Genomic DNA, 107,199 nt, shown 5'->3' on the forward strand with positions numbered 1-107,199 from the left:
GAAGCAACGTGAGACAGAGTACCAAAGAGCGCATGATCGTAGATACAACGTAGCTTCAGCAAGTGATTTCCGCTGCACGATATGCCAGCGCTTCTGCAGATCCTTAGCGGGTCTGCAGGCCCACATGAGAGCCTGCCAGAGGAGGCACTCAACTTGAACATTAACAGTTAACGTCGGCCACGACAAACTGCCATATATATATATATATATATATATATATATAAATATATAATCAGTGTGCGAAATACCCATCCATATTCGGGGGGGTCCCTAAATCGCGTTTTTTTTAATTTTTTTTTAAACAGTGTGGCCCTATGCAATAAACCAATACAATCAGCCTACTATAGCCTATGACAAATACATGCACACTTTTAACCATTTTAGATGCACGTTGTTTTACTAACAGGAGGCAAAATTGTGCATTACGATGCAGAATGTTATTTACAAATTAAATCTGATAATTAAAATAAATAAAAGACATGTGAACAAATGAATAAATGCCAGGTATGCACTGGCGCACGACCAGTGCATTGCAGAAACGAATAAACAAATAAAATAGGCTAATGTATTTTTTTAGATAAATAAAAAAAAATACAATGAAAAGGAATTGTGCATTCAAATAACAGTAATAACAACAAATGCCACTATCGGAGACGTGCAATCAGTGCACTTAAGCAGATCCTCAGCCTGCACAATGATGACTGATTATTTGATGTTATGTAACCATCCAGGAAATGTTTTAACACAGCTGTGTGAACACATTCACAAATTCCACTCATAACAGGTCATCACGCAAAATTAAAAAAACAAACATGATGGCTCTCAACAGGTGGGTTCACGCAGCTTACACATTCACAAATCACACTCATAACAGGCCATAACGCAAAATAATAATAACAATAATTAAAAAAAAAACATTAGCTCTCAGGTGGGTTCAGGCCATATTAAGCAGGCTGGCCTCTTACCTTAAGTTAAAGCAAGTCACTGATAGCAGCGGGGGCGCAGTAGCATTCTGCTTCTGGCATTCGGAGCGAAAACATCTCTCTCCCCAGCAACCTGTTCACAGTTTTACTGTTTCAAGCCTGAGTTTTCATTTGGCACACTTTCCTTAGTTGTTTTCGATTTTAAAACACCTTTTTGTTTATTTTATTTAATTAAAAAATCTTTTTATTTATTTTTCTTTAAAATTCCTTTCATTTTTTTTTAATAAAAATGATTCGATTTTTTTCAAAACCTCAAATAGAGTATTTATTTCCTTCTTTTTGGAAAGCACTTTTTGTTATAATATATTTTATTCATTGGTGATTTCATTTGAACATTTATTATTTAACCCTTTTGTGGTGTTCATATTGTTGTTATCCAGTGTTTGTGGGTCTGGTGGACCCGTTGCATGTTGTGGTTTTTAATGCCTCACAATCAACCTCACCTACTGTCTTTCAACCACTTTGAAATGCTTTGTTTAATCCCCATAAAATCTTTCTCCTTCTCCCTCTTCCATTTTTGGGGTTTGTGCGCCGACAGCTTTTTTTTCTGCCTCTCCAGAACGCAGGGATTAAAGTTCTCACAAACAAACAACAAAACAAAAAAAAAATCTCAGTTAATAAAAATTTCATAGACATTACAAAATCAGCTTTTAGAAAACCTTAAAATATTATTTGTTATTTTACTTGACTTTATTATTTAAAACCAATTTTCAGTAACCCAAGATCCGGTGACGGAGCAGCAGGAGGGTATAAATAGAGGAGGAGGTTCTTACATTAATATATTATTATATTAATATATACTATATTAATTTTGCTCTCGCTCCTCAGACAGTGAAGACGTGCTTCACAGCTCTGAGCCAGTGTTTCTTTGTGCCTTTGCCTGAAGAAGACTTAAAAGAGTTGAAACGTTGCATTGAGACACAAATTTATTTGAGTTGGCACACATTTGTTCTATTGATTATTAACCACTTTTTTCATTTTCCCAATTATTTTTTCATTATATAAAAAAATCCTTCGGAGCTGCCCGGACAGACCGGACACCTCCTGTCTATGGGGGACAGGTTCCTTTTCCTAACCCCAACCTTAATCCCATTCGTCTAAAATTCAAGTCTTAGATTTATTTAATTTAAAAACAGGGTTAAAAAGATTTTAATCTTAAAAAAGGTATGGCGTTAATTTTTTTTTTTTAGTCTTTATAAGGTTAAAAGTTCTTTATTTTGAAATATTTAAAATAAACATATACATTTAATTACAAACAAGGTTAGAAGGCTTAAAATAATAAAATAACTATTATATTTCATTCAGTATTCAAGGGGTTAATACACTATAGGGCCCGATTTACTAAGATCCTAAATAAAGAGTACTAAATTGCGTGTGCACTGAAAAAGTTTGCACGTGCTGTTGTTGTGTGTTTTGCGGGTGATCAACTAAGATTGCGTGCGCAATTGATAACAGGTGCAAACCGTATTTAAATGAGGTGTTGCGTGTCTTACGGTTTGCGAGCGCAAAATGAAATTTGACGAGTTGGAGTTAGAGATATTAGTGGAAGAGGCAAATTGTTGTGCCGTATTCAGCACCCCTGCCGTGAAAAGCACCCCCTCGTATATTCAATGATAAGTAGACCAAGAAAAAAAACAACACACTGACACTTCAATATATTTATATATACACACTCACACAAACACATACTTAGGAGTTTATATTATATATATTTACAAATATTATGGAAGACAACACAGTAAGCAGGCTATTAATTAATGACATCAATAACCATTTACCCGATTTTTGTTATCTGTGACTGTGATTGTGGGAAAGTATGACTATTGTGGAATCCATGAGCGCATTTAAACGTGAATCATTAACACAAAACTGGACGCTAAACAGAACATGACACAGAATGAGAATATAATTTTTGTCAGACGAGGGGGTGCTTTTCACGGCAGGGGTGCTGAATACTGCACAACACCGGGGTATGACAACTGCAGAACAAGTATAGGCGCACAATAAGAAACACTTTTTTCTCCATGAAAACACGTGATTTATTTATTATCACAAATAAAAAAAATGAAGGTGCCTCCTGTGGCAACCTTTTGCTGAATAATACTCGATTTAACATTCAAATAAAATATTTCTCCTTTTGCATGTGGAGAATCCTCACCACAAGTTGAGCCATCCCCACCCCAGTCCTCAAATCAGGCACCAACAAGCATCGGTGCGTAATGCTGGGCAGATTAGCACCTTCCTTTCGAACGTATTAAATACAGACGCAATCACAATCCCCGCAAAAACTTTCAGGCTTGGTAAATCTCATTGCGTGTGGTAAATGGAGATATTTGCATTTTCCCCTCCCAGTATTTAGCGATTTCTGGCGGGTACGCCCCATATTGATTATTCATCAGGGCAAAAGTACTAAATGAATAGCGTGTGCTATTTTGCTCATTTGAGAGGCGCAGTCCTCTTTGCACGCTGTTAGTAGATCAGCTTGCACATTGGTTTGTGGGTGATGTCAAGTTTGCACACGTTTTTACGCACGTAAACCTTTAGTAAATCAGGCCCTAAATCATTTATCTGTAAAGTTCCTGGTAAAAAAAGCCGGTAAAGACGGTTAAAAACTGAGGGTATAAAAGGCGGAGCCACGAGGAGGCTCATTCTGCTTCTGGCATTCGGAGCGACAACATCTCTCTCCCCAGCAATCTGTTCACAGTTTTACTGTTTTTAGCCTGAGGAAGACCCAGAGACGGTCCAGCTACCTCAGCTACTGTCTTTCAACCACGTTGAAATGCTTTGTTTCATCCCCATAACATCTTTTTCATTTTTGGGGTTTGTGCCCCCGACAGCTTTTTCTGAAGACTGATTCAGAAGTTTTGTAAGTTTGTGATTAGGTCAATGAATGCTGATGCTCTTGGACTATAACACCCAGTAATGGGGTTGATTCCAGCCAACATGGATAATGTACATGTATAACAACAGGCTGTCTTTTTTTAATTACTTTTTTTCTTACATCAAAGAATTCCAAAATGAAAACATTGCTCTTATGCAACCATGGATGCTAGAAGTGCTTATTATTATCGCTTCAGAATTAGCAACAGCACCCTGGTCTGACAAAATAAATGAATCCTGGCCCTCTGTGGCTGAACTATAAAATAGTTTAAGAAACTGAGCTAAATCTCAGAGATCTTTTGCTTGTGTCCCTCGCCAGACTGGATTGAGCAGTAATACTCTAATGTCATGAATTGAAAACACATTTGTCATCAGGGATTTTTCGCATTTATGGTGTCCAGTACTGTGAAATATCATTGCAACATGGACAAGCTCTGCTGAGCTGAAATCCAGTGGACTGGAAAATAATATTTCAGTCACAGAGCGTCTCTGCCATTTGGCACAGTCTTCTCATTACCATCAAATATCACACTAAAGATGAAAAGATGCCGAGCAGATCTCCAATGTGAAGGCTAGGTGATTGCCTGGTAGCATCAATCAGAAAACCACTTATTGTTACCAATAAGTCAAACTTAGACAGTGGTAAATTAAAATCATCATCATGTGAAAATGTATGGTGCTTCAAATGATTAAATGTTTTCATTTTTGCTGCACACATACATTATGATAATATACAATTTCCAACTACACCCAATGCAGAGTAACATGCTTTATGTATCTCAGTGTCAAGTTATGGCCTTTATTTAATTTTGCTTTAAATGTCAATGAAAACAGAAGCTTTTTCAGATGAATTTCAGATCTGACTTTTTGACTTGTTGGAAAAAAAGTGTGGAAAGCATAATCAAACTGATTCTTTTATGAAATAGAATAAAATAGGGTGTTAAATATTATTTTGAGACAGCACGCTAGACACAATGAGCATGAAATATATATCTCTCGACCAGTTTTCTTTGTGCATGCAGTAAATTCATTATTGATCAGTCATTTCAAACACAGAAATATACTGATATGGGTGTTATAATGTAAAAATCCCTGTATGAAATATCTTCAGAGTGTCTACTGATATATCCCGCTGACGCCAAATGTGCATTCCACATCTGCAAGCTGCTCTGAAGACAAATAATGGAAATCATATGACCGACAGCGCCATGCAGGAATGAACAATGAAAAAAACAGCACGACTGGAAATTTAAGATAACTCCCAATCAAATTCTATAGTAATATGCCACAGAGCATATCACTTTTTGAAATAATAAGATGTAATTTACTTCGAGAAACCATACTGGTGTGTTTCTTTTTTTTTTTTACTATTGTGGGCCACGTATCATGTTGAATTATCAGTTGTCAATTGAAAGTATCAAACAACTGCAGCCCCATAAAACACCCATATACTCGTCTGATCTTGTCAGCAGCTTCAGCTTCTCACAAAAGCTGTACAGGGTGTGGATTTTGTCCAAGGTTGAAAATAGTGGTACTAAACCAAAGTACAAATATAAACACATGGGCTTATCGTGAATATTTATCTTCGTACCAATGCAGATGTTATGTGTGACATCATCAACTCAGTTGTTGCTACGCTACAAAGATAACAGCTCTTTGTGTCCAATTTGGTCTTTGGAGATTTTCGCCACTGCCTCTTTAAGCTACATTTCCAGCTTCTTTCAGCTACATTTCCAGCTTCTTTCAGCTACATTTCCAGTTTCCCAACAGTTTTTCAACTGCCCCACAATAAATAAAATAAAGTGTTGGACGTGTTATGTGTAAATGCTAGAGATGCAAACAGTTCTTTTTCCCTTTTTCTATTAGGGAAAACACATTGATTACGTTTCCATGCAGTCAAAATTCGGGTTAAGGTCAATATTCCAGTTACTGAAACATTGGGAATAATCTGTTTCCATGCGTGAGCAAACAGGGTTATCCCTGCTTACATGGTAATTAATCATTTGGGATATCTGGATCAAACCAGTGACGCACGGAGAACATCATGAAGCAATTCCTGTCATTTCCGCTTCTTCTTCCTGTATCCGAATCCAAAACGACAACAATAGCACATGCAGCACGGTGGATAATGAACAGCCCAGTAGAAGTCGCTCTGGCTCTGTAGTTCGCCTTTTCCAGCGTCTTCCAGCGGTGCTTGATCTGGTCTGGCGTTCGTACAAATCCTGCTTCGCTCAACGTTTCGCTCACCTTTTTGTAAATCTCCCTATCCCCGTACTTTCTACCGTCTACAAATGCCAAAATGTTCATATCTTTCATTACATTTATGAAGTGATTCGTCTCCTCCTGGTCTTGCGTTTCTCCATGTTTATAAGAACTTCCTGGACTCAAAAGACCAAGATTCCTTGCGAAAAAAATATGCGCAGAAAACAAATCCCTGTTCCTTTTGATGGGGATATCCCGTTTGGCATTTACGTGACCAAATATTCGGGTTAGAAAAGGAGTAAAACCAGAATATGAGCAAATTCTGGTTATTCAAAGGGGTTATTGGTGTTTACATGGCTGTGCGCAACCGGGTTATTGCTAATATTCCGGTTAGAAAAGGGTTATTGAATGCATGTAAACGTAGTCATTGTAATCTGCTACTTTTCACCTTCACAGCTGAGTGGATGAGATATTATGTGAAGAAAACCTTCCTCAGCAGAGCAGTGAGGTGGTTCCCCATTAACATCCCCTGGTTCATTAATGACCTGAAAGAACTGTTGATCAAAAAGAAAAGTGCTTTGAGGGAAGGAGACAGGAAGTTATTGAGGAATGTGCAGAGAGACCTTAAAAAGAAGCTCACCAAGGGCAAGCATAAGGCTGGAGAGCAAGGTCCAACAAAACACTGATGTGTAGTCAAAAATGAAGAGGATGCATGGCTTCAAGCCGGGGAAGGACGATGAGGCTGATGGAGGCCTGAACAGGGCCAGTGAACTAAACATGTTTTCAATAGGTTCAGCTATGTGGAAAGACAGAACCGCTATGTGAAAAGCTCTCCCACCTACCCTGGACCCACAGCAGCAGCATCTCCCACCAAATCAGGAAACACTGACCTTCGCCTGTCTGTCTGGCTGTCATGAGACGGAATCCGAACAAGGCTGCAGGTCCAGATATGGCGCTTTTCCACTAGCACCTACTCAGCTCGACTCGCCTCAGTTTGGTTCATCTCCACTAGGGGTCTAACGTGCCGAGTAGATACTTTTCTGTATCTATTCTGCCGAGGTTCTAAGCGGCTGAGTCGGCTGTATCTGACATCATCACACTACAGGCCACCGATTGGTCGGAGGGTTGGAGTCAGATGTCTGAGTCAGGAGGAGGAAAGAGCGACTCTGACTGCTTCTTGTTCATTTAATTCAACAGGCAATGGCAGCACAAAAATCTGTTTCATGATCTAACTCTGAGGTGCAGATGTTCATAAACCTGGTGGCTTAGTGAGGGAAATTAAGTCAGGTTTTTAGGAGAATCGTTCACTTTGTGAGACAAGCACCAAATTTTGCATGAACATTGCCTAGTACCTACTTATGCAGAAAAGCCCGTTAGCCACCTGAAAATCCAAGATGGCGGCCGTTTTTCAAGATAGCTGTCTTATGAAAGCTAAAACAAGGTTGTCAGTGCAGAACTTGAATTGCTGAACATATTTTAATGATCTCTTTATCCAAATGCATGTGTTTTGGCATAACAAATTCTATGATGTCAATATAAATGAAATATGGCTTCCAGTGTTCAAGATGGTGGGCCAATTTTGACTAATATTATCTGTTTTGAAATGCTTCATGACCAAGGTCTTAGCATTCCTTATAGTCGTGTACTTGACACTTCTGCACAGTTGGGCGATGTAGTTGTGAGCAGATACCTTGAAGAACGGGTGGTATGCCCTTCCATATTGAGAAATGGCCTCTTTTGCACAGCTGCAATGGATAACATAGACCATAACCCGTCATCAACAAGTGCAACTACTTCCTTTCATGGAACAAGTATCTCTATCTTTCAGCATCTAACATCAGGAAATCAGGGAGGTGTTTGAGAGCCAATTATGTTTATGTTTTATGTTTATTGAAGGATCCCCATTAGAGACACATGACTGAGCCTCTAGTCTTCCTGGGGTCCTGAATAAAACAAATACAATACAAATGTACAGCTAAAAATACAATTTAAAATAAAAACAGAAAATAAAAATAAAAAATAAAATAAAATACAAAGAACACAGATACAAAGAACAAATTCACATTATAAATCAAAAAGAACAGATTTACAAATCACAGTTATGTACTTGGCAAATTGGCTAGGTATATCTTGATATTCTTTTTGAAAGTAATTTTGCTATGTATTGTAGAAAATATATTTTTGGGCAGTGCATTCCAGAGGGTTATTGACCTATATATACCAGTATGTTTCAGACAGTTTGATTTAGGTATGGTTTGTATTCTTATGTTACCAGAAGCTGCTCCCCTGGTGTTGTAACCATGTTCAGAAGTCATTTCTAACTGGTGAGCCAAGCTATACGGCTTGCCAGTGGAAATAATGTTCCGCAGTAGCATTATAAGACTCACTGCTAATTTCTTTTCCACCATTAGCCATGCCAGATGTTCATGCATATAACTAATACTTGTCCTGTATGAACAGCCTAATGCCAGACGAGCCGCTTTATTCTGCGCAATCTGCAACTTTTTCAAATCAGATTGTGTAGCTGATGACCAGATAACAGGGCAGTATTCTAAATGAGACAAAACCAAAGAATGAATAACAGATTTCATTATCGAGGGAGTGATGAATGCAGAACACTTCCTAGTCATCCCAATTCCTCTTCCCATTTTGACGACAATATTATTTATATGTTTGGACCAAGATAGAGAGCTATCTATAGTTACTCCCAGAAGTTTTATAGTGTTCACCTGTTCTATTTGTGTGGTGCCAATTGACAGTTTTAACTGAGGACTCTTACCTAACATGTGTCTAGATCCAAGCACAATGGCCTTTGTCTTAGAAATATTTAACACCAGCTTGTTGCTCTCAATCCATTTGTAAATGCCTGCTAAAGCCATATTTAAGGTGTCAGTTACAGCTTGCTCAGATGTGTCCGCGCTATATAATGTTGTGTCATCGGCATACATAATTGTATTAACATTATTTATACCCAATGGTAAATCGTTTGTAAAAATAGAGTATAGCAAAGGCCCTAGGCAGCTACCTTGTGGAACTCCACAGTTAATGGGGTTCCATTTTGAATAGCTGCCATTAAAGAAGACACTCTGTTTCCTCCCTGAGAGATAATGAATAAACCAAGATAATGCATTGGAGGTGAAACCATAACACTGTAACTTATCTACAAGCAAGGTGTGATCAATTACATCAAAAGCAGCACTAAAATCCAGCATAACAGCACCTACTAATTTCCTATTATCCATAGAAGATAACCAATCGTCATTCATTTGTAAAAGTGCAGTGCTTGTGGAATGACCTTCCCTGTAAGCATGCTGGAAGGGTGAGAGTAAATCATTATTGGAAAAGTAGTCCATGACCTGCTTGAATACAATTTTTTCTATTATTTTGCTTAGCAACGGTAAAATACTGATAGGACGGCTGTTTGGACCAGTAAATGTTTTATTCTTGTCTTTTGGAAGTGGGATGATTTTAGCATCCTTCCATACTGTTGGATGTACCCCTCTATTTAAACACTGATTGAATATATGACATATAGGAGTAGCTACAGAATGTACCACAAGTTTCAATATTCTACTGTCTAAGTTGTCTGTACCAGAACAAGTGGAATCTGCTTGTGACATGATTAATTTCAGAACCGTTTCCCTATCAATCTGATTAAAGCTAAAGAGACAGTTTTTGTCTTTCATAATGTCTTTCTTTATAAGTGTATGTGATAGTGAACCATCGCTACTTTGTTGACCTTCTCTTAATTTATCAACTTTATTTTTAAAAAAATCGTTAAAATGGTTTGCAATATCATATGGTTTTGTCATGAACTTCCCCCCAGATTGTATGAATGAAATTGATGTATTTGATTTTCTGCCCATTATTTCATTCAGTGTTGACCATAGTTTTTTCCCATCATTTTTTGTTTCATTAATCCTATGTTTATAATACTCTTTCTTTTTCTTTGTATTTAACCTTGTTACTTTGTTCCTTAATTGACAGTAGATTTGTCTGTCTGATTTCAAACCCAGTTTGTTTGCTGTTTTCTTTGCATTATCCCTCAATGTCATTAAATCAAAGATCTCTTTATCCAGCCATGGAGCACCTTTCATCCTTACAGTAAATTTCCTAAATGGTGCATGTCTATCTACTATTTCCATGAGCAGATTCATAAATACATTAAGTGCTATTTCAGGGTTGTTCTCATTGCACACTTTAGACCAGTCCACTTGTTCAACCTCATCGACAAACACTTCCTTATTGAAGTGTTTGTAGGATCTCTTGTTGATAATTTGATTACCTCCTTTTGGGATTTTAGTAGTCCTAGACAGTGCAACCAAATTGTGATCGCTAAATCCTACCGCTATTGAAACTGCTTTAGAACAACGTTCTGGAAAGTTTGTAAATATGAGGTCCAAACATGTAGAAGAAGTACTGCCATGCTTATTAGTGAAAATCCGAGTTGGTTGAGATACCATTTGTGTCATATTGCATGCTTGAGCCATAGATAACAGCTTAACTTTCATATTACACTTATCAGAATGCCAATTAATATTCATGTCTCCTAAAAAGTATACTTCTCTGTTTCCATCTGAGGCTTTATCCACCATACTGCATACATCTGACAGATAATTAATGTCAGCATTGGGGGGTCTATAACAGCATCCTACAAGAAATGGTTTAGTGTGTGGTAGATGTACCAGAACCCATACTGCCTCAACACTGCCATTTATGGTTAGATCATCCATGGGTTCAGCAGGGATATGACTTTGAATATATATTGCCACACCACCACCATATCTGTTTCTGTCTCTTCTGAATATATTGTAGCCCTGTATTGACACCTCTGCATTATCAAATGAGGGTTCAAGATGGGTTTCTGATACAGTAAAAATATGGATATTATGCTGACTAGCCAGGCGCTGGACCTCATGAGCTTTGTTTCTAAGACTACATACATTTAGATGAGCCATTAATAGGCCTTTTGTTGGAAATTTAGACATAGCAACTATGTGAAATAATACAGCCTCCTTTAACACTCTGCCAAGTATTTAAATTATATACATTACGGCCATATATTAACAAGTACATTAACAAGTGTATGCCAAAAACATGGTCATATTGAGTATATTTGAAATTACAAGAGAAAAGTATATAATAGAAAATAGCATTAACAATGTTCTTTACTCTGTTAAAATTATCCAGAGTCCAAACCATGATACACAGTAAGTCAACTGGTTACCATAACCATGACAACATGACCCCTCTATACAGACCCATTATCACTCCCCTGCTGTCTACCAGGGCGAATAATGAGCTTGTCATGTCGCAAAACAGCATAAAGACCATTATTTCTTGCCTCCTTCATCTTTGGTAGTAGCTCCTTTCTCTTTAGTCTAACAGCTTCTGTGTAATCTTCATTAATGAATATATTTTTGCCTTTGAGTTTATTTGCTCTTCCTAGCACCATTTCCCTATCCTTGAACCGCAGGAGCTTAACAACAATGGATCGTGGCCTGTCCTTTTTCTTTACAGACCCCTGATCTCCCCCGTTAGCCTCAGCATTTACACTCAACCTTTTCCCTGTGCGATGGGCCCTTTCAATCTCCATCTTTCTAGGGTCTAGATCGAGATTTTTACTGAACATATCCCTCACTTTCTGTTCAGTGTCAGCCCATTTTTCCCCATCATCCTCTGGAATTCCGTCAATGATAAGGTTATTTCGCCTAGATTGACTCTCAAGATATTCAGCTTTAGAATCTGATGAGATGAAGGATTCCCCTAGGCTCCCAATGTCCCTGCCAAATGTTTTGCAGTCCAAGGACAGCTTGTTGCATGACTCTTTGAGATCGTCTACATCCTTCTGTGTGAATTGGAGGCTAGTTTTAATTCCCTCCACCTCTTTCAGAATGCCATCCAGCCTTTTACTGGTGTTATCCATGATGGTATTCACAAAGCTCTTGTAGCTGCTCTCAAGTTGATTCAAGGATTCTTTAAAAAAGTCTTTCTGTTGCTCCAGTAGCTCATGTAACTGAGCCATTGACACATTTTTAGCCATAATAGAACGTGCTGACCTGGTGCTGCCGAGTAGAGCCCGGTGTTAGCTAGGCTACCGCTGGCCTGGTGGAGCCCAGTAGTAGCCTGGTGAGGCCCACGATGTACCAGTCTCAGTGCAGCTTCTGGATGCCAGGGTATATGCCGCTGTTGCTACTGCTGCTGCTGCTGGTGCTGGCCCGGTGGTGGTAGCCGCCGCCGCTGCTGCTGCTGCTGGTGCAGCTGCTGGTGCTGCTGCTGGTGCTGGCCCGGTGGTGGTAGCCGCCGCTGTTGCTACTGCTGCTGCTGCTGGTGCTGGCCCGGTGGTGGTAGCCGCTGCTGTTGCTACTGCTGCTGCTGCTGGTGCTGGCCCGGTGGTGGTGGTGGTACTTGACACTTCTGCACAGTTGGGCGATGTAGTTGTGAGCAGATACCTTGAAGAACGGGTGGTATGCCCTTCCATATTGAGAAATGGCCTCTTTTGCACAGCTGCAATGGATAACATAGACCATAACCCGTCATCAACAAGTGCAACTACTTCCTTTCATGGAACAAGTATCTCTATCTTTCAGCATCTAACATCAGGAAATCAGGGAGGTGTTTGAGAGCCAATTAAAAATAGAACCGTTAAGAAAGTTCCAGAGCTCCCTGATTCCTATACTAATACCCAGCTTTTTTCACAAAAAAGAATCCCTGTCCCCCTAAGGACAACATCACATATGATTCTTTGCCAAAAAATCCTGTTAACAAAGGAATTTGTATGGCTTGAGCATGTTAGCCTCACAGAAACACTAGATAATGTGGTCAACATCAACGGGTCAGCCTACCATGCTGAGAAGAAGAGAGGCTTAGAGTTTGAAGTAAGTATCACATTACTTTTGCCTCTTCTTTGAGATGAAGCTCATTCAGTTGCCACAGTTAAACATACCATGGACAAAATCAGAGATACTATTAAATACCTGAATCCAGATCAGGTCCCTGTCATAACTGCAGACCAACCAATCTATGCACTTGCAAAACAAGTGCAGTGGCAATGGCCTGAACTGTATGGCGAAGATCAATTTGTTGTTATGTTTGGGGGTCTCCACATAGAGATGGCTGCCTTGAGATCACTTGGTACCCTGCTCAAGGACTCTTGTAGAGGCGGGCGTTAGGGGTGGGCGGTACACCGGTGTCATAGTCATCACCGGTGTGACACTGCGCCACGACATGGATTTTGCAATACCGTCAATACCGTAATAAATCAATTGTAAAATAATAAGCCTAAATAAGGCATTAAAAACGTCGGTGATATGCAAGGTTTGCTGCCGTGTTGTGACAGCAAGAGGTGGAAACACAAGCAACCTGTTTCATCACTTAAAAAACGCGCACGCCCGTGAATATGAAGAGGCAACCCGGGCCAAAACGAGCGCAAGTGGGACCAGCTGCTGGTCCCGCTGGGACCGCTGCTCCGCTGAGCACGTCCCAAGACTACACAGCTTTCACTGCAGGCATCATTTATGCTGCTACACCTTACGACAAGAGTAGTAAGAAATGGCAGGGCTTAAAGTATTCCGGCACCGTGCCGGATCTCCGGCGTACGGAGTTTTTTTTCTCGGCGTGCGAGTTTGACTGCTTAAAAAAAAAAAAAAAAAGGTTTGAGAGAAAAAAAAAGTCAACCGAGTTCGTCTACCAATGGAATGAGAGGAAAGCAGCTCTGGCTCAACCAAACTAACACTAGCCAATCAGAAGTGGAGTGGGCCGGGTCTTTGACGGCAGCGGAGCGCAGAGCGCTGTTTCAACCTGCTGGAATACCAGTCACCGACTTCAAGATGGAGAAAAAAATAATGAATGTCGGTTTAAAAGAATCTTTTTGCCCAGAAGAAAAAAAGAGTGACAAAAAATACCCATAACCATGTTCTTCTCTCGAAAGAAGAAAAAGACGCTGCAGCGCGAGTCGGGACGCAGCAGCTCAGAAGAGCAGTGAAATACGTGCGAGGCGGTGCTGATCTCCGCAATTTGAAGCTTTGTATAATAATTATAAAAAAAAAAGGGTTGCTACTATGTGAATATCACTTATCACGGGTTCTTTTTGGAACGTAACCCTCTCGAAAAACAAGGGATTACTGTATATGAATACTCATGGCATAAACCTGTCAAGTTTTGGATTTAAGATTAAGGGAAATTTTCCACCACCCGCTGTCCAACCAGCCCAACCGAGGTCCAGTATTACATTTTAAGACAGGTTTACAAAATATTTAAAATATAATATAATAAAAATAAATATTATATATATATATATATATATATATATATATATATATATATATATATATATATATATATATATATATATATATATATATATATATATATATATATGTAAGATCTTTAGGTTTTTTGCCAAATAAATATGTTGAGAATGCATAATACTCTCCCATGTCTCTTTTTGATAAGGATACTACCATTTACTTGTTATATTATAAAAAATATTAACCTTATTCACATAAAGGGACAGGACAGGCTACTCCTCCCAAAACGTACCAAAAAATACCGTGATATTATACCGTCACCGTTCAAAAGATGAAAAATACCGTGATATTCATTTTAGGTCATATCGCCCACCCCTAGCGGGCGTTGCTTCTTCTGGAACAGCAGAGTCCTTTCTTTCTGCTTCACATGTGAAAAGAACACGCCAAGCTCACGAAGTTACAGCTTGCTGCATCTACATGCTCCAGAAGGAAGCTCACGACTACTATTCCAGAGAAGAAGTTGAACAAGCCCGGACTGCTTTAGGTTTTGAAGACTGGTGTGAGAAACAACGGACAGAGAGCCCACAATTTCAATTCTGGGAGCTTGTGCTATCAATGCAGTTGGTGACTTTCTCGTTGATCATGTCTTTCAGAGACGCTAATTTCACTTTGTATTGCCAAGCACTGTCTGCACTCATCCCATTTTTCTTCGCAAACAACGTGAACTATGCCCGATGGCTTCCCATACATCTCAAAGACATGGTCTCTTTAGAACAAAAACATCCTCAACTGGCCAGAGAATTTCAACAGGGGAAGTTTGTAGTCCACAAGACCCATAAGCAGTTTTCTGGCTCAGCCATTGACCAAGCCCATGAGCAAGCCAATGCAATCGTCAAAGGTGACGGTGGTGCCATTGGAATAACGCACTGAGGCGATTGATGGTTACTGGACCAGAGGTGAGTCATTTGGCTTCTCAATATTAGTCTGCATCTGAGAAAAAAGTACCAAGTGAAGATAACAAACACCATGAGCAATCTTACCAGCGTCAGAAATCCTTCAGAGACCAGGTCCAGAAGTTGTTCTGTGTGATGAAGGCAACCCTTTTCAGGAGGATTCCAAAGACCTTCTTACGTTGGACACAAAAACAATTGCACATACTAGTGCTGCAGAACTCATTAGGACTCATTTTGACAAAGGTAAGGCTGCCTCCAGAAACTTTTTCGAAAGTCTGGGTGATGAGTCTTCTTTCTACAAACCAATAAAGAAGAACAAGGTTAGCTTCTTTCGTCAAGATGCAGAATCACAAAGACAAGAAGATGCAAGTGCTAAAGGATGACTGTCGCCTCTTTTCACAGCTCTTCATATCATGTCAATCCCGTGAATGTGATCTTCTAGAGTTCTTCAAACATGAGAACCAGTCTTGTATGTACTATGTATGACAAGAACGGCACGGTTGATGGGGTAGATAATGCAAGATTTGACCTGTTTGCACGGAAGCAGAGGTCATACAATGCCATTCCACCTTCAAGGTCATCTCTTGCACAGCATGTGAAGCGTGCCACTTATCAAGCTGCTTGTGTCTGGAGTCAGGCAAGTGTATGCCAGATGCATGCAGAGAACCCTGCCAACTGGGGGTGGCAAGGAAAAGATGCCACTTGGCAAGTAGTGTGGATGACACTCCCACCAATTGCCCAGAGCTGTGAACAACTCACGAAGGGCAAGTGCAAAAAGGAATGTTGCAGAAGATGCAAGTGCTACTGTTTTGGCCTCCAGTGCACACAGCTGTGTGCCTGCAATTGTGACGATTAGAAAAAAATGTGATACAGAAAATTGGAGGAGGGGGACTATAATTTGATGCCAAAACAATCAAAATCTAATTATATAATCACAATCCAGGTCAAAAACCATATAAACCTCTCGTCTTTTGCCTGCAGACATTTTGGAAAATGGCAGCCATATTGTTGTTTTATTTGCATGGCTAATGGGGGAGGGGGTGGGGGGTCCCAAGATTATAGTCTGATGTCAGAATAATCAAAATTGGATTTTCCAATCACATTCCAGGTCAAAAAACACATAAAAACTGCTTTTGTGGCGGCCATTTTGGAAAACGGCAGCCATATTGTTTTTTTTTGCGTGGCTAACGGGCTTTTTTGAAAAAGTAGACCTAGAAGATACTTTGTGCAAAATTTGGCGCTTGTCTCACAAAGTGAACGATCGTTTCACTAATGTGCCTGGCTAGCTGAGGAGAGAATTAAAAAGGGATCTAGACGGGCGATAAGGAACGACAAGATCCACCAGGAGCTCTGTCACTTCATAGCTGCTAGTGGCTCCAGCTGACTTTTCAGCAGCGCCGAGACAAACTAAAAAAAAATTAAAAATTAAAATTGAAGCTTCTTTCACTCTAATTTTTTAACTTGATATCAAACACAAGTCACAGACCCAGCAGCACATTTATCATCCCCTCCATTATCTACATCTTTAGTGTTGTTGTCTTCTTGTTTAGATCACACAATCAAATACGTCACAGCAGCTTCACTCCAACCTCCCACTTCTGATCTGGGTATTGAATAGAAACGATGGCAAGGCGAGTCGAGAGGAGTTGGGCTGAGTAGGTGCTAGTGTAAAAGCGCCAATAGAGTCAGACCTGAAGGTCTGCAAGGACAAGCTACATAAGATTCTACAGCACCTCTTCAACCTCAACTTGAGCCAGATAAAGATTCCTGTGCTGTGAAATCTTTATCTATCTCCCCTCAGAGACTATAGATGAGTTGCCTTAACATCAGTCATCATGAAAGTCCTGGACAGAATGTTTTTGGCCGACCTTAGTGAGTAAACAGGCATTTTTTAGGACCCACTGGAGTTTGGGGTTGGAGTTGAAAACATTATCCACATGCATCCAGGAGTGTACTTTGGACAAAGCATCTGGAAATTTATCTTGACAAAGTAGCCAACACTATGAGTATTTTGTTATTTTATTTCTCTGTTTGCTTTTTCACAGCTGAATCTGCACAGGTGGATTCCTTCACTGTGGCCTGGATTATGAACTAGCTGACAGAAAGGTTTGTGAGAGTGACAGGTTGTGTGTCTGAGTGGTGTTGTCAGCAGGACAGGGGACAGAAGACACAGACAGTTTCTTCCCCCAAGCTGTTGCTCTGATGAACTCTCATCACTCATAGAGTCTCAGAGGAATCAATCACGTGCAATAATAATAGCAATAGCAACTGCTAACAATAGCAGTTACATGCTGTAACAAGCACCTTTCGGCAATAATCATGTCTGCCTCACTCTGCTGCACCTCTCACTTTTTTTGTATTTTTTCTATAATTTTTTCTATAATTTGTTTTGTATAATTGTATATATGTTATTTTATTCAGAAGTGTCATTTTTCTCTACCTTAAAACTGCTGCACCTTAGTTTTTTTTATTTTTATATATGTCAACAAGTACCACATTTGTTTATTTACTGCCTAAAGAGCGAAATAACCAGAGTCAAATTCCTTGTTGGACAATGTTCAAACCTGGCCAATAAAGATGATTCTGATTCTGATTCTGATTCTATCAAATATTGACCAATCAGAAGAAGGGGCGGGGCTAATTCAGGCCCATGAAGCTCAAGGACTCAATACCGATTCCGGTGACACCACCCAAGACTCTATGTCAAACCATTCAAAAGTTATAGCAGAAAATAGGGACTATCAAATATGGACCAATCAGATGAACGGGGGGCACGCTTTTTGGCGTCTAGCATCGCCAAGGTAACACTTTTGACTGAGAAAAGTCATGTGCATCGTCGCAGGATCGAGCCGCACATTTTGATGTATAACACACCTGGGTGCACGTGTTACGGGTCCCAAGGGTGAGGACCGTGGTAAACAAATATGTGTACCTGTAAAAAGCAGGTGGAGTACGGAGCAATTAAAGCGTGATGCTTCTTCGTTCTCCGCCAGGTCATTTCTTTATTTACAATATCATTAACACATTGATTTTTTTTATCATGACGTCACATCGTCACATTCTCTTTCACCCTTAGCTGAAATTCAAAATAAAACAAATACCAAACATAAACTCCGTTCATTCGGTGGTATTTACCGTGCTTTAACGAGCGTTCACCTTTAACGTGCTCGAAACGTGCTCGTCACATAATGGCGGCGGCCCGCGTGTAATGGCGGCCATCCGAAACTCTCCCGTTTCTCACCATTTTACACACAAAAACTTAACTTAACTAACTTAACTTAACTTAACTAAAATATTTAAACTCTCTTCCTTCCTTCTTATAACAGGAAAACAACATTTTACACCCACATTCGTCGGCCCCATATACTGACTGTAAAAAGCAGGTGGAGTGCGGAGCAATTAAAGCGTGATGCTTCTTCGTTCTCCACCAGGTCACTTCTGAGGTGGCAGGAACAGGTGCACCACTTTTACCGCACCCCGGAACCCCTGGAGCGACCACAACGTTCCACCCCACTGCTTCCCAGTATAAACGTTCCCCTTTACAACGGTTATTGAATTAAAAATAAAATACATTAAATAAAAATACACATTTTGATACATCACATTCTTGTGACCACTCCCTCACAGGGGTGTCACACACGTTACGGTTCGGGCCGCAACGGCCGAAGAAAAGGCATAAATTGCGCCAAAATTACACAATTAATTCAAAATGGCCGACTTCCTGTTCGGTTTCGGCCATGGCGCCAAGAGACTTTTCTTTAAGTTGCGACATGATACAGGTGTGTACCGATTTTCGTGCATGTACGTCAAACCGTATTGTGGGGCTTGAGGCACGAAGTTTTCAAGGCAACGCCCATTAATGCAAACCATTAAATATCACATTTTTCGCCAGGCCTGGCTTGCGTGCAAAATTTGGTGACTTTTGGGACACATTTAGGGGGGCAAAAAGGCCCTAATTTCGTCGGAAAAATAAAAACGAGAAAAACGCGAAAAACGCGAAAAACGAGAGAAATCCCTACAGATACAATAGGGCTTTCGCACTGTCATTGCTCGGGCCCTAATAATAATAACCACAATCATATGCTGTAACAATGCACCTTTCAATAACCATGTCTACCTCGACTGCTGCACCTTTCACTTTTTTTTTTAATTGTATGTTGTATGTTAATAAGAGTTGTCATTTACCTATTTACTGTACAGTGAGGAAAATAACCGAGTCAAAATCCATGTCTTATCTGACCTGACTTGGCCAAATAAACATGATTCTGATTCTGATTCTGTACTCCCACCATTTCGCTTCCCTCTGTACACCTCAGACTTCCAGTCCAACTAATGGTCTTACCATCTCAAGAATTGCACACGGACTCCGGAGCTGTGATGACAGTAGACTGACTACTACTGGTGCACCACTTTGTGACATGGTAAGGGAACAGCCACCTCAAACTGAATATTGAAGATAGAGGAGACGATTATATATTTTAGGAGGGTCAGGAATAAATCAAATACTACAGGTATTTCCAATCTGGGGGCAGACGGTGAAGGTGGTGCAGGAATACAGTCTACAATTGTCTACACCAGTGGTTCCCAAACTTTTTTTGCCAGGCCCCCCTTTTGTACGTAAAAGAATTTTCGAGCCCCCCCCGACCCCAACACAGACACACACATCTTTTGCATTCAAATGCGACTGCAATTTATTTCATATATTGAACATATGTGCGAAAAAACTGTCCATCTCTGTAAAAATAGATTTTTAACCTGACCAGCTCACAGAGATTGAAACAACAACAATACAAACAGGAGCCAAAATCTGAACATTTGCTCTACAAAAATTACACCTTTCCAGTGATGTGAGTGGGCTTGCTTCATGTGTGCAACACATTTCTTTTTTCCCCTTTTTACTGTACAATACAGTATGTATTACTTTCAACATATTTTTTTCCAAAAGTAACCAGCTCCCTGAGGAAAAAAAAACAGCAGCAACAGCTAAACAAATAATCAAAATCTCAACAATTGCTCTGCAGAAATGTCAGCTTTAATCCCCACACCTTTTCAGTGAGTGGGGTGGGCTTGCTTCATGTTACAGATCCTCTCAAACCGGGGTTGCAGGTGATTGTCACATGCATCTTCCTTCCAGTAGCACCGGGTAGTTGTGGGGCCTTAAGCAGCAGGTCCTGGTTAGATTCCCGCCGGCCAGACCATTACTTCATGTCATTCCCCTTCTCTCTTCCCCCTATTTCCTGTCTCTCTCTCACTGCACATATGTATTGAAGGCAAAATCTTATAGAAATAAAAAATCTTAATTATTATTATTATTTTTTTAATTAATCTACCTTCCAACCTTGCCGCGCCCCCCTGCAATAGCGCCGCGCCCCCCAGTTTGGGAACCACTGGTCTACAGGAAGGACCACAGCACACTGTAGTTGTTGAGGAAGCTAAGGTCCGTCAACATTTGCAACAAAAATTAGCATTTTCTTCTATAAGACATTTTCAGTGTTGTATTGGGGTAGCAGGATCAGTGACCACAGCCTTCACTGCAGGAGTTGTCTGAAGTATTTGTAATTCATTTTTCTTTCTAACTCTGTATTTTTTGTCAACTTGCAACAGTATCATTTCCCTTTGGGATTAATAGATTGTCATTAATTTAAATTCAGTTCAGACTGTTTAGTCTGCCTGCCTTAAAAAAATGACAAGACAGTCCAGTTCTATGCTTACAAGTGAAATATATCAACAAATTCTTGATGCACCCATGGGATGCATACATGCTCTTTGGTGGTGCAGCTGTTCTAAACCGTCAAATCCAGCAACAGTCTGAGAAACAGTTTCTGCAGATGCCATCTCATCACAACTGCAGACAATAATTGTACATGGTGTACATCCCACGTCTTTTTTCAAGTGGTTAACATAAAAAAAATGTGTTGGCTGTAAGCAGTCAGTGTTGGGTGTCAAAGTTATTGTTTGAAAGATGCTCAACATGCCTTTTGTACTTTTGGCTTGAGATTTATTCTCGTAATTTCCAGTCACAGCAAGATCAGCAGGGAGTTATTCAAGTTAAAATGAAACCAAAGCCAAGCTAAGCACTCAAATAAATTGAAACATGTGCACAGATGGAGGCTCCGCTCCTCTTTGGTCCCTGTTTCTCAACCCTGCTACTTGTTTCATTGTTTTCACAAAGACCTCCTTTACTTTGACTTCATTATCCTCAGTGATGATAGAACTTCCTTATATTCTTCTCTCTTAAAACCTTTTTGTCGTGTGTAGTGCTGCCTGCACAGAAAACAACGTGTTACATAAAAGTGACAGTGTAATTGGTATATTAGTTGACATTTCATATATATAAAGTAGACTTGTGCATACAGTACAGTACCTCAGTCAATATTGTACTGTTTTTTTATGGCTTCATACATCTCATCAACCCTTTCATGTGATTGCTTTACTGGTCTCAGAAGTGGTAAAATCTGTGTCTAAAATAAGATAATATTTACTACAACCTGAAAACACTGATGTGCATTTACACCCAATTATTGTGCAAGGAAAAAAGAAACCTTTTTCTTTCTTTCTCTGTACGATGTCTGGATGCTATCAAGTTTTGGTTTGGACTCTCTGTAGACATTAAGATTCTTCAGTCTGTACTCCAGCATCCGAACAGCTGTTGACTTTCCTGTTTGAAGAAAGGAATCACTTTTCCCTTTGGGCTGACTGTAAGGCCAAACTTTTGCATGAACAACATAATAATCTGCCATTGAGGAAAACTATGTTCATCACTGCTCACCAACATGCTTCAACACATCAGGACTCGCTTTTGAATCCGTCATAATTTGGCAGCACATGGATTGTTCATGACTAGTTCTGCTGCCCTGATTCTCCTCAGCAGTCATCCTCTGTTCAGATAAAGGACTGAATTCACACTCAGGTTCCTCTTCAGTCTGAGCAAGAATTATCGAAATGAGGAAATAAGAAGAAAATATTGATTAAAAAAAACTTCCAGAGACACTTATTTATGTATTTCTCTTTAAGTCTCCACTTACAGAACCTTAGATTCTTGATTATAGAAAGCTTGTCATGTACAAACCTGAAAACTGCTATTCTTGCCTTCATGCCCTGTTGTTCTCTTGACAGTCATTTCACGTTTATGGCCCTTTGTTTGTGTGGGACAAAAAGTATTCCTCAACAATGGCCCATCTGAACCTTCTTGGATGTCTTCTACCGGCTGGAATACGGAAATGTGGAGATAAAAGCAGTCATTCATGCAGAGAGAGTTTTGCAGTAGCTTCACACATTACTCTCGTACTCGTACTATATGATGCCCTATTTTCAACAGCTGACACAGTTTTTGGTAAAAAAAAAAAAAATTATATACAGGACTGTCTCAGAAAATTAGAATATTGTGATAAAGTTCTTTATTTTCTGACAAAAATGTCATACATTCTGGATTCATTACAAATCAACTGAAATATTGCAAGCCTTTTTTTATTTTAATATTGCTGATTATGGTTTACAGCTTAAGATTAAAATTCCCAGGATATTCAACTTTTTGAGATAGGATATTTGAGTTTTCTTAAGCTGTAAGCCATGATCAGCAATATTAAAATAATCAAAGGCTTGCAATATTTCAGTTGATTTGTAATGAATCCAGAATGTATGACATTTTTGTTTTTGTAATTGCATTACAGAAAATCACAATATTCTAATTTTATGAGACAGTCCTGTACAATATATCCCAGAGCCCCCTCAGTTCATTGCAGCTGCTTTTCTGCGTGGTAACAACTGGATAAGTGTACTTTGATCTGGAGCTGTGATGTCACAACATCATGTATATGAAACCTGCTCACTGAAGGACAAACTTTCCCACAGAGAGATTTACAAATACAGAGCACCAGTGTGCGTTAGCCTGGAAACTTTGGGTTAGTTTTGACTTCAAACACCCAAATATTGGCTTTCCAAACACACAAAATGATATTTTTACTATAGTATGTGTGTTTTAGATTCTCATAGCATTGCACCACACTCCCAACCTTCCATTTTGAATCCGGGGAAACTGCTCCTTTGGTCTTCTTCCACTTTATTTTTAGTCTCTTTTGAAGGTAAGTCAGTAAAGGAGAGTCTCCTGCGTTCAAGTACATACATTTAGGTGATTTACCAAATTCTACAACAACTTTTTATCAAATGTGTTTAAAACTGGGAAATTACCTCTCCGTTTTGTAGCTAAAGGGTTAGAGTGAATATCTATTTCACGAAGCTTTGGGAAAATATCAGCAGCAATCAGGGCTTCTTCTTTGTCAATCTGAAAACAAGCACCTGATGAGACATGGCAGCTCAAAAAAGAAAAAAAACAAACACTATTGCTGTATAGTTTGGTTTTATGACAAATCTCAGCACACCTGGTTCTCCGCTAGGTTGAGGAACTGGAGTTCTGGTAGAGGAAGAGGAAGACTGGATCTACTGCAGTTTTCCTCCCAAGCGCCAGTGTGAAATGACTTTAAAACCTTCAAATGTTCTTCAGTGGTAAGATTTACCTCAGTGTGCACTGGAATAGCAAGCAAATATCACAAACTAAATATATCTTTGAGGATAAGCTACTAACGTTTCACACGTAGCTCTATTGTTGCATTATATACCACTCACATCAAACAAGCACTTACCCTCCTCTTCAACAGAAATATGCACATCTTTCAAACTGCTCGTCGCTTGCATGCATGGTATTTCTGAAATATTGTTTCTCTGTAGGTTTAGATACTTAAGCCTGTAAACGAAAATCTCAAATATTTATATGGTATGAGTATGCATTCGCCGACATAGAGGAGACCTAAAACCAAATACAGACCTCGGAAGGCTTGCCAGACTGTAGAAAACTCCACAGAATAGTTTGTTATCATCAAGCATCAGGACTTCAAGAACTTCAAACAGTTTGCCTTCAGTTGGTCTGCAGAGAGAAAAAAAGATAAACTGCAGATTAACATACATGACTAAATGTATACATATAAATGTTTTTTCTGTGATTAAGATCATATATAGTTTTTTTAAGTGAAATCAAAAACTGATATACTACAATCTTTCAATACTGTTTGGAGCCACATTAGTCTGAAAGTATGTAATTCACATCGTCAATCATGGTTTTTTTAATCTCAACCAAACTTTACATCATGATGCATGTGCTGCACCGCTGAAGACGGCAACCCAAGACTGTTACACACAATCTAAAAGCATGGCTTGAATAATTCCGCCCTCTAAAACATTCTGTTCTGGACAGAGCTGTGAAACAAAATGACTGGAAAACGTGCTTTTGATCCACAATTTCAATAAAAAAAAAGGAGAAAATGACCCATTTTGTAATGTCACTAAAAACAGAATGCAATATTTTTCAAATCTCATAAACCCATATTATTTTCATAATAGATTATAAAAAGCAAAGTCAGGGAAAGTGACATGAAGATGGAGAACATGGAGAAGCAGTCGGGACGATGGGGCATGCAGCTTTCAAAAGGACATCATTAATTTAAAAAAATAGAACATAAAAAAAGGATTTATATATATATTCTTTAAATTCGGAATACATTTCATGACGCAATTGCATTTTCTGAAAAACAGATGTACATCCTGTAAATATCATCTGCTCTCCTGTAAAGCAAGTGCCTTGAAAATGGCCAAACTTCCTTCTCCACAATCAGGAGATTCAATTTGGAACATTTGTGCGCCCCCTTTTGGTCTTTTTGAAAACTGTTTTCAAGTTTCTAGATTTTCTCAGAAATTACCTGTTTGGACAAACTGTTAAATTATGAAATCATTTCCAATGTGCTGATGTAATGGAGCCATGAAAATGATTCCAAAAGTTAACTTTACAACTACAGAAACCCTTGCATCATTGTCTGGATAGTGAACACATTACATTTTAACTACATTGTGCTATGTGAGCTCAATACTATAATTAATCTATTGAGACCCGAGCTCGGGTTTTACTTGCATTTTAGGTTGGTTTTTTTTTAGCTATTAAATCGGTCAGAAATTAAGAAACATCTACCCATTAAAGGGTTAGGTTAGGTGATTGCAGCTCCCCTGAGGGGAATCAATACACTTCTCCCTCCTTCGCTCGTTAGCGTTCCAGAGATTGAAGACGGTAGTGTTGCACTCTTGCTCATACGACTAGTTCAGGATTCGTATGCACTATAGTACTTTGTCAGTGGTGTGTGGTATCTCTGAGTGAGTTTCAGAGCTTTTGTCGTGAGATGGAGTGTTACACCCGCAAACGTAATAACAGCCCACAAACGTAATAAACCACAAACGTAATACAAATCTGCAGTTTTGAATGTAATAATCCCACAAATGTAATAAATTCCCCACAAATGTAATAAAATTTGGCTACTGCAAACGTAATACTGAATTTCCTACAAATGTAATAACTATTACATTTGCAGGAAATTATTACATATATGGGAAGGTGAAAATCTGTAAATGTAATTTAGTTTAAGATTAAGATTCCCTGAATATTCTAATTTTTTGAGATAGGATATTTGAGTTTTCTTAAGCTGTAAACCATGATCAGCCATATTAAAATAATAAAAGGCTTGCAATATTTCAGTTGATTTGTAATTAATCCAGAATGTAAGACATTTTTGTTTTTGTAATTGCATTACAGAAAATCACAATATTCTAATTTTCTGAGACAGTCCTGTATATACATTTATAAATGTAATTTTAAACAAAATATTTAAATCTTATGATACCACCAGAGAGCAGTCTTAAGTGTCCACATTTGTGTACAACAGGTTCCAGTTACACCAAATTAAGTATTGCGGGGTAGACAACCAAAACTTTGATGTCCACGTAAGTGGATGCCAGGTCCCAGGAGGTTAAACCATATTTTCTCGAATCTGTTTGAAAAGATAAAATAAATAAATAAATGAAAATACAAATAAAATAAAGTAAATTACTAGAACCAGACTGGGGCACAATTAGATTTTAGTTACATAATAAGTAAACATTTTACTGGTGGAGATATTTGAAATAAATTGGTTTGTCCTTCATTGTGCCAGCTTCACTAAGACTCAGATCAACGTTTTCTTTTCTGTTTTTCTTTTCTTTTTGTACATTTTATATTAAAAGTATGTTGTTTTCTCATTTATGCTGTAGAGCTTTTGCAAAAAGTGGGCCTCAGTAGAAATGACTTGTGCATGTAGATTTGAGATGAACATCAAAGCAAAGTCTTTTCCCCCCAGAACAAAAAATGGAAGTGGACTCAGTTTTACATTCTTAACACAAAAGTACATTAAAGTTGACGACAAAAGCCCACAGCAGTTAGAAGAGAAGAACAAGTGCATCATCCGAGTTGACATGAAAAGTTACTTGATCCCAACTGTGGCATTTTTTCCATTAGAAGTAAGAACGTTTTGGAGAGAAAAAAAAAGTCCTATATGGTTGGTTTGTGGGAAACTAAATATTTACAGCTGAGTGGAGTCAGGGTTTGAGGAGCCCAGATCAGGAGGTAGACGCCTGAGATTATTTCCAGTCAGATGAAGGGCTTTGAGATGTGGAAGACGACCTACGGAGACGATGTCTTCAGGTGATAAACGGTTGTAGGACAAATCCAAAACCTATGGAGGTTCATATGCATCGTCAAAAAAACATGAGAACTTCATGACTTCAAAGTGAAAAGAATGGCTTTTTATTTCAGGAATACAGGACTGTCTCAGAAAATTTGAATATTGTGATAAAGTTCTTTATTTTCTGTAATGCAATTAAAAAAACAGAAATGTCATACATTCTGGATTCATTACAAATCAACTGAAATATTGCAAGCCTTTTATTATTTTAATATTGCTGATTATGGCTTACATTCCCAGAATATTCAAATTTTTTGAGATAGGATATTTGAGTTTTCTTAAGCTGTAAACCATGATCAGCAATATTAAAATAATAAAAGGCTTGCAATATTTCTGTTGATTTGTAATGAATCCAGAATGTATGACATTTTTGTTTTTGTAATTGCATTACAGAAAATCACAATATTCTAATTTTCTGAGACAGTCCTGTACTCTAGTTTTGTTTAACGCTACTCTATGTAGTGACACTTCTGACCACACGGGGGCAGCATATCCCATCTATGACGGACATACTGCGCATCATTTTTTATCCAAACTTTATTGAAAAACTGCAGGCATACAGACATTCATTTGTATGTAAAATAAAATCTTTCTCAGTGTAGATATTTACACTTGAATAATACAAATGTAAAAACATAAGAAAACATATACATTAAAATAAAATAAGGAACAAAATATCTCCTTATTCTGGAGTTACTGAAAGCTAAAAGCTATTAAAGTACAGCAGTGTTTGTTCACTTTTCTTATTTGACTTTAGCTCTAAAGTGTTTATATAAAAGTTTAATTCCACTGTAAATATATCAAAGTTTGGAAGGGATTTGGAGAACTTCATCTTATGAATATGAAATGACATACTGCACTTCATTCATTCAGTGTAGAAGCATTAATTACACTTTAGTTTAAGCATAATTGTAGTTACAGATATTGAGGACCAGGTATTGCAATTAATCTTACCTCGAGATGAGGGAAACTGGCAACATCCAATGTTATGTTGCAGATTCCATTTAAAGACAGATTGAGTTCTCTCAAAGCAGGAAAACAGCTGAAAGACCCTGTGGAGACCAGAAAAAGATTTCTGATAATTGTACATTTTACAGCTAGAAAATGAAGCTGAAGAGAAATCTGCATTTACTGTGATCACCTAAAGAGAGGGAGTTAATCGAAGCATCGATGTATGCTACATTTTCAAACACCTTGAGCTCTTCTGGTTTGACCTGTACACAATAAAGAAAAAAAATCTTGGGTTGCATTCATGCACAGACCATGAAATACAGCACGGAACAAACTGTGACATTTCTTACGGCCTTTAGTTTTCTCTCACTGATGTTGATAGAGCAGAGCTGAAACGGCTTCTCAACACAATGTATCTGGAGCTGCAGAATCATATGAAAAACTGTTCACAAAAGATTTAGAATTTTATTTGTCACATAAACAATTGTGTCATATACCACGTGTTTTCATTTCTCACCAATAGGAGTCCATCTAAAACACCAGCATCCTTGTGCTCATATTTGCTGGAAGCATCTTTGACTCTCCTCAACACAGCTCCGTGTTTCTGCTGCTTTGCCTTTCTGGAGGCCACAGGCCAATGACCAGCTCCTACCAGGAGAACAAAAGCTGGTATGTGAGCAGAAGTTGTTTGAAGATTCAGAAATGGCAACACATTTAAAGGCACTCTATACTGCAATACCACTTCTGTCCACACGGGGGCACATAGATCTGCTGTGGAGACAATAGAGGGTCTGCATTGACGTCACTTCCCCACTGGACCAGCCCCCTTACTCACACTGAGTGGCAAAAACAGCTGCAACTAGTGGAGAAGACGAGATAACAGCCGATTATCGGCTTAAATCAAAGGAAGTTGGACTTGACAGTGACCCGTACAGTTACCCCAAGAACCAGTGGTCCATGGACATTAATATTTGGCCACGAATCCAGTGTCCTGATATTTATATGTACTTAATTTCTACGCCGGGGAAATACACGAAGCAAAGCTTGAAGGCACACAAAAGTCTTGACGCTTGGTCCGACTTCAAGGCAGGATTTGTTGTAGAAATTAAAGTGACGAGGACACCAAACTTTATGATTTGACCTTTTAACGTTAGCTACCCAAAAATCCAACATTACCTGATACAAAATGGGAACCGCAAATCCACGTTTCGGTGCCTGGAATCCAGTTGTTTCTGTGAATTGCAGCGATCCATTTGTCTCTCTTAAGCTTAATTTTCGTCAGTCTGTAAAACGATAACTCCGATTTCTTGCTAAATCTATGAGTACAGTCGATCACACAACAGCTCTTTCTAGGGCTGGGCGATATGGAACAAAAGTCATATCTCGATATTTTCTAGCTGAATGGCGATACTCGATATATATCAATATTTTTTCTGTGCCATAATTGAGGTTTCCCCCAAAGCATTATAGCATAGCATCTCTGTTAGCTTCATTTTTTTCTGAGGCAAACCCTTAAAAAAACCTTCAGTTTTAATACAAAGCCTCGTGCCAAATGTCACACAGGTACCTTTATTAACAGAGGTCTGCACAATATCAAAATGTATAAAACAAATGAAAGAAAAATAAACTGCCTGCCTATATTGAATAAAAATGCTTCTTGAATAAAATAAAACAAATATCTCTTTCCTGCATAACAATTAAATTAAAATACACTGTGTTAATTAATACAATGTAGACAGTAACAGGCAGACTTTTCCACTGAGGTTGACAGTTGTGCAAATAACAAAACATTTGTGCAAATCTCAAATAAAACATTCAAGTCAATTTGTCACAAAATAAGCTATATCAAAATCATTAAAAAAAATAAATAAAATTTTAATCGATATAAACGATATTGTCTCGTACCATATCGCGTTTGAAAATATATCGATATATATTAAAACCTCGATATATCGCCCAGCCCTAGCTCTTTCCCATTTTAGATGTTTTCCAGTTGATCACACTGAAAGTTTACGCTGACACTCAGTCTTTCTGACACTCAGTCTTTCTGACACTCAGTCTTTCTGACACTCAGTGGGCGAAACCCGCTGTGAAGTCGCATCTGTGACGTCATGCTCATTCCCTCCCGCTGACAAGTCAGTGCTAATTATTAGGGGTGTTCTGGCGCTTCTTGTAATACCACTTTGTACCACTAGAGGTGCACTGCGTTGTGTCTTAAAGCAGCATCTGACACTAATCCTTCACTGCTATCATGTGGTCAGACATGGCATTGCTTCATGGAGTAGCTGCAGCTGCAGTCAACAGTTATTTTCATTATTGATTATTATTGATTATCTTACAACCTTTTGTCCACAATATAAATGCCTTTACAAAGGTTTTAAGCCAGCAACACAGTGATCTGAAAGCAGGGGCGGAGCAGGGGTCCCAGCCTAGGGGGGGCCAAGCATTCTAGATAGATCTAAACATCCCCGTTAAAACATAATCGCTAAAAATGCCACAGATCAGCCCCTCTGATACACAACCACAGCAGCAGCAACACGGTCAGAACCATCACATGAGGTGAGAAGGGACTATTTCTTTCATTTTTATTTTTTAAACAACTTCATCCTTATGAACGCAATTGTTATATAGTCCAACTTTCCTTATTTTATTCAGAACACAGTGGGCCCGGGGCGACCGCCCCCCCCCCCCCCCTACCCCCCCACCTGCTCCACTAGTGTCTGAAAGGCTTGGTAATGATATCTCACATGCAATCTGCATTTTTCAAAAAAAAATAAAAAAATAGCATGAATAAAAAGAGATTGCATTCGAAAAAATATATGTCATTAGATACAAATTTGACTGTCCAGTATTATTTAAGTATGTTACAATTACAGGAGTTTTAAAATGTGTCAAAGAGGACAGTGAGTTTTAACTGGGTTTGATGTTCTCGTTAAATATTTTCCACAATTTTATATTCTGTGACTGGCAACATTTAGTTTTATCCAACCCAGTTAGTGGATACTGTGGATACATTTTTGTAAGATGTGTGTTTTTCTTAATCTTTTTAAAGTCTGTGTCCAAATTTTTGACTCAACAACATTATTTTAACAACATTTAAATTTTTTTCATAATTTGTTTTGATGGCACCCTTTTAATACTAATTAAATGTGCCTAAAGAAAAGATAATATAAACTTTATTTGACATAATTTGACTCACCCTCTCTCCTTGGACGCTGTGATCTCTTGACCGGGAGACAATTGGTGGTATAGTTGTATCCACCTGAAGCCATTCCGTGTCTAATCCATTTATCAACAAAGAGCTATTCGTGCAATAGGTTGAATACATCCAAAGCTGTCAGAGACCTTCGTTGTATTTCACAAACTGATCGGTTATTGGATCCTGGGGCTCTGTATCCTAGCAACAGCATGCAACGCAAGACTGCCCCTCCGCACCAGCAGGGGGCGGTAGGGGGCGTCCGTGTCCGTCTAGCGGAAGCGAGGACTGCTCGTTGCTCGTCAAAGACGACTCTTGATGGCAAGCTCACTCCCTCCCGTCACAGCGTGATGTAGCTCAGACTATTTCAGATGTGTCATTACAAATATGTACCTGTTACCTTGTATCAATTTTGTGGAGGACAAGTTTATATATAGATATATATATGTGTGGTGTGATTATGTGTGTAAGTAGATATACACATAGATATAGAGCAGATACAGTATAGTGTAAATAAGTATATTTATATAAATATTTATATGGGCATGTGGTACAAATATATAGAAATATTCAACTATGTGTATGTATGCATGTATAAGTATGTGTGTGAGTATAATTACAGTATATAATAATAATAATAATAATAATAATAATAATAATAATAATAATAATAATAATAATAATAATGTTATTTAGCAGTGTGAGTACAGTGTGTGAATATTTATAAATACAGGTTAAATAGTCAGAAAATGGCGGTAGGACTAAATAAGTTTACCCTTCTTCCTGCTCCTTTTTTGGCACATGTAAATCAAGATAGCAAGTTTTAAAGGATGAAATTCTTTGCTTTGTTGTTTTGTTTTCTTAAACTTCTCATGAAGTGTTGTTTCTTTTTTTTTTTTTTTTACATGTACAAAAATAAAATAAATCAAATCAAATCAAAAGTTAGGCACCAGACAGGTTTAGTTGAATCATTTTGCTCGCTTAAATTCATAATTGACCTGTGATACGTTTTTGAAGTAAAGGGTTGTTTGTCTTTTGCTGCCAACTCTCAGAATGAACTATTTTCACAATATAATAAAATAACAAATATTTAATATCGACGCTCTGCTATTCAAGAACGGACTCGTTAATGTTTTTCCGTCAAGAAGCGAACCCGGAAGTGAGTGGGACTAATCCTCTCGCTCTGCTACCGTCTTCGTTTCTGGCGGAGCTACAGCATCGGTGTCGTGAACATCAGAGGTCCCTGGATTTCTGCTACAAAAATACGTGATAATGCGGAGATCGAGGACGGCCCGGGAGAAGAGTGGCGAGTAAAGGTGAGCTTTGTGTCATGCTGGCGCGCTATGCAGCATGGAAGAAGCTTTTCTCGCTCCTCCTACTCTGCGGAGCAGCTGTAGTGTGAACTCTTCCTGTAAATGTAAAGCCTGATTTATGGTTCCGCGTTAAATCGACGCACAGAGCCTATGGCGTAGGGTACGCGGCGACGCGCATCGTACACGCAGAGCCTACGGCGTAGGTGTAACGCGGGACCATAAATCAGCCTTAAGCTTAAAGGTTATTACAAGATGACAAAACAAAGTGCTTGTCGTCATTATGCTGAATATATTCTAGGAACTCAAATTCACAATGGGAAACAGATCATCCAAGAGTGACAGCGGAGAGGAACCAGTGAAAACAACTTTGTTTGAGAGGGAGGTGAGTGGGATAACCTACAGGATTCCTGCCCTCCTGTACCTCAGACACAGCCACACGTTCCTGGCCTTTGCTGAGAAGAGAGCATCTCCCTGTGACCACGATGCCAAGATTCTTGTCATGAGAAGAGGATCGCTGAAAGATGATGGATCTGTTCAGGTTATTATTTCCGCTCAAAATCAACCAATAAGCTTCTGCTTCAATACTAACAGCCAGTACTCGAGTTGTAAAAAAAAAAAAATCAGGGGGGATGGTGGATTTTATCTTATGGGGACAGATAATTTGTGCTGATTACAAATAATATAATATATTACAAATAATAGCAGTGACCAAAACACCTGCAGAAATACTGCAGGAATGACATAGCAGCAGTTAAATGCAGCCTTCTGTAAGCTTTAAATATCCACTGGGCTTACATCAAATACATCAAAACACAACAATAAAAAACACTTTTCTGAACTTATCAATATGACTCTGTCCTTCACAGGATAAGTAAAATGGATCACTGCAAAAACTCAAAATCTTAACAAGAATATTTGTCTTATTTCTAGTTAAAATGTCTCATTTTAGTAAAAAAATCTCATTACACTTAAAACAAGACTCATCACTGGAAAAAACAACAATTTTCACCTGTTTCAAGTAGATTTTCACTTGAAATAAGTAGAAAAATCTGCCAGTGGGACAAGATTTTTTTTGCTTGTAACAAGAAGATAAATCTTCACTGGGAGATTTTCCTACTTATTTCAAATGAAAATTTACTTGAAACAGATGAAAATTGTCAAATAAGTTATTTTTCTGGTGATGACTCTAAATGTTGAAATAGCAGTAAAACCACATTCATTGATGAAATGACATAAGGGATGGAAAGGGGGGATGGCAGTTTTACAGGGGGGATGATTTGGACCGTTTTTATTTCAGGGGGGATGTCATCCCCCCTCAACTCGAGTACTGCTAACATCCAAGGTTAAGTGCTCTTTTTCAGTGTTGTCTTTCCCCCCCTGATTCCTCTAGTGGTCCTCCAGTCAGGAGCTTTCGTCTGCATGTCTACCAAACCACCGCACCATGAACCCCTGCCCGGTGTACGAGAAGAACAGCAACATGCTGTTCCTGTTTTTCATCTGCGTGTGGGGAAACACCACGGAGTGTAAGCAGATCATCACAGGTAAGAACAAGACGCGTCTGTGCTGCGTCAGCAGCGGCGACGACGGCCGGACGTGGAGTCCGGCGACAGACTTGACGGAGAGCGTCGTCGGAGAAGCCGTCCACAAGTGGGCCACGTTCGGCGTGGGCCCCGGTCACGGAGTCCAGCTGGAAAACGGCAGATTGATCATCCCCGCGTACGCCTACTACGTCCCTTACAGATGCGGCTCCTTCCCCATCCCTTTCACGGTCTACCCGCGGGCTCTGTCGGTGTACAGCGAGGACTTGGGGCAGACGTGGCACGTTGGTAAGATGCTTCAGAAGAAGTCGTGTGAATGTGAAATGGCAGAAATTATAGACCATGAGGGCAGGAGTCATCTATACTGCAATGCTCGTCGCACCGGGGGCCACAGATGTGAAGCCCTGAGTGAAAACAGTGGCCTCTACTTTGACAAGCCCCACATGGCTCCGGAGCTTGTTGAACAACCGTCGGGCTGCCAGGGCAGCGTCATCGGCTTCCCCGCGCCTGAATTCATCCCCAACGACGATGCCGAGAGCAAAGCTTGCGGCACGTCCCTCCTGTCGCCCGACACACAGACCTGGCTCCTCTTCATGCACCCGACCAACAAGTCCAGTCGGAAGGACATGGGTGTGTATTTGAACCGATCCCCCCTGCACTCCTCCGGCTGGGACAGGCCCAGGATCATCCACAGCGGCCCCAGCGGGTACTCGGATCTGGCTTACAACGTGGACAGGGATCGCTTTTCTTGCCTAATGGAGTGCGGGACAGAAAGTGAACTGGAGCAGATCGCGTTCATGTCGTTCTCCCTCAACGATGTCATGCAGTCGTGCAATAAGAAAGACAAGAAGATGTGCTGAATTGTTGGTTGTTTTAATGTCTGTGTTAACAAAGCTCTCTCTAATATTAGCCGGCACCTGAAAAAAAAATAATTCCAAGTGACTCGATATGCTGTGGAGTTACATTTGTCTGTGTTTACTATTCTCCGTTGTGGAGACGACAGTGCATGCACCAGTCATGTGTTTTCTTGTTTCCAGGTTTACAAAACTAATTCAAGTCTCAATATTATTCACATGTGTTCTATATTGAAAAGAAAATTATTTTTCATAGGTTTGGTGGTTGATTGCAAGCATGCAGTGCTGGGTCCTTTTTTTATTTAAACAGGCTTTGTGTGTCGTATCTTTTGAAAAGCATTCGATACCTTATCCTGTATCTGTATGATGAAATGTCAGTTTTTTCTGAAATGTGGAAAGAATGATCCCTACCTCTTTTTATTTCAGTATGACCATTATAGCAGGCCTTTTAAAGTAGAGAGAGGAGTTCACCTCATACTCAGTCTCTCCTTTACATGTAGTATCATCTGATTCACATATGCCTTCAATGCTATCCTTTACACCTTATACGCTGTGCAACAGCCTTTCAACCTGCACAGGGTTCAGTGGGTGCCATAAAACCTGACAGGAAGGACAAGCATTTAGTATATTTATAAGAGTAAGCTAATCCACGATGAGACCGACTACACTGATCCCCATCTGTGTTTGTTTGGCTTTTTCTTTCTTACAATCAACCACAAGTAAACTTGATTCCTTTAAAGGGAAAGTTCCGTTTTTTACAACCTGGACCTTATTTCTGGCATTTTTTATGCTCGTATACTCACCCAGAAAAGTTTGGTGTCATTTGGAGTCCTTCGGAAGATATTAGGAGTTTTTTGCGAGCCGCTTCTCCATATAACGGTAGTGAACGGGGCACAGCGGGACACAGACGATGCAGCGTCTAAATAACACACGATTGCTGCGAAACTCGTTCATTTCTTTTATGAATCACTACATCTGCTTCGTGCATCTTGCAGGACCTGTTGTCTACATCCGGGGCTGTGTGTGTAACAAGGAAATCAGTTTGTAAACAAGACCTCTGACCTGCATGACGTCATCTCTGTGCGCGCATCCCAGACACAGCTCCGTGTACAGCTGGAGTTCGCTACTGTTAGTTATTTGAAACGTGTCTGAATATTTGTCAAATTCTGAGGTTGTGGACGACGACTTTGAATATGATGGACGTCCTTACCGTTTTGAGCCAGAGTATACGTTAGCAAAGTCTAGCTGTACCTGTCCGGGATGCGCGCACAGAGATGACGTCATGAGTTCAGAGGTCTTGTTTACAAACTGATTTCTTTGTTACACACAGCCCCAGATGAAGACAACAGGTCCTGGAAGCAGATCTAGTGATTCATAAAAGAAATGAACGAGTTTCGCAGCAATAATGTGTTATTTAGACGCTGCATCGTCTGTGTCCCGCTGTGCCCCATGCGCTACCATTATATGGAGAAGCGACTCGCAAAAAACTCCCAATATCTTCCGAAGGACTCCAAATGACACCAAACACCTCTGGGTGAGTATACGACCATAAAAAATGCCAGAAATAAGGTCCAGGTTGTAAAAAACGGAACTTTCCCTTCCAGGTTATTGAAACATGCTCCAGCCTGGTCTTTTGAGGATTTGAACGCGAGGACTAAATATTTTAAAATCTATTTATATATTTATGATTTATTTATCCAAAAGAAGAGAGCTATAATTGAAGTAATAAGATCAAAACTCTTCCTGCAGCTTTTTTAAACGAAGCAGGAGCTTTGTATAGATTACTGTGACATTGTGAGAATAAGGAATTACAGTTGTAGTACAGTAGGCCCGTGTAAAAGTAACAAATACATGAGCTAGTTGTTCAGCATCGTTATACGGTTCATCATCTTGGCAGTATTGCACGGATAAAAGAGGATATCCACAAAATTAACTCGGAAAAATACCGGAGACCAAGTATTTACTGTAAAATAAATTAAATGTCAATTTTGTCTAAGTGTGGAAGCAACAGGTTGTCAACCAGACCTTTGCATCTTATAAGACATCCCTGTAATTGAACTTGAGTGGTTTCAAAGATAAATATATAGTTATTAATATGCTCCTCATCATCTGAGCATTGTCTTCACCAGGTGAAATCTACACATTTGTCGACTCAAGATAATTGCCTAAAGTATTCATGTATGATGTGAAAAGTATCTATCTTAGTATACAGGACTGTCTCAGAAAATTAGAATATAGTGATTTTCTGTAATGCAATTACAAAAAACTAAAATGTCATACATTCTGGATTCATTACAAATCAACTAAAAAATATTGCAAGCCTTTTATTATTTTAATATTGCTGATCATGGCTTACAGCTTAAGAAAACTCAAATATCCTATCTCAAAACATTTGAATATTCTGGGAATCTTAATCTTAAACTGTAAGCCATAATCAGCAATATTAAAATAATAAAAGGCTTGCAATATTTCAGTCGATTTGTAATGAGTCCAGAATGTATGAAATTTTTGTTTTTATAATTGCATTACAGAAAATAAAGAACTTTATCACAATATTCTAATTTTCTCAGACAGTCCTGTAGACTTTAGGGGAATGCCATGATTTATTGTGGGGTCTACGGATAACACCAACAAATAAATATGACTTACGAGCCTAGTGCCATTTTTTTTTTAATGTTTAAGGATAAAAAGATCCTGTAAATATATTTGCAGATATTTTTCCTATAGTTGATACAAAGAAAAGGCAATATGTTTTAGCTGCTGAACACTGCTCAGCACCACGCTTTACTCAACTGTGATGCTGCTCTGCAAGAACGGTTCCCCTCTGGCTCCTACCAGGCCACATGGACTCTAATGCTGAAATATCTGTGAGATGCTCATATCTGCTTATTACTTCAGACAAATAATACAGGAATGTCTCAGAAAATTAGAGATATTGTCATAAAGTTCTTTATTTTCTTTAATGCAATTAAAAAAACAAAAATGTCATACATTCTGGATTCATTACAAATCAACTGAAATATTGCAAGCCTTTTATTATTTTAATATTGCTGATTATGGCTTACAGTTTAAGATTCCCAGAATATTCTAATTTTTTGAGATAGGATATTTGAGTTTTCTTAAGCTGTAAACCATGATCAGCAATATTAAAATAATAAAAGGCTTGCAATATTTCATTTGATTTGTAATGAATCCAGAAAGTATGACATTTTTGCATTACAGAAAATAAAGGACTTTATCACAATATTCTAATTTTCTGAGACAGTCCTGTATATTGGTTCTGCTCTACTACACATGCATTTTACTTACATTTCTCAAGAGGATTGTTATCTGATTTCTAGCGTATTTATCATAATTTTATAACAATTTTTTTTTCTAGCGTTTTTGAATACATTCTGGATTGTGACCAGGTGCAGCAGCTTAATGTGCTTGAATGAAAGCATGTAACACAACATGAGGATTCACTGTTTATAAAGCCACTAAGAATTTGCACGTACGGTTATTGTACTGGGTGACTAACATCAAATATACTAGTTTAACTGTTTCTGTTAACTGATGTGGTAAGTGACAAAAACCTGCATGAAACGTGTATTTTAGTACAAATTAAAAGTAACCCGTGATCACTTTTTGTCCTTTGTTCGTTTCTTTCTCCACACTTTATTTTTCTCTTCTGATTACACCGTGAAGTAATTACAGTAATAATTACTTTGAACAGCTGACGTGTAAAACAATAATCAGTTTTCAAACGGGCGTAGTGGAGGGAACAAGAGGCCATGCAGGCACAGATTTTTTTTAACAGCAGCTGTGAAAAACACCACGGTAAAAAAGAAAAGAAAGTGAGACTCGGGGGTGCAGCGTGTTGGAATGATGTGCAGGACTTCAGTTGTAAAGTGGCCAGTGGGGATTAGAGCTTTATTCAGCAGATGTGCAGATGGAAGGGTGGAACTAAGGGCGAGCAGGAGCGTTTCACTGAACGGCTGGAGTGAGGGTGGATATTCTTTTCAAAGCATGACCTCAATTCTGTCCAGGGATTTCTGAACCAATATAGTTACAACAATAAGAAGGAGAATCAGACCAGATAATATTATTATTGCAAGAAGGAAGGTGCTAACCAGGGCTGGGGATCCATTCAAATGTCAAGAATCGGTTCGACTCCGATTCTTAAGATTCAGAATCGATTATCAAGATTTGGTTCAATTCGATTAATTTCCAATATTGATTTGGGTTAGTGTTATTAAAATTTTTTTTTGAGCTGTTGCCTGAATTATATGACTGTAGTTCTGCAACATATTAATACTAGTATTATATTGAGATTCAACAGCAAGTATTGGCAGCTAATGATGCTGTAAGGACCAATCACCTCCCAGAATGCTGATAGAACTGCTTTCAGACACATCGTGGGTCAGAATTACCAAACAGATCCAGGGAGGAAACAGAGACGGATGAAATCGTTTTTATTCTTTCCCAGATTCCTTCTTTATTTTTTCCATTTTCAGTCTTTCGTATTTTACATTTTTGAGAATTTAGTTTTTAGTATTTTATGCAAATGTAAGCCCCAAGACAGTTTATAAAGTAATGAAATACAGACAATTTATGCAATTATAACTGAAAACTTTAGTGTTTTCATACCTTTAAGCATATTTAAAGGCAAAAACATCATGCCCAACAGAACATCCTTTTTTGGGCATGAACACAAAAATACCAAAAGTTGTAATGTAATGATAAAAAAAAAAAAAAAAAAAGATCTTTAGACATATGCATTGATATGAGAATCGATTTAGAATCGGAAAATCGATTTTTTTCAACACAGGCCTAGTGCTAACAATAATATAGGAAACAAGACCAATATGCACATTATAATGTTACCTATATCTCAAAGGATGAGAATAATTACATTTGAGGATTACAGTTAAGCGACCAGATAAAACATGATGTTCATCCTCATATGTCTTTGTTTTTGTTGTAGTTTGTGCTGAAAAAAAAATCATAAAAATCGTAGTTCACCTGAAGTCCCTTTAGGACAAAGTTTAAGATTTTAACATGCCCATAAGAGGCTTTTGATATTTTCCAAAACAAATTTTGTGGTAAATCAGTCATCAATGTCATCCATGCATGCAGCAGTTTTAATATTTTGTCTTCTGGATGTGGAAAATATCATTTATCAGCCTGGTTAATAACACACCTCAGCATCAAATCGTGTTTGATAACTACTGTATTTATTTCACTGTTTGATGCATATATGAAGCAATTTGCCCTTTTGGGATGTTAAAGGTACCTTGAAGTTTGGGATTTCTGTTTTGAATCTTTAGAAGCCCACCTACCGTTTCAGAAAAAGGCAGCGTCAGACAAAAACCATCCCCTTTCATCCCGTTCTTGCCTACTCCCATTGGATTTTGGTTGATTGAAATCTAAAATGCTCCAAGGTGTAACACATACAGGACTGTCTCAGAGAATTAGAATATTGAGATAAAGTTCTTTATTTTCTGTAATGCAATTAAAAAAACAAAAATGTCATACATTCTGGATTCATAACAAATCAACTGAAATATTGCAAGCCTTTTATTATTTTAATATTGCTGATTATGGCTTACAGTTTAAGATTAAGATTCCCAGAATATTCTAATTTTTTGAGATAGGATATTTGAGTTTTCTTAAGCTGTAAGCCATGATCAGCAATATTTAAATAATAAAAGGCTTGCAATATTTCAGTTGATTTGTAATGAATCCAGAATGTATGACATTTTTGTTTTTGTAATTGCATTACAGAAAATCACAATATTCTAATTTTCTGAGACAGTCCTGTACAGCAACTAAACATAATTAAAAAAAACACGAGTCCTTATTTACTCACCCAGCTACGGATTTGTGCTGTGACGTCCTGCTTAAATCTTCCTCTAAAGATCATATGTTGACTCTTTTTCATTTATTTATTTTTTCTTTGGGAGAGCTGCTTCACAAATCGGACCCCAGTACAAATGAAAAAAGTATTTTTCTCTTCCAACAAATCATTTTAGAGGCACTGTGAGTTTTGAGCATTCATGTCAGGCAACAGGCAGCTCTGTTATTTTGCCTGTTTTCCCCCTTCCCTGCTCTGCCTAACAATTTCTGCACTCAAGCTATGAGTCTGCAATTTTGACACACAGAGCTGTGGCCACCGGCCTTTTTGTGGTTCAGACATTTACAGCTAAATCAGCCCAGAATTGAAGCTGGTCATGGTGTAGTGGAGCAGATTCAGAGGAGCAGGGCAGACCAGTAGCATCAGCTGGGAGGGAAGATGTGAGGAGGACCAGTTTAACATATTCATATATCCTCATTCATCAAATAAGGAAAAGAAAGTGTCAGGCAGGGTTGGGTTTTTTTGTGGCAAATACTTTTAAAATGGGAAAAATGTACAATTTTGAGGAGCACACATACGTTTTATGCAGAGGTGTGAAAAGTATTCACATTCATTACTCAGGTAGAAGTATAGATACTAGAGTTTAAAAATACCTGTAGAAGTTGAAGTATCAACTCAAGTTTTTTACTCAAGTAAAAGTATAAAAGTACTGGTTTCAAAACTACTTAAAGTATAAAAGTAAAAGTAATGTAAGGGGGAAAAAAGCCATTGAAAATGAATGCATCTTAGTATAATGCAAATATATTAAAGAAGCATATATGTGTACTATTGAGCATTAACATGTGTTTCAGAGAGCAGCAGATATGATGACTAGTTGCCTATAAGTATTGTAATGGTACAAAAAGTCAAACTTCAGAGGCATGTTATCATTTATCCTAACCTTTATTGGAATGTACATCCAAGTTTAGTTGCAGGAATCTGAGGGAACGGATGTAAGAACAAAACTGGACAAGAACATCTGAAACAACCACAACCAAATTCACTCTATCCGGATGGAGCAATTTAACTGGATAGTTTTTTTTAAAGGCCGAAATGAAATAGAGTAACTAGGCTGTTTTAAAAATGTAAGGAGTAAAAAGTACAGATAATTGTGTGAAAATGTAAGGAGTAAAAGTAAAAAGTCGTCTGAAAAATAATTACTCCAGTGAAGTATAGATAACCAAAATTTCTACTTAAGTAAGGTAACGAAGTTTTTGTACTTCGTTACTTGACACCTCTGGTTTTATGGGTTTAATAACTGCTGGAGTGAGACTTAAAAAGGAAGTCTAGTAAATGCATGAGTGCTCTGCTTTTACTGGCTCAGATTATCCAGCTCCAGATCACACCGTTTGAAGGAAATGTCAGACTATTTCACAGCAGCAGCTCAAGTATGTGCAGAGTTTCATCGCTGGGTCTGCTCGTTAATGTAATCCTTCAGCTGTGAGAAAAAACAATATCCAAGCAAAGCGTGAAGTGTGGTTTATTAGATGTGGGGGGGGGCTTGTAGATCTCAGATGTGCTTATCAACTGGTTGGTTCATCGCTTTCTGTTTTTCGTCACCTTTTCCTGCTTGACTCCTCATGCAACGGATGAATTGGGTTGTGAATCCTGTTTCTCTCAGACATTGTTGGGTGACGAAGCAGTCACAATTTTTCTGCACATATGCTTCATCCGTCACTCTGATCACACGTGGGAGTCCGGGAACAGAAAAGCTGTGAGTCTCTGAGTCGCAGATGTTTTCTGTTGTGAGAAGCTGAATGTCTGAATGATGGTGGAGCCCGCAGGATCTATTGGCTTTATGAGCGATGTAAGAATCACAGCAGGCCAGTCAGGCTCTGATCTAACTCAGAAATACGGAATTGCATTGCCCGGTTTCTTCACAAATGAGTGACAGGGGACATTAATCAAACCCTAAAATATTTAACAGAACAACTCTGTTTCCAAAAAGGGATGTGAAAGATACGTAAGAGTATTAGGGCCAGGCAGGAGAAAAATAAAAATAATATTTTAGAGGAGGAAGATTTTTTTTTCATTATGCACTTCGAGAAAAAAGTCGAAATGTCGAGAAAAAAGTGGAAATGTCAAGAAAAAGTGTCGAGAATAATGTTCAAGTACAAACGTCTGAAAAGAGTCACCCCTTCTGTTATACATCCGGATCAAACAGGTTTCATTAAAGGTGGACATTCTTCTACTAACACTCGTAGATTACTTAATATTATAGATTATTCAAGTATCAATAAACAGGAAACTACTATTATATCTTTAGATGCAGAAAAAGCATTCGATCAGTTAAATTTGAAATTTCTATGGTGATGCTCACACGGAATTTGACCACTTTCCGTGCTGGTACCACGGAAAATAGTGGTAAGAGGTCGTGGGCATTTCACGGATTTTTGTGAGATCAGGTTGGATCTTCAATAAGTACCGAAGCTATTTGAGCTCATTCAAACAGCTGAAAACATCAGTTCCTGTTGCTCCCATTGTCTATATTTTTAAAAATTTTTGACACTACAGGGTATTTCCATTCATCCCCATTAAAATTTGAGCTTCTGTGAATGCACAACTGGAGGAAGTGAACTTGATAGACCTCTCTGAGGACCTGACTCTGCATAATACTGATAATACTGCATGTTATCTGCCTGTATCAGTTAGATAAATGCTGGAATTTGTAATGTTTGCAAAGCACCGCTTTATCAGGGACTGTTGAACCACGCTGAGATAAAGGTGTCGTTGAAAGAATTTCAGGTGTTTGTTTTACTTGCACCCCTCTTGCCTGTAATGAGCTGGGAAAGGCTCCAATAGACCCCCACAACCCAAAGGATGTAGAAGAATAACGGATGTATAAAATGGATGGATGGATGGATGTTTTAATTGCCACCACCGGCGGTTTAGGGAGCAGAAAGGTTCAGTGTAACGAGCTACGATTTCCCTGTTCCAGATATTTATGTTCAAGTCATGAAGTACAAAACTGTATCTGCCTTTCTGAGAGCGTGTCCAGGAAATGTCTATTGACCATGTTGTGGGTTAAAGAGCAATGTAAATATTTCCTTGACTACTCTGCATATTTTTGTGTAACAGCTTGAAACACATAAAAAAGAAAGAATAGCTGTCATGTGCTCTGTCACTTAAATTGCTTTTTAGCAACATACATGATACATTCAGTTTATACGGAAGAGTATTTGGGCCATGCAGAAGAAAAAATATTTGAGAGGGAAAGATTTTATTTTTATTGCGCACTTCGAGAAAAAGGTTGAAATGTCGAGATTAATTTTGAAATACAATTTCAAGAATAAAGTCTAAATTTCGTGAATAAAGTTGAAATTTCCAGAATAAAGTTGAAATACAATTTGGTGTATAAAGTGGAAATGTTTCCTCCTCCATCAAATCCAGTTAGGAGAGCAACTGACAGCTCTGCAGCAGCAGCCGTAACTAACTAACTAACTAACATCCTTGGAGTGGAACGTTAAGGGTACTTTCTGAAGTTTTGCAACTGCATATGTGTGATATGTGTTTCAAATCAATATCGTCATCAAATTTTGAATTTTTTCTCAACATTTCGACTTTTTTCGTAAAGTCAATTCGACTTTATTCTCAAAATTGTACTTCAACATTATTCTTGACATTTCAAGAATGATAAAAAATGAAAAAAAAATCTTCCTCCTCTAATATTTTTATTTTTCTCCTGCCTGGCCCTAATACTCTTCTGTAAGTTTAAGTCATCCCTTCTCAGTTTTTGGTTTTTAGTTGTTCCAAGTTGGTCAAATATAAAACATGCAGGCAAAGTTACACTTTCAAAGTTTGATGGAAGTGTCTACATACACTCAGATACTGTAGATCATCATAAAGTCACAGAAGAAAGCGATGCCTCAAGATCGTCTTCAGGAAATCGTTCATGATCCATAAATGTAACCTTTTTTCTTGTTAAGTCGCTGGCAAACAGAAAAATGTATCTACAGTGCACAAGATCCTTGTATCAACTAAATCAGCTTCAATTAAAAACACTTGTAATTTTTTTAGAAAATGTGCTGTTTCCATAGGAAATTAAGAAAATAACAAATCTCTCCTTTACATTACAAGATAATGAAATCAATACCAACTAAAGAGTGTTTGTGTGGAAGAGTCAAGAGAATGAATCATACAGAAGACTACGCCAAGAGAAATGAGCAGAGAAGCTATATTTTCAGGTTTCAACAAAAAAAGAAAAGAAAAAATACATTTGCTAAATCTTACCCCAAGTGACCATTTGAGAAACTCAGACATTTAAAATTGATTTTCTATTTGATTTGAAAACTACAGGGTCACCACAGTGTGTCCTAATCTTTGTCACATGACCAGTAATCTTTGCATACACTTCCAAACCGACTTCATCTTTGCTTCAAGAACAGTGGCAGTCTTCACTAGAACGGCATCCGTGACAAATGATGTCAACATTTTCATCTTAAACAGTCTAGGAACAGTACAGAAATCATTATGTCGGATGGACACAGCCATGTCTGCAGATTGTGGAGCATCTTAAAGAAGGGCCCAGTGGTACAGGCGGTGATCAAACTGCTGGACCATTTACAGTTTTAAAAACAAACAAAAAAAGGGTACTGCAAATCTACATAAGCTATAAAAGCCATGCCACATTTACACCTTGTTAGGGCTTTTTCTCTCTTAAAGGGACATGCGCACAGTTTACAAACAGAGGAGGCAAAGACTGCTGGGAAAGCAGCAGGGTTGGGAAGGTCGCTTCCAAAATCTCTCCCTCTGTTCATCTCTCATTTCAATTTATCTTAACATTTCTAAATATATTTTAACATGACGTGTGTAAGAATCTGATTATTTCATCTTTTAAACACATATACTTATTATATATTTTAAATCATATGATGTGATTTCTTTTTTTATTTATTTAGTGATTCCAGCCTGCAGACCAGGTGATGTAAAACAAGTAATCCACTGTTCCCAACCCTGTAAAGCAGTTAAGCGTGGCAGACCAGTCACATGCACATCATGAGAAATGTTAGGCTAGAAACATGAGCACCAACCGTTGGCTCTCTGGCTGCTGGGAACTAAACATTATACAGAATAACAGGCAGCTGCGAGGCGAGGAGTCTTGTTTGTCCAGTGAAAGCACCGCTCACGCGGTAAAGTTGCATCATAGCACAGACGTGGGCTTTTGTTTTCACTTCAGAACGTTCGATTGACCAGGGACAAATATACTTGAATGTTTTAACTTCTTGTGAATGGCAAAGAAATGTCCCTCCGACCAGCTTTGGTCTCCCTCTGCGCTGACGGAATTAGTCTGTGAACAATCAACAGTGAGCAATATATCACCTGCTTTTTTTCATAATGGAGATTTTCTCTTTTTTTTTTTTTTAAATATATGATACAGTGTGGTGCGCAAAATGGATATGCGCACATAATGGAAGCTTAATGTTTCTGGGAACATGCAAGTTGAGTATACAGCAGAGCAAGAAGGGATGTTTCCCAATGTCTTCTTCTTCTTCATCTTTCTTTTCCTCTTGAAACATCAACTGTCACTCCGATTTGCATCTTCAAGCACGGGACTCCTTCTTCGAGTGTGGCTTATTTCCCAGCAGGGCATCAATCTCAGTAATGGTTTGAGGGTTCATTTGGGATAAAATCTGAAAAATAAGGACGATAGACAATTAGTTTAAAAATGTGATCTTCCGTTTGTGCATGTCTGTCAGTTGTAACCAGTACTGGAGTTGAGGGGGGATGAGGGGGGGATGGCATCCCCCCCAAAATAAAAATGGTCAAAATCATCCCCCCAGTAAAACTGTCATCCCCCCTTTCCATCCCTTATGTCATTTCATCAATGAATGTGGTTTTACTGCTATTTCAACATTTAGAGTCATCACCAGAAAAATAACTTGTTTGAAGTAAATTTTCACTTGAAATAAGTAGGATAATCTGCCAGTGGGACAAGATTTATCTTCTTATTACAAGCAAAAAAATCTTGTTCCACTGGCAGATTTTTCTACTTATTTCAAGTGAAAATCTACTTGAAACAGGTGAAAATTGTTGTTTTTTCCAGTGATGAGTCTTGTTTTAAGTGTAATGAGATTTTCTTTACTAAAATGAGACATTTTAATTAGAAATAAGACAAATATTCTTGTTAAGATTTTGAGTTTTTGCAGTGATCCATTTTACTTATCCTGTGAAGGACAGAGTCATATTGATAAGTTCAGAAAAGTGTTTTTTATTGTTGTGTTTTGATGTATTTGATGTAAGCCCAGTGGATATTTCAAGCTTACAGAAGGCTGCATTTAACTGCTGCTATGTCATTCCTGCAGTATTTCTGCAGGTGTTTTGGTCACTGCTATTATTTGTAATATATTATATTATTTGTAATCAGCACAAATTATCTGTCCCCATATGATAAAATCCACCATCCCCCCTGATCTTTTTTTACAACTCGAGTACTGGTTGTAACCTTGTATTGCTCGTGATGCGACACATCTTTGGGTGTGAGCAGCTATGGCTCAGGAGAAAAATACCGAGGTGGGGGATAAAAAAGAGAAAGAAGATTTTACCTGGAGGGCACCCAGGTTCTCGATTAGCTGCTCTGTATTCGAAACACCCAGAAGTACCGAGCTGACTCCCTCGCTGCGGAGACACCAGGCTGAAGAAGAAAGAGAAAAGTGTTTGTGTGGTTTAGACACAGTCATAGACTATGTAAGACAACATCAAATCTTTCACAAAATCTTTCACAAATTCACTCATTCTGAAACATAGAAAAGTGGTAAAATGGCCAGAATGAAATAATCTGGTAAATACAGTGATTGTAATGAATTATTTTGCATTTTTTCTCTTTGCTTCTGAAGATTTGGGATTAAATCTTAAACAAAAATAAATGTAGAAATAGAAAGCCTTTGTTTTGTTAAAATAGAATGAATTACTGTAAACCATAGAACTATAACTATAACTGGGTTTTGATGTCTACATGTGCAGACTCACATGTGGATGACACAAATTGAAAGTTTGGACACCGTATATAAGGGGAAAAAAAGCATTTGGATTAAAATAGAACAAAAACAATGTTTCAAAGATGGGGTATATTGATGGACACGTCCTAGATAATTTGCATATCTTTGAATGCACCATTAATGCTGAAAAATATAATCTGGTTTTGGTGCAATGCACGCCGTTGTCCATATTAAATCTTTCTTAGAAAAAGCATTGTTTATTTGAGCAAGACAGTGCCAAACTATATTATCCACATTTAACAAAAGGGTGAATATTTAATAAAAGATGTGTGCAGTTCAGATCTGTCACCCACTGAATTGATTTGGTTAAATGAAAAAATGAAGCACACAGTGAAAGAGCCCCTAAATGCTAAGCAGCTGACGTAAACTGAGAGGTAGTTTCAAAGTTGTGCCAATGCGGTTTTCGTCCCGGTCGTGTAACACTGGACCAGCTCTCCACCGGGAAAGGGTGGCGTGCCTTCTCCGGGTGGGTGGAGAAGTCCTGCCTCAGGTGGAGGAGTTCAAGTATCTCTGGGGTTTTTGTTCACGAGTGAGGGAACGATGGAGCGTGAGATTGACAGACAGCGTCCGCAGTTATGCGGTCGGTGTACTGGACCGTCGTGGTGAAGAGGGAGCTGAGTTGAAAGGCGAAGCTCTCGATTTACCGGTCAATCTACGCCCCTACCCTCACCTATGGTCATGAACTTTGGGTAGTGACCGAAAGGACAAGACCGCGGATACAAGCGGCCGAGATGAGTTTCCTCCGCAGGGTGGCTGGACGCTCCCTTAGAGATAGGGTGAGGAGTTCGGTCACCCGGGAGGAGCTCGGAGTCGAGCCGCTGCTCCTTCACATTGAGAGGAGTCAGCTGAGGTGGCTTGGGCATCTGTACCGGATCCTCCTGGACGCCTCCCTAGGGAGGTGTTCCAGGCATGTCCCTCCTCCCTAGGGAGGTGTTCCAGGCATGTCCCACCTCCCTGGGGAGGTGTTCCAGGCATGTCCCTCCTCCCTAGGGAGGTGTTCCAGGCATGTCCCAGCTCCCTAGGGAGGTATTACAGGCATGTCCCGCCTCCCTAGGGAGGTGTTCCAGGCATGTCCCACTGGGAGGAGACCCCGGGGAAGACCCAGGACACGCTGGAGAGACTATGTCTCTCGGCTGGCCTGGGAACGACTTGGACTCCCCCCGGAAGAGCTGGAGGAAGTGTCTGGGGTGAAGGAAGTCTGGCCATCTCTGCTGAGGCTGCTGCCCCCGCGACCCGGGAACGGATAAGCAGCGGAAAATGGATGGACGGATGGATGTTTTGGATATCATGGTATTTTGTTTTTTTGTTTTGAGAGCATTTAAATAATAACTTAGTACCGGCATGGGGGTTGGTAGTCAAGCCCCAGTCAAGCCCTGGAATGGCAACAAGATGAACCACCTGAGCAAGGCCATAACCCTAATTGCTCCATGATGTGTGTGTCTCAGATGTATGTTGCTTTGGATAAAAGCATCTGCTTAATGACAGTAATAGTAGTAGTAGTAGTAGTATTATTAGTTGGTAATATAGCATGAGATAGCAAATACTGAAAAAATTCTCCAAATTAAATTATTAGGTTATTTATTAGGAGGAAAGAGGTATTTGCGTGACCCACAAAGTAATGCATTGCCTACATTTCTATGTTCATACCCAATCCATAAAATCAATCCATAAAATCAAACGTGGATCAATAATTTAACTCATCCTGTACCACAGACATACATAAAAGATGATAAAAAGCAGTGAATAATATCAGTCTCAATTCCCAGTCTCACGTGAATGATGAAATGAGCAAACACTACACATGTTCTGCCTTGACTGCAGAATGGAGCCGTTAGTCAGAGTGGTACCTATAGCGAGCTGTGCAGCGGTGCAGCCCAGTCTGTCTGCCAGTAGATGGAGCTCCTTGATTTTAGCCATCTGTCTACGGCCCTCCTCGCTGTTCAGCCGCTCCTTCAGCCACTGGTACCCCTTCATGCCAAACAAAGAGAGAAAATCTGTGATACAGTACTGCCTTTGCATTGTGTATCAAGTACCTTGAGAATGAATGAGTAAGACAAAACCCTGTTAAGTATCAGTTAAACCAAATTAACCTTCACTGCTGCTCTGGAGGACTCTGGAACACCTTCACTGTACTTCCCTGTGATTAATCCACAAGCAAGTGGAGACCAGGTCATTGCTCCCACACCTGAGAGTGAAATAAGTGTGAATAAAACTAAATGAGCTTTCTATGAAACATGATTGATTCAACAAAGGTGTGGGACTGTGGCTGTCTGACCGATCTTGTGGTAGAGTTCGGGAAGCTGTACTTCAACTTTGTCCCTCTGGAAATAATGATACTCTGCCTGTTCACACACAGGTGGTATCAGGTTGAACTGGCGTGCAACTGAATACGCCTCCTGATGCCAAAGAGAGAAACAAAATACTATGATTATATCAACATTTATGTGGCAGTACTGTCAATAATGCTAAAAGAAGCTGACAAAAAGATTGTGATTTTCAAAGTGGGAGCTCAGTGTTCACCATGATCTCCATGGCGCTCCAGCGGGAGGTTCCCCAGTACATGGCCATGCCCTGGTTTATAACAAAAGTCATGGCCCGGACAATCTCTGCAAAAAAACACATAAGGCTGTAACATCCCACATGAAATACAGTAATCCCTCACTATAACGCGGTTCACCTTTCACGTCTCGCTGCTTCACGGATTTGCACTGTGCATCATGTTCTGCATTCTGATTGGCTAAACAGTCTCCCCGCTTCTTCACTTCCTGTGTCAATAACGTTGGTTGCTTAGCAACAGTGCTGAGAACGGCCAATGAGCTTCAGCAGCAGCTCGAGAACGAGACCCTTTGATGAATCGTTCATTACAGTCTCAGATATAATCCATGGCGGCATGTCGGTTTATAAGAATATTTTTGCCCAGAATAAAAAAGAGCGACAACAACGACCCATAACTATGTTCTTCTCTGGAAAAAACACACCTGCACCGCAGGCTTGAGAAGAAAAATACACTATAGAGCGAGTCAGGATGCAGGGGCATCAGAAGAGCAGTGAAATACGCGGCAGTCACAATTTGTCCTACTGCACTTATTGTATTTTTTTCATAATCATTTTTCATTTTCTCCCGTTCAAATCAAATAACTCAGGTCGTGGTGGGGCGGGGCTGATCTCCGCAATTTGAAGCCTTGTATAATACTTGCAAGAAAAAAAAAGAGGTTGCTACTTCGCGGATTTCACTTATCACGGGTTCTTTTTGGAACATAACCCCTGCGAAAAACCAGGGATTACTGTATATCATTTAAAGCAATTCACTGTAGTAACTTTGTAACTATACAACACATACTATGTTGATAATATGAAAACTGACCTTCCATCGGGCTGTTGACGTCGTTTCTGTTAGCAAAGACAATGTCCACATAATCTAGCTGGAGTCTTGATAAGGAACCTCGTAAACCTGTAAAAAACAACGGTTTATTTTCCGAACAAAAGGTCTAATTTTGGACGGGTGTTTTTTAAACTATAACCAATGTTCTGTCCTGATATCCCCACAATGACCGTGCTAAAATCCATACTTGTTAACTTCACTTTGACAAGTGCCCACAAGCTATTGTGCATGTGACACTTTATGGATTACACTTTCACTGATGTGATTTAAATAAAAATAAACTGAGTCTAGTCAGAGCTTTGCACTCTGGAGTAATTTTCAAATGTAAATCTAAAAAAGCTGAGATCTGGTCTTTGGTTTTTGGAGTTTTTTTTGCTTATGACCTGAAGTCGGTCAAAGTATAGTGGGCAGTGATGATGACTTCAGACACTGGGGGGAAGCAAGAGAGACTCCGCTAGAGGACAGGTTGTCTCTGCTCCAAAGCTGATAAAGTCACAATATAACCTGTAAGAAAAATGTGCATCAAAGTATCAAAGTGTATATAAGTTCATAAAAGTCATATTGCAGTGTCATTGTAAACCACACTGTAAAACAGTTCTGAGTAGGCATGCGAACTGTTCAACAACAAACTTTTGAATCTCCCAAAAAGATATTTTAGACAGACCCAACAGATTCCCAAGATTCCTGAGACAGTTAGCACTTTATTTTTTTTTGTGTGCCAAGCTCCTATACCCTAAAATCAGAAGATTTGTGACAGAGACAGTCAAACGGCAAGTTCACCTGCATGTTATTCGCAAAACAAGCTAAGGTGAGCCTACAAAAGGAGGATTCTTTTTGAAAAATGACATGGAAAAAAACTATCAATTTTGACATGGTTTCATGCAGTTTTACACATTTTTGTTTATTTCACCTCACAGCCTGTGTGCTTCTGAATTTATTTGATCCATACATATGTAAAAACTACGACGGAGTATTAGGGCCAAACTAAGTAAAAAAACAAAGAAAAAAGGAAATTACGGGAATAAAGTCATAATATTATGAGAATAAAGTCGTAAAATGATGAGAATAAAGTCGTAAAATGATGAGAATAAAGTCATAATGTTGCAAGAATAAAGTCGTAATATTACGAGAATAAAGTCATAATATTATGAGAATAAAGTCGTAATTTACGAGAATAAAGTCGTAATATTACGAGAATAAATTCGTAATTCATAAGAACTCTAACAGGAAGAGCAGTCTTCTCCCTGTGTTAAAATGAGGAATATTGAGCATCTTGTGAAGTTATATTTTGGTATCGGTTTCACAAATAAGGAAATACTTAATATTTTGCCACATCAGCATCAAATTATTATCAGTATAAGGACTTTAAAACGATTGTGCAAACGACTGCGTCTATTTCGAAGAAGGAACCACACAGACTTGGAAGAAATTGCGTCTTTTGTGGAAGAGGAAAATCTTTATGATCATCCTCATTGTTTCCTGAGAAACAACAAAACCTCTTTGAATGTCAGCAGATGTAACCACCGCTAGCTTTGCAGTCACCACTACTATACTATACTATACTATACTATACTATACTATACTATACTATACTATACTATACTATACTATACTATACTATACTATACTATACCAGACAGCTCTTCTTCCACAAAAGACGTATGTATATCTTCCTGTTAGAGTTCTCATAAATTACGACTTTATTCTCGTAATATTAGGACTTTATTCTCATAATATTACGACTTTATTCTTGCAACATTATGACTTTATTCTCGTAATTTTACGACTTTTTTCTCATATTATTATGACTTTATTCTTGCAATTTCCCGATTTCTTTTTTGTCTTAGTTTGGCCCTAATACTCCGTCGTAAAAAACACTCCAGTCAGACAACCAACAACATCTGGATCTGAATCTCACCCCAAGTGATCATTGTCTCCTTCAGTGTTTATACGGTATTTTCCTGCTAGCTTAAATTCACAGGACTTGCAGGGAAGTACAGTTATCTGTTGTCAGCTGACTTGTGGATTTATCACGCAGTCCTGTGCAGGAGTTTAGTTTTTGGCATATTGAGAAGTTGCATAAAGTTAAAAAAAAAAAATTAAAATTGTTTTTTGGGGGGTTTGTGACATTTAAGAAATATTGAGGATTAAATATTTTAAGTTAGAAGACTGATTATTTCCTACCTTCAATAATGTGCTTTCTGGAGAGTCCTCTCTCTGTCTCTGCTCTGTTGAGTGAGTGAAATGGATTACTTTGATGCTCTGTTGAAAGACCTAGAGTTAGTATTTTAATGTGATACTTACTGGCCTCCCCAGTAGATTTTTGTTGTGATGACAAAACTTGAGCGCCTGGTAGGGACACAGGTGGGAGAATGAGCACTTTCAACTGAAGCATAGACTTTATGAATGGAACTGCTTTTCTGTCATATCATTTCTTCTCCCAATGTAGAATGAGATATTGTTGTTTTCAGTGCTACTGTAGCGTGATACGGTAGAAAATAAATGATGGGACAGTTCTGTGTTTCAGGGGCAGCTAAATGGGTGAGTTCAGACACCAAATATGATCAAGGACTTTTTTTTCTCTCCATTATGACATTCTTATCCTTTTATGGTCTTTATTTGGCCCATGCAGCTACATTTTTCTTAAAAGCATTAGAATCCCACGAGATAATTTAAATGTAGCAGTGTACTGTATTTCAGAGAAGGATTATTAGGGATAACAAAAGCATTTGTAGTTTAATAGAGTTCAACAGCTTTTTACATGGGTGTGAGTATGTTAGGAAAGACGAGTAATATACCTCCATCCTTTCTTCTTGATAATGTTCCCTAGAGTGATTTCCGCTCTGTAAAGGAACACATTATTGACTGTGATGGGTTGTTGCTAATCTGAGATTGCCTCACACACAACATTGAATCATTCAGGAAATATGTCACATGTTGAAAACCTAAACACCAATGTCCTTAGATGGAATTTGCCTCAAAAGAATGTTAAATAAAGATATGAAACTGTACTGTATGAGAGGAACAGTTTTGATTAAGGCTTGGTGAAAGAAAATCCAACCTTCCTGAAGCATACACTTCTGCCGTGTCAAACAGATTCACACCGTTCTCATAAGCTAATGTCATCAGGTTCTCAGCCATCTGAGGGAACAAAAAAACTGAGAGTGAGTGATAGTGACAGGGAATTGATTTAATTTATGCAGAGGTTTTTTTGTGATGGGTAATACCCAGGAACTAATGGCACTTTTCCGCTACTCCTACTAGCACCTACTAGGCTCAACTCAGCTCGGCTCGACTCAACTCGGCCTGGTTTCTTTTCCATAACAATTCAGCACCTGGAGCAGAAGTAGGAGGTTGGAGTGAAGCTGCTGTGACGTATTTAATTGTGTGATCTAAACGAAGAAGACAACAACACTAAAGATGTAGAACCTGGAGGAGATGATAGATGTGCTGCTGGGTCTGCGGCTTGTGTTCGATATCAAGTTAAAAAGTGAGAGTGGGGGGGCACGGTGGCGCAGCTGGTAGTGCAGCCGTCTCATAGCAAGAAGGTTCTGGGCTTCGATTCCCGCTGGGACGCTGTGGGCGCTGAAGTGCGTGTTAGTTCCCCCATGACTTCAGTGCCCACACCCTGGGTGGGGTTGGTTTCCGTGTGGAGTTTGCATGTTCTCCCCGTGTTCCCTTGGGTAGCAATGTGAGCTACCCTCACAAAAACATGCACAGTCCTGGGCTATACATGCCCCCTCTGGCCAACCGGGGCGCAAGACAGGGTGGGGAGGATCCCCACCCTGTCTGGTGAAAAGGAGCGGCCTGCTCACTCCTCAGGTTAAGGAGGAGACCTGAGCTCAGTGCAGGGCCCTCCCGGGGTTGGTAGAGGATGGCAATGCCCAGGACTGTCATTTAGGTAGGAGCACTGGGTGATGAAAAAATCAGGGATAAAAAAATATTTAAAAAAAAAAAAAGTGAGAGTGAGAGAAGCTTCAAGCGATTTTTTTTTGTTAGTTTGTCTTGGCGCTGCTGAAAGGCAGCTGGGAGCCGTGAGCAGCTATGAAGCTCCTGGTAGATCTGGTCGTTCCTTATCGCACGTCTAAATCCCTTTTTAATTCTCTCCTCAGCCACCAGGTTTATGAACATCTGACCCTCAGAGTTGGATCACCAACACCATATTCACTGTCTTCACTTTGCAGTGACACTTTATATTATACCACTACAGTCACTCTGCTGTAGATTTTTCTGACATTTGTATATTTTTTTTCTGACATTTGCATAATATATATATTTTTTGTGTACATAAGGACACATGCCCTGTTCATTTTTATTCTACATCATTCTTGCACTATTTGAGATTTTCAACGTCTTGCTGCTCAGTTGTCCTGCAATTGCCCCTCGGGGATGAATAAAGTTTTCTGAATCTGAATAGCCTGTTGAATAAAATGAATAAGAAGCCGCCGTCAGAGTCTCTTTCTCTGATTTCCTCCTCCTGACTCAGACGTCTGACTCCAACCCCCCGACCAATCGGTGGCCTGTAGTGTGATGATGTCAGATACAGCTGACTCAGCCGCTTAGAACCTCGGCAGAATAGTTACAGAGAAGTATCTACTCGGCACATTAGACCCCTAGTGGAAAAGAACCAAACCGAGGCGAGTGGAGTCGGGCTGAGTAGGTACTAGTGGAAAAGCGCCATAAGGTACACTAGGGGCACAGAACACATCTCCAAAAAAGGTTTGTGCAAGTTTGAAGCATGTCTTGAATTGAAAATGGAAATATTGTGTTAAAAGTGCAGAGGTTTTCTACAGGAGCGATAGGAGAGGACAATATGAGTTTCATGCAGGCAGATACATATGAAGCTCTCACCTCATCAGAGATCTGTGATCCAAATGTAACCCAGGTGCCTGATCAAGAGCAGACAAAGTCAGGTGGCTGCTTTGGTTTGATGATTTGAAGCAAAAATACTTTTTTTTTCGTGTCTTCAAGCCAACTCACCTAACCCAAGGCAGGACACGCGAAGGCCGGATTTCCCCAGATTCCTATAAGGGAAAAAATGGGAAAACTCAACAGAATTCAAGCACACCAAAACAAACAAGTGGTATCATACAGGACGGTCTCAGAAAATTAGAATATTGTGATAAAGTTATTTATTTTCTGTAATGCAAAAATGTCATACATTCTGGATTCATTAAAAATCAACTGAAATATTGCAAGCCTTTTATTATTTTAATATTGCTGATCATGGCGTACAGCTTAAGAAAACTCAAATATCCTATCTCAAAAAATTAGAATATTCTGGGAATCTTAATCTTAAACTGTAAGCCATAATCAGCAATATTAAAATAATAAAAGGCTTGCAATATTTTGTCATTTGTTTTTTTAATTGCATTACAGAAAATAAATAACTTTATCACAATATTCTAATTTTCTGAGACAGTCCTGTATGTTGTTATTTGGAGTACATTTCCACATAAAACTGTTGGATTTAAAATGACAAGCAACAACAACAAAAAAACAAAAGATGTGGTGAAAGAAGATCTGCAGTTGGATGGTGTGACAGAGGAAAAGACTGGGTTAGCTGGAACCAGGTGTTCCCCTAAAGGAGAAAAGCCAGAAGAAGAAGAGGAAATAAAATGGCCGCATGATCGGCCCATGCCGGGTGATTGGTGCTGGGTCCTGGTCCGTCACCGTGGGTTCCCTGGCTGCCTCCTCCCGTGGTCATGGGGGCTCCACCCGCCCGGGGCTTCCCTCTGTCGCCGCTGGGAGGACGACGTCACTTCCCCCCTGGACCACGGCCCCTTACTCGTACTGAGTGGCCAAACATCAGCAAAAACAGCTGCAACTAGTGGAGAAGACGGGATAACAGCCGATTATCGGCTTAAATTAAAGGCAGTTGGACTTGACATTGACCCGTACAGTTACCAAGAACCAGTGGTCCATGGACATGGGCATTAATATTTCAATTTTCAATTTTTCAATTCAATTTTATTTGTATAGCGTCTAATACAACAAAATATGTCTGTAGGCGCTTTCCAGAGACCCAGAACATGACCCCCGAGCAATTATTACAATATTAGACCACAAATCCAGTTTCCTGATATTTATATGAACTTAATTTCTACGCCGGGGAAATACACGAAGCAAAGCTTGAAGGCTTACAAAAGTCTTGACGCTTGAACCGACTTCAAGGCAGGATTTGTTGTAGAAATTAAAGTGATGAGGACACCGAACTTTATGATTTGACCGTTTAACGTTAGCTACCCAAAAATCCAACATTACCTGATACAAAATGGGAACCACAAATCCACGTTTCGGTGCCTGGAATCCAGTTGTTTCTGTGAATTGCAGCGATCCATTTGTCTCTCTTAAGCTTATTTTTTCGGCAATCTGTAAAACGATAACTCTGATTTCTTGCTAAATCTATGAGTACAGTCGATCGCACAACAGCTCTTTCCCATTTTAGATGTTTTCCAGTTGCTCAAACTGAAAGTTTACGCTGCCACTCAGTCTTTCTGACACTCAGTCTTTCTGACACTCAGTCTCTCTGACACTCAGTGGGCGAAACCCTCTGTGAAGTCGCATCTGTGACATCATGCACATTCCTCTATAGTTACAGTTCAGGTAAAACCTTGTTTTCACTTTGCACACACACAGTTACACAGACATACACACTTGCTCACTCACCTACATACTCACTCCACAGTTTTGGGGGACAGATAATCGCAGCAGCCTAGTCCTGATTCAGCGTTAGAGACCTGGAATGGTTGCTGTTTGTGTCTCTGCCTTTTCTCATGTCTCTTTCTTTGTTTGTTTTCTCTCTTGCAGATTCCAAAGGCTTGTGTGCCCGTTGTGTTTTCCTGTGTTTCTCTCATTTCAGATTTGCAGCGGATGCCACCCCTCAACACCCCCCATCCCTCTTACGGACAGTCTTAGGACTGTCTCAGAACTGTCTCAGACTGTCTCAGAAAATTAGAATATTGTGATAAAGTCCTTTATTTTCTGTAATGCAATTAAAAAAACAAAAATGTCATACATTCTGGATTCATTACAAATCAACTGAAATATTGCAAGCCTTTTATTATTTTAATATTGCTGATTATGGCTTACAGTTTAAGATTAAGATTCCCAGACTATTCTAATTTTTTTAGATAGGATATTTGAGTTTTCTTAAGCTGTAAGCCATGATCAGCAATATTAAAATAATAAAAGGCTTGCAATATTTAGGTTGATTTGTAATGAATCCAGAATGTAGGACATTTTTGTTTTTGTAATTGCATTACAGAAAATCACAATATTCTAATTTTCTGAGACAGTCCTGTATATGTTTAAAAAAAGTCAGATTAAAATGCATATACATAATTGAAGTTTTAACAAACTTGGTAAAACTTAATTAAGTAATATATATGCAAGATAAGTAGATAAATAAATAAAAAAAGAAGAGGAAATGAAAAGGCAACTGCTTCTACGTTCCTTCTTGGACCAGAACTAGGAGGGAAATGCCTATTATTCCCTGAAACCAGCTCTGAGATTCTTTACTCATGTTATCCTATATGGTGTAATATTTCCTTCGATTTTAGAGCAAAAGTCTCGAAATCTTAAAAAATTGATAAGGTAATAGTCCTTATATCCACCATTAGCAGTACAAACAACATAATATAAATGTATCTAAAACCATTAGTCGGCCGTGTTAATCTACAAGTCTCTACCATAAAGAAACTATTATTGAGGCTGGGTTTTTATTACCTGTTAACAGCCTTCATTTGAAAGCCCCCAAAGAGGTATTTATAGATGTTTTCATTAAAAAAAACCTTTCCTGTAAGCTTAAATCCACGTTGGAGTATTACAAACAGTTTATCAATTGTTTATGTAGTGCTTTGTGAATGCAATATGGAGGGGCTGGTGAAATTAAGACTTTCCAAATGTCCAAAACATCACCTGGAAAGAGCTTTGCTAATAGAGAGAGTCGCAATCTACGTCATCACCTGGCAGCCGCCATGCTGGACGAACCATTAGCAGCTCTTCAGACCACTACGCACCGCGTACAGACGTGCCCCCTCTTCGTCGTGTTTTACGTGAAATCGTTACTTTACATTATTCTGTAAACCCTGGTAGCCTGTTGCTGTGTTGTGGCTGCAGCAGCAGCTCCACATAACAGACGTGGGGAAAAAAATCGCTAATGGTTTAACTTTTCACCGGTTCCTGCTCGGAGGCAGAACCTCCAAACATCTGAGATAACAAACAGTCGTCGGCTCGCTTGGCTGTAAGACGACCAAATATAACCTTCCACATTATCCCGATGTCGATGAGAGTCTGCTCCCTGCATTTTCATTCTGGTAAGTTAAAGATGCTGTATGATTATCTTTTTATACATTGTCTCTCCTTCAACTGCAACACCACACACACACACACACACACATAGAAGCGCGCACACAAACACACGTAAAGGCAGTCATAAGGCTAACACTATGCATTACATAGACGTGACACTCATAATCATGACATGTAAGAAATCATAAAGTCATTACAGGTGCCCTGTCATGACTATGAGTGCCACATCTATGTTATGCACATCCATTCAAATAAGTGTTCCTATCATAACATAACATTAAGGTTCTATATTTTTTCAAGACTTATGTTTTGGGATGATAATTTTGATTGTGTTACCAGGAAAACCAGCAAATGAAATGTACAGCTCCCACCCAGACTGAGCCCCATCTCTCAACCTGGGCCACACTAAGATAAATGTCACATCGACTGCACGCTATGAGAGAAGGGAAGGAGAAAACGGCGGAGGACTGACAGTACACCTGCGATGGATGACACAGTTATTGATGACCTTCTTCCAGCAGGTAAGCCTTACAGAGCCAGCAGATACAAGACCATATCTTGTTTTTGTTGCAGCTGTATGTGGCACATTTAGCTCTAATGATTTCCTTCAGAATAAACTATATCTTATCTGATCCACAGTGGAGACACCAGCACCAGTAGACGATGGAGCTGACCAGAGACCGCTGACAGAATGTGACTTCTGTCATCGTCGGCAGGATGAAATCAAGCGGCTGCTGGAAGAGAACAGGGCCCTGAAACGGGAGCTCGGTCAGAGGAAAATGGGTGAACATTTCCTGAAGGATGACATCAACAAAGTGAAGTACTACACTGGACTTCCACACCTCGAAGTTGTCATGGGTGTTCTAGCCTGTGTTGCAAAAATGAGTGATGCTAAAACCCACACTGAAATAAATGTGTCTGAAATACAGCCATAAGTGTCTGTCGCATCCATACCCACAATCTTCACAATAAACATACTTAAATGCATATGTCTTATAAACAAGGAGAAATAACAGTTTGATGTGCAAAAACAAGAAGTGTTTATTTGAAAGTATTGCAACCTGAGAACACAGAACCTAGTGCAATTTGAATGCTTAAAAAAATTGTTACAATTTAAAAAATGGAGGTAGTGCAATTTCTTATATTGCAATAATAAATATACATGTTACATATAAATGCTTTCAATACCAAAATTAAATAGGTATCTATACAATAACATATTGAAAACAACAACATATTGCAAGAATAGATACAAGTAAACAATGGAGGTAGTGCAATTATTTCAATAATAATAGTATATATCCATGTTTCTTATAAATAAATAGGTATCAATACTATATATATATTTATATAATATACAGTATTTCTTATTGTCTTTGAATAAACTGTGTGACTACAGGTATCAGTTGTAAACATACTGTACATCTAAAAATATTGAAAACAACATATTGCAAGAATGACAAATTGTCCAGTGTGGCTTGGGGCTTGTGTCTGCTGGCTGGCGTCCGTAGGCCAGGCCTGGGAGTGTTGTCATCGATGGCTCGGTCCAGAGCAATCCTCTCAATCAGCTCTCCTAAGAGGAGACAAATGAACATACATTAGTTCATTTGTCATAAACCTGTAGAAAGCAGCAGTAATACTAAAGTAACACTTTACTGTTATATATATATATATATATATATATATATATATATATATATATATATATATATATATATATATATATATATATATAAATATATATGTGTATGTGTGTGTGTGTGTATATATATATATATATGTATGTGTGTGTGTGTATATATATATATATATATATATATATACATATGGTAGTCTTGAAAATGTCACGACAGAGAAGGAGGACAGCACTTCATTGTGTATCATTCTATGCAGGAAACCAAACATTGTAGTGGCCACTCACTAGCAGGACTGTGTATATACATGACCTATAAATGACATTTATGTATATGACAGTAAAGTATAACGTCTGAATATTAGTTTATATATCTTAACTACACTTTTGTAACACCTAGTTACGAGCACACGTGTGCATGCTGCTACAAACAAAGCACTAACAGTTGCTAGAATGAAGCGCAGCTTACCTTTGACTGGCTTTATGATCTCAAGCTCCTGCACCATCCATTAGTGAACTGCACATGAGACTCCAACGACTTATAGCAACGGAACTGCTCTGAAGTGTAGCCGCTCACACCGCAAACAAGGTAGGCGAAGACGTCGGTCGTGCAGAACGTTGGCAGTAAATCCTCGTCGGAGCAGGGATTTCGTACGGATCCAAACTGTTAATTAAAACATTTTTTTCAAAATACCGGTCCCTGGCTTCCTTGATTAAGGTATCCCGGTAAATACCACTTCTTTTCTGAGATTTTAACTTTTTTTTTTTGCTCTCCGTGCAACAACACTGCTACCACTCTGCTACTACACTGGTACTGCGGTGGTTTGTTTACATTCTCGTTCGTCCAGCATGGCCGCCGCGTCCCAGAATGCAACTTCGGCGACTCTCTCTATTAGAGCTTCATCTGTAAATGAAATATGTACGAAGCTAAAAACCTTTAGAAAACTTTCATGGACTGTCTGCTACAAACTGAATGTCTTTCCTGCCCGTGGTTGAATTGCTCCCCGTCTCAAATTTTTTTCTGAATAACTGACCTTTTATCCACTCCATGTTAACACCCCCTGCGTTAGAGTGGGTCAGTGAAACAGCTGGGGGGCTCAAAGCCAAGCTCTCAAAGAGTCACAGCAAAAGCACAATGATCCAAAATGCTCCGTACGCCAAAGAGCCGTCCATTACTCAACGTGCCACGTCTGATAATTCAGATATCAAAATGCTGGAAGGCTGTAAGGGAGGAGCAAAGAACTGCATTTCTGACCACAGCAGCATGTACATCTGAGAACATCGTGGGCTCTGAGCTCGCTCTGCTCCTCTTCCTCCTCTGTGTGCCTTCCCCCATGCTAATTAGCCTGTGAGCCAGCTGGAAGGGCAGCAGAACTGCAGCACAACTCGTTGCTCGCCGTCTTTTTTTTTACTCTCCGACACCTCTCCTCTCGCTGCTTGTCTGCCTGCATCCACCACGAATTGCCAAATGTGGACAGACATACTGTCAAAGCATTTAGACACAGCCAGACACGTCCTGCTTTTATTTTCCTGGTCTATTTTTGATGCCAGACCTTAGGCTATTTTTAAATTCCTGCATATGTAAGCATTTGTCTCCCACTGTGTGTGTGTGTGTTGGTACCGGCGTTCATGTGTGCGCTTTAGTGTGGGTGTCAGACCGATATCGTTTGTGCCGATGCATTAAACCCTATGAAAAAAGTGCACAGGTGAAAGGTCGAGGATGATATAGAAAGGTAAAATGTGTTTATGTAGTTGATTCCTCGTATGGAAATCTGGCTCTTCTTTGTCAGCGAATGACAGCTCTGCCTGTTCTCTCACACTGGCAGTTACTTTGAACACCAGTAAATGTAAATGAGACGCATGGGACACACATACACACATTTCAATGACATTTATTTGAAAGATTAGTTCAATTCGATCATTTTTATCTATCTATCTATCTATCTATCTATCTATCTATCTATCTATCTATCTATCTATCTATCTATCTATCTATCTATCTATCTATCTATCTATCTATCTATCTATCTATCTATCTATCTATCTATCTATCTATCTATCTATCTATCTATCTATCTATTAGGGGTGTGCAAACAAGGGTACCTCACGATTCGATTCGATTTTGATTATTGGAGCTTTGATTCTTCGATTATAACGATTTTCGATTCGATTATTGGTGCCACGATTCTTCGATTATTGTGATTTTTAATGCTTTTTTCCATAAAAGATTGATTTTGTCTTCATCTGTGGCTACATTTGTAAATAAATAGCCAATCAATGAACTCAGTTCCTCTAACAACACTCATTAAGTAAATAACAAGGTTTTTTGAACATTTGACATGTATTTTTCAAAGACACAAAATAATTTATTTTCTGACTATGTAAACATTTGCTCTTTGACTTACTTAACTTTGACCAGGGAAAGCTGCACTTGCATGAGAGCGCCCTCTATTGGCGGAAAACACTCAAAACGGTCACGCCTTGGATTTAATGAGTTCATTAATTCAAGTAAACAAGATATGTACTTCCATCAAATGTATTTAGTGTAAACATATCTGCCATATTTCAAGTGAACAATAAGAAATGTGCATTCTTGAAAATGAAACGATTCAGCAGCTTATTCAGTCTGGAATCTGGATAGGATAACTTAAAAAAAAAAAAAATGTAATTAATCGATTCCAAATCGTCACGTGACGCATCGCGATGCATCGACACATCGATGAATTGCACCCACCTCTACTATCTATCTATCTATCTATCTATCTATCTATCTATCTATCTATCTATCTATCTATCTATCTATCTATCTATCTATCTATCTATCTATCTATCTATCTATCTATCTATCCATCCATCCATCCATCCATCCATCCATCCATCCATCCATCCATCCATCCATCCATCCATCCATCCATCCATCCATCCATCCATCCATCCATCCATCCATCCATCCATCCATCCATCCATCCATCCATCCATCCATCCATCCATCCATCCATCCATCCATCTATCTATCTATCTATCTATCTATCTATCTATCTATCTATCTATCTATCTATCTATCTATCTTTGTTCTCCTTCAGTAGCTTTTTTTGCGACATCCATCAAACTGAACTGAAGTTAGAATGAAAAGCTGGTGCAACATTAATGGTCCAATTAACAGCCTCCCAAAAATATTCCTTGCCGTTTTAATCAGCTTGAAATCTCAAACGAAGCAGGTGGGGTATTTACAGTATCCGCACACAAAAAAACATGGAAAAGAAAACGCTCACAAGCTTGTATTTATTCATATTTATAGATGATTTTTAAGAGCGCTCCAGGAGAGATGTGCTCCATCTTCAGAATTATGCATGAACAGTCTGTTACTCAGCCTGAGGCTGCCAAGCAAGACATGGAAATTAATGGCATTAATAAAGCCTGTGTTCGGCCCCTTTGTCACAGCCTCCCGCCATACGTTCCTTTTCAAATTGTACCATGATGACAAACAGAAAGGTTGTGTGTGACAAACACAAGAACACAACAACAAAATATGAGTCAGCATTAGGAGAATGTCAAGTACCCAGGAGGATCTGCAGCTGTGAGACAACTACGTACAGCTATTTCCTTTTATTTCTGTTCATTCAATATACTTTTTAAAAAGATGAACTACATGCACATGATTCTGTCATCCCAAAGTGTTCGTTTAACACCAGGAATTAATACATCTAACACCATAAATCAATGCATCATGCACAGGGAAAATGAGAAAATGGTGTGCATTATTGGGGAAATTCATTGATTGCTGCAGTTGGTGAATTTCTTTTTTAATCTTGTTTCTGGGCAGTGGAGGATGTCATTGTTCCTGTGTGTGACAACTGGCCGCCCCCTCCCTGCGTTCAACTCTGCCTCTCTCTGCAGTGCTGCAGTCTGCTAAATTACTATCTGAGAGTCTGGAGAGACACATGCTCACTTTTTCCTCTCACTATCTCCCTTATGACAGTCCTTCGCACATATGCAGATCCTTAGCCCATATTTCATTGGGTTTTTTTGCAGAAATGGGCGAAATCTTTAATATGCGACTGACAGTTGATGCTTTCACGTGAATATTCACGCTTGATGGAAATTACACTCGGACACAGTCACCCAGCTATACTCGCATGAATGCACTTGTGAGCAGGAAACATAGAAACACAGATGCTTCATTGTAGCCTCCATAAGTAGGGCTCCCTGTGTTTTCTTGTCTATTTTTTCTCTTGCCATAAATCATAGACTCCAAACAAGGTGATTATAGCGACTCGGCTGTTCCTTCCATACATTATTAATTGGGGAGAGAGAAGGCGCACAGGTGCAGTGTCATGGTGTAGTCAGCATTTTAACCCGTGCTGACATTTACTGTTAGTTTTCACCGTCACACTATATACAGACGGTTAGGTGCAGATGATGGAGGGGTTTTTTCCCCCTGCAGTTGCCATAAAACACCACACATATGCTGAGCAGGCACTTCTCCAGAAAGGAAGCACACCCAGATATTATTAACACTCACGCAATAGTGTGTGTGCATACGTGTGTGTGTGTCGGTGCACGCTTCTAAGATGCAATTTCTGAGCAAAAACTTTCGAAATATAGCCTGTTGTCTTTTAATAACCCTCTGCACACTGTTTCTGAGCTTTAAAGGGTCAGCTCACTCAAATAACAAGGAACAGAGTTTCTCACACCATAAACTCTCATTGTTGCTCTAAATAATTTGCCACCTGAAGACTAATCATTTTCTGTTGCTGCCAATAAAAATGTAAAATTTCTCAGTCAGGTATTTGAAATGCACAATATGCCCCACAATCTGTTCATGTGTTTTGCTGGAAACGCTCTGCAGTGCTGCTCAGCTATGACTGAACATGTACTTTGCAAGTCTTCCAAAATGAGTCACGTTTCTTCAATTGGAAATAGTAGTGTTTCGATCACAAAACTGACCATTTGACACATTTTTTTAACTTGCTACTTTCAACGAGAACTGGATAAACCCTTCTGTGATGTCACCCACAGGCATCTGAAGAGAGGTTTCGGATCCCAACCTTTGGAGCTCTGACCATTAGCTATTTAACTTAGCTTAACCTGTGACACTTACTTACGTTTATTCCGATCCAAACCAACCTATCCAGCTTCATTTCAGATGTCGCCACCGAAATATCATCTGAAATGAAGGCTGTCAAAGCTGAACAAGAGAGATCTCAACTAGTAGTTTAAACTTAAACTTAATGCTCCGGTTTCTCCATCCTCTTTCTCTCCTTCTTCACCGCTTTCCCCTCCCTCTGCCTGGCGGGTGGTTGGGCTGTATGGCCCTCAGTGCAGGGATCTAAATTAAATTCTTAAATTAAAGGCAGTCGGACTTGACAGTGACCCGTACAGTTACCCCAAGAACCAGTGGTCCATGGACATTAATATTTGGTACAGTTACCAAGAACCAGTGGTCCATGGTCATTAATATTTGGTACAGTTACCAAGAACCAGTGGTCCATGGACATTAATATTTGGTACAGTTACCAAGAACCAGTGGTCCATGGTCATTAATATTTGGTACAGTTACCAAGAACCAGTGGTCCATGGACATTAATATTTGGTACAGTTACCAAGAACCAGTGGTCCATGGACATTAATATTTGGTACAGTTACAAAGAACCAGTGGTCCATGGACATTAATATTTGGTACAGTTACCAAGAACCAGTGATCCATGGACATTAATAATTGGCCACAAATCCAGTTTCCTGATATTTATATGTACTTAATTTCTACGCCGGGGAAATACACAAAGCAAAGCTTGAAGGCTTACAAAAGTCTTCACGCTTGGTCCGACTTCAAGGCAGGATTTGTTGTAGAAATTAAAGTGATGAGGACACCGAACTTTATGATTTGACCGTTTAACGTTAGCTACCCAAAAATCCAACATTACCTGATACAAAATGGGAACCGCAAATCCACGTTTCAGTGCCTGGAATCCAGTTGTTTCTGCACCAAATACCAAATACTTATTTTACCTATGTATGTTCAGAAATGAACGCGGGTGTGAAAGCACCCTAACATTGAAAATGAACTTTTGTCTTCATCTGATCAAAGCTTCATTTAATTTTCCATACTCATGACTCACAACCAGTTAGGCCTAGAGCTCTTGTGCTGAAGGCATTGAGAAATGTTTCAATGTTGGTATTCTCACTAGGTAACTTAAAGGGGACCTATTATGAAAAACAGGTTTTCTCTTGCTTTAACATATATAAAGTGGTCTCCCCTCAGCCTGCCAACTCAGAGAAGGAGGAAAGCAACCAAATTCTGCAGTGTCTGTACAGCCGCCCGGATGAGCCGTCCAGTGTGATGTGGATCTACGAGCCGTTCAGAATCTGCTCCCGTCGTTACGTCACGACAGGAGTGATGCGTGAAACCACGCCCACAACTAACTCCGCCGGCCGGAGCATCCGTCATTTTTTCGTAGCAGTGTATCGCGTCATTCAGGCAGCCAATCAGCACAGTGCCTCATTATCATAGCCCCGCCCACTCAGAATCCTGCATAGATAATGAGGTTAGAGAATGGGAAGATAAAGACATGGCTTAGAGACTGAATTTCTAATTTATTTAGCAAAAAACAATCAAAAGCTCGTTTTTAATACATTCAAGGCCTGTTTAAAATAGATATTAGATGCCATAATAGGTCCCCTTTAATGTTTTTAAGAATGTATTTTTTAACATAAAAGTACAGTAAATCATTTTTTTTAAATGTGATTTTGAATTGATTTGCACATCAGTATAACTGAAAACTTAATCTCAAAAATGTTTATTTTTCTGTTACCAAAAAATTAATATAAAATAAACTACTTTAATAAAAGTAAATAAATAAAAAAAGTTAATCAAGTTTGCAATTGTTACTGTCGCCAGATTGTTAAGTATTAAATAGTCTGTAAATTGAAGTCACTGTGAAAAATGCAAAAAACGACAGATATGATCACCTTTTCCCACTGACGGTTTAAGGATAATCTCAGTTAGCCCTCCATTATTACAGATAAAAGCACTTCAAGCCATACTACCTTGAAAATAAGAATGATTATGCTATGTTAGGTCTTAATTCACAGCTCAGAAAAGTCATCGAAAGTGCTAAGTAGCCACTGTTTGGTACCTTAAATTACATACACTGTCACTTAAAATAAATCACGTCTATATTCCAACAATTGTGGCTCACTATATTTTTACCTGATGATGTACATAAACATTCACTCGCTGTATCGTGGACATACTGTAGGTGTGAAGTCAAGCTATGGAAGCTAAAGCTATCTTTTTGTACAAGGCTGTAAGTATATTTAAAAAAAATGTTTAAATCATTTTAAGATTCTTCGATTTAAGATCTAGTGGTCTTTGCTGAAATTATTGAATACACAAAACTGAAGGCCATAGGCTGACTCTTGAATGAGTCAGCTGAAATGAATGGCACGATACATGGATTTAGTTTGGTCATTTTAGTAACTAATGTTAGTAAAAATCCAGCCCCTGCATTCTCAAGTGACAGAACAATTTTAAAATTAGCTCTGTCCTGAAATAAAATCAAACTTGTTGGGAAGCCACCATATAGGGAAAAAAGGCTGTGATTACACATTCAGCTTGGCCACAATCCTACAGTGATATGAACATGATCAAAAACTCTTTATTAGTGGTCGTGACTCTCCTATCATCTGAGAGTGTAATGAAGAGGCCCGGAAAAGAGCTAATTTTAAACTAATCAACCATTAATAATTATCTGTTTAAGTGTGGATGGGAACGTGGCAACATGTGTAGCACTTCTTTGAGGGGTACAAGGATAGAAAATGTCTTTTCAAGGTGGGAAAAAAAAAATCAGTAATGGTAACATGTTGAAATGCTAATGAAATTCATTGTTTGAGAAGGTCATGGCACCGTTCTGCTGTTTTATGTCTGAGAGATGGAGGGAGATGAATATTTAAGTGATATGTCAGCTTCCCGGTCAGCTGTCTCATGAATGACAGCTCAGTAAATTTAAAATGATTAAAACAGTCGGTAAGATGTTTTGAATATTATAACATCCCCAGGATTCACTTGTGCCTATGTGTCCCATTGATTTAAAGAACTTCTACTACTTTACAGCAACAAAGATTGGAGTAAACTCTGGCAAATGACAGTTCTTTTACTTGTATGGTTGTGTTCGAAAACTAATTGGTAAAATTAAGGTTACAAATCCTCCATGGAATTGGTCAAAATCCTAATCATACATTCATTGGTCTTTCTATATTAAAAAACAAAACAAAACACAAAAATGTTGCATTTCAGTATGGAGCTAGAACAGCCTTATAATTCACAAATGCACACGCCAATCCACAAATGCACAGGACAAAATTCACAAATGCACAGGCCAATCCACAAATGCACAGGACAAAATTCACAAATGCACAGACCGATTCACAAATGCACAGAACAATTCACAGGTGCGTAGTACAAGATCCACAAATTTATTTTTGATGCGCACACAAATATAACCTGATTTACAAATGTTTTTTGTCTGTGAGCTGCGCTGGATTTGCGTGTGACTTTTGAGACTCCCCTCACGTGACTCGATCCACAAATACGTTTTTTTTTTAACACGGAAGGATCTGCAACCAATCAGATATCTTCCTTTGTTTTAGCCAATCATAAGAGCGGACCCCACGTGGGGGACAATTGACTCGTAAACCAATCAGATTAAAGGGGCGGATACACCTGCTGTTTGGGCTTAGAAAAGTGATTCAATATTTGGAGTTGGTGGAGTAAAGATAAATAAACAAGACAGCAACACGGGATGGAGAGGAGATCACTGCTCTGCTTTTCTTGTGATCTTTCTTATGATCTCGGTAAAGAAAACGATCTCCTGACTACATGCACGTGCTTGCTTCACCTGCTGCTCGTCCCCATCAGGTAGAAGGATGACGGCCAGCTCTCTGCTACGGTCTGTCTGGTTCTGAGCTGAATCAGGGGGACAATCCCATGTAACACGTAGTCAAACCAAACGGAGAAAATACATAAATATCTCCGCTGTTTCTCATCATCAGTTGCTGCATCGGCAGGACTAAGCTCTCCAGTCTCCCGACGGCTCTGGTTGAACGGCCCCACAAACCATCTCCAATCGCGCTGTTTTCTTTACCGAGATCACAAGAAAAGCAGAGCAGTGATCTCCTCTCCATGAGTTGCCGTCTTGTTTATTTATTTTTACTCCACCAACTCGAAATATTGAATCACTTTTCTAAGCGAACGGCGCCAACGCAGCTGAAACAGCAGGTGTATCCGCCCCTTTAATCTGATTGGTTTATGAGTAAATCGTCCCCCACGTGGGGTCCGCTCTTATGATTGGCTAAAACAAGGGAAGACATCTGATTGGTTGCAGATCCTTCTGTGTTAAAAAAACGTATTTGTGGATCGAGTAACGTCAGGGGAGTCTCAAAAGTCACACACAAATCCAGCGCAGCTCACAGACAAAAAAACGTTTGTAAATCAGGTTATATTTGTGTGTGCATCAAAAAAAACATTTGTGTATCTTGTCCTACGCACGTGTGAATTGTTCTGTGGATTTGTGAATTTTTTCTGTGCATTTGTGGATCGGTGTGTGCATTTGTGAATTATGAGACTGTTCTAGCTCCATATTTCAGTGTTTTTCTTAGGATTTCCCAATGCCTGTGGAGGCACGCTTTATGCAATGTGACTTTGCCTTTGCGTGATGTGGATTTTTCTGGCCCTAATTATTATGTTGAGAATTAAAGGAGGGCCGACAGATTGTAGCTTCCATCCAGTCAATTATTGACAAATCTGTGCCTCGTCAAACACTGACCCAGATGTCACTTCGTATTCTGAAGGGATTAAGTTATCTGTTTCATGTACTTATCTAATTATACAAGCTTTTAAATCTCTCAAAAATGCGGAGTCACGATAAAGAAAAAGTATTGTACAGTTTCCGGATTTATTATTAGACATTTCTGGAATAATCTAACAGTATATAATATGTATTACAAAGCAGTAGAAGATAATCACCCAGAGTTGAAGGTTTTTCATAGATTGGATGTTGTTTGGTTGCAAACCAGACTAAAACCAAGCAAGTTAAGAAGTGGTGTGACTACGCTTAAGACTTACTGGATCTCATGGTGAGTCACTAATCTGTTCATCCAACTGGAAACTCAGCAGCAAAAATTCAACGAGAGGAGGAGAGGGGAGAGATGAAGGTCAATGTTGTTGTAGCTGCACACTCGTTCTCCTCTGTGCTCCACAAAGCATTTGTTTCCAGTGATTGTTAATTATCAAAACAATATGAGGCCATATTATTTCATTAAAAGTTCATCATTAACTATAATGACCTCACTCAGTGAGATGAATCTTTTATCACTGTTTGAAACTTAGTAGAAAATGTGGACTGTTTTGGATTTTTCAGGTCTACAATTAGTTTTAGGACAAACAACATTGTCATCATCAGAGTGTATGAAACGGTTGAAGTATATTTTAAACAGGAACATCCTGGGCACGTACCACTGCCTCTCTTTGAGCTCAATGATTACAGTATATCTGCAGAACTTGAGTAGTGACAACTAAGCATGACTGTAATTTCAAGCTTTCAGAACTGACAGATCAAATGTCCTCTGCTGGACAGCAGTTCACCTCTTCATAGCTGAATGTCAGAACCCTTCAAATCCTCATGCAAACAACCTTTCAACGGCCATTTCTCCTCTGCTCGTGTGTGACAGGACTTTGGTGAGGAACAACACGCGCACCAATCCTAAATGTTTAATGCAAAAAATTTACATAGAATAGAAGACACACTGGCAGCATTGACATCAGCATTCCACTGCTATTTTCACAGTCAATTTCTGTATACTTGAACAGTACAACAGGATTACGATAGATTTATTTAAAAAAGGAGGTGCATAATTAAATCTGCTATTTCTGCATTTCATCTGAGAAGACCTGACTTTAAAATGTCAAAGATTAATGTTATCCTATTACTTTGTTAAATAACAGACATTTCACTATTTAATCCAATTACATTATTAAAGTTATTGAAAAAGGGTTAAGAAAAATATGAGTTGAAATTGCTCTTTGATTGATTATGGTGAAGTATAGAGTATTTAATTTACATCTTATCAAGGAAATTGTAAATGGAAATGTAACCACAATAACGCTAAAGTGTTTTATACCACGGTCTGTGTGAATACTCGATTCTGATTGGCTGGCAGGTGTACATTAAAAGTGATAATCTATACCTAGAAAATAATTTCGGTAAAATTGCCTGATATCTTTAATATCATTGGGCTGGATAAACTGCCAGGTGGTAACCACGGCAACGGAGATTCAGAGAAGAAGAGCCGGCTACCGCAGGATGGCGACATGAGTGATTTTGTAATTTCTCTTAATTTATTTGGTGAATTTAACAATTTTGATGACTGGGATGCAGAAGAGGAGAGAAAAGAAAATAGGCGGACTAGAATATCTCCCGTTGCTAAGTCGTATCTCAGGTCCGTCCTAGTTACTGGAGAAGTCAACACTGTGTCCATTAAGGACTTTATGGGACGGTAGTGATTGTTCCAGGTATTAGTCAGACCCTCCGGTGTTACCAAGGAAACTGAGTTATGGCTTGTTAAAAAACGTTGTAATTTACCAGGTTCCAACGGCTGCAGACGAGGGATTAAATAGTCCGCTCAGCCGCTCAGCTGGGGCTTGTTATAAAACTAATGATTTCAACTGAAAACACATTAAAGCATGAATAACATATCTAATATTTATGTTTCTTGGTAAGTGACCGTGGTATAAGCGGGATAATGCCCTTCCAGGTGGACATTAACATAAATATATGGACTTTGCGGGGCGTGAACCGAGGTTTGCCTTAGCAATGGGACTTAGCAACGGGAGACACTGTAGTACTGCCATATATTTATGTTAATGGACACCTCGTCGGGCATTATCCCTTACATATTACCTGGACATTTCCTGCATCCATGTGGTTGCCTGGCAACCAGCCAAAACTCCCCATCTCCCATCTTTGTGCAAGGCTAATTTAACCAGATGCTGGCCACTGTTTCATGTCGAGCACACAGTTGTGAGAGTGATATCGAGGGTTTCCTCTCACTATTCATCCAGTGATATGCTGCCAAACACAGACAGGGCAGAATTAGATGCAGCACAGCGGCATCCCTGTGTGTCGTTTCTCTGGAACACTGTCCTGTTGTCCCCGCTGTTCTGAACTTGATTTACAGCAGCCAACAGATTCCTGAACTATGTTTTGCATTTGAATGCTGTTTTATGTGTCATTGTGTTAAATATTTCCCTGCGTACGGAACATGCTCCACCTCCCACTCCAGCATTAACACAGATGCATCCAGCAGCCTGCCAGTGACAGTTTGCCCTGTGGCCATTTATGTCCCAACATCTGTTGAAAATCGGTGAGGAACATTGGCAGATAAACATGTGTTGGACACAAACCTTTCTTTATCCTCTGTTCATTCTGTTTTTATAAAAACTTTTTGAACCCAACCATAATGGCCAATAAACTCTAATCAAACAGTTTTTCGGGTGACAGACCTAACTGCATGAAACTTTGTCTTATCATTGCAGTTGTACACATGCAGACACAGAACATAACAGAAGGCACAAAAACAAGTACAATTCGAGTATTTTAGAGGAAATTAGCAATAAACTTGAATAAGGAAACAAAAAGAAAAAACACTAAAGGCAATGCCTGGGGAGTTGCTAAGGGCAACCCTAGTCGGCCATATGCTGTATAGACGTATTGTGCCGCTGCATCCCTATTAGCGGCAGAACAAACAGAATTAAAGCTGCAAGCAGCAATGAACGAGCCCTCGCACCCTTGTGCACGTTCAGGCTGCAGTGGAAGCGCTTGTATGACTTGCATGTAGATTCTTCAGGCCTGGACATTTAGCGGATGACACCACCGCCGACTCTGTATATCAAAACCATTCAAAAGTTATGGCAGAAAATTGGAACTATCACATATCCACCAATCAGAAGAAGGGGCGGGGCTAATTCATGCCAATGAAGGTCAAGTACTCAATACCGAGTCTGATGACACCACCCACATGTCTTTATCACAACCCGTTCAAAAGTTATGGCAGAAAGTAGGAACTATCAAATATGGACCAATCAGATGAAGGGGCGGGGCTAATTTGCACCAATTATGTTCAAGGACTCAAAACCGAGTCAGATGACACCACCCACGAGTCTTTATGTGAAACCATTCAAAAGTTATGGCAGAAAGTAGGAACTAACTCATATGGACCAATCAGATGAAGGGGTGGCGCGCTTTTTGGCGTCTATCGTCGCCACTGTAACGCTTTTGACTGAGAAAAGTAATGCGCGTCGTCGCAGGATGGAAACGTTACGGCACGTTATGGTTCGGGCCGTATTAACGGCTGAAGAAGTGGCATAAATTGCCCAAAATTACACGATTAATTAAAAATGGCCGACTTCCTGTTCAGTTTCGGCCATGGCGCCAAAAGACTTTTCTTAATTTTGCGACATGATACAGGTGTGTACCGATTTTCGTCCATGTACATCAAACCGTATTGTGGGGCTTGAGGCACAAAGTTTTCTAGGGGGCGCTGTTGAGCCATTAGGCCACGCCCATTAATGCAAACCATTAAATATCAAATTTTTCGCCAGGCCTGGCTTGCGTGCAAAATTTGGTGACTTTTAGGGCCCGTTTAGGGGGGCAAAAAGGCCCTCCTTTCATCAGAAGAAAAACTAGAAAAATAAAAACGAGAACGAGAACAATTCCTACAGATACAATAGGGCCTTTGCACTGTAAGTGCTCGGGCCTTAATAATCTGAGGACATCACAAGCATGTCTGCAGTTCTAAAGAAGGAAATGGTCATGGAGATATCCCAGTTTTGTCCTGAACCACATTCCCCTTTTTAAGCATCCAATTAAGTGAAAAACAAAATTGCCTGAAGAGAATGGCAAGAATTCAATCAGCCTGATTACCAGGAAAACAGGTCATTAAAACTCTCCTCCCATTGAATGTTCCAGTCTAACTGAAAGAAACATATGGTATGCTTCCTTGGGCTATGTTCACACCTTTGTGTTTCTAAATGCACATCCCTATAGCTTTAAGAGCACCTCTGTGCATCAAAACTGCAGTAACTGCCGCTCCTGACAAGCCTAAGCTCTGATCTATCAAGCTGAAGTGAATGTAGCACAAACAAGTATTTTCTTGCTGTTTACCCTTTCTGATTTTCTTTCCTGCATCATGACTCAGAGTGGGTTCGTGCAACACCGGTTTTTTGTGCAGAAGACACTCAGCTGAAGCGCTGTTTCATGAAAATGAAATGCTTTTAAACCTGGGTATCCTGGGGTGATTTTCAGAGAGCTGTTATTGGAGGTAGGCTTTTTATTAATCTGTGGCAATGAGCAAGAGGCCAGTGCGAAATATGCATTAAGTGTATGTCAAATGTTCTGTCTGATACAGTGTGATAACATTATGGCTGTTTGGTATGGATTACATTTTTACTTCACTGGGAAGCACTTAAATGATATCTTAGATATGTGCCATTTGTGTTGTTATCCAAAAGGTTTCTGTTCGGGGGCGGGCTGGCTTATGTAGTCAGAATTTCTGAGGGGTAGCTATTGAGTAGTGGGTAGAACTGGTTGCCTTCCATCTGGAAGGTCACCAGTCTGATTCCAGGTCTCTGTGTGTGTCGACGCGGGAGTTCTCCCTGTCCCTGGATACATGGGGAGCGTTGGGTCAGGAAAGCAATCTCAGGTCAAACTTTTGCCATATCAACATGTAGAATATAATGATTTAATGTGGCGAGCCCTGAACAGAAAAAGAGCTGAGGTTGGATAGTCAGAATTTCAGAGGCTTTCTGAGGGGGGCGAAAGTGACTGATGACAATTACAAAACCATCTAACTCTTTGATGGTTTCATGATAATGACTTAGCCTCCACAGCCTATAGAGGGAATGCGCATGACGTCACAGATGCGACTTCACAGCGGGTTACGCCCACTGAGTGGCAGAAAGACTGAGTGGCAGCGTAAACTTTCAGTTTGCGCAACCCGAAAACATCTGAAATGGGAAAGAGCTGTTGTGCGATCGACTGTACTCATACTGTAGATTTAGCAAGAAATCGGAGTTACCCTCTTACAGACTGCCGAAAAATAAGCTTAAGAGAGACAAATGGGTCGCTGCAATTCGCAGAAACAACTGGATTCCAGGCACCAAAACGTGGATTTGCGGTTCCCATTTTGTATCAGGTAATGTTGGATTTTTGGGTAGCTAACATTAAACGGTCAAATCATAAAGTTCGGTGTCCTCATCACTTTAATTTCCCCAACAAATCCTGCCTTGAAGTTGGACCAAGCGTCAAGACTTTTTTAAGCCTTCAAGCTTTGCTTCGTGTATTTCCCCAGCGTAGAAAATTAAGCACATATAAATATCAGGAAACTGGATTTGTGGCCAAATATTAATGTCCATGGACCACTGGTTCTTGGGGTAACTGTTCGGGTCACTGTCAAGTCCAACTGCCTTTAATTGAAGCCGATAATCGGCTGTTATCCCGCCTTTTCCACAGTTTCCCCTACTAGTTGCAGCTGTTTTTGCCACTCAGTGCGAGTAAGGGGGCGTGGTCCAGTGGGGAAGTGTCGTCAATGCATACCCTCTATAAGGGGGCCCTACTGATAAAAATTGCACAGTTTCCAGTTTACAAAGTAGGAGCCGCAAACCTGAAGCTTGAACACGCAACAAAAACATACAAGTACTTGGTGTGACGATCTTCTACATTGGGAGCACAGAGAGGGCAGAAGGCTGTGATAAACCAGACGTCCAGCCCACACTCACCTGTATTTCATACTGGTGTGGCGCCCGATGGCCTCCTTCATGTGGGCATGGCCCTGTGCCGTCTGCCGGGACCCGGGGCCCTCCCTGGTCTTCACAGAGCCCTGGGTGATGTAGTTCCCATTGCTCCCTTGTCCACTACCTCCTCCACTTCCTCCACTGCCACCACCTCCCCCTCCTCCACCACTGCCCCCGACCCCCCCACTGCTTCCTCCAGGAGGTGGAGCGGTGCGAAGGCCACAGAGCCGGTCTTCACTGCGACTCTTCAGGTTGTGCTCAGTGCAAGCGAAGGACACCTGCATCCTGACCCGGGTCTGAGCTGCGTCTCACTCACTCGGAGAGTCTGAGTCCAGGGGGCTTTTGTTGGGAGTCACAACAAACAGTTCTGTCTGCAAACCTGCTGCTGCTGCACAGGTCTCGCTGCTGTGGCAGTGCAGAGATACTCTTCCAAAGGCCTCAGACAGGGCAGGTCAGAGATTTTGGCTGGGAGCGGCTGTGAACAGGCATGAGTCCAGCCTCGTACATGACACATGCAGAGCTGCTGTCTGCTCCTTCTCCTGTCTGCTGATGCAAAACTGGCAGATGGCTCATAGAGTTTTCACACTCACAAGATACATCAGGGCTGCCCTCCAAGAATCACCAGGAGGCTTGTAAGCTCTCAGCAGTCATCAGATGAATTGGGGGGGATGTGGCAGTTCTTGGGAAGCCCCAGAGAGCGTCGGCCTTTTTCCCCACATACATGCACACGCTCCTATATGGCTTATGCTGGATGATACAGCACTTGCCAGCTTGCTGCTCTCCCTTCAGCTGAGGTTGGTGGAGTCTGTGTGGGGCTGAGGAGCTCCGGGGTGTACCGCAGCAAGAAGCAAGACAGAGACAATCCTAACCACAAGCATCCTCGCACCTCCCAGGGAAATTAGGCATGATTTTTGTCGCAAAGCAGAAAACACCCAGCTGGATCTCTTGCCTTGACATAGCCGAGGCGGGCGGCTGGAGCGGGATGGAGAGACTTGATTCACAGGTTCGGAGCGGCGCGCCGCACCATCAGCATCCCCATCAGCATCAGCATCGCCCCGCAGCAGCAGATCCACGCACGCACAGGGAAATGAGCAACAATTGGAGCACGCACGGAGCCGGCTTGTGTTACCTTCACTAGTTCAGAAGCAAAGCTTCCCCGTCTCCTGTTATCCACCGCGCACCGTTGGAAAAACGGGTTGGAAAAACAACGCCGGCGCGCTCCAAGCATCAGCGGCAGCCGTCACCTGAATCCCCCGACGCCGCCTCTCGGCTCCTCTTCACCATCATTTTCCCCTTCTCGGCCAGCCTTTTTTTTTTTCCCTATTTTATTTTTTTCCCAGAGACACCAGAATGTTCACGACACACAAGCAGCGCAGGGGTTTGCATTAACTCCGTGCATGTGTGCGTCATGTGTGCGTCTCCGTGCTGTGCATGTTGTTCTCAGGCTCAGTCTCTCCCTCTCTCGGGTGGGATCTCTTACATTTTTCATCACACTGACTGGCACATTTCAGCACATCGTCACAATCAAATATATGAACGGAGATGTTTGGTCCCCAACCGTGTGCAACAAAAAATTTCCAAGTCATTCGTTTATATTCATTTATTATATGAATAAACAGGGTCTTCCCTGTTTATTCACACTTGGCTCTCTCGTTTCCATATGCAGGAATCTGGTCTACCACACCCATGGCCAGATAAAAACCCATACACACAGTACACACACACACACACACACACACACACACACACACACACACACACACACACACACACACACACACACACACACACACACACATAGAGTATTTAATGTGTGTATACATATATATATATATATATATATATATATATATATATATATATTTATATATTTATATGTATGTTTATATGTATAATCAACAAATCACCAAAGTAATACGGAATCACACTAATTGCTTCATCTAATAAAGAGCAGATGCAAGACATGAGGCACATCACTATGTAAAATCATAATCACAAATCACAAACATCATGTCAAATCAATATCAAATATTTATTGCGTTTGCTGGCCAGACAGGGGAAACAATCCCTTCAAGCATATGTTCAAAATCTTAACTATTCTGACATTTCCTTAGAGAAAACTGTCAATCGAGGAGGTTTCAGCTGCTGTTCAGTATTTGCCTTGCTGGGTCTGCTTCCCCCAGAGAGGCAATCTATAAAATACCTCACATGTGGGCCGCTGAGTGGCGCAGTGGATTAAGCAAGCGGCTCATATACTGAGGCTACAGTCCTACTGTGGTCGTAGGTTTGAATCCCGGCCTGTGCACCTTTGCTGCATGTCATCCGCATTCTCTTTCTCAGTCTACCCCCTTCCTGTCTTTAACTTCAATAAAAGGCCACTAGGGCCCAAAAAAATCTCAAAAAATGCACACACACATTCATCACTTGTGTCAGTTTGTTCTTAGGTCTGTGGAAGTCTTGTGTAGAGTCGGCTGTCCCAGAGCAGATTGCATCAGTCAAATCAGCTGCTTCACAGAAATGTTCAGCTTCCAGGTGTATAGACCTGCTTCTGATACGCGGGAATCTCCCAAAATGTGTTGACTAAATTCTCACTACAGAGCTAGTTAGTTCCACCTCTATATCTCCTTTATCGTACCTCGCTGTGCAGTGTGAAATGCACTTTAACACTTTTCTTCTGCCTAGAACAGGGGTCACCAATCCTGGTCCTCAAGGGCCGGTGTCCTGCATGTTTTAGAGTTTTCTCTGCTTTAACACACCTGATTATAATTAATCATCGTCATCACCTTGTCATCAAGGTCTGCACAATCCTGTTAACGACGCAGTCACTTTTATCACGGTGCAATGAAGCAGGGAAACATGTAAAACATGCAGGACACCGGCCCTCGAGGACCAGGATTGGTGATCCCTGGCCTAGGCTAGAACATAAGTGTAACAGCATTAAAACATATGTGTAAGATGTGTGTATGTAAGAATTTTATATCTGATATGATGAGAGTCTGTAGCATTACCACTTTTGACCACTTGAGGGTATAAAGATTTGATGTGTTGACAAACGAGCCTCTGACAATCCTGTACTCAGGGCCGGTTTTTGCTATGGGCAATATGGGCGACTGCCCAGGGGGCAATCCACGTGGGGGCGCACGAGCGCTCTCAAAAAGAAAAAAAAAAAAAAAGAATTTGCCGCCGGGTAGGGCAAAACCTCCACCACCTTCTCACAACTTTCTCTCTTCTCCCTTCTCTCTCTCCTACCTTCTCTCCTATTGGTTGTGCCGAGATGTCATCACAGCGCGACACAGTGAAATTAAAAAGAAATTGAATGGGAAAGCCGGCGGCGGTCTGCGCTTTGCGCCCTCTATGTGAAAGGGGAATAGAGGGCGCAAAGAGGCCAATAGGAGAGAAGGTGGTGGAGGGTGAAAAAAACTTTCAGGTTGTAGATCAGAGACGATCAAGATGGTGAAAAAATAATTTTGGCTGTGAGTCTGTGTGAGGAGGTGTGGGATACAAGACTGCACCCAGAATTGGTCTGACCCTTCCAGTGACAGTAGCCAAAGCAGAAAGGAGTTTTTCCAAGCTGAAACTTATTAAAACATACACTAGATCCACTATGTCACAGGAGCGTCTCTCTGGACTTGCCATCATCAGCATCAATCATACAGTTGCGCAACAGATTTCGTGATGTAATTGATGATTTTGCTGCAAAGAAGACAGAAGTAGAAAAGTTCTAGATTGCACTTTAGCATTGTACACCTGTTGTAAAATGGTGAAAGAACAAGTTAAAATATCTGCTACAGTCTGAGCACTCAATTCAGATTATGTGAATAAGCCTAATTGTATTTTTTTTATTTATTCATTTTATTTTATTCATTATTTATACATTTGAATGTGTGAAGGATTAGTGTAATTTACACACAGGTTTTTTTATACACACTGTATTTCATCTATTTGTCTTATTCATTTACAGTATTTATTAAAGATACATGGCTGTGCATTGATGGGATGTGGTTTTCTTTTTCTTCGCAGCGCGGGCGTTTGATGGACTGTTCGCCCAGGGCATAAAAGTAGCCAGGACCGCCTCTGCCTGTACTGATGAGTGGGGATGGTCTGATACATCTTGTAGTGCCATATTATCCCAGTAGAGGCACAATTTGTTCAGTTTTAAGCCAGTAGCTGATGCAAGAGCTTTCTTTTGATAACCTCCCCCAAGTGGTCAGCAATGGTATTGCTACATTGAGTGATTTTAAAATAGCGGCATATTTTTTTTTTTACGTCAAGCCATTTCATACGGTAGATAATATGGTATGGTATTATTCAGGTTAATATAAATGTGGCTACTTCATTATAAAGTCTGTGTTTTATATCTGGGATATTCTCTGAACTACAAAATCTGCAGTTGTCACAAAATCGCGGAAGTCTGTTTATATACGGCTGTTCCTCATTTTGCAAAATGACATGACCTGAACACTTCAGGTGCATTTCCATTTAAAAATATAACAATGTCAGACAGCATCTGGTAAAAATAGAAATAGAAACAGTGTATTTATGGTTTCAGGAGGGAAATCGTGATAGAATAAGAACAAACATTTCCCACAGTGGTACATTGTCTTTGGCAGGCTCCCTGCTGCCTTCAGCTCGGTCAAACTGCAACAGGAATAGATCCTGCTGAAAACTGTTTGTGGTATGGCTCAAAGATTATTTATACAAAAGATTAATTGAAAAAGAGAGTTATTAAATACTTAGTACAATTACTTTAATATTAGCCATCAAAATTTAGATTATATTTTACTTTTATATTTAACTTTGCATACCAAAACAAAAGACCTGCTTCATCTAATGACAACATTTTTTGGTCAATCCACATAATCTGTGTTACACTCACTCTTCCACACCTGCTCTGCAGTTTGAAGAGCAACAGAGTGTTTGTTTCCAAAGAAAAAGGAGAATATAGAAATTAGCCTTCAGTTAAGAAATGTCTCATATTCAGTCACAATTTATAACTCCAGTCTTCAAACAAAATCTGAACCTAAATGCGATTACAATACATTCGAAAGCCTCACGCTTAGTCTGAAACTCCCGAGCTGGAAATCAGAGAAGCCAGTTTTGTTAGTGGTAGTGTACCGGCCCCCTGCTGGTGCTTATCTAGAATTTCTGTCAGAATTTTCAGATTTCCTATCTGGTTTATTGATCAGTATAGATAAATTCATCATAGTGGGTGACTTTAACATTCATTTATGTAATAATTGCTCGGGGGTCATGTCCTGCTCTCTGGAAAGATCCTAGAGACAAATTATGTTGTAAAAGACGCTAATTGAATTGAATAAGACAGTTCACATCTTGTTCATCATAACAGGAAATACCAGAGGGTCACATATCTCATGCACAGGTGAATGTTGTTGCTATGCATATTGGGTTTTAAGAGCCAATTTAAGTAAGAACAGTTCTGCCAGAGGTGGTGGGATCAGCTAAATAACCAACACTATGCTAGAACAACAGAAAAATGTGTGCTACCAGTAAATGAAACATTAGGGTGTAATGTGCATTTAAACGTACATGAGCACATTTTCTGAAATTGCTAGCTGCTTGATTACACAAGTGATAGCCTTGAGGCTGCAGATGTTTTGCTTTTTTTCTAGTCATTGTCTTCTCACCAGGGTGACACTGCCACCTAGAGGTGCTTTCACATGGGCCCAGAGCCATGTGAATATAACTGATGCTGTCTTGTGCAGTAAGATACAGAGTTGTGGTTATGAACCAATATTTATCAAAAGCCAGTACGTCAAAAGTGACATTGTCGTATATACAGAAGGCAGCAATGATCAAGTATGCAATGACCTGCTGTATACATTCCATGCTTCAGTTGCAAAGCCTTTGTTTAGTTAGTCTTGTTCTAATATATTACACAACTTCAGATGTAAAATAATTGCTAGGAGATGCAAACAGTGTAACAAGCAACTGTCCATCCCCTGCTGCCAAATCCATGCATCATTAACCCTTAACTTCTGCACCGCTGATGTTGACCCTGTCAGGCTGTCTTTTGAAGGCTGAAATTAGACAATGACTCATGTACGAGTCCCATTAGTGATTCCAAACAACCAAACGTCTCTGTGGTTCAGCCACATTTATTCACTGGTCATTTGCTTTGAAATCTCATCAAACGCTGATATTTCTTTCTAGGTCATCAGTGCAGGAAAAAAAGAAAAGCATGCAAATTGAGTTTTTTTCATCCATGCATGATGTTTCCACTCACTGCCTTTAGCTGTAACCTTCAAACTCAATTCAGTTCATGTAACTGTAATAATTTAGGGAAATATTAAACATTTAAACAGTATTAGTGCAAATGTTTCTTCTAGATGTAGATGCAGCAGCTTTATGCAAGCACATAGAATTTGCAATTCACCTTTATTGAGAAAGATTATATTTATTAATAATAATAATAATAATAATAATAATAATAATAATAATAATAATAATAATAATAATAATAATAATAATAATAATAATAATAATAATACATTTCATTTGTTAGGCGCATTTAATGGCACTCAAGGTCGCCATACAACAATCAGAATACAAAAACACAATTTAAACAATAGAGAACAGCAACATTTGCAGCAGAACACAAAAGACCACATAAGTTGTAAGTGTACTTAATTGATTAAAATATCATTTGTGAAACAAACCTCACCAGTAAATTCAAACATGACATAGACATGTAATGACAACCAAAAATCTTATATATATATATATATATATATATATATATATATATATATATATATATATATTTATATATATATATTATTAGGCCTGTGTTGAAAAAAATCGATTTTCCGATTCTAAATCGATTCTCATATTAAAACCTAAAAATCAATTTGTATGTCTAAAGATACATTTTTTTTCATCATTACAACTTTTGGTATTTTTTTGTTTATTCCCAAAAAAGGAATGTTTTGTTGGACACGAGAATAACTTGTGCCATGTTTTCACCTTTAAAAAGGCAAAATTTCAAGGTGTTTTTCACATATGGCTAAAATCGTCTCATCTTCAGACTGTGGTGTTGTTTGAATTGCAGTTCCATCTCACCTGTATGTCATTGCAGGGCGTTCAGCCTCACACTGGTCCAAAGAGAGGCAACATTCCCTGAGGTAGAGCTCCAGCCTGCGTCGCTCCACCAGCCGGTGTGCAGCCTCCAGGATCTGCGAGGCCAAGGCCTCGGACTCGCTCCTCGGCTCGGGGGACCTGCTGCTTCGGGGCCCGGCCTTGGTCACGATGCTCCCAGAGGAGCTGGACGCCTTGGGTTTCTTACTGATGCCATACAGGTCCTCCACAGAGTATTTCCCTCCTTTACCTCCTCCAGCACCCCGGCTGGCAAACATCGTTATCAGAATTCAGCTGCAACTGGAACTGATTAAAAACCCAATCTTCGCTCCTCTCTTGCTTGGTTTGTACCTGCTATATGTACTTTAGGCAAAAAACTGCCACTGAACTAGAAAAGGAAACAACAAGGCAGTGCTATTTTGATTTGAAACATCCGGTCCCGAGGATGTCAAACATCAAACTGTTAGAGACAAAAGCTTGAAGTACTCGTAAAATATCAAAAAGTCTTGATTCTTCCTTTGTGGAGTCTAAATCCAAACTATAACAAAGGCAGTCCTGACACATCAGCAGCGGCATCCAGTCACAGACAATGACTCCTGCTGATGTGAGGCACTTCTTTGAATAAATATGGATAGAAAAAGCAATCAGGATCTTTCTCTCTTTATCTCTCAAAGGAGGGACAGTGAGAGGATTTGTGAGCTGACATTTGTTCAGATTAAGAGCATGGCTGGAAGTATCAGTGGAGGCTGTGAGAGCCCAGATCCCTGACCTTTGCTTCACATACAAAGTGCTGTGGATTTTGCATCTTTACCTACGTGATCGCTTGATCTGCTGCGTCCACTATTATGAGAAGTAACACTCTTACTGCCTACGGACCAACCAGCTCAGCAGGGGTTAATGTGCAATGTGCAAGCCCCCCACCTATTATTACAGATGTGTGTAGTAAAAGAAAATGTGATTCATGAAAGTGAAATGGAGACAGGCAGACAGAAAAGGAAAGTCTGAAAAATGATAGTGATGCAAAGTGTGCACCTTTTTTATTTCCTGCATTACAGATAAAAATGCAGGGGACAACAAATAAATCTGAATTTTGGGTCAAACTAATGAGAAGATCTGTCATCATGTAAACGACTGCAAGGTTATTATTTTGATTCCTCATTACAAGTAAATTATAAGGATACAATGTGTAAAAAGTGCACCGATCCACAGATATCAAGCTTATTGGCGGCCTCATAAATATCTTTTTTTTAACCATCCCTGCTCCTTCATCTCCCTGCATTTCCATCAGGGCACCACTCCCAAGCTGTGGTCCTCCCTGTTTGTGCTGCAGTGGCTTTTAGAGACGGAGATCATCTGGGATTAAGCTGCTATAATCACTCTTTTGATTGACTGGAGTCGTACACGCAGCTGTTGGAGGTCATCCTCGATCTTCACTGTAAATTGCAACACATGGGGTCTTTCAGGGTCAGGTTGGATGCGTGTTGGTTTAAATTGTCGGATTTAATTCTAGAAGATGGGAAAATATACATTAGGATTTCTGTGAGCAATCCTGGTCGTTTCATTGTGTAACTGTCAGATATCTGGGTTGGAAGAGAGATGTTTGTTTATAGTGATGTGTTACATAACTGTGCAAAGATGGATTTAGTCAGTCTAACAATATTGCAACTCTGGGGTATAGAACACCAAACCACGATGGAATCACACAAGTTTTCCTTTCAACCTGTACATAATGTACAACGATGAGTGGGATCTTTACTGTGTGAAGTGGGTCCACTGTGGAAAGAGATGTGCCCACATAAATCCAAAAGCCAAGTCACCACTGCTGAGGATCCTCACTGGGTTTACAATGTACTTATTAGCCAGGGCTTTCTTATTAGATTCAGATTCAGATTCAGATTCAGAATACTTTATTAGTCCCAAAGGGCAATTCATTTCTACACTCGGCCTGTCCATAGCAACAAAATACAATACACCAAACGGCCAATATCCACGATCACATCAGCAACAACAATCACAACCAGTGACAGCACAGCAGAGCAGGATGCAAATACTTCATGGTTCATAGTTCATGGCAAGATAACTTCAAGATTCATTGTGCATTTAGCAGCCTTATGGCAGATGGAATAAAGGAATTTGCATAGCGGTTTGTTTTCCGCACATAATCCCGCCGACCTGAGGGCATAATTACAAAGTGGTTGGCCAGAGCATGATCAGGGTGGGAGAGTATCCTGTCTGCTTTCTGCACCACCCGTGCTTTCCAGAGGGAGCAGAGGTCTCTCCGTTTCAAACTCCGTTTGATTTTAGAGCAAACTCTGATAATGTCATTCAGACACTTCTTGTCTTTCATAGATAGACCACCAAACCAACATGTAAAAGAAAATGTTAAAAGACTCTCAATAAAAGTTTTATAAAAGGTACACAAGATGTTTCTGCTGATACCAAAAGAGTTGAGTTTCCTCATCAGATGGATCGTTTGGTTTGCTCGCTTTACAATGCCATCAGTGTTTTCATTGAATTACATTTGCGAGTCAAACACAGTGCCCAAGTATTTGTACGTTTTCTTCATTGTGAATTGTGCTCGGTTTGGGGTCGACACTAGAATCGTGGAAGTCCACGTGTAGGGATGGTCCGGCAGGCGAATGGTGCTTAAGGGAAGTACTACCATTATTATCCAAAGAAGAAAAGGGCTTCCACTTAGCTGCTTTCTGGATAGAGGTTTTTACATTGTTTTTCACGCATTTTATTTGACAGCTTTAGTACATGTCGGTTAATAAAAATAAATTTTATACCATGCAGTCCCACATTAAAAACAAGAAAAAAAACTGCAGTCCATCATGACTGCAGCTGTAGAAACATAAGAAGAGGGGAACGCTAAAAATAGAAACTAAAGATCAACCAAAACAGTTATCCATACATTTAATTCGTACTATCCATTGGATGCATTGTGAAGGAAATTTAAAAAAATATAGGAGCTCAGCACATCGGCACCAATACAGAATAGCTAGTCCAAAGAACAAGAAGAGCCTTCTGGAAGACATTTAAAAAAACATCCACCTTTCCACCATGACTGCAGCTGTAGAAACAGAACAAGAAATACAAGAACACCGTCATTTAACAAGAAAGATGAAGCAGCAGAGTCATCTGGGTTGTGTGAGTTTTCTCTGGGTACTCTGGTTTCCTCCCACCTATTGTTTTCAAGTAATTGGAAAACTTGAATCAAATATAAATGAACGATTATTACATTTTAATTCAAATGTATATTATGTGCATTCAACCTTATATCTTGAATTAAGTATTTGCCATACTTCTATACTGTGTTATAGCGAATGCCACTGTCAAGAACTCAGTGAACAATTGTTATTATACATAATATATATATATATATATATATATATATATATAAATATATATATATATATATATATATATATATATATATATATATATATATATATATATATATATATATATATATATATATATATATATATATATATATATATATATATATATATATATATATATATATATAATCAACAAATCACCAAAGTAATACGGAATCACACTAATTGCTTCATCTAACAAAGAGCAGATGCAGGACATGAGGCACATCACTATGTAAAATCATAATCACAAATCACAAACATCATGTCAAATCAATATCAAATATTTATTGTTTCTGCTGGCTAAATATATATATATAACTCACTGAGACCTAAGATGCTCTAGAAAGAAACTCCAGGGAAATCTAACACACAAAACAAAATGTTCTGATTTGATGAAAATGTCCAGAGCATTTTGAAATAAAAACTATGATGACATCTTTGCGCTGTTGTGTAGTTTAAGATAAATTTACAATAAAAATGGTGGATAAAAGAAAAGCTTAGAGGGTCCATAGCTTGGTATCCTCAATGCAAACTGTGCCAGTTTGCAGTTTTACTTTTGAATGTGTTGCACACCTGAAATGTAGGAATAAAAGTACAAATGAAGAAAGACTGATGAGGCATAAGGTGACATATCATGGGGTTACACTGTCTAATGAAAGAAAATGTCAAAATAAAAAGGACTTTTTTCCATATTATGCCAACTTTCACTGATATGGAGTTGTTTTTCATCCATCCATTTTCTATACCTATTTCATCCTTAGCAGGGTCCCGGGGGTCTGCCGGAGCCTATCCCAGCTCATCACAGACGAGAGGCAGGGGTCCACCCTGGACAGGTTGCAAGCCTATCACAGGGCCACTGGATGGATTTGTATTAATGGATATTAAACATCTACATTTGAAAAAATCTAAAATATCTCTCTCTAAAAGGAGCTGGAGTGAAAGGAACTAAATATTTAGATAAAACACATTATTCCACTGATGACACAGCTGGTTTCCTAACTTTCTGCCTCCTTACATCTTACAAAGTATGACCGTTCAGATGTCTGTGAATTGTTATTAGCATCAACACACTGATGTTTCTGATTTAATAACCTGATGATGTATATAATAGTCAGTCAGGGAGATTTATATATTTATTCAACTGTTTGCGATCACATTTTGTATCTCTGTATACAATTCAACATGAAATGACCTCCTCTTGGCTCAAGTAAGTGTTTTGCGGTCAGTTCTCTGAAACCTCTGGAACTGGTTGAAAGGGTGAAGCAGTTAGCTGGGTTGCAATATATTCTGAAGGTCTCTATTTATTCACATCTGTTTCATATTCATCAAAACCTTCAGCGGCTCAATGGATGAGGCCTTTTTGGAAGAGCTCACTCGCATCAGTGGACAAAAGTGATTACAGAATTGTGCTCATTTGCAGAGGCCTTTCCCTTTGAAGGGGATGATTGCAGGGACGGGGAACTTCACTTCTCTGATTAGGAAGGAGCCTGAGCTGATGCACGAGGTGGAGAAGTCCTGGCTAGATATCTAGCCGAGCTCACCTCCAGGCTCCGGCTTTGGAACTAGTCTCCTTGAGTAATTGGAAAAAATAATTTGGATTCCTTTCCCGTGCTTATAGTTGTCAGTGGAGTTTACACAGTACTCGAGTTGTAAAAAGAAATGAGGGGGGATGGTGGATTTGATCATATGGGGACAGATAATTTGTGCTGATTACAAATAATATAATATATTACAAATAATAGCAGTGACCAAAACACCTGCAGAAATACTGCAGGAATGACATAGCAGCAGTTAAATGCAGCCTTCTGTAAGCTTTAAATATCCACTGGGCTTACATCAAATACATCAAAACACTACAATAAAAAACACTTTTCTGAACTTATCAATATGACTCTGTCCTTCACAGGATAAGTAAAATGGATCACTGAAAAAACTCAAAATCTTAACAAGAATATTTGTCCTGTTTCTCGTTAAAATGTCTCATTTTAGTAAAGAAATCTCATTACACTTAAAACAAGACTCATCACTGGAAAAAACAAAAATTTTCACCTGTTTCAAGTAGATTTTCACTTGAAATAAGTAGAAAAATCTGCCAGTGGAACAAGATTTTTTTGCTTGTAATAAGAAGATAAATCTTGTCCCACTGGCAGATTTTTCTACTTATTTCAAGTGAAAATTTACTTGAAACAGGTGAAAATTGTCAAATGTTATTTTTCTGGTGTTATTTTTCTGGTGATGACTCTAAATGTTGAAATAGCAGTAAAACCACATTCATTGATGAAATGACATAAGGGATGGAAAGGAGGGATGGCAGTTTTACAGGGGGGATGATTTTGATTGTTGTTATTTCAGTGGGGATGCCATCCCCCTCATCCCCCCTCAACTCCAGTACTGGGTTTACACCAGTAAATGAGGGCAGCCTCCCCCTGCCTTCTGGTTAGGTAACAGGTCCTGGCTATTTTAATGCTTTTTGAACTCAAGCTTTGTAGTCCGTGGATGGAGTGCTGGAGAGTTCCCCTGCCGGTGACGGCCTCATTCTGCTGGGACTTCAATACTCAGGTGAGAACGACAGTGAGACCTGGAAGTGGGTGATTGGGAAGGGACGGCCCAGGGCCGGCCCAAGCCTCCATGGGGCCCTAAGCAAAATGTGATTTTGGGGCCCTCTATTACTGCCAATAATACCGATTATTGATCATTGATCAAGTGGATGTCTGCTGTTGCTGCTTCCGCTTGCCTGCACCAAACCCCCCCCCACCCCCTCTGGTCATCCCGCTGCTGCTTCCACATGTTGTGTGCTGCTGACGCCCCCGACCACCCCAGCAGAAAAATCTTTCAATTAATATTTATCAAAGTCAGCAACTGCCCCTACTGGCCACACAGAGAAGCAACAGATAAAAGGTCAGAGAGCTGCACAGTTCAGCAGTGTTGTTTCCATCATCCTACTGTCAGCCTGGCATGTTTTTACCCATCTATGGGTTTTAATCTGAAATGGGGGCAAATTCAGCTACAAGAGGGTTGATTTACACTTTTCTTTTTTTACCTTGTCTGCACACATATTAATGGTTAATACCATGCTGGTAAGAACCTAAGACATATATATGTGCATTGTTACTATATTTAATATACATATGCATAGATACACATACAAACCCAGTTTTTTTTTTTTTTGGGGGGGGGGGGGGGGGTGACATCCGCTGCTAATTCAGGACGCTTCTAGAAGAAAAAATACCACCATCTTCTTCCTGCTATCGTTCAAGTCCTTGTATTATTTTCAGTAAATTCCTATATTTTTGTCATTTTGTGTCATATACGATGATGGTCGCTAGGGGGCGGCAAAGCAACGCAGCTACACAACACAGTTACCAGGCAGATGTATCAAATAATCGTCGTGGGATGTGTTTAAAGGAAAGGGTATGAATAGCGCCCAAAACACAAGAATATTTTAGCATTATATATTAAAAGCTTTATATATGAACGCTGAGCTAAGATTTGACATCAGTACTGTGTGTGACATGACTTCAAATGAGAAGAGCGCTGCTCTTTCTGCTCCAAAAGTCTTAATTCAGACATCAGAATCAGAATCAGCTTTATTGGCCAAGTTTGAACATTGCCCGACAAGGAATTTGACTCCGGTTATTTCGCTCACTGTACCCAGATTTAAAAAGTAGCAAACAGTAAATAAACAAATGTGGCACTTATTAACATAAAGGACTGTCTCAGAAAATTAGAATATTGTGATAAAGTTCTTTATTTTCTGTAATGCAATCAAAAAAACAAAAATATCATACATTCTGGATTCATTACAAATCAACTGAAATATTGCAAGCCTTTTATTATTTTAATATTGCTGATTATGGTTTACAGTTTAAGATTAAGATTCCCAGAATATTCTAATTTTTTTAGATAGGATAATTGAGTTTTCTTAAGCTGTAAACCATGATCAGCAATATTAAAATAATAAAAGGCTTGCAATATTTCAGTTGATTTGTAATGAATCCAGAATGTATGACATTTTTGTTTTTGTAATTGCATTACAGAAAATCACAATATTCTAATTTTCTGAGACAGTCCTGTATACAATTTTAAAAAGTGAAAGGTGCAGCAGTATGAGGTAGGATTGTGTCAATCCGATCTCACAAAAATCCACTATTTTCCGTGCTGGTGCCACAGAAAATAGTGGTAAGAGGTCGTGGGCATTTCCCAGATTTTTGTGATATCAGGTTGGGTTTTAGCATACAGTTCTCTGTAGCGCCGTCCAGAGGGGAGGAGTTCAGACAGTCTGTGTCCTGGGTGTGAGGGTTCTGGTCCCGTTTCCTGGTCCTGGACCGGTACAGGTCCTGGATAGATGGGAGGTTAGTCCCAGTTATCCTCTCTGCAGACCTAATTGTCCATTGCAGTCTGTGCCTGTCTAGTTTGGTGGTTGATCTGAACCAGACAGTGATGGACGTGCAGAGAACAGACTGGATGATGGCAGAGTAGATGCCATGCTGCACACAGTTGGCAGTTTCTGAGGTGCAAACTGTGCACAGACCCTGAAGGAAAATGAGCTGGCATCCAGAGGTGTCAAGTAACGCATGTCCAAATACTTCGTTAGCTTACTTAAGTAGAAATTTTGGTTATCTATACTTCACTGGAGTAATTATTTTTCAGCCGACTTTTTACTTTTACTCCTTACATTTTCACACAATTATCTGTATTTTTTACTCCTTACATTTTAAAAACAGCCTCGTTACTCTATTTCATTGCGGCCTTTTAAAAAAAACTATCCAGTTAAATTGCTCCATCTGGATTGAGTGAATTTGGTTGTGGTTGTTTCAGATGTTCTTGTCCAGTTTTGTTCTTACATCCGTTCCCTCAGATTCCTGCAACTAAACTTGGATGTACATTCCAATAAAGGTTAGGATAAATGATAACATGCCTCTGAAGTTTGACTTTTTGCACCATTACAATACTTATAGGCAAGTAGTCATCATATCTCCTGCTCTCTGAAACACATGTTAGTGCTCAATAGTACACATGTATGGTTCTTTAATATATTTACATTATACTAAGATGCATTCATTTTCAATGGCTTTTGTCCTTAATGGCTTTTTTCCCCCTTACATTACTTTTACTTTTATACTTTAAGTAGTTTTGAAACCAGTACTTTTATACTTTTACTTGAGTAAAAAACTTGAGTTGATACTTCAACTTCTACAGGAGTATTTTTAAACTCTAGTATCTATACTTCTACCTGAGTAATGAATGTCAATACTTTTGACACCTCTGCTGCTGCATGAGCTGATCATCACAAACTGAGATGGTTTGGGAGAATGCTCTCAGACACAGCATGAAATTGTCTTGGCAATGACTGTTTTTCTTAAAATGACAACATTTTGGCCGCTAGAGAGCGCTCATGACACACTAAAAACACTGCAGAGATGACGTTTCATTATTTCTGTAATCTGATTACTTTTAAAAGTGAACTCAGTCACTGACTCTCGACTCTGCTGTATTGAGTCCAGACTCTGGTAAATCATAACCATATGCTGCTTTCTCACATTTCTAAGTGGGCATCACTCCCTTGAACATGAAACACACAACCAGGCCTTCTGTCCCCTGCAGATCGCTGAGAACAGACCTGTTCCCGGGGTCAGCTCTAAACGTGAGTGCTCATGTTTTTACAGCATAAACACCAGTTCTGAAGGGGAAGTGTGTACATACAGCTTTGCATTTAAGCACTGAATCTGTTCCCAGTGCAGAGCCACAAACATGTGCATGACTGTTTATTTAAATATTCTCCCTTTGTTACACATTTGCTTTGTAATCATTGATGAAAATAGCTCACTCAGGCTGTTGGTTAGCAAATTATAATTACAAAAGTAAAAAAGAAAGGAGCAACATCTAGTTATGGTTACCAGCAAGGGCCACAATACAAATAGAAAGACCGCACTTCACTATCATCGTGACAAACTGAGCAGTTTATCGTCGTGCAACAAAAACAACTCTTTTCTGAAAGTTTAAACTTTGTGCAGTCAAACCTCAAAGAAAGCCTGGTGGTCAGCACAACAGGGTGTGTTTCATAGCCGGGTGGCTTTTGGTACATACTCATACACGGATGATTGTGGAAATGTGTACTTGTGTGGCACAGTTGTGTGGAGGAGTTATGGTGCTTTTCCACTAGCACCTACTCAGCCCGACTCCACTCCACTTGTCTCGGTTTTGTGTAGGGATGGGAATTGATAAGATTTTTCCGATTCCGATTTCATTTTCGATTCTGTTTAACGATTCGATTCTTTTTTTTTTTTTCCCCCTTGTCTGCACACATATTAATGATTGATGCCATGACGGTAGAAACCAAAAGTATATATATGTGCATTATTACTATATTTAATATATATATATATATATATATATATATATATATATATATATATATATATATATACATATATATATATATATATATATATATATATATATATATATATATATATATATATATATACATATATATATGTATATATATATATATATATATATATATATATATATATATATATATATATATATATATATATACATATATATACGCATACATATGCGTACACATACATAAATATACACATACAAACCCAGTGATTTTTTTTTTTTTTTTTTTTTTTTGCGGGTGGGGGGGGAGGGGTGACGACATCCACTGCCAATCCAGGAAGCAGGAACACACGGAAACACACATCAAGCACTGGAAATCTGCAACAAAAAACCACAAACAAAACACGAAACCGGCACGGAGCCAACCAAAACAATACCAGCAATCGACCTAAATCTTAAGACGATTCGATTCTTTATCGATTCTCATTTGGAAAAAAGGAGAACAAACAGGTCGATTAGCATCAACTTTGTTTTATATCTTTGAACAAAAAAATACAAATGAGGTCTTAAAACGCCCCCAGCCTTGGGCTTCTCGACGGCCGACTCCGCGCTCCCAGAGCGACTGGGTTGCGGAGGAAAGCACCAGCCAGCCGAGCCCTAACAGTTTCCCCCCTTTGTTGAAATGTCCACATTGCAAGTATTGTCGCCCTGTTGTCATCCTTTTTTGGTAAAATGTAACCAAACTTTCGAGTGTTTATGCCGCTTTGTCCCCATGTTTTCCTGGTGGGCGCGTCATTCGCGCCCACTGGAATCGATTGGGGAATCGTTTGCAAAAAAGGCAAACGATTCCAAGGAATTGAAACACTGGGAACCGGTTCTCAACAAGAACCGGTTCTTGATTCCCATCCCTAGTTTTGTGCTTTTCCATTAGGGGTCTAATGTGCCGAGTAGATACTTTTTCTGTAACTATTCTGCCGAGGTTCTAAGCGGCTGAGTCGGCTGTATCTGACATCATCACACTACAGGCCACCGAGTCAGGATGTGACATCAGCGAAAGAGCGACTCTGACGGCGGCTTCTTGTTCATTTTATTCTACCAGCAATGGCAGCGCAAAAGTCTGTTTCATGATCCAACTCTGAGGTGCAGATGTTCATAAACCTGGTGCTGAAGAGAGAATTAAAAAGGGATCTAGAGGCGATAAGGAACGACCAGATCCACCAGTAGCTCTGTCACTTCATAGCTGCTCACGGCTCCAGCTGACTTTGCAGCAGCGCCAAGACAAACTAACAAAAAAAAAAGCAAATATTTTAGATCTTTAGTGTTGTTGTCTTCTTGCTGGTGAAAAAGCGCCATTAGGTGGAGAGTCAAGGCACAAAGGTGAGGCCTTTGTGAAAGATAGGAGCAAAAACAGAGACGTAAACTCATCAATCACAACCTGCTACGACAAGTCAACCAAAGGTCATCAGTCACACTGATCATAAAAACATCTAGAACATGAGGTGTTTCTCATCGGAAAACACACAATGACACCTCACTATTACTACTTTGACAGCAATTTGATACGTTTTCCTTAATTTGAATTCCTTGCCATCATCATCATAGCGATACTCGCTGCATGTGTATTGAGTTTCAGAAAATGAGGAGATTCGCACAGACAAGATGAGGAGAGGGAAGGTCACATTCCTTTTTCTTTTTCAAGAAGTGGAAAACAAAAGAGTGCCACCGTGGGGAGATGGATGGCTGAAAGCTGAGACGGACCAGAAGCTGCCAACGCCGCCAGACAGGCAGTTAGCGCATCCTCAAAGTGGTAATTCTTCATCTATCACCTCCATCAAACCTGTGGTGTCTTCTTAGTGTCTAGTGAAGAACCACTGCATGTCAGGCAAGCATGGGGTTATTTTACAGCTTCAGCGGTGATTTAGCTATGCAAAAAAAATGTTCGACTGCATATCAAATTTGTAAAATGTAAAAAAAAACAACAAAAAAACAATTTCTTGAAAAATGCAGTCTGGATGGCAGCACATTGTTCCAAACCTGAAGATATTGCTCAATATTACCCACAAAAGTTATCTGTCCCATTATGCACTCGCCACAGATGCCAGAAGCATGTCTGTATTCTTTTAAATCATTTTTGTCTTTACTATATTGAGATTTAACATCCATTTTTGGATGCTGAGATCAACTTTGTTCACTAACAATGATTTTTCTGAAATGGTTCCAAATCCCCGCAGTGGTTTGTGCTGCAGAGCCGTGTCTGTCTCCAGCGCTCCAGGGCCTGAGGATTCCTGCCAGCCGGTGTCGGATTCCACCAATTTTTTAGACTTAAGTCTTTTGTATACTCAAGTTACACGCAACTCGCACGCATTGCAATCTGTTTTTATTTACAGTGCAACCAAATTCTTGTTTAAATTCAAATTAAGTAAGACAACTGAAAATAATTCTAGGAGTATAGAAGTAGATACTATAATAACATTTAAATTATCCTCTGAATCTTATTCCATTTCCTTAAGAGGATTTATAAAGTATCACTGATCTAAACTAACGATTGGGATAGAACCCTCTTGACACCGAAGAAGTGAATTGGGTGCATGATGAATAATACGACATTCATTCAAAATAGAATTTTATGGAAGCATTAAAGTATGATAACATTTTTGAAACTTTTATTTGAACATGTTGGTCAGCAAAATAAATAGTTATTTGCAGTCATGACCTGGAACAAGCTCCTGCGAAGAAGAAGGACCAGGGGAGTGACAGCAGATTTAACCTGAAGCAGAGTGGAAACGCTCTGCCTCCTGTTTTTCAGCTCAGTCAAGTACACAAGTGAAAAAAGTAATCTTAGCAGGCTGATGGGAGGATTTTCTCCAAAATATCGAGTTTTGATCAGATTGTCTGTGAGTCATCTCCGGGAGGAAATCTGGTGGACAGAAAGAGGAAAAGGAAAGACAATCTCAAAACTAAGTTTCCACGTCCAGGTCTCTGCGGTTGAGGAAATGAAAGAAATGCTGCAGATCCAAGAAGAAAGCTGGTGGAAAATGAAATTAGACAGAAGTTCCAAGTGGCAGCTGACTTCCCTCCAGGAATGCCTGGCCAGGAGGAGGGGGGGGGGGTTACTTGAAATAAACTCATTTGTGTGACATGCCGTTTGACCACATTGGAAAGGAAGCGTTCCTGGATGTTCTAGAGTTACCAGACCATTGTTAAGAGGAGTAGTGGGTTCCAGTCGGGACACGGTGGTTACATACAGGCAGTACTTCAATTGTAAAAAGAAATCAGGGGGGATGGTGGATTTCATCATATGGGGACAGATAATTTGTGCTGATTACAAATAATATAATATATTACAAATAATAGCAGTGACCAAAACAGCTGCAGAAATACTGCAGGAATGACATAGCAGCAGTTAAATGCAGCCTTCTGTAAGCTTTAAATATCCACTGGGCTTACATCAAATACATCAAAACACAACAATAAAAAACACTTTTCTGAACTTATCAATATGACTCTGTCCTTCACAGGATAAGTAAAATGGATCACTGCAAAAACTCAAAATCTTAACAAGAATATTTGTCTTATTTCTAGTTAAAATGTCTCATTTTAGTAAAAAAAAAATCTCATTACACTTAAAACAAGACTCATCACTGGAAAAAACAACAATTTTCACCTGTTTCAAGTAGATTTTCACTTAAAATAAGTAGAAAAATCTGAGATTTTTTTTGCTTGTAATGAGAAGATAAATCTTGTCCCACTGGCAGATTTTCCTACTTATTTCAAGTGAAAATTTACTTGAAAAAGGTGAAAATTGTCAAATAAGTTATTTTTCTGGTGTTATTTTTCTGGTGATGACTCTAAATGTTGAAATAGCAGTAAAACCACATTCATTGATGAAATGACATAAAGGATGGAAAGGAGGGATGGCAGTTTTACAGGAGGGATGATTTTGACCATTTTTATTTCAGGGGGGGATGCCATCCCCTCTCATCCCCCCTCATCCCCCCTCATCCCCCTTTAACTCCAGTACTGGATACAGGATTACAAGACAATTCATCTTCCACCCACCTAAAATATTTGCCTGAAACCCTTTCAGCTTAACTCCCTCCTCCAAACTCACATGTACCTGTCCCTCTGGTTAACCCCCACCCATCACACACACACACACACACACACACACACACACACACACACACACACACACACACACACACACACACACACACACACACACACACACTCTCCACACTTGAATGCACACAGGAATGTGAGAGGAATGACACAATCCAGCAAATGCAAGAAAACCTGGTAGTCCTGCTCTGCTCTGCTCTGCTCTGGCCTAATGAAAGGCCATTGATATTCCCAGACAAAGCTGAGGGTAGATCTGTACTCTACGGGAGGGTCAGGGGTCAGGGAAAGCACCGACAGAAGGAAAAACCACAGATGAATGCCTGTCTGTCTCCCGCAAACAGAGAATCCCACCAAGCCACACCAAGAAACTTTGCAGCATTAAGAAATAAAATGAAATAAATCAATGCTTCCAGTACCAGTTACTCATCCTTATTCATCTCCCCGTCTGCCGGGTTTAGGGTTGCCAACTCCCTGAGAAATAAATAAGGGACACTTCATCGATTGCCTTCACCTTTCCTGGTGTGGTGAATTTTTTTAGCCCCTTTTTTTGTGAGTGAAACGATTTTTAAACTATTTGACTCGAACCTGAATTGAATTAGATGCATATTTTTTAATGCTATGAACACATGGAAAACTAATTATTATCCAGCAATTCACTTTAATACAAAATAACAAAATGAACTGAATAAAATAAGTATATTTCTTAAACGGAAACCTGTCCTGCTTAACTTAAAGTTGTATAAATGAATATAAAACAATAGAAAGCAAGCAGAACATAAGTAAGAACATATGTATAAGCAAAGCTAGCTCTTATTATGTGTGTAATTTTGTATGTTTTTAATGTTTGTATTGTGTATGTTTTTAATGTTTGTAAGGGCATGTCAAGTATGTGTACTTTTCTAACTCCTTTCTTTTAATTGTGATGTGAACCCTGTTAGGGACGAGTGTTGCAAATTAACATTCGCTATAAACGCTATGATACAGGCATCAGATAGCCATTTATGTCTGTCTGTTTTCTGTATCTGTCCCTTCCAAATAAACAAATGAAATGAAAATGAAACATCAATCCTGCAATAGTGCACATTTTTAGTGCAATAACAAAAGTGCAAACAGAAAGTCTGTAGAAAACTGGTAAACATATTTGTGCTTCAAAGGCCATGACTGTAGCTACAGTTGTAGTAAAACAGAAAAAAATAACTTATGAACTCAACAGCTCAATGCCATTTTCCATTGGCATTTCATGACTATTTTTTTACTCTCACAGTAAAACGGGACAAAGTGCGTCCCTTTTCACCTCAATACGGGACGCGTACTTTAGTTTATAAATACGGGACGGTTCCGTTTTTCAAGGGACGGTTGGCAACATTAACCGGGTTCTAGTTTGCAGGCGACACAAGATCAACAGAACATGAAGGATGAGTCAGAAACACAGAGATAATCAAAGTACATCAATCAGTGAACCTAAACACTTTTCTCAGCCTTCTAAGGAGCCTGGGAATGGTTGCTTTACAGGAGGTGTGTGTGTGTGTGTGTGTGTGTGTGTGTGTGTGTGTGTGTGTGTGTGTGTGTGTGTGTGTGTGTGTGTGTGTGTGTGTGTGTGTGTGTGTGTGTGTGTGTGTGTGTGTGAGAGTGAGTGTTTAAGCTTATGCTGTGCTATAAGCTGCTCTCAGCCCAAGGCACAAGAGAAGAAAAGAACATCTCTTTATGATTAAAAGTGCTGAGGACGAGGAAGGGAAACAAAGGAGAGGACAAGCTTTGAGGCCTCAGGGGTAAAGGCTCGCTGCAGAAACACACGACACGCTGCAAGAACTCGCTGCAGAAACACACGACACGCTGAAGAAACTAAAGCTGGGATGTATGGGGAGAGAGAGGGAGAGAGAGACAAAGTCAACTTTGAGCCTTATCGGCCTCATTATTTAAAAAGCTGCAGCGACAGGATAGATAAGAAGCAGGTTTGTTACATGAGACACAAAGAAAACACACAAAAAAAAACAGTTAGAGATTTTATTTCAATTATCTAGTCACTTCTGACAGCAAGTTCTGGAGCCAAAAAAGCTGTATTTTGACCGCAGGAACCTCTTCCTCCAAACCTAATCTTTTGGGGATCTTTTCCTGGCCCCTCTGTGTTTCCACAGGGGATTAACACAGTTCAGGGGCAGAACTTGGGCCTTGGAGCCTGCAGCATTGAAGATTTCCTATTCAAGCTTTTTATTGTTACCTTTCGGTCTAAGTCACCGGCCCATTCATTGTTCCAGTTTCTTCCTATTTTAGGGTCACAGGGGTCTTCTGGAGCCTGTCCCAAATGTCTCTGCGTGAAACAAATACTGATTTATAATTATATGTAGATATGTCGATATATAGATTTATAGTAATTTTTATGTATATAATTAGAGGTAAATATATTAACCAGTGTATATAGCATATCTACTCTTATATAGTTATTCAAGTATATTGTTATACCATTGCTGTCTATTGTTCTCTATTATATTGTAGTATTATAGTAAAGTAATGATAATGTAATACTATGCATTATAATTACTTCTATAAGTACATACATACATAGTAGCACAACTAAATGCTGGGCGTTTGTTTTGTTTTCTTTTGTTTGCCTTGATTTGCTTTGATTTTGACTATATTTATATATACATATAATTGAGTATTATATCTTAGTACTATATTAGTGTACTTTAATGTCCCTCAACAGTGTAGGATTTTAGAACATCAACACAGCACCTAGTGCCGTACTGTGGCGTATCACTCCGCCCAATCTAAAACATATTAACAACTACAGATAAACTGACTAGTGTCATTATAGTCCCTGATTTACATCAGAATATAAAGAATATATTTATAAAATAATGAACCCTGAATTACCAAAATAACCTTCTTAACAAAAATAAATCTCTTCTTACACTTATAAGGTGAGCATGAATCAATCTTTTTTATGATGTAAAATTGTATATATTTATATACTTTTATTTATTTAATTTTAGTTGTTACATTTCTGGAAAAGAAAAAAGTTCTAATCATACATGAGAGAAACTACCGGTATTCAGTTTGTGGCAAAATATTTGTACTTGTATGAAACTGAAGATCATAATGCAAACCTGACATTTACTTTTAGCTCAGTTTGTGGAAAATGTTTGGCCTGGCTTTCTCTTTAAAACTTATAAAGCATTACAAACTGTAACAATAGGGCAAATGCACAGCATTGTTTTGTATTTTGTGTCTTTCAAATAAAATACATTTTTTTCCAGTCATATGTTCCTCATTCAAAGTTGTTAAAAAAATACTGCTATAATATTGTATCGTTACACCCCTAATATATATATATATATATATATATATATATATATATATATATATATATATATATATATATATATATATATATATATATATATATATTTGTATTCAGTTTTTTCACTTTTTTGTACGCTTTTTTATCATGCATGTTCGAAATAAAATCTTCAAATCAAATCAATTCAAACACAAACACCACAGAGAAAGCCTGCCGGGATCCAAACCAGGAATCTATCATTTTTACACCTAATCTCCATCAAATCTGTACATTTTAACCTGAGACGTTGCTGTTACTCTTTGTTAACAGAGCTTTCAAATTCAGACATTAAAACATCACCTGAGCGTGATCAGAAGAGCTGTGCTAGAGGTTAATCTTTGACACAAATGCATAACCTCAGCCTTGTAGAAATGGGGAACATTAACAGAGTTAATAGCGTGAGGGAAGGCTGCTACTCCGACCAACACCCTGCACCTGAGAGAACTGGCAAAAACAATTCTAGGGTCCAAACAAGATTTTAGCTCCGGGTAAAAAAGCCTGTAAGTGACGTACTGCTACTGCCTGCTGGTCCAACTCAGTCACTCATAAACGACTGCCAGGAAACATTTATTTGGCTTACGTGTACGAGCAGTGAAATAAAAGCACACCAGAGAGCACAGCAGTCCAGACAAATCCAAGATTTGAAGATGCAGCTGCTTTGTTATGTGCTGACCCTCCTTGGATTGAGGTCAGCGGTATTGAGGGTCATTAATGGCACTTTCCACTAGTACCTACTCAGCCTGACTCGCCTTGCCCTCTTTTATTTTCAATACCCAGATCAGGAGTAGGAGGTTGGAGTGAAGCTGCTGTGATGTATTTGATTGTGTGATCTAACGAAGAAGACAACAACACTAAAGATGTAGAACCTGGAGGAGATGATAGATGTGCTGCTGGATCTGTGGTTTGTGTTCCATATCAAGTTGAAAAATGAGAGAGAGAGAAGCTTCAAGCGGCAACGTTTTTTAATTTTTGTTAGTTCGTCTCGGCGCTGCTGAAAAGTCAGCTGGAGCCGTGAGCAGCTATGAAGAGACAGAGCTCCTGGTAGATCTGGTCGTTCCTTATCTCCGTCTAGATCCCTTTTTAATTCTCTCCTCAGCACCAGGTTTATGAACATCTGACCCTCAGAGTTGGATCATGAAACAGACTTTTGTGCTGCCATTGCTGGTCGAATAAAGCCTGAATTCTGCGTCAAACCAACGCAGAGCACACACCGTCACCGTGACGCCGTCGTGAACCCTTCGGACTTCTCCGTCACTCCATTTCGCCGCGGTGCAGTTCCCCCCGTGACCGCTAATTTGCGATCTTTTCCTGAATGGTTTATCCGACTTTTTCCGGTCACAGTGAATCAAAGAGATAATGACAAATATTGTGCAAAAAAACAAAACAAAAAAAAATCACACATAAACGAAGAAAAGAGCGCTGAAAGTTCACGACTGCTTCAAACCGGAAACCGGAAATGCGTTGCTTCCAAGCGAACCAATCACAGCCCTCTCCGTCTGCGTCGCCTCGACGCGTAGTTACAATTTTTGGGAGGTGCACGTCAGTGACGGTGTAGTTTTGATGCAGAACCATAACTCAAGCTTAAAATGAACAAGAAGCAGCGAGTCGCTCTTTCTCTGATTTCCTCCTCCTGACTCAGACGTCTGACTCCAACCCCCCGACCAATCGGTGGTCTGTAGTGTGATGATGTCAGATACAGCCGACTCAGCAGCTTAGAACCTCAGCAGAATAGTTACAGAAAAGTATCTACTCGGCACATTAGACCTCTAGTGGGAAAGCGCAAAGGCGAGTTGAGTCGGGCTGAGTAGGTACTAGTGGAAAAGCTCCATAAGACAGACCAGCCTGTTACCAGAAGCAGGTTTTTCTCTTCTCCTTTGGCCTGCGGGGGCTCTGCCACCTCCCCCATGACATTCATATGATGGCATTCATGTTAATTCATTCCCTTTTCATGCGTCGCTTGCTTTGAGAATGATTGATGAACCTGGACATGTACAGGAGCCAGGCGACATGTCAACAAGCCCAGTCTCCGCTGGCGTGATTCTTATATAATGAATTCCCCCACACATGCAATGGTAAGCAAGGTATATTTATCTTCCCGCTCTTACTGAGACGTGCAACATCATGACCATATTCATTGTGAAAAAGGAAGTACTTTTGCTTGTCCATACCATTACTGTGAACGATTATTGATTTTTTGATTTTGAGTTTTTTATTTCGGTCCATTTGGATACAACATAATACAACATAAAAAATTACCTGCATTAGACAAGAGAACTGAGGATTTTAAGCCATCCGCAACATTAAAGTTTATTTTCAAGTGCTGCAATTATTTAGAGTACATGTGTTACATGAGCAGCAATTCACTTTTCAGTTGATTTTAATAAAAACTATGTTTTAATTAATTTAGGCCAAAAAAATGTACCGGTAATCAACATTGCACTCTAATCTACTGTAAGCCTTAAAGCAACTTGCCAAGAAGACATTTGAGTCATTAACTGAAAAACCTACAAATACTACAAACTAAAAGCATTTTAAAGAAACTCCAGGTGACTCTGAATTCCAAATGACTTGGGGCATTATGACAATAGAAGATAAAGCTGGAATATAATGATTTGAAACTGGAAAAGGTTTTCAGTTTCTCATAGTAAATAAAGGATTGATTTTAAAAAGTATTTTGAAAATGTCATTGACTGTAAGAGGAAAGTAACTGCTGCGGTTTCAAAAATAAAAGCTTTTCAGCTGCTGAGCAGTTTGGATCACCTTTGTCCTTCTGGTCATTAACAATGGAGCATAAGATGTAGATGTGACAACTCTGGACTGGTTAGTAATCCATATACGATGCAGCTATACTATTGTGATATGTACAGAAAGTAGTGTGCCAATTTCTTGCTAAAGTGTGCAGGACCTTTCCGGATAAAACCTCAAATAAAACATTATCTTGACAGCAGCATATGGTTTTACAAGACCTTAATGGCGTTTTTCCACTAGTACCTACTCAGTCCGACTCGACTCAAGTCGCCTCCGTTTGGTTCTTTTCCACTAGATCAATGTCTCCCAACCTGGGGGGGCGCCAGAGATCTCTGGGGGTGCGCGAAACTTTGTCTGCTTTGAAGATATGCAGTTGTAAAAATTATATTTGCGCATGTTAAATAAATAAAAAATCATAATAACACACCTAATGGAATACTTAATCCAAGTCTGTATAAACCCACGTAGTATTTTAAAATGACCAAAATATATTTCTAAGTTATTTAGCAAGATAAAAACTTAATAACTTATTATTATATCATTATTCAACATTTAATCATACTACTACTCCGACAGGTTGTTAAAGGAAAAATGTTAAAAAGTTTTGCTCTCATATTAAAAGAGACATTTTTCAGAAATTATTTTATGTCCTTGCAGTTATTTTCTGTGCATATTTTATACATTGGTGACACAAAATGAAGGTGAGAAAGACAAAGTCATATGTATACAGGGTAAACCAAAGAAAAATGTATCACAAAAACATAATTAATGTTCATTTTTTCAATTAAAGGTTTGTAACGAATAACTTTACTCTTTTGGTGCAGGTACGTACGGGTCGGGGGCCCCGGCTGGTCTTAGACACAAGTAAGGGGGGAACAAGGAAAAAAGGTTGGGAACCACTGCACCAGGGGTCTAACGTGTCGAGTAGATACTTTTCCGTATCTATTCTGCCGAGGTTCTAAGCGGCTGAGTCGGCTGTATCTGACATCATCACATTACAGGCCACTGATTGGTCGGGGGGTTGGAGTCAGACGTCTGAGTCAGGAGGAGGAAATCAGAGAAAGAGCGACTCGCTTCTTCATTTTATTCCACCAGCAACGGCAGCAGAAGTCTGTTTCTGATCCAACTCTGAGGTGCAGATGTTCATAAACCTGGTGCTGAGGAGAGAATTAAAAAGGGATCTAGACGGCGATAAGGAACGACCAGATCCACCAGGATCTCTGTCTCTTCATAGCTGCTCACAGCTCCAGCTGACTTTTCAGCAGCGCCGAGACAAACAAACAAAAAAAAAAAGCATCGCCACTTGAAGCTTCTCTCACTCTCATTTTTTAACTTGATATCAAACACAAGCCACAGATCCAGCAGCACATCTATCATCTCCTCCAGGTTCTACATCTTTAGTGTTGTTGTCTTCTTCGTTTAGATCACACAATCAAATACGTCACAGCAGCTTCACTCCAACCTCCTACTTCTGATCCAGGTGAATTGTTATGGAAAAGAAACCAGGACGAGTTGAGTCGAGCCGAGTAGGTACTGGTGGAAAAACGCCACAAGTGTAAATGGGGTCATCACAGATACTCAAGTTCCCCATGTCCTAGTAAACCTAGCGGGGATAAAAAGAGGGATGGTCCGTGATGGCCACTTGGATGAAATCAGAACGACGATCAGAATCGTATGGATGAATCATCATTTATGCTTTAAAATCATTATACTTCCCTTCGTTTAATGTCATTCTGCATCGAGACGCATGATGTATGTTCTGAGCTATTTGCTTAATTAAATCTACTGAAATATGGCTCATCTTTCCTGTCTTATTCTTGGTAACTTACTGTAGATGCATTCAGTTTTAGTCCAAATAGTCAGTGGGAAAGAACATATTATACAGTATTTCATTTTTCCACAACAGGGGGCTTTGCTCTTCAGCCCTGAAGATAAAACATCCATGTTTTCCAAAAGGATTGCCAATTTCACACAAAGACTGCAGGCCAGTTTTAGTCTTGTATCTTATGTGGAGGTTTTTCTTCAGACTCCCCTGATTGGTAGGAAGATTTTTTTTTTTTTTTTGCACTAGATGGCTGCACTAGATTGCTGGAATCCCAATCAAAATTGAAAATAAAATCTGTGAAGGGGATATCATTCATAACTTAATGTCAAAAAGGTCGGGGTGACTGTTCCCCAGCTGCAGGTCAGGGGGCTGGGGGGGGACGTGGGGGATTAAACAGCATTCCATTTGCTAACATTGTTTACATTCCACATGGAAACCAGTGGATACTTGCTGGTTTGTTTTAGTGGTTTTCTCTCTTTTTTTTTGATGTTCACACAACTATGGAGGACCAAAACAGACATAATTAAAAATAAAAGCAGAAAGTATACATTTTTTTGTTTTATCTTTTCCTCATACATGCATTCCTTGTTTTAACATTCCCTTGTCTCCTCTTTTTACTTTACCTTGTGTATTTCTGCCTCATAATGCAAATGAGGAGGCCGGGCCTTCTTGGTCCAGCTCCTCTACTATTGGTCAATAAACAGGAAGGAGCAGGATCGGGCCAAAATCAACACTATTGAGCAACTGGTGGTGACACACTGGGATAAACATATAATACATGTAATACACACTCCTCACACTGGTTTATGTAATTATGTATAATGCTGCTCTCATACCTTCTGGTTTACACAATCAGCCCTCACTGAAGACTGAATATTGTCTAATGGAAGAATTTCTAAAATTATCTATTAATGTTATGTGGTGTAGGGGTACTCAAAGGGACATTATTAAACCAACATGCAACCAACATTTATGTTAACATGCTAGTGCATGTTAACTACAAATCTTGACATTAATAGTATTAGTTTTAGTCTTTCATCTATAGGTTGTGAAATAGTCTTAATTTGGAGAAATGCATAAGGTAAAGTAAAAAGAGGAGATGAAGGAATGTAAAAACAAGGAATGGCTGTATAAAGAAAAGGAAAAACTAAATTATATATATATAATATATATATATATATATATATATATATATATATATATATATATATATATATATATATATATATATATATATATATATATAAATATATACAACAGACCAAAAGTTTGGACACATCTTCTCATTCAATGAGCTTCCTTTCTTTTCATTACTATTGACATTGTAGATTCACACTGAAGGCATCAAAACTATGAATTAACGCATGTGGAAATATGTACTTAACAAAAAAGTGTAAATCAACTGAAAATACACTTTATATTCTAGTTTCTTCAAAGTAGCCACCTTTTGCTGTGATTACTGCTTTGCACACACTCTGCATTCTCTTGTAGTGAGGGAAATTAAGTCAGGTTTTTAGGAGAATCGTTCACTTTGTGAGACAAGCACCAAATTTTGCATGAACATTGGCGAGTAC

General features: G+C 39.3%; 3 protein-coding genes across 5 annotated transcripts; 1 reads left to right on the forward strand and 2 right to left on the reverse strand.

Annotated features, from left to right (window-relative positions):
- Positions 1-21,632: 21,632 nt before the first annotated feature.
- Positions 21,633-31,084, reverse strand: xrra1 (X-ray radiation resistance associated 1). Its single transcript, XM_061739386.1, has 14 exons — positions 31,012-31,084; positions 28,330-28,460; positions 28,163-28,234; positions 28,003-28,075; positions 27,816-27,913; positions 26,704-26,852; positions 24,089-24,187; positions 23,907-24,007; positions 23,646-23,791; positions 23,455-23,548; positions 23,280-23,371; positions 22,037-22,145; positions 21,810-21,925; positions 21,633-21,728 (listed from the first exon to the last, which is right to left on the reverse strand). Exons 1-14 carry the CDS (start codon positions 31,082-31,084, stop codon positions 21,633-21,635), a joined length of 1,449 nt encoding a protein of 482 aa, XP_061595370.1.
- A 1,121-nt stretch (positions 31,085-32,205) lies between these two features.
- On the forward strand, positions 32,206-35,524 carry LOC133460241 (sialidase-3-like). The gene is made up of 3 exons (XM_061740831.1): positions 32,206-32,324; positions 32,620-32,859; positions 33,712-35,524. The coding sequence occupies exons 2-3, from the start codon at positions 32,635-32,637 to the stop codon at positions 34,717-34,719; spliced, it is 1,233 nt and encodes a 410-aa protein (XP_061596815.1). The 5' UTR covers positions 32,206-32,324; positions 32,620-32,634; the 3' UTR covers positions 34,720-35,524.
- Positions 35,525-44,744: 9,220 nt separating this feature from the next.
- LOC133459576 (voltage-gated potassium channel subunit beta-3-like) lies at positions 44,745-84,443 on the reverse strand. 3 transcript variants are annotated; one of them, XM_061739665.1, is made up of 14 exons: positions 83,839-84,443; positions 55,946-55,989; positions 55,817-55,854; positions 54,027-54,106; positions 53,764-53,808; positions 53,270-53,314; positions 53,150-53,193; positions 50,948-51,034; positions 50,104-50,189; positions 49,859-49,979; positions 49,674-49,768; positions 49,431-49,551; positions 47,131-47,219; positions 44,745-46,218 (listed from the first exon to the last, which is right to left on the reverse strand). In XM_061739665.1, the coding sequence occupies exons 1-14, from the start codon at positions 84,129-84,131 to the stop codon at positions 46,129-46,131; spliced, it is 1,278 nt and encodes a 425-aa protein (XP_061595649.1). In that variant the 5' UTR covers positions 84,132-84,443; the 3' UTR covers positions 44,745-46,128. The 3 variants fall into 3 exon arrangements, with proteins under 3 accessions (XP_061595649.1, XP_061595647.1, XP_061595650.1); XM_061739663.1 differs by lacking the exon at positions 83,839-84,443 and adding an exon at positions 76,744-78,260; XM_061739666.1 differs by lacking the exon at positions 83,839-84,443 and adding an exon at positions 56,639-56,723.
- Between the last annotated feature and the right edge of the window lie 22,756 nt (positions 84,444-107,199).

Source organism: Cololabis saira, chromosome 14 (assembly GCF_033807715.1).
Source record: "Cololabis saira isolate AMF1-May2022 chromosome 14, fColSai1.1, whole genome shotgun sequence".
Classification (NCBI taxonomy): domain Eukaryota; kingdom Metazoa; phylum Chordata; class Actinopteri; order Beloniformes; family Belonidae; genus Cololabis; species Cololabis saira.

Bases quoted from the DNA above. Each gene is read 5' to 3' on its own strand.
- xrra1 (XM_061739386.1), bottom strand. From the start codon at position 31,084: ATGGCTTCAGGTGGATACAACTATACCACCAATTGTCTCCCGGTCAAG. The intron at 27,914-28,002 runs GTGATCACAGTA...TGGTCTCCACAG, and splicing joins GATTAACTCCCTCTCTTTAG to GGTCTTTCAGCTGTTTTCCT. The intron at 23,549-23,645 runs GTGTGCTGAGAT...GCTTGTTTTCAG, and splicing joins TCAACCTAGCGGAGAACCAG to ATTGACAAAGAAGAAGCCCT.
- LOC133460241 (XM_061740831.1), top strand. From the start codon at position 32,635: ATGGGAAACAGATCATCCAAGAGTGACAGCGGAGAGGAACCAGTGAAA. The intron at 32,860-33,711 runs GTTATTATTTCC...TGATTCCTCTAG, and splicing joins AAGATGATGGATCTGTTCAG to TGGTCCTCCAGTCAGGAGCT.
- LOC133459576 (XM_061739663.1), bottom strand. From the start codon at position 77,042: ATGCAGGTGTCCTTCGCTTGCACTGAGCACAACCTGAAGAGTCGCAGT. The intron at 55,990-76,743 runs GTGAGTGTGGGC...TTTCCCTTATAG, and splicing joins CACACCAGTATGAAATACAG to GAATCTGGGGAAATCCGGCC. The intron at 50,190-50,947 runs GTCAGTTTTCAT...GTTTTTTTGCAG, and splicing joins CGTCAACAGCCCGATGGAAG to AGATTGTCCGGGCCATGACT.